We start from the raw sequence: 127,431 nt of genomic DNA on the forward strand, positions 1-127,431 counted from the left end.
ATGGTCACCAGCAGGGCCAGGGTGGTGTTAGAACCTGGGGCACCTGCCCCCTACATCCCTCTGCTTTATCCTGACTCACCCCACTCCATCCTGTTATGTGCAAATGAGAGCTGATTTTACCCACAATCTCACTAGTCTCCCACAGTCTCCTGGGGACTGTCAGGCCAAGATGCTACCATCCCCCTGCCTTGAACCTTCACATGCCTCCCCAGCCAAGTGACTTTCATCTGAAGGCCACCTACTGTCTTGCTCTGGCAGTCACTGACCCACAGGGATGGACTCCTGTTGGCTCAGGCTGGTGAGCACACAGGATCTGCCCAGACTGTGAACAGAATTTGCAGGGCCAGAGATGGACAGACTCTTCCAGGCTGCCCAGAAAGGGCCTGGGGGATTGGTAAGGTTTCAAACCACAAACATTGACACTTTTCAATAGCTCCAGCGTGGAGCAGCCTGGCCTTCTCTCATCTGCCCAGCGATGACCCACAACACCCTCCACAGGCCTTTTCAGGAGCTGCTAACCCAAAGAAAAGGGATCACTTGCACGTGCCGGGAGTCTGAGTTTGGTTCAGCTCTGCAAAGTTCAGGGGAAGTGGAGGGAAGTGGCCAGTGGCCTGAGAGGATTTCCTTCAGGGAGGAACTAGGAAGGGGGCCATGATGCTCTGGCAGGGTCACCCAGTGAGCCAGGGGCAGCAGGGCCTTCATCCTGGGAGGATCATCCCCGGGCTGGGGATGCCCCACGTTAGAGGGTAAGCTGGAGGGCAGCTGGCCTCTGGCACTGGGAGGATGAGCCTGGCCAAGACCAGGCAAAGAGTGGGTGATGAGTCCCAGTCTGGCCAGCCAAGGGGGGCATCTGGGGCCAGGGGACAGGGTGCATCAGGTCTGGGCACGGGACTGTTGCCAGCTCTCCCACCCTCTCCAAATACACACAAGTCACACAGACACGTGTATGCACACACTCACTGGGAAAATCAACACAACTTTGGCCCAGAGGGAGGTGGAAAGGCATGCCAGGCCTTGGCACTGGGAAGTGAGTCCGGGCCTGGGCAACTCCATTTTGGGGTTGTTTGTGGGGAGAGGAAGCAAGGGGGCAAGCAGGCCTGGCACCGAGGGACCCAACTCAGTTACCGACATCCCTGGATGCTGGGGATTTGGGGGAGAGGTTAGGGGATGAACCAGAGGCAGCTGCACCAGGGGCAACTCTGGCGGGAGAGCTGTGCCCAGGTTTGGGGGGCAGACAAGGGGAGGGGCCAACTCTGTGCCCAGGTTTGGGGGGGCGGCCGTGTCCTGGCACAGAGGAGGGCACCGTGCCCGAGCCGTGGCCCCTCCCCCGCCCCCTCCTCTCCCGGCCCTGACCCGCCCGGGTACATGCAGAGAAGGTACCTGCAGAAACGGCTCCGACCCTCCCCCGCCCGCCAGCCGCGATCGCGTCCGCGTCGGCCGCTACCGTGGACACGCGGGAGGAACATTGGGGGAACGCGGGGCGAACGTGGGGCGGGCGGACAATGGGGCGCGGGGGCAAAGCGGGGGCGAGCTGAGGCGGGGGCGCGCGCGGGGAGTGGGTCCACGTAAACCTCGTGTGTGAATTCCACAAGTACCTTAATATCTGTTTTATTTCTCAACATCCTTTATTTGGGTGCCGATTAGACTACCTTCTTATCCTCCCACTCCAGCTCTTAAAAAAATGGAAATAACTTGAGAATGGTTGGAATCATTCGATTTCCCATAATTAGGTCTAACTCGCTTCAATATTTTAGATTCAAGTGTAAATTTCTGCGTGTGTGTGTGTGTGTGTGTGTGCGTGCGTGCGAGTGCATTGCAAGCAAGCTATGTTGCAGGTAAGAGAAAGTACAAGGAAGGGATTGGCATAAATGAGCTGATACAATCTTCTCCTTTACTTCTATTTTCTCTTTTGAGGAGAATGATCTCTGGGATAGGAAGGATCGGACACCACAATGGATAATGGGGAATGGAAGCCCCAGATCAGTGTGGAGGTGGTAAGTCCATTCAGCTCTGTATAATCTGAGAAGTTCTTGCTACATTGTAGGGACTGAGATACAGAAAGAGCAGTGAAGTGGCCTCTGTCCTCAGAGAGCGTCTCTTCTGTTCCGTGTACATGAATGAGTCAGTATGAGGATGGCGAGAACCCTGTCAACTGGGGCAGGGAAGGCATCGGACAAGAGGAGGCTGCTGAGATAGGAGCATGAGGATCCTGAGCAGTCTTAGCTATGGGCTCGCCACCAGGTGGTGACTTTTGGCCATGGCAATTCCTAAAACAAAAAGACAAAATTTGTGGGCATCCCTCTTGTAGGACTCCAGTGATAACAGACAGTGTCAGAAAAGGAAGCAGAAGGTGGCTATGAAATTGCAGCTTTGAACCTCATTTTCTTTTCTATTTAAAAAAATACTTCTTTTCAGCATTCACTTTTATAAGGTTTTGAGTTCCACAATTATTTTCTCCTTTCGTCTCCCCTTCCCTTTCCCCAAGACAGAAAACGCTCTGATATAGGCTATATGTGGACAATCATATTACGCGCGTTTCCACATTAGTCATGCTGTGAAAGAAGAATCAGAAGAAAAGGGAAAAACGAGAAAGAAAAACAGAGAAAAATAGTGCTCTTAAATCTGCAGTCAGACTTCACAGTTCTTTGTCTGGAGGTCGATGTCATTTCTTCCAACGAGTCTTTTGGAATTGTCTTAGAGCCTTGTACTTCTCAGAAGAACGAAGTCTATCAAAGTTACTTATCACACAAAGTGGCTGTTACTGTGTACAATGTTCTCGTAGTTCTGCTCACTTCACTCAGCATGAGTTCATGTGAGCCTTTCCAGGTTTTTCTGAAATCAGCCTACTCATCACTCTCATAGCACAGTAGTATTCCACTCCATTCATACACCCCAGCTTGTTCAGCCATTTCCCAATCAATGAGCATCCCTTCAATTTCCAATACTTTGCTCTCACAAAAAGCTGCTATAAACATTTTTGTGCATGTGGGTCCTTTCCCTTCTTTATGATCTCTTTGGAATACAGACCTAGTAGTGGTATTGCTGGGTCAAAGGGTACATATAACACAGTTGTATAGTCCTTTGGGTATAGTTTGAACTTCAGTTGAACTGCACTTCCTTAAATGTGAGATCCTTCTCCATTGATTCCTATTCAGCATTCCATTGGAGGATAGCATGTGTATCAATATTGACATTTTTGCTATAAATGAAGCCACAGAAATCAGGAAATGGAAGGATGGCTCACAGGCTCTTTGAGAAATCAAGAAAAGGATTGATATCATTGGATCTAACAAACAAGAAGTGACTCAGGTGATTCAGCCTACTTACTTTACAGATCTCATTAGCCAAACACAAATACAGCAGCTCCCAAAACCTCCTTGGAGCTTTGGAGTCAACATCAGAGCAAAAGATGAAGTCAAGAAATTCTATGAAAAAAACGGTAGATTTCTCCAGATGAAGTCAATATACACCTTGATATTTGGTGATTTCAGTGCAAAGGTGGGCAGAGAAAATGGCAAAAAAGACATTGCAAAGTGTAACCTAGGATTAGGAAAGGAAAGAGTTCAGTCATCTATGTAGCAGAAATACTTGTTTCAGGAAGAGTTAGAAGAATTGAAAAAAATTTAATTGCAGGAATTTGAATTGTATATATTTATTATAAGGGTTTTTTTTCCCATAGATAAGGGAGACCAGAGATGGATTTTCGTTAATATGAAAACGCATGAGTGGGGGGGCGGAGCCAAGATGGGGGACTAGAAAAACACACTTATGTAGGGTCTCCCCACACAGCCCACAAAATACCTGTAGAGAGGGACTCTCAACAAATCATGGAGCAGCACAAGTGGAGAACAACAGAGTGGAGGAGATTTTCAGCCGACGGTGACCTGAAAGGCCCACAGAAACATCGTTTATGCTGGATGCTGAGCGGAGCGTGGAGCCCAGCCTGGCCTTGCCCGCCTGATGTGACGTGGAGCAACATGATGAGACTCTGGAAGGAGGACACCTCAGGAGTGGAATTTCCAGTTGTGGAGTCTCCAGTTGCAGCAGCAGGTTCTCAGATCCCTCAACCCACAGGCGCCAAAGATCTGTGATGTGGTTTATTCAGTTGGCCAGGAAGGGAGCAGGGCCTTCCTATAGCTCCAGCAGCAGGCAGCAGCCACAGAGGGTGCACAGCAGCCCATACAGCGTAAAAACCCCTGGGGGCACTGAAGAGCTGAGTCTTACCTCAGCCCTGGGTGGAGGACCTGGCCTAGCTGGTCTCTGTCTCACACTGAATGGCGGCCCTGCCTGTTGGGGTCCCCTAGACCATTTACGGGAACCCCTGACCGCGACCCAAGGCTCTTGTCCAGCAAGAGGCCTTGATCTCGTGAGTAATGAAATGGGGCGGGAGACAAAGGTGGTGAAGACTCCGTTTATTTCATCTCATTCACATGCATATATAGTCTTTATGTAAAACATTCCTAAGCCTTACGTTGAACCTATCAGCTATCACCTTTCACATTGAACCTATCACCTATCACCTTTCCTTATATGGGTGTCTTCTCCACTGGACATCCGGAGCCAGGACAAAGAACTGCCACGTTGCAAACAAAGACAAGACCCTTCCTCCTGAAATCCATCTAGTTCCACCCCTACTGACAAGCCCCTAGGTTATCTAGGCAGGCTCTCAGTGTGGCGTCCTGAAATGGATAGGGGTTGGCTCTAACTCGTCCCGTTACACCTGCCCATACAGCTTATCTGAAAATCAGCCCCCAGTGCTGACTTGATGGAACTGGAGGCTAGGTGGCTGTGGAGACGTAATTGCTAAGATTCTGGACATAAAAATCCCTTTCTGCGTCCAGAGCAGCACATGCTTGATCGTGCCACCTTGGAGCAACTGAGATCTCACAGATTCTCAAAGTATACCCTACTCTTGACAAAGGACCCAAGAGTCAAGTAACTGGTTGGGAAAATGCCCAAAAAATGGAAAAAAAGATAAGACCAGAGAAGGTTACTTTCTTGGTGAACAGACATCTCTTCCCATCCTTTCAGATGAGGAAGAACGAGGCTTACCATCAGGGAAAGACATAGAAGTCAAGGCTTCTGTATCCCAAACATCCAAAATCAACATTCAATGGGCTGAGGCCATGGAAGAGCTCAAAAAGGATTTTGAAAATCAAGTTAGAGAGGTGGAGGGAAAACTGGGAAGAGAAATGAGAGAGATGCAAGAAAAACAGGAAAAGCAGGTCAACACCTTGCTAAAAGAGACCCAAAAAGATGCTGAAGAAAATAACACCTTTAAAAATAGCCTAACTCAATTGGCAAAAGACGTTCAAAAAGCCAATGAGGAGAAGAATGCTTGAAAAAGCAGAATCAGTCAAATGGAAAAGGATGTCCAAAAGCTCACTGAAGAAAATAGTTCTTTCAAAATTAGAATGGAACAGATGGAGGCTAATGACTTTATGAGAAACCAAGAAATCACAAAACAAAACCAAAAGAATGAACAAATGGAAGATAACATGAAATACCTCATTGGAAAAACACTGACCTAGAAAATAGATCCAGGAGAGACAATTTAAAAATTATGGGACTACCTGAAAGCCGTGATCAAAACAAGAGCCTGGACATCATCTTTCATGAAATTATCAAGGAAAACTGCCCTGATATTCTCGAATGAGAGGGCAAAATAAATATTGAAAGAATCCACCCATCACCACCTGAAAGACATCCAAAAAGAGAAACTCCTAGGAACATTGTGGCCAAATTCCAGAGTTCCCAGGTCAAGGAGAAAATATTGCAAGCAGCTGGAAAGAAACAATTCAAATATTGTGGCAATACAATCAGGATAACACAAGATCTAGCAGCTTCTACATTAAGGGATCAAAGGGCGTGGAATATGATATTCCCAAAGTCAAAGGAAGTAGGACCAAAACCAAGAATCACCTACCCAGCAAAACTGAGTATAATACTTCAGGGGAAACAATGGTCTTGCAACAAAATAGAGGACTTTCAAGCATTCTTGATGAAAAGACCAGAGCTGAAAAGAAAATCTGACTTTCAAACACAAGAATGAAGAGAAGCATGAAAAGGTAAACAGCAAAGAGAAGTCAAAGGGACTTACTAAAGTTGAACTGTTTACATTCCTACATGGAAAGACAATATTTGTAACTCTTGAAACTTTTCAGTATTTGGGGAGTTGGTAGGATTACACACACACACACACACACACACACAGACACACACACACAGACACACGCACGCACACACACACAGAGCACAGAGTGAATTAAATAGGATGGGATCATATCTTAAAGAAATGAAATTAAGCAGCAAGAGAGAAATATATTGGGAGGAGAAAGGGAGAAATGGAATGGGGCAAATTATTTCTCATAAAAGAGGCAAGCAAAAGACTTTTCAGTGGAGGGAAAAAGAGGGGAGGAGAGAGAAAAACATGAAGCTTACTCTCATCACATTCGACTAAAGGAAGGAATAAAATGCACACTCGTTTTGGTATGAAAACCTATCCTACAATACAGGAAAGTGGGGGAGAATGGGATCAGCAGGGTGGGAGGGATGACAGAAGGGAGGGCAGTGGAAGGAGGGAGCAATTTGAAGTCAACACTTAGGGAGGGACAGGATCAAAAGAGAGAATAGAAGCAATGCGGGGCAGGATAGGATGGAGGGAAATATAGTTAGTCTTACACAACACGACTATTATGGAAGTCACTTGCAAAACTACACAGATATGGCCTATAGTGAATTGCTTGCCTTCCCAAAGGGAATGGTTGGGGAGGGAGGGATGAAGAGAAGTTGGAATTCAAAGTTTTAGGAACAACTGTCAAGTATTTTTCTTGCTACTAGGAAATAAGAAATACAGGTAATGGGGTATAGAAAGTTATCTCTCCCTACAGGACAAAAGAGAAGATGGGGACAAGGGAAGGGCAAGAAGAGAGGGCAGACTGGTGATTGGGCAATTAGAATGCTTGGCGTTTTAGGGGGAAGGGGAGAAATGGGGAGAAAATTTGGAACTCAAAATTTTGTGAAAATGAATGTTAAAAGTTAAATAAATTAATTAATTTAAAACACAAAAACAAAAAACATGAGTGTAGGAAATCCCTGGATGTGGCAAATGCCAAACAATCTCAGCCTAAAATGTATCTTAATGGATAAGAAATGATTGGTTATCGATGTGGGAATCATTTCTGAATAATCTTTGCAGTCAAATCATCTGGTTAAAGCAGAGGACAAAACCCCCAAATTAGAGAGAAAGATAAGATGGCATGCAATCCAAATAGCTTCAACTTGACCCACTCAAGTAAGTTAAAAGTGGTAAAAAGTAGGAAACAGAGGAAGGAAAGGGCAGAAATTGAATCAACATAAAGCAATTGCCACCTAGAGGAGGTCAAAATATCCTAGAAAATATTTAGCCAAGCACCACCTGATCCCATTATCAAATAGAGAAATGTGGCAACCAAGGGCAACACAGGTTTAGAACATGACCTCGTTCCTAAAACCTGAATTAGGGCGATGGAAGATCATGAAGAAAGATCCCCTCTGCCTTTATAAAAACGGAGAAAAATTGTGGAAGGAAAAGCTAAATTTCCAGCAATCTAGGTGTGAGATTGAACCACCCCGAGAGTATATATCAAAAATGATACTGCCAAGGAAACAACAAAAATACTAAAAATGCAGCAGATGTGTTGGTGTTTCTGTAAGAAATGAGGTTACCATTGACCACATTTGGATGTTTCTGTCCCTCATGTCCTCTGCTGGATTGAGGAATGTTTATTGATTGGGTACATTGTCTACAAGAGGCACATTCACTTCCTTTCTTTCACTCTCTTTACCCTCTGTAGTCTGGCCTCCAACCTCATTATTCCACCCAAACTGGTGACTTCTTGACTGTCCGATCCTCTCTCAGTCCTCTCTCAGTCCTCATCCTCCATCCATCGCTCTGCAGCTTTTAATAGGATCATTCAGTCAATAAATATTTATTAAATACTTATCATGCACCAGGTGTGTTAAAAGGTAGGAATAGAAAGAAAGACAAAAACAGGGTGCCTGCCCTCAAGGGCCTCACAATCTGATGAGAGAGACAATGTGCAAAAAATGAGTACAAAGAATGTACTGAAAAAGAGGAAAAAGTCAGCAGAAGACAGAATGAAGGCGAGTTGGGGGAGGCTTCTTGTAGAAGGTAAGATTTTAACTGGTGCTTGAAGGGAGCTAGGGAAGCAGAGAAAAGGAGGGACAACATTCCCAGCATGGAAGATGGACAGTCATGTGCAAGGAAGAGTCAGGAGGCCAGTGTCACTGGATTGAAGAAGTGGGGAGTGAAGTGGGAGACGAGTGGAAAGGCAGGAGAGGGCTAGGTTAGGGAGGGTTTTGAACTCTCGTTCAGAGAGGATTCTGTATTTGATCCTGGAGGCAATAGAGAGTCACAGGTTTATTGAGGAGTTGAGTGGCATAGACCTGCACCTCAGGAAAATCAGTTTGACAACTGGAAGGAGGAGGGAGAGACTTGAGGGAGGCACATCCACCAGGAAATACTGCAGTAGTGCAGGCATGACCTTTCCTGTCTCTAGCTTTGACTTCTTCTAGTGGGTGGAATGCCTGTTAGTGAAGGTTGTTGTGTAAAGATGGCTAAGTCTAAGAACCATACCAGCCACAACCAATCACAAAAATGGCACAGAAATGGCATCAGGAAACCTAAGTCACGGTGATACATGTCTCTGAGATGGGTCAACTCCAAGTTTCTGAGAAACACATGCTTTGCCAAGAAACACAAGAAGGAGCTGAAGAAGATGTAAACCAAAGAAACCAAACAATTCCCAAGGTCCAAGCAGAAGCCATGAAGCCACCAAGGCCTTCGAGGTCAAACTTCTTAGGGCTAAGATCCCTGAGGCGAGTGCCCAGCATGCTGGCCACAAGGTGGCCACTAAGCATCCAGGCCCTAGGGTTGCCACCAAACGTCCAGGCTTCAGGATCATGAAGCCTGACTCTAAGGCTCCAAAGCGCACTGACCTTAAGGTCACCAAGTCTGCCATCAAGGTCACCAAGTCTGATCCCACGGCAGCCAAGTCTGATTCTAAGGACACAGAGCCCAGTGATTCCAAGGCTGGGAAGCCTGCTGAGTCCAAACCCAAAGATGCTGGAGCTAAGATTGCTAGTCCCAAGCCTTCAAAAGAGATGTTTCAAAATGAAAGAACTTGTTTAAATCCTAAAACATCATTTTCCCCCAGCCATGGTATGATTCTTCACTACTTTGTACAAATAAAATAAATGGTGAGTCATAAGAAAACAACAGTGCACAGGAGATGAGGCCTGGACTAGGGTAGGGGCAGCATCAGAGAAGAAAGTTCTGTTTTTGAAAGATGCTGCAGAGGTGAGCCTGAGGAGAGATGGTGCCAAGGTGAAATCTGCAAGAGACGTTGAAGGGTGAAATCTGCATGACATATTGGAGAGGTGAAACCGATGAGAGATGCTGTAAAGATGAAATCTGTGAGAGATATTGGAGAGGTGAAATTGATGAGAGGTGCTGCAAAGCTGAAATGGACAAGAGATGTTGGAGAGGTGAAATTGATGACAAATGTTGCAAAGCTGAAATGGACAAGAGATGTTGGAGAGGTAAAACTGATCAGAGATGCTGCAAAGATGAAATCTGAGAGATGTTGAAGGGTGAAATCTGCAAGGGATGTTGGAGAGGTGAAACTGATGAGAGGTGCTGCAAAGCTGAAATCCACAAGAGATGTTGCAGAGGTAAATTGGACAATCTTTGGCAATCCCTTGGACAGAAGTTAGGATTTGAAGATGATGCCAAGGTTAGGAGCCTGGAAGATGGTGGTGCCCTCTACAGTAATAGGGAAGGTAGGAGGGGAAAGAACAGGGGGAATATGAAGAGTTCTGTTTTGGACATGTTGAGTTGAAAATGTCTACACGACATCCAATTTGTGGCATCAACAAAGCAACGAGAGATGAAAGACTGGAGGTCAGCACAGGGTTTTAGGCAGAATAGGTAGATTTGAGAAATCATGAGCATGGAGAGGGTGATTCAATCCATGGCAGCTGATGAGATCACTGAGTGAAGTAGAATGAAGAGAGAAGAGTAACGGACCCAGGATTGAATCCAGGGTCTTCTTCTCCTTCCCACTCTTTTCTCTCCAGGTTTTCATGAGTCCAACCTCACCTGTTTTTCTTCCTTCATGTTTGACTGCCCTTTCTCAGTCTCCTGGTCGGGATCTTCATCCAGGTCATGCCTGTTAAGAGGCTGGGCTCCCTAGAGCTCTGTAAAATCTCTGCATCTCTGCCTACTGGATTGGACAGGTTACCTTTAGGTAATTGTAGGACCCAGATTAACTTACTTTCCTTTTTAAACTCTTCCCCCCCACCACTCCCCCCTTAAGTTAGAAGCATAGAGGCAAAGGTTTATTAACCTCACTCTCCCTTCTCTCCCATCTCAAGGTGAGCTCCAGCCTATTCTAAATGTCCCTTAGGTAACCCTGATTTTATGTTCTTGCCCCATTTGTGCTTTGTGCCTCAATGAGACATTATGGGCAAGTGACTCTGGACAGAGAATCCTGAACTCTCCCTTCCTGTTCACTGCTTTATATAAGGTGCATGAGTTCATCAAGCAGGTGGGAACTGCTCCATCAAGAAAGCCATTTCCAACCTCAGTTGAACAAGCACTTTTTCAGACTCTGAGCACTATCTCTCCTTTGGTCCACGAAGCAGTTTGTTTTCGTGACAGGAGGGCAGAACTGCACAGGATAAAAATGTGCATTTCCTGCCTACGCTGCCAAGATCCCAGATCCCTTGTAAAATGGTGCCTGATGAGCTGCTAGTCTTTGCTTGGATCAGAGCAATTCTGCAAAGTGCAGTCAGATTTTAGCAAAGTCTGAATCTCAGATGACAGGTGGATTTGGAAAGGGTTAACGGGTTACATTGCCCTACCTGTCGAGTGCTGGCTAATGAGCTGATGCCAGCTCCCTGGGAGGTCTCAGGGGAATTGTCCTGATTGCCCCAGGGATCTCCCCTTTTCTCCGTGCTTGTTCAGCATTTTTATCAACGACTTCAGTGAAATAGCACAAGGTGTGCTTGTCCAAATGTGCCAATGCTAGAGCTGGGAGGGAGGGGTGGAGATGTCACATGACTGATAGGATGGAGGAGGTTTCAGCTAGCTAAAATTTAGGATTCTATCCAAATGAAAATATCCAGTGGAGGTAAAAGCAGAGTCCTCAACAAGAATTAGAAAAGAAAAACCAATGAGTGGGGGAGGGTGATGCAGCCATGGCTCCTGTTAAAGGATTTGGGGATTTTAGGGGATAGCAGTGTCTGTGTGAATCACTAGTTAAACTTGATGGTTGGAATGACCAGTGCCTTCCTGAGGGGCATGGAGAGGCCTACGATCTAGGAAGGGGGGTCAGTAATAGGTCAGCCCAAGTCTGTCCTGAGGAGACCACAGCTAGAGGGCAGTGTTCAGGCCAGAGCATCACAGTGTGGGAAAGAAATGACCAAGGTGAGGTGCATTCAGAGAAGGGTGAACAGAAGGATGAAGGGCTCCAAGAACATGGTGTAAGGCCCTTGAGAAGCTGTCAGAGGACCATGAGAACTGTCTTCAGGTGGCACAGGAGATGGAACTCTGCACCTGGAAGCAGGAAGATCCAAGTTCAAATTCTCCCTCAGATACTTACCAGCTGTGTGACCCTGGACAAGTCATTTCACCTCTGTGCCTACATTTCCTCATCTGCAAAATGGGTCTAGAAATGGTGCCTACCTCACAGGGTTGTTGTGTGGATCAAAGGAGATATTTGTAAAATGCTCGGCACAGTGGCTGGCACGCAGTAGCCACTCTCTAATGCTACTATTTGAAAAGTGATGTGGAAGGGGGATTAGCGTGTTCTGCTTGACCCAGGATGAAAGAACGAGGAATAGTGGGTGGAAGATGCCCAAAGATAGATTTCAGCCTGATTTCAGGACAAATTTCCCAACAACTTGAGCTGTCTGAAAGTGGAAGAGGACGGCTGGCAGTTTGTGACGTGTTTAACCCTTGCTGGAGGCTGTCAAAGGCATGCTGGTGACCCCTTGTTGAGAAGGCTGTAGAGTATATTCTTTCTTTACACCTGAGTTGAAGTGAATAGCAATGCTCAGATAAAGTGTCTGCTGGGTGGCAGGCCTTGTGCTAGCTATGGGGGAGACCAAGGCAGACACAAAGCTCTTTTCCTTAGAAAGCTGTCCTGCTCTTGAAAGATGGAGCAGGCACACAGAGGAATGTCTGTCTGGATAGGTGTGTGTTTATGTATGGATATGCAGACACACACAAGGAAGTATAAAACATCAATTTGGGCGCACTGAGGGAGGATTAAGACCAGGAGAGGCCTTGGGTGAGCTTTAAAGGAGCAGGCAGAAATGAGAAAGCCTCCTCTGGTTCCCTTACCCAGCTTTGCTTCTCCCAGCCCAGGCCTGGGCTTAGCTCCCTCTCGATGCCCAGGACAATCCCTCCCAGGCCTCACTCAGCAGCAAGGAAGCCGCCCTTTAACCAGGGAGTTTCTACCAGAATACCACCTTCTTTTCCCCACTACTCCAAGTTGGCCTCAAGAGCAACAGGTGGACAAGGAGAAGCCACAGATCCCAGAGAAAATTTATATTTGCATAGGCATAAATTAGAATTTGTTGATTAAAAAATCAAAGTAAAGAATTAAACAGTAGCCTTTGTGATGGGGAAGAACTAAGACCCCATCTGTAGGTTCCTATGCAGGGCTGCTCAGACGCCAGCTTCCTGGTAAGCGAACAGAAGCAGAGGGAGCAAACTGGGTTGAGGGCCAGCTAGGGTCAGCCTGCCACTGTCTGCTGGTGACCCCCAAAGCCTGCAGATGAGTGAGTGCCCCTGCTTGCTTCAGGGACCAGTGGCCAGCCCTGTGGTGTGAAGGCCTGCCTTCCCTCCTACAGTAAAAGGCAGGAAGGATGGCAATGTCACTGTGAGGATCCGTGCCTGACAGCCTGCCCCCCACCCCAAGCTGGAGCTGGAGTGAATATCACCCTGGGCCCCAGGGGGAGGAAGCCGGAAATGAAGCCCGTAGCTTTTCTGTCTGATAACAAAGAACAAAGAGATCTATGTATAAATATAAATATCTATCTATATACATAATACAATGGGCCCGCAGGGCCAAAGAATTTGCCCTTCCCCTCCCATCCCAGCCTTAACTCCAAAAAACTAACCCCAACTCTATCCCAATAAACTTAACACCAGGGAATTGTGGCCAGTCCCAGATACTTCAGATTTCAAAGACTGCCCCCATCATGCCCCATGGTAAAGAGAACTATGCATGCTACCATGGACGGGAGCTTTAGCCACCTGCTGGGGCATGCCCAAGACAGACTGTCTACCAGTCTGCCCTTTGGAACTGCCCAAGTTGTCATGCCCTCAATAAACCAAGTTCTTTGACCTAGACTCTTGGGCAAGGTAAGCTAAGGTGGCCTAAGCTGTGGTTCTGAGTGCTGCTGAGCATAATAAGGCCCTCATGATGTCTTGACTCACACCTTCAACATATCATACATAGCTGTGTATACACCTCCTGAGGGCAGGCAGGGCCTGGTAGGGAGCTGGGCCACCTGACCCTCAAGAGGATGGGGAGTGAAACAAATAGCTGAGCTGGTGATCTCCTCTCCATCAGAGAGGGCAGGGTGGGGCCAAACTGCTCCATGGTGGTAGGCTCCCACCTTGTATCTCTCCCAGAAGCCACAGTGGCCATAAGGGATGAAGTGTGGGAGAGGGCGAGAAAGTGGGATGAAGTGCTTGCTGGGGGAGGGGAGGGGCTGAAGGGGGAAAGAGGGGAAAGGCCCTGGGGGGGAGAGGCTAATTGGCAGGCTTCCCATGGACCCGGAAGCGGTAAATGCAGGTGTACTCAGGGTGACCCCAGTTGCTTAAGATCCGAAGTTCGACCACCTGGTATGGGGCTGTGTCATTGCCCTGTGGGAAGAGGAGACTGGGGTCAGGAAGGCTCGTGATCCCTTGGTGGACATCCTGACCCCAGAGCCCGTCCCCCCCAGGCCTTCTTCAGTGGCTGAATGTTATCCCTCAGGTTGCTATCAGAACCATGGGGTCCTGGATCAAACTGCAGCTCCTAGCAAAGCCACAGCATCCCCATGGCTGGTGATCTAGCCTTCAAGAGCACCAGCCTCCCTGGGACACTGTGCGGCCAGCCCTCCATACCTGAAAGTGGAAGGTCTGAATGGACTCCCCAGCATTATCATAGGTAAAGTGCCCGAGGGCCACCCCTTCCGACTGTGAATCTTCATTTAGCCCCTACAGAGAAGGAAAAGCAAAGGGAAGGGATGGATGGATGGATGGATGGATGGATGGATGGATGGATGGATGGATGGATAGGAGGGGGTTAGAGAAAAGGTCATGCTGTTAGGACATGAATCCAGATCTATCCAGGGAGGCAAAGGAAGGGGAGGTTGTGGAGGAGAAGGTGGAAGAGGAGGAGGAAGGGGGTGTAGGGGGGGATACATTGGGGAGAGTAAAGGGGAGAAAGCAAAAGCCACCATGATGTTTCCTTCTTTGGTCCCCTCACCTTCCAGCATCTCTCACTAACTCAGTAGACAGATCCTTTTCCCTCCAAGCCCCTGGCCTCCTTCTCTGCCTCTTCCCCTAAGCTGCTGAATGGCTTGGGACACACAATTTAATTGTGGGTGCCTCAGTTTCTTCATCTATCAGGATTTAGGTCCTGAAGCATCCTGTTCCCCTACACGTTTCTTCTTCTCCTCTGGCTCCACTTTTTTCACCCACATCCGCCTTATGAGGACATTCCAACTCTGCCCTAAGGAGGTGACTGTAGGGAATGGTGCTCATCATCCCCACTCAGCTCCCCCATGGGACACCTGGCCATGGAGGCACCCATGTATAAAGGAGTTGTATAAAAGGACCCTGAGACAGCATTGAAATCTTGACTGCTGTCAGCTGTCCTCTTCTGGCTTCTCTCTAAGAAGAGGGGGAGCAGGGAAAGGGCTGGTTGTGGAGTCCAGAGACCAGCCTCAATATCCCAGCTGTAAAATGGGCACATCCTTCCATTCCTCACCTCACAATGCTGCTGTTAAGAAATGGCTGTCAGGCATACTGGAATGGAGAGCTGCAAGGCTCAGATACTCACCAAGATGACAAAATCCTTGGGGGCGCTAGGGATGTTGCTGATGGGAGACAGGGCTTTGGGTACATGCTCCAAGGTGACAGCACTGAGGTGGATGCGGGCAGATAATCGAACCACAGCAAAGCCCTGGGGGCCCCGGAATGCCCAGCAGTTGCCAGGGTAAACATCTGGCTGTGGGCAGAAGACAAGTCAGGTGACAAGTCAGGTGGGCAGCCAATGGAATAGATTTCCATTGTGTAATCCTCCCACCTTGAGAGCCCAGCCCCCACAGAAGGTGGGAGATGGCAGAGAGCCAAGCTGGGGGCCCTTTGTTCTGTCATACCTGGAGGATGGCTCTTGGGGACTGGGAATAGTACCACAAGGGGATGCCAAACAGACTGAGAAGGGCCGTCTTGGTATCATAGGTCTCTGAGCAGCGGGTACTGATGATGCTGGCCCCTGAAAGAACAAGAGAGAGAGAAGTGAGGTGGGGGCAGCTGAGGGCTGGCAGGACACAGAGGTAGTCCTGAAGATGAAGGGTCACTGCCAGGGCATCAGCCCTTCAACTGCCCCGTCCCATAAGGGGCATCATGAGTTTTTAATTCCTGCTGTCCCTTAATGGGCAACCATCATGTCCCCAGCCCTCTGGCTTTCTACAGGCTACCTACCTGAGGACTCCAGGGCATAATCCACTAGCCCAATGCGGTCTTCACTGTATCTCTTCAGGGCCTCATTCACAATCTGGTGCACATCCTAAAAGACAGGCATGGATGGACTCATGGGCCTAGCTGCCTGCAGAACTGGCCCAGCCCTTTCACCAGAGGGCCACGTGTGCTACCTGCTCTGCCAGGGCTTCCCCTTCCTTCCCTGGAGGCTCCTCTCAGGGCAAACCCATGACCTCCGACAGGCAGACAGGGAATGGGGCAGGCCTCACCTCCTCTGTGACCCCAGTCACTCCTTCCTTGTGAAGGGTCAGCCTCAGGCTGGCAGCAGCTTCACTGGCAGATTTGACCTGCCCTTCTGCCACCTGAGTGAGGATTCTGTGCTCCAGGTCCCGAAGTTGGGCCTGTACCTCCTCCAGCTGAAGAAACCCAGCCTTAGCGCCCTTGTCTCGAAGAAGGTACTGACTGATCCAGGCTGGGAACTGAGACTCCACCTAGAAACCACCAGAGACCATCCACAAAACAGTAGAGGTAAGGAAGAAAGAGGGCCGGGACAGGGGACCTGGGGAGGGGGTGTCTAGAAAGACTCTGAGAGCTCAGAGCCTATGCATGGCTTCCTGGTGCCAGGGAAGGGACGGTTGTGAACCAAGTGACTGGCATTTTTCCATTGCTTTCAGGGCTACCAAAAAAGATCTCATTGGACCCCAGTGGACACCTTAGAGGGTTGGGTCTCCCTGGGCAGATGCTCAGGCAGCCCACCTTGGAGAGAGGGGCACATGTGGTCTAAGTGGTGGACTGGAGGACTCACATCACTGCGCAGGGCTGCCATCTTCTGTGGCCAAAGGTCTACTTCCTCTGCCACTGCAGCCTGTCTCTGGCTCACGGCTGCCAGTTCCTGTCTCAGGCCAGCCAGCTGGGCCTCCAGTGGACCCATAGCCTTTAATATGTTTTCCTGGAGGGCTTCTTGGGCCAAACTAGACAGTGACAAAAGGAAAAGGGAAGGGCAGCCACTGGCTAGTGACACAGGATAGAGTCAAGCAGAACCACTATCAAAGGGAAAGAACAGAACCAGAGATCTGGGTGCAAGTCTTCCCTGACATTTACTCCCTGTGTGACCCTGGGCAAGTCATTTCCCTCCCAGGCCTCAGGACCCTCATCTGCTCTCTGAGGTCCTTACCAGCTGGGATTAATCCTATGGACATGCTAACCCAAGTATTCTGGCTCTACTGACACCCCCCCAGAGAATCTCAGTGGTGCTTTCTCTGGTCTAGTTTTCTAGCCTTCCTTCCCTCCTCTTCTCTTTGCCAGTTAGTTTAGGGCCTTACCTCTGCCATTCAGATTTTAGCTGGAGCACCCAGCTTTCCAGCTCCTGTAAGGAAGATGATGGCACAATGAGACTGATGAAAACACCAAACCACACTCTGGGGACTCATTGTCTCCTCTGGGTGGACCCTCTGTCTGCTAAGGAGGATCTGAGTCTCTGCAAACTGTTGGGCTCCAGAAATCTTGACCTTGAGTTTGGGCTAGACCTTTCAAAGACTGGACTCCTCTCTTATCATGCCACCAAGAGGAGGCATCTGACAGAGACCCCAACTCAGCTGAGATTAGGCATGAACCACTTTCCCTAGAGTGGTGAGGTCACTTCTCAGTCCCTGAAAAGAGTATCAAACTCAGCTGTTGAGTTAGTCTTCTCATTGACAATCTTATCCCTCCCTAGTCTTCATGCATGGATGTGCTCAGTACAGGAAAGGGGTTCCAGAAAGGAGCTACAGGAGGAGGCTTAGGTTGCTTTAGATCAGTAAGCTCTCTGCTTATCCTTCGGACAAGGGGATCCAGAGTCCTCAGACAGGAGCTCTCAGGGACAATGAGTCAGTCGAATATGCTCCCATACAAGTATGGAATCTGGCCAGAAACCTGTAAGCAAGTGTTAGGTCTACTGACAGCAGCACCAACATTTCCAGCTACAAGTGACCTCCCCCAAGATGTCTCTGCCCCCTCTCCCCCACTCCCCGCACCCCTCCCCCCCCCCCCCCACCCCACCCTCCATCCCCTGTGTCTCTGCCTCCAGAAGCGTCAGAGCTTCTGGATTACCTGGGATGCCTGAGAAATCTTCTTTAGAACATTATCCAGATCTTGCCGATGTTCTGCCCTGAGGGTGGTGAGTGCTTCCTGGAGACCACAAAAAAGGAGACAGGCGTTCAACAAGACCCAGAGAACTTGGCAGGTCCTGCCAAGTCCAGAGTGCTGCCTCACCTCAAGACCTCTATGCCTTCCACTAGCTGGGCTTGCCGACCTGGTCTTCTTAGCAGAGCGTTCTCCTCACCTGGATGTGGGCAGTGGTGTCCCTACGGAAGTCCTCCTTCAGGGTGGGTTCCCATCGGCTCATCAGGCCCTCCAGGAGAGTTAAAATATCCTCGTGGCTCAGGCTTTTTCCACCTCCATTCCCACTGGCCCCCTGCAGCTCCAGGAACTCCAGCCTGATGGCCTCCTTCTGCCAACGTGCAGAGTATTCAGAAGCCAGAGTTTCCAGCCGCCTTTCTAGGGCATGAACCTTGGACAGGACATGCTGTTCAGCCTTGGGAACAAGGAGGAAAACACACAAAGATGAAAAGTCTCTTAGGAGGAGGAACAAGGAGCACTGGGCATTTGTTAAGCACCCACTGTGTGCCCGAGGTGGGGCTGAGTGCTGAGAACACAAGGACCAAGAAGGAAACCTTTCTTGTGTACGAAGAACTTCCATTTGAATGGAGGAGACAAGGACATTAAAAGCCACCAGGTCGTTTAACTGCTGTCGGCAGATTTCTCCATTTCACACTTACGCTATTTACAAAAACGTAAGCATTGTTGGTCTCCGCCTGAGAATGGAAGTTCCTGGTCAATGGGAATGGTTTCATTTTGTGTACCTGTGTCCCCTAGGCCGGGACCCGGCACTGAGGAAGTGCTTAATAAATACATGTGGGTTGACAGGCTGACTGGAAGAAAGAGCACCAGAATGAATTGTCAGCATGGGGGCAGCCATTTGGGTAGGGTCACCGAGTGTGAAAGGAGTACAGAAGACCAATGAGGCTAAGGCTGGAAAGACAGGGTGGGGCTGTTTTCCTCTGGGGGGCAAAGGGGAGGCCCTGCCATTGACTGAGGAGGGAAGTCACTTGGTCTGCTCTGTTCTTAAGGAAAGTTCCTTTGACAGCAGAGTGCAGAACAGACTGGAGGCAGGGAGGCCACTCAGGACACTGCTGCAGTGAGCCAGGAGAGTGATGAGGGAGGGCCAGGGTCACCAGGGTCGAAATGGCAAAGAAGCTGAGAGAGCTCAGGGCAAAAAGCCAGGTCAGAGACCTCCCCAAGAGGTACAAAGGAGGCTAAGCATGCAGAAGGTCCCCTCCCCACCAACCACACAGCACAGGGGCAGAACCAAGAGAACAGAGGGAGGGTGGGCATTTTTGATGAGCCCAGCCCACCTCCTCTCTAACCATCTAGATAATGTGCCAGACCACATTCTCATGAGGAAAGCCAAGAAAACATCCCTGTGCGTCATTTCTCCAGCCCAGGGAAGCTTAAGAAATAAGAGAGCTGTGGACACGGAGGTGGGGGCTGGCCAGGAGCCCAACATAATGGCAGCCAGGACAGTGGGAAGCATTTCATTGCCCAAGGATGGTAAAAGGGCTAGAACTGAATCCCTGAGCAGGAGCAGATCCCAGGCTATCCTGGGAGCATGAAGGGGGCCAAATGACTCTTCTAGGCTGAGAGGAGCAGTTATGAGTGAGCGAGGCCCTAGCTGAGCACTGATCAAGAAAGGGGTTCTGCAAAGAGGTTCTGGACCTGAGCCCCAGAGCACAGCTGGGGGCTCAATGTTCACTTTTAGTCCTGCAGTGGGATACCTCGGGTAGGAGACCCAGACGCAAGAAGACTCAATAAGTTCGGTCCCTCTGAACCTGCAGAACCTCAAAGTGTGCTAACAATGACTGAGTCCAATATCATTCTACAGAAACTCCAGCACCCGCAAGCCAGAAGACCTAAACCTGAGTCAGGAACTTGCACAACTCAGACAAGAATAGCAGTGAACAGATATCACCACTATGGAAGCACTGAAAGTTTGCGGACTGAACTAAGAAAGCCCAGAGGTGAGCTGAGCCCAATGCCAACATCAAGTTCATAGTCAAGAAATAGGCTGGAAGAATGAGTAAACAAAACTGAACCTGACCACAAAGGGCTACTATGGCTCAAGACAGAAAGACAGAAGAAGCCAATGACTTGAAGATATCTTTAAGCAAATCCTCCAAGAAAAAGGGTAGATTGGATAAGAGTTGAACAAGAATTCCTAGAAGAGTTAAAGAATGAGATAAAAATGAACAAAAAGTGATTTTAAGAGTGGAAGAGGAAAAATTTTTAAAAAGCGGTACAAGAAAGATATGAGAAAAGAATGAATAATTAGTAAAAGAGGCACAAAAATACTGAATTCCTTAAAAATTAGAACTGAGCAAATAGAAGCTAATAACTCTAGGAGACAACAACAAAAAATAAAATCAATTCAAGAGAAAATGTATAGGATCTCATACAAAACTCCAATGACCTAGAAATGGATTGAGGAGAGAGAATTGGAGAGTCATTTGTCTATCCAAAAGCCAGGAACAAAAAAGGAGCTCAACATAATATTTTAAGATATTACAAAGGAAAATGCCCAGATGTGTTAGAATCAGAGGGCAAAGTAGAACTTGAAACCACAAATCATTTCCTGAAAGAAACCCCTACATGAAAACTCCCAGCAACTGTTCTAAATCCAGAACTGCCAGGTCAAGGAGAAAATTCTGCAAATAGCCAGAGAGAAATAATCCAGTACTGTCAGGACACATGAGATTTAGAAGCTTCCACATTAAAGGAGTACAGGGCTTGGGATATCATATTCTGGAGTGGAAAAGATCTAGGATTAGAGCCCACAATAAGATTAAACTACCCAGCAAAACTGTGTATCGTCCTACAGGGGAATAAGGACCCTTCGTGAAATAGAGAACTTTCAAGCATTCCTGATGAAAAGACCAGAACAGAATAGAAAATTTGACATTCAAACACAGAACTCAGGAGAAGAATAATAAGGTGAACATGAGTGAGAAATCACAAGTCACTAAAAAAGGGCAAATTGTTTAGATCCCTTGTGTGGCAAGATGATACATGTAACCACTTCAGAATTTTGTGATCACCACGGGTCCTAGAAGCAGTCTAAATAGATAGCGACCTGAATGACTGTATTATGTTGTGAGGATCTCAAAAGAATGGAAGGGTGGAGAAGAGAAATGCACTGGAAGGTTGTGGGGAAGGAGAGAAAGAATGGGGAAAGTTATCTCATAAATGGGGTGCACTAGAAAGAGTTTATACAATGGGAGGGACAGAAGAGGGGAACAGGCAACACGAACCTTATTCTCATCTGAACTGGTTGAAAGAGGGAAGAATACACATACACACACAATGAGATGGAGAGATTCATTTTACGCAAGGAGAAGTAGGAGGAAAAGCGTCTAAGAGAAAGGTGAGGGGGAGGGAAGAATGACGGGATAGATTAAGGGAGGCAAAGGTCAGAAACAAAAGACTACTGAAGAAGGGACAGAGTAAAAAACAAAAGGATGAGTGTAAAAGAATAGCATGGAAAAAAATATACATTTAATGAACACAACTGTGAATGGGAATGGGATGAACTCACTCATAAAATGGAAGAATACAGTTGAATGGATTAGAAACCAGAATCCAACAATATGTTATTTACAAGAAATATGCTTGAAACAGAAAGATACACAAATAGAGGAGTTGGAGAAAAAGAATGGATCTTACAGAATGGATCCTAAAGAATGGATGAGTCAAAGAACAAATCATAGAAATGGTTAACAATTTCATGGTGACAATGACATAACTAAATTTTGGGGATGCAGTCAATGCAGGACTTAGAGGGAAATGTATATTTTCAAATGCTTACATCAATCAAAGAGACAAAGAAACAGATTAAAGAATTAGACATGCAACTAAAATATTTAGAAAACCAACAGATTAATCCCTTCCCAATTAAACACCAAAATTAAAATCTTGAATCGATAGAAAGATGAACGAAATTGAAAGAACAAAACCCCAATGAACTAATAAATAAAACTATAAGCTTTGAGAAAAACAATTAAATAGATAAATCCTTGGCTAATTTAATTTTTACAAAAGAAAACCAAATTATTACATCAGAAAATGAAAACAGTGAATTTACAATCTATGAAGAGAAAATAAAAGTAATTACTAGGAGCTTTGTTGCCCAACTACATGCCAATAATAAAAATGAAAATCTAAATGAAATGAATTTTACAAATATAAATAGTCCTGTTTAACAGAGCCCTTAAATAACCCCATCTTAGAAAAAGGAATGAAACAAGCTATAAATGATCTCTCTAAGAAAAAACCCCAGGACTAAATCAAATTTTTCCAAATGATTAAAAAGTAATCAATTCCAACACTAAATAAACGATTTGAAAAACAGGTAAAGATAGAATCTTATCAAATTCTTTCTATGACAAAAATATAATCTTGATACCCAAACCAAGGAGAGTCACGTCTCCCCAAGAAAGGGAACTATAGATCAATTTCATTAATGAATATTGATGAAAAATATTAAATGCTAAGAAAGGAGATTACAGGAATATATCACAAAGATATATTGTGACACTGTGACCAAGCTGGATTGATACCAAGAAGTTGGGCCTGGGTCAATTATTAGGAAAACTATAAATGTAACTGATTATATCAATAACATAAACAACAAATTTATATGATTTCAACAGGTGCAGACAAAGCTTTTGACAAAATGCCTCATCCCTGTTGAAAAACACTAGAAAGCACAGGAATAAATGGAGTCTTCTTTAAAATAAGTATTATCTAACTAAAACCAAGAGCAAGCATGATATGTAATGGGGATAAGCCTTCCCAGTAAGATCACGGTAAAGGAAGAAAGTCCATTGCCAACCATTGCTATTCAGTGTTGTACCAGTTACAGCAACTGCTAGATATAGCAATAAGGCAGAAAAGAAACTGAAGGGAAAAAACTGCAATGAGGAACCAAAACTATCTCTTTTGGTAGATGATACAATGGTTTACCAAGAGAACCCTAGAGAGTCATCTAAAAAACCAGTTTAAAACAAAACCAGTTCAAACAATTACTTAAAGAAAGTTGGAAGCCCATCAAAACCATCAGCATTTCTATATATTAATCAAGAAAATCCAGCAGGAAGAGATAGAAAGAGAAATTCCATTGAAAATAACTGTATACAATTGTATACTGTATACAACCTGAGAGTTTGCCTGCCAAGACACACACAGGAACTATATGAACACAATTACAAAACATTCTTCATACGTAGAGATCTCAACAGTTGGAGATGTACTCACTCCTCGTGGGTAGGTCAAGCCAGTAGCATAAAAATGATAAAACTACCTAAATTAACTTATTCAGTGCCATACCAATTGAACCACTAAGAAAGTTCTTTGGTAGCAAAGAACTCATTGACAGAGGAGTGGCTTATGGATACAAGGAAATATGACTATGCTGTACGAAGCCACAACTCTGCTTAATTAGAAGACTTACATGAACTGGGGAAAAGTGGAATAAATGAATGAGGAGAACAAGAAAACAAGCACCACAGACAACCATGGAAATGGAAAGAACAGAGATGACCCATGAGGATCTTCTTCCCTTCCCGTCCTGGCTAGGGTGGGAAATACTGGCAGGGAACCTGCATCTAATGCTGGGCTCGCCTGCTGTCTGAACTTTTCTTCCCCTTTTTGGTTTATTCTTTTGCTTAGGGCTGGCTCTGTGGGAGGGCAAAATGGGAAGGATACACTGAGCAAGGTGGGTCACATGAAAGCAAAAGCTAGAGACAAGTCTTCAAAGTCAGTGGGATGTGTGCGTTTGTGTGTGTGTGTGTGTGTGTGTGTGTGTGTGTGTGTGTAAAGATGTACCTAATTCAAAATGATTTTCACTAGTAGATCACACAAGCTTTGCAGGGTTTTTCCAAATTCCCTGCTTCTCTTTCTGAGAAGACACACTGGGAAAGGTAGGTTAAGTAAAAACCAATGATATCAAGAAAACTTTTGGAAACACACAACACGATGAGGAGACATGAAAATGGTTTTCAGACTTTGTGGACATGGACAGGGTTAGAGTTGCTTTGCTTGTCCTGGCAAGGTAGAAGTTGTGGCACATTTCAGAGGCAGGAACAGCTTCCTAACAAGGTGAGTCACTGAGAGGGGAAGGAGCTGCCTCAAGAATTTGGGGGCCTCCACTCTCAGGACTGAGCTGAAGAGGGAGGCTGAGGGCCCTTCCTGATGTTTTCGTTTCACGGGTCCACTGTTTGTATCCTTTAGTCACCACCCTCTTCTTCTCTTGCGCCAGTGGCCTATTTTCAGATCCAGTGTTGCCTTTGGTTTCTTTGCTTGACAAGAGCCGCTGGTCTCTGACGGAGGCAGCCTCTAGGATTGCTGGCCTTCTCACTGGAATGTGATGTTTTGGGGCAGCAGTCAAACATCCTTAGGAAACGATGCTATGAGTCAGTGTTCCTTTTGCCGTGCCTGAGTGGTTGACACATCTGAAGAGGAAGGACTGGAGCTGTTGGAGCTGTACGGTATGTTTTTTCCCCTTTTGTCCCCCTTTCTTCTAACTTGCTCGATTTTGACCTTTGTGGGGCCCAGTCACTGATCTGGTCCTTGATGCTGAAATGATTCGTGTAACCAGCATTTCTCATTCCGTGAAGATGGTCCTTTGGTTTCGTTGTGACATCTTTTGGTGCTGATCATGTATCCTGTGCCTGGGGACTTTCTTACTGACAAATAATAGTTGTGTCTTCTTCCCTTGCACGTTGTTTTGTGGACTTAGTACAATGACAGCCAACAAACACTCATACACTCCCACTAAGTGTAACAGGCTATGCCGAGTGTTGGGGTCACAAGGACAAAATGATCTTCTCAGCTTCCTCCTGGACTTCCTTTGCCCTCTGTTGCCTTATGCTCATTTGGAATAGCAACTATGGGGTTTTTTAGTTGCCTTTAAAAATGTGATGAAATCTAATCCTTGAGGCTGATTTGCCTCCTCCAAATTCTTCTGCCTGTGAGTGATCATTCCACTGATTGTTTTCCCCCCCACATCTGAAAAAAAAACTCCTTGCAGCTGACATGAGAAGTCAGACAAATCAAATTCTGACACTGGCTGTGTCCAAAATCGTGGACCTCATTGTGCATCTGACATCCAGCACCTCATCTGTTGCTGTTTCTAGAGCCATGTCCTTTATCCCACCACTCCATGTCACCCCTCAGATTACACTGGAATAATGTCAACCACTTAGACTGTGGTTGGACTGTGTGAGGACTGAGGGAGACCAAGTACTCTTTGTCCTTCTCTGAGGTCCCCTGACCTCTGTCCACAAACAGAAGGTGGCTGCAGAAGGCAAAGGTTGTTTGGTCTTTTTATCTGCTTCCCAAGTCATCATGACTCCCCAAATCCAATCACCTGGTGGCCAAGCTTCTGGTGGGCAGACACCAGGATCTGCACACAGCCTTCAAGTCTTCCCAGCTTGATCAACTCTGATAGTCTGGGCTCTGCTACCAATTTCTGGAGACCCCCCCCCCTCCAGAATCACTTCACTGTGTGACAAGGTGTTAGGGAAGGCCTTTTGGGGGAGGCAACTATGATTTCAGTTGAAGGCAGCGGGGGAACGCGGGAGGCTGAGTCTTGAGAGGTTGGCATTGAACTGCCCCAGGTCCCAAAGCTAGCAAGTGGCAAAGCTCAAACTTGAGCCCAGGTTTTCTGACCCTGGCTCCCCAGGGATCTGCATATCCAAGGTGAGAGAGTCTCCTAATGCTGCTTGTGAGTGGCCCTGGTGCAAAGATTGATGAGTTTGGAGATGGAAATCCATGGATAAATCGAGGTTACTAAATGAAGGCTTCATTATAGCCTGGATTTATATTCTCATCTCTTGCCCCACAGCACAGACCATTAAGAAGAGACTGTCACCACTGAGATGAATGACCTATCTTCTGCATGACACACACTTGGCACCCAAACAGCAAAGACAAAGAAATGGAAACTACTGGCTTGCCCCCGAACTGGGCAAGAGCTGAATAAATTATGGTGTAAGGATTGAATACAACCGTGCTCTAAGAAACAATGAAATAGGTGGTATTGAGAGAAACCTGAGAAGACTTTGTATGAACTGGTGCAGAGCAGAGTGAGAAGAACCACAAAGAAGCAACTTTGAAAGACTTTAGAACTCTGATCGATGCAGTGACCAAGTACTTTTCTGGAAAATGACCCAACTTCTGACAGAGAGATGGCCTCAGGAGGCAGAAGGAGACATAGATCTTTTAGACATGGCCAAAAAGGGACTGGTTTGCTTAACTCTGCACATTTGTTACAAGTGGTTTGCTTTTCATTTTTCTGAATGGGTGGGAGAGGGAGAAGGGAAATAAAACAGACTTTTGTTCATTACAAAATGGAAACAAAAGCAGCTTCCTCTGGCTAATCCTGCTTCCCCCTCCTCTGATGCCTCATAGTGCTGCAGAGCTGTTTCAAAGACAGCGCTAGGAGAGGACACCACCTGGAAGATCCTGCCAGGCCAGAACTGTCTTCAAAGATGGTATGGTAATAGTCTGTATGGCTGCCATAGAAGAAACAGCATAGCCAACTCCCTCTACTGCTTCACTCCCATCTGTCCTGGTAGATCTCCATTGTACCTAGTTGTTTCCTCATGACTCGGGGACTCCTTCAGGGCAGGGACTGTGGGCTTGTTTGTTTGGGTTTGAATTCTTTCTTTGAATTCCCATCCCTTAGCACAGTGCCTGACACACAGTAGGCCACACTTAAGAAATGGTAGTGGACTGAGTGATTCTGGGGTTGATTGGAACAGACTTGGTTGTGAGCAGACTGTCTGCCTGTCCTGCACAAAGTGTTCCTGGCACTCACCCAGGCACTCACCTGGAAATATGGGGTGGATTCTCCTGCTTCCCACACCTCCTCTCTCCTGTTGCTGCCCTTTGCTGCCCACCAGGACAGCATAGCAGGGTGGAATGTCTGTAGTCCATAGGGGTAAAAATACCAAGCACCTAGCACATGGGAGGAAAGGCTAATGAAGGCAGAGGCTGAGGCACCAGAAGGGAAACATGTCCAGGATGAGGACCTACACCTGGACTGTGTCTGGCAGTGTCACATCCACATGGGCTCAGACCCTGGCCCAAGGAAGGTGCATGCATTATGGGCCCCATGATCTGGAAGGCAAGACCCTTCAGGAAAGGCATCTCTCATGATCCTTTCAGGAGTCATTACACACTTTTGGATTATGAGAAAAATGAGGGACAAGAAGCAGCTGGGGAGAGGACATGGAGAAGTCCTGCCTCCTGGTCCCAAGCCTGGTCCACATACAGCCCTGTCTCTTCTGGAGGATCAGAGTGCTTTCAGGAGATGCCAGCTGAATAGAGGTCCTGGTAACTGACAGCTTGTGGTGTCACCATTCCCAAGCTGGGCTTCATCTCATAGTAGGGGGTAAGTGATGTCATGGTTCCTGAACAGAGTACAGCTCTTTTGGGACCATCCAGGGAGGACCACCCTGTCCATTCTCCCCAGTGAGAAGGGGCAAAGGCCTCCAGAGCTGGCATTGGCTGTGTCCTGCCCAGCTAACCCATTCATTGTGGACTCAGCTCTTCTACCAGTTCCCCCACCCTCAAGTGCCTTGACAGTGACCACTGAGGGGGCAGATCAAACACCCATGTAAAGCCAGCACTGTCATAGTAGGCATGCAGCATGAGTCTGGGAGGCCTGCATACAGAAGATGCACAAGAAAGGCTTGTGGGATTGGATCAAGAGGAGGAGACACAGGCCGTCTATCCCATTTCAGGCACAAGAACTTTCCCATACAAGGCCTGGGTCCCTTTTCCCCTAAAGGCTAAAGGCTCCCCTTCAAAGCTCTGTCTTCCAGACTTGCGTTCAGCAGCCCTGCCCCCAAGCCCTTGTCTGTCTGGGCTGGCAGGGTGCCCTGGGGACTCAGCAAGGCTCACCGTAAGCCAGCGAAGCCAGAAGCAACAGCATCAAGAGAAGCAGAAACAACTTCTTCAGAGTTGAAAAGCTCCTGGATTTCATGGGGATGAAGGAGGAGACATTAGTGCCTGGTCTTCCCCACCAGATTCCTGTGCGACCCTCCCTGAGCTGCTGAGGAAACCAACAAAGGGTGTGCCCCCACCCTGGGACAGCTACGATGGGGAGCTCTGGGCTTTTATGGACAGCCCTCGAGGTCAAGTGGAAGGAGAAAATTTGACCTTGGTCAAATGTGTGAATGTTGTTATGAAAGGTGACAGGGCTGGTGGAAGGCATCTCCCTCCCAGGGCTCTCAGGAATGTGCTTATATGCTAGTGAATTGGGCAGGCTTCTTTTGGCTAAATCATTTCAGTGCTTGTCAAATTGGGACTTGGAAGGAGTAAGCCCTGACAAGGTTGGCTAGTCTCCCTGGGCCTAGCCTGTGGCCCCAAGAATCCAGAGCTAGATAGGGAACCTGCAGCCTGGAGATCACATGTGGCACTTGAGGTCCTCAAGGGTGGCCCTTTGACTGAATCTAGACTTCCAAGAACAAATCTCCTTAAGAAAAGGATTTGTTCTGTAAAACTTGGCCTCAGTCCAAAGGTTGCACCCCAGGACCTAGAAGGCTACATGTGGCCTGGAGAGCGCAGGTTCCCTACCCCTGCTCTACAGGCTCCTGGACACAGCCCTGGAGGCTGCCTGGAAACCTGGACATGACCCCCCACAGAGAAACTGTAAGGATGGCCTGGCTACCCGAAGGACTGGGAAGAGACTACAACCCCTGGGAGCTCAGGACTTTCCAACTGGCCAAGGTGAAGCCACCAGAGTCAGTGGAGATGAGAGGCAGGAACTACTGAGGGGACAGCTCCTCCAAGATACTCAGGAATAGAGCAGCACCTGTGCTCATGGGGATTGGCATGTGCTGGGGAAGGGTTAACAAGCAGTTCTGAAGGAGGTGAAGGCACACACAACTTGTCCCATCTTCTTCTTCAGTCTAGATACCCAGAGGAGCCCTGACTGGTAGCTGACACTCAGGAGCAGGTTCAAGCTGGTTCCAGCTGATTCCAGCACACGCCTGACCCTGACCTGACCTTCTGTCATAAGATTCATGGCACAAAAGTCTCAAAAGCTGAACTGAGCTCAAGCGTGGTGAAGCTTTTTCAAGCATGGGTTCTTTGGTTCTGGCAGAGCCCAGGGAGGCCTCACTGACCTGGTTAAGACAAAGACGTCCAGCAGGGAGGCAGCTGTGGTCAGGCGGTAGCAGGTAGTGCCCAGCCACCAGTAGAACAGGCCAAAGAGCCAACCTGTAAAAGTCCCAGCAGAGGGGTTCAAAGGCTTCGCCCTCCTATCCCAGAGTTAGCTTGCTCACAGCCTGCCCACTCTGCAGCTGCTCCTTGAATCTCCCAAGGCTTTCTAGCTGTGCCTGGGGATCCTGCCATAAAAGCCTGTCTCCACACACTGTCCTAGGGTTAGCACCCAGGCCTGGTGTGCCCCAGCGTAGGAATGAGGAAGCTCTTATGGGCCCACAGCAGGGACTGCCCTGGGCAGTGTGCCCACCCACTCCCAGAACCCACCTGGAAAAGTGATGGCCACCCACAAGAAAGCGCCAACTTGGGAGGCAGCATTCCTTAATGAGGATGCTGAGCCAGGCTGGTCCATAAGTGTGTGCCCTGCAGGAAAGTGAAGACATGAGGAGCCACCCAGAAGGAGACACAAGTGGGCCTCAGGCATCCCCATTACCATGCTGAGGCTTGGGCCCTCCCAACCTCCAAACCCCCACCTGGAGCCAGACTGCAGAGTTCTCTCTCCTTTTATCTGAAATCTATGTTCTCCCCATCCCCCCTGGATGGGGCACCCTTCAAAGTACACGGGGCAGCGTCCAGGGGATGGAGTTCCAGTAGGCAGGAAGTGCTGCCTACCTGCAGAGTCATCCTCCGAGGAGTATCCTGAGGAAGATCCATAGATATCATAGGTGACTTTGCCCTCATTCAGTCCATTGATCTTACTCTTCTCAGCACCTCCCAGGCCTCTCCTCCTCCTCACCAAGTCCCCACCTGCACAGAGCATGGAGGTGCCTGATAAGCAGGGAGCTTCAGGCTTCCAGCAACAGCAGCTGCCAGAGGTGGAACACCTGGCAGAACTTTTCAGAATTCAGACTTCCCACCCCTTTGGGGGTCTGAACCCAGAAGCCCCCCCCATGTGGTTTAGGGCAGGAATGGAGTTCTGCACAAGGGCAAAATCCGGCCCCCTTCCTATTTCTGTATGAGGTAAGAACACTTTTTATGTTTTTAAGTGTAATGGAACTTTACTGAAACATGTAAAGATGATTTTTAGCTCATTGGCTGCACAAAACCAGGTGGCCTTCTGCCTTAGGAGGCATGGTTATTGTCACCCAGATCTGGAAAAATGCCGTCTGTGGGACTGAGGGGCTTCAGGAGAATGGAAGGATCTCCCACCTGGGAGGATCCAGGGAGATGAGCCAACCTGGAGGAGTAAGGTAACTCCCAACAGACACTAGCCTCCTTAGGAATCTTTAGAAGACAGGGAGGAGCTTCCTTCCTTCTCCCCAGCCCAAGCCCTCGGGTTTGTCAAGCTCTGGCCAGAGCTCACCACGTTCACTCCAGTAGACATCGCTGTCCAGCTGATCTTGTAGGATGGAGCTTTTGTCCACCGAGGCGACCCGGGGGCCCCTGACGTAGGAATCGCTGACCACTGATTCACTGTAGTAGGTAGTGTGAGGATTGGAAGCAGGGCCCAGGTGAGGGGCTGGTGAGAGGCGTTTCACACTGCCAGATTTCCTCTTCAGAGTCCTGGGGGGCGCCAAGCATGAAGAGCAAAGGAAAGAGGGTGAAGGAGATGAAGCAGGAGAAAAACAGGGGGAGAAAGGCCTGGAGGAGGAAGAGACTTTCAAGGAGCTTCTAGGATGAAAAGAAATGATCCCCAAAGCCCTCTTCTGTTCTTATTCCTTCAACAGATGAATCCTTTATAACATTGGAACAAATCCCCAGCTCCCATGGGCCAGGCAGGGCCTCTTTCCAAATGGAACCACCATGATGAGGTACAAGAGGAGCTAAAGCCACCTGAACCTGTCTCCTCCCCCACAGGTCCATCACCCCCATGGCTTCCTATGCTCTTGCTAGGCCCTGCAGCTCACCCCAGAAACCGTGGGTACTGGGCCACATGATGGTTGTTCCCTGCCCAGCTTTAAGCCTCAGTTTCTGGCCCTCTCAATGCTCAAAGTCACCCCTCCCTAGTTCCTGTTCTCAGAGAGTGAAGGCAGCAGCAGCCCAGGTTGGGGTAGAAGGGGAAGAGACGGTGCTGGGGACAGGAAATTCTCGCATTTGTGGGGAAAGAAAGCACTAGAGTGATGTTTCCACCAAAGATGGGGGCAGGAAAGAAAGGTGCACATGGAAGCTGGCCAGGCCCTTGGCTGCCCTGAGTGGTTGTGATCTGGAAGATGACCTAGGGCCGCTGTGGAGTGGCTTACCTTAAGGGACTGTCCTTGAAGGCAGTGTGCTGACCAGCCACCAGGGAACTTCCTCCACTGCTGCTGCTGCTGCTGCCTCCATCATCATCAACATGGTAACGATGGCTCAGGCGCTGACTGCGTCGAGACATCATCAAAATCTCACTCTAGAAGTGCTAGAAATTCCTGGAAGAAGCAAAAAGTAATGAGAAGCTGTGCTTACTGACTGACTAGGTGTGATTTTCTGGGACCCCCTGAGAAGAGCCTGATGGGGGAGACGTTGAAGGGGAGGGATGGATTCCTCCAAAAGGAAAGCTGGCTGCACTGGGACAGAGAGGCGCTTTCCTAAAGAGTTTCTGAAGTGTCTCCCAGACGCTGAGGGTGGCTGCTCACCAGGGCCAAGCCTGCCAGCTTTGTGCCTGAGCTGGCCGTGACATCTTCTTGCAGGTGGCTTCCCTGGTGAAGCGCTGCCCCCACTCTCTCTCCAGCCTCCATTTGGAATGTCTCCCTTGGTGTCTTTACTGAATCTGGGGTTTTGACACTTGCCTTGGGATTGTTCTCAGGTCGCTTCGCACACACACAATTTCCTTCTCGCCATAGTTGTTAACTCTGAGGGAAAGGCCTGCTTTCCCTTCCATGTCTTTGTTTCCCCTCATCCCCAACAGCACCCAGTTCTGTGATCATTCTGGAGGGTGGATGGGGTCCAAGCTAACCATCAGATACTAACCCCACCCCTTAGGTCATGTGTTTCTTTAGTAAGAGCCCTCAATGGACAACTGGATTATTGAACTCATTTTACAAATGAGTAAACAGACAAGTGGTAAATTCTCCAGGGGTCCCCATACCTCTTTGGAGGAAGAGCCTCCAAAGCAGGCCCTGGGCCTTCCTGTCCCCCAGCTCCCTCAGCTCCAACCTCACTGCCTCCTCAGGGATTTCTGAATTGTCAAGGATTGCACAAGCAAAGTTTCAGTGACAGAGGGCTGATACAAAAGGGAGGCTGTCCCAGCCTTAGGAGACATGGATGTCATGAACATGAATTAGACCACCCCTAACTCAGATTACAGACGAGACCAGGTTGTAGGGGATCTCAGCTTGGTTTCCTAGTCTATCCATGCTATAAAACCATCTCTAATATACCCAACCTTGATTTTGGAGGGCCTGTGACCTTTGCCAGAAGCTGTATTCTGGGGGTTACTGCTTTCATTTCCAAGATGCTTGCTTGGGTCGTGGGACAGAGACCCCAATGGATGTCTCTGCCAGTTGGGAGAACAAGAAGGCCTGGTTTGGCTAGCAGGGAGAGTTCCTACTAGACTTGTCCTAAAAAGCAAGAAACCACATGTCTCCCTGGCTAAGGAAGCCCATTTGGTCGACCCGTGAGCTTCTCTGAAGATGGGGTGCCCACTTGGCAAGGACAGGAAGAGGGAAATCGGCAGCAGCCAAGGCAGACAGCTGGCCTGATGTCCCTTGCTAGCTTCCACCCCCACATGGTAATCAAGTCTGCCCCACTGGAGTCTTTGAATGCCCACCCACTCGGGCATCAGCATCAGCTCTCACCCTCCCTCCCCCATGCTTGGGTGGAGTCTTTGCCCGAGGCCTCAAACAAAGCAGTACAGCTAGTAGTCAGGCTGTTGTGGATACAAACCTAACCACATCCCAGGGGAGGCCTGAAAAGGCTGTATGGGCACCCCCCAAATTGCCAAGGAAAGCCCCCGGTCTGCCAGGTAGCCTTATCTTCAGCATTCCAGTATCATAAAGACAGAGAATCTAAGCTCTTGACTATTCTGAATTCTACAGTCAAAGGGAAAAGCCAACCCTACCCTCTGTCATCATAATCTAATCCCTGCTCTGCCCTCCCCCCCTCAAAAAACCCCCATGTTTTGAACAGCACAAGGCATGGTTGCAGGCCCAGTAAAGGCAGAACTCTCTCTCTGCTACTACTTCCTATGCTGACCTACAACCATAGAATATTAGTATTGAAAGGGCCCTTGGAGATTTCAGAGGCAGTCACAGTACTGGCCCCCAATAAGGTGGCGCTCATCAAGAAGAGTCCTTTGTTTTCATGTGAGAGGATAAAAGCCCAGTTTAGAAAGATACTGCCTCATCTGCCATCACATGGTCACCAGCAGGGCCAGGGTGGTGTTAGAACCTGGGGCACCTGCCCCCTACATCCCTCTGCTTTATCCTGACTCACCCCACTCCATCCTGTTATGTGCAAATGAGAGCTGATTTTACCCACAATCTCACTAGTCTCCCACAGTCTCCTGGGGACTGTCAGGCCAAGATGCTACCATCCCCCTGACTTGAACCTTCACATGCCTCCCCAGCCAAGTGACTTTCATCTGAAGGCCACCTACTGTCTTGCTCTGGCAGTCACTGACCCACAGGGATGGACTCCTGTTGGCTCAGGCTGGTGAGCACACAGGATCTGCCCAGACTGTGAACAGAATTTGCAGGGCCAGAGATGGACAGACTCTTCCAGGCTGCCCAGAAAGGGCCTGGGGGATTGGTAAGGTTTCAAACCACAAACATTGACACTTTTCAATAGCTCCAGCGTGGAGCAGCCTGGCCTTCTCTCATCTGCCCAGCGATGACCCACAACACCCTCCACAGTCCTTTTCAGGAGCTGCTAACCCAAAGAAAAGGGATCACTTGCACGTGCCGGGAGTCTGAGTTTGGTTCAGCTCTGCAAAGTTCAGGGGAAGTGGAGGGAAGTGGCCAGTGGCCTGAGAGGATTTCCTTCAGGGAGGAACTAGGAAGGGGGCCATGATGCTCTGGCAGGGTCACCCAGTGAGCCAGGGGCAGCAGGGCCTTCATCCTGGGAGGATCATCCCCGGGCTGGGGATGCCCCACGTTAGAGGGTAAGCTGGAGGGCAGCTGGCCTCTGGCACTGGGAGGATGAGCCTGGCCAAGACCAGGCAAAGAGTGGGTGATGAGTCCCAGTCTGGCCAGCCAAGGGGGGCATCTGGGGCCAGGGGACAGGGTGCATCAGGTCTGGGCACGGGACTGTTGCCAGCTCTCCCACCCTCTCCAAATACACACAAGTCACACAGACACGTGTATGCACACACTCACTGGGAAAATCAACACAACTTTGGCCCAGAGGGAGGTGGAAAGGCATGCCAGGCCTTGGCACTGGGAAGTGAGTCCGGGCCTGGGCAACTCCATTTTGGGGTTGTTTGTGGGGAGAGGAAGCAAGGGGGCAAGCAGGCCTGGCACCGAGGGACCCAACTCAGTTACCGACATCCCTGGATGCTGGGGATTTGGGGGAGAGGTTAGGGGATGAACCAGAGGCAGCTGCACCAGGGGCAACTCTGGCGGGAGAGCTGTGCCCAGGTTTGGGGGGCAGACAAGGGGAGGGGCCAACTCTGTGCCCAGGTTTGGGGGGGCGGCCGTGTCCTGGCACAGAGGAGGGCACCGTGCCCGAGCCGTGGCCCCTCCCCCGCCCCCTCCTCTCCCGGCCCTGACCCGCCCGGGTACATGCAGAGAAGGTACCTGCAGAAACGGCTCCGACCCTCCCCCGCCCGCCAGCCGCGATCGCGTCCGCGTCGGCCGCTACCGTGGACACGCGGGAGGAACATTGGGGGAACGCGGGGCGAACGTGGGGCGGGCGGACAATGGGGCGCGGGGGCAAAGCGGGGGCGAGCTGAGGCGGGGGCGCGCGCGGGGAGTGGGTCCACGTAAACCTCGTGTGTGAATTCCACAAGTACCTTAATATCTGTTTTATTTCTCAACATCCTTTATTTGGGTGCCGATTAGACTACCTTCTTATCCTCCCACTCCAGCTCTTAAAAAAATGGAAATAACTTGAGAATGGTTGGAATCATTCGATTTCCCATAATTAGGTCTAACTCGCTTCAATATTTTAGATTCAAGTGTAAATTTCTGCGTGTGTGTGTGTGTGTGTGTGTGTGCGTGCGTGCGAGTGCATTGCAAGCAAGCTATGTTGCAGGTAAGAGAAAGTACAAGGAAGGGATTGGCATAAATGAGCTGATACAATCTTCTCCTTTACTTCTATTTTCTCTTTTGAGGAGAATGATCTCTGGGATAGGAAGGATCGGACACCACAATGGATAATGGGGAATGGAAGCCCCAGATCAGTGTGGAGGTGGTAAGTCCATTCAGCTCTGTATAATCTGAGAAGTTCTTGCTACATTGTAGGGACTGAGATACAGAAAGAGCAGTGAAGTGGCCTCTGTCCTCAGAGAGCGTCTCTTCTGTTCCGTGTACATGAATGAGTCAGTATGAGGATGGCGAGAACCCTGTCAACTGGGGCAGGGAAGGCATCGGACAAGAGGAGGCTGCTGAGATAGGAGCATGAGGATCCTGAGCAGTCTTAGCTATGGGCTCGCCACCAGGTGGTGACTTTTGGCCATGGCAATTCCTAAAACAAAAAGACAAAATTTGTGGGCATCCCTCTTGTAGGACTCCAGTGATAACAGACAGTGTCAGAAAAGGAAGCAGAAGGTGGCTATGAAATTGCAGCTTTGAACCTCATTTTCTTTTCTATTTAAAAAAATACTTCTTTTCAGCATTCACTTTTATAAGGTTTTGAGTTCCACAATTATTTTCTCCTTTCGTCTCCCCTTCCCTTTCCCCAAGACAGAAAACGCTCTGATATAGGCTATATGTGGACAATCATATTACGCGCGTTTCCACATTAGTCATGCTGTGAAAGAAGAATCAGAAGAAAAGGGAAAAACGAGAAAGAAAAACAGAGAAAAATAGTGCTCTTAAATCTGCAGTCAGACTTCACAGTTCTTTGTCTGGAGGTCGATGTCATTTCTTCCAACGAGTCTTTTGGAATTGTCTTAGAGCCTTGTACTTCTCAGAAGAACGAAGTCTATCAAAGTTACTTATCACACAAAGTGGCTGTTACTGTGTACAATGTTCTCGTAGTTCTGCTCACTTCACTCAGCATGAGTTCATGTGAGCCTTTCCAGGTTTTTCTGAAATCAGCCTACTCATCACTCTCATAGCACAGTAGTATTCCACTCCATTCATACACCCCAGCTTGTTCAGCCATTTCCCAATCAATGAGCATCCCTTCAATTTCCAATACTTTGCTCTCACAAAAAGCTGCTATAAACATTTTTGTGCATGTGGGTCCTTTCCCTTCTTTATGATCTCTTTGGAATACAGACCTAGTAGTGGTATTGCTGGGTCAAAGGGTACATATAACACAGTTGTATAGTCCTTTGGGTATAGTTTGAACTTCAGTTGAACTGCACTTCCTTAAATGTGAGATCCTTCTCCATTGATTCCTATTCAGCATTCCATTGGAGGATAGCATGTGTATCAATATTGACATTTTTGCTATAAATGAAGCCACAGAAATCAGGAAATGGAAGGATGGCTCACAGGCTCTTTGAGAAATCAAGAAAAGGATTGATATCATTGGATCTAACAAACAAGAAGTGACTCAGGTGATTCAGCCTACTTACTTTACAGATCTCATTAGCCAAACACAAATACAGCAGCTCCCAAAACCTCCTTGGAGCTTTGGAGTCAACATCAGAGCAAAAGATGAAGTCAAGAAATTCTATGAAAAAAACGGTAGATTTCTCCAGATGAAGTCAATATACACCTTGATATTTGGTGATTTCAGTGCAAAGGTGGGCAGAGAAAATGGCAAAAAAGACATTGCAAAGTGTAACCTAGGATTAGGAAAGGAAAGAGTTCAGTCATCTATGTAGCAGAAATACTTGTTTCAGGAAGAGTTAGAAGAATTGAAAAAAATTTAATTGCAGGAATTTGAATTGTATATATTTATTATAAGGGTTTTTTTTCCCATAGATAAGGGAGACCAGAGATGGATTTTCGTTAATATGAAAACGCATGAGTGGGGGGGCGGAGCCAAGATGGGGGACTAGAAAAACACACTTATGTAGGGTCTCCCCACACAGCCCACAAAATACCTGTAGAGAGGGACTCTCAACAAATCATGGAGCAGCACAAGTGGAGAACAACAGAGTGGAGGAGATTTTCAGCCGACGGTGACCTGAAAGGCCCACAGAAACATCGTTTATGCTGGATGCTGAGCGGAGCGTGGAGCCCAGCCTGGCCTTGCCCGCCTGATGTGACGTGGAGCAACATGATGAGACTCTGGAAGGAGGACACCTCAGGAGTGGAATTTCCAGTTGTGGAGTCTCCAGTTGCAGCAGCAGGTTCTCAGATCCCTCAACCCACAGGCGCCAAAGATCTGTGATGTGGTTTATTCAGTTGGCCAGGAAGGGAGCAGGGCCTTCCTATAGCTCCAGCAGCAGGCAGCAGCCACAGAGGGTGCACAGCAGCCCATACAGCGTAAAAACCCCTGGGGGCACTGAAGAGCTGAGTCTTACCTCAGCCCTGGGTGGAGGACCTGGCCTAGCTGGTCTCTGTCTCACACTGAATGGCGGCCCTGCCTGTTGGGGTCCCCTAGACCATTTACGGGAACCCCTGACCGCGACCCAAGGCTCTTGTCCAGCAAGAGGCCTTGATCTCGTGAGTAATGAAATGGGGCGGGAGACAAAGGTGGTGAAGACTCCGTTTATTTCATCTCATTCACATGCATATATAGTCTTTATGTAAAACATTCCTAAGCCTTACGTTGAACCTATCAGCTATCACCTTTCACATTGAACCTATCACCTATCACCTTTCCTTATATGGGTGTCTTCTCCACTGGACATCCGGAGCCAGGACAAAGAACTGCCACGTTGCAAACAAAGACAAGACCCTTCCTCCTGAAATCCATCTAGTTCCACCCCTACTGACAAGCCCCTAGGTTATCTAGGCAGGCTCTCAGTGTGGCGTCCTGAAATGGATAGGGGTTGGCTCTAACTCGTCCCGTTACACCTGCCCATACAGCTTATCTGAAAATCAGCCCCCAGTGCTGACTTGATGGAACTGGAGGCTAGGTGGCTGTGGAGACGTAATTGCTAAGATTCTGGACATAAAAATCCCTTTCTGCGTCCAGAGCAGCACATGCTTGATCGTGCCACCTTGGAGCAACTGAGATCTCACAGATTCTCAAAGTATACCCTACTCTTGACAAAGGACCCAAGAGTCAAGTAACTGGTTGGGAAAATGCCCAAAAAATGGAAAAAAAGATAAGACCAGAGAAGGTTACTTTCTTGGTGAACAGACATCTCTTCCCATCCTTTCAGATGAGGAAGAACGAGGCTTACCATCAGGGAAAGACATAGAAGTCAAGGCTTCTGTATCCCAAACATCCAAAATCAACATTCAATGGGCTGAGGCCATGGAAGAGCTCAAAAAGGATTTTGAAAATCAAGTTAGAGAGGTGGAGGGAAAACTGGGAAGAGAAATGAGAGAGATGCAAGAAAAACAGGAAAAGCAGGTCAACACCTTGCTAAAAGAGACCCAAAAAGATGCTGAAGAAAATAACACCTTTAAAAATAGCCTAACTCAATTGGCAAAAGACGTTCAAAAAGCCAATGAGGAGAAGAATGCTTGAAAAAGCAGAATCAGTCAAATGGAAAAGGATGTCCAAAAGCTCACTGAAGAAAATAGTTCTTTCAAAATTAGAATGGAACAGATGGAGGCTAATGACTTTATGAGAAACCAAGAAATCACAAAACAAAACCAAAAGAATGAACAAATGGAAGATAACATGAAATACCTCATTGGAAAAACACTGACCTAGAAAATAGATCCAGGAGAGACAATTTAAAAATTATGGGACTACCTGAAAGCCGTGATCAAAACAAGAGCCTGGACATCATCTTTCATGAAATTATCAAGGAAAACTGCCCTGATATTCTCGAATGAGAGGGCAAAATAAATATTGAAAGAATCCACCCATCACCACCTGAAAGACATCCAAAAAGAGAAACTCCTAGGAACATTGTGGCCAAATTCCAGAGTTCCCAGGTCAAGGAGAAAATATTGCAAGCAGCTGGAAAGAAACAATTCAAATATTGTGGCAATACAATCAGGATAACACAAGATCTAGCAGCTTCTACATTAAGGGATCAAAGGGCGTGGAATATGATATTCCCAAAGTCAAAGGAAGTAGGACCAAAACCAAGAATCACCTACCCAGCAAAACTGAGTATAATACTTCAGGGGAAACAATGGTCTTGCAACAAAATAGAGGACTTTCAAGCATTCTTGATGAAAAGACCAGAGCTGAAAAGAAAATCTGACTTTCAAACACAAGAATGAAGAGAAGCATGAAAAGGTAAACAGCAAAGAGAAGTCAAAGGGACTTACTAAAGTTGAACTGTTTACATTCCTACATGGAAAGACAATATTTGTAACTCTTGAAACTTTTCAGTATTTGGGGAGTTGGTAGGATTACACACACACACACACACACACACACAGACACACACACACAGACACACGCACGCACACACACACAGAGCACAGAGTGAATTAAATAGGATGGGATCATATCTTAAAGAAATGAAATTAAGCAGCAAGAGAGAAATATATTGGGAGGAGAAAGGGAGAAATGGAATGGGGCAAATTATTTCTCATAAAAGAGGCAAGCAAAAGACTTTTCAGTGGAGGGAAAAAGAGGGGAGGAGAGAGAAAAACATGAAGCTTACTCTCATCACATTCGACTAAAGGAAGGAATAAAATGCACACTCGTTTTGGTATGAAAACCTATCCTACAATACAGGAAAGTGGGGGAGAATGGGATCAGCAGGGTGGGAGGGATGACAGAAGGGAGGGCAGTGGAAGGAGGGAGCAATTTGAAGTCAACACTTAGGGAGGGACAGGATCAAAAGAGAGAATAGAAGCAATGCGGGGCAGGATAGGATGGAGGGAAATATAGTTAGTCTTACACAACACGACTATTATGGAAGTCACTTGCAAAACTACACAGATATGGCCTATAGTGAATTGCTTGCCTTCCCAAAGGGAATGGTTGGGGAGGGAGGGATGAAGAGAAGTTGGAATTCAAAGTTTTAGGAACAACTGTCAAGTATTTTTCTTGCTACTAGGAAATAAGAAATACAGGTAATGGGGTATAGAAAGTTATCTCTCCCTACAGGACAAAAGAGAAGATGGGGACAAGGGAAGGGCAAGAAGAGAGGGCAGACTGGTGATTGGGCAATTAGAATGCTTGGCGTTTTAGGGGGAAGGGGAGAAATGGGGAGAAAATTTGGAACTCAAAATTTTGTGAAAATGAATGTTAAAAGTTAAATAAATTAATTAATTTAAAACACAAAAACAAAAAACATGAGTGTAGGAAATCCCTGGATGTGGCAAATGCCAAACAATCTCAGCCTAAAATGTATCTTAATGGATAAGAAATGATTGGTTATCGATGTGGGAATCATTTCTGAATAATCTTTGCAGTCAAATCATCTGGTTAAAGCAGAGGACAAAACCCCCAAATTAGAGAGAAAGATAAGATGGCATGCAATCCAAATAGCTTCAACTTGACCCACTCAAGTAAGTTAAAAGTGGTGAAAAGTAGGAAACAGAGGAAGGAAAGGGCAGAAATTGAATCAACATAAAGCAATTGCCACCTAGAGGAGGTCAAAATATCCTAGAAAATATTTAGCCAAGCACCACCTGATCCCATTATCAAATAGAGAAATGTGGCAACCAAGGGCAACACAGGTTTAGAACATGACCTCGTTCCTAAAACCTGAATTAGGGCGATGGAAGATCATGAAGAAAGATCCCCTCTGCCTTTATAAAAACGGAGAAAAATTGTGGAAGGAAAAGCTAAATTTCCAGCAATCTAGGTGTGAGATTGAACCACCCCGAGAGTATATATCAAAAATGATACTGCCAAGGAAACAACAAAAATACTAAAAATGCAGCAGATGTGTTGGTGTTTCTGTAAGAAATGAGGTTACCATTGACCACATTTGGATGTTTCTGTCCCTCATGTCCTCTGCTGGATTGAGGAATGTTTATTGATTGGGTACATTGTCTACAAGAGGCACATTCACTTCCTTTCTTTCACTCTCTTTACCCTCTGTAGTCTGGCCTCCAACCTCATTATTCCACCCAAACTGGTGACTTCTTGACTGTCCGATCCTCTCTCAGTCCTCTCTCAGTCCTCATCCTCCATCCATCGCTCTGCAGCTTTTAATAGGATCATTCAGTCAATAAATATTTATTAAATACTTATCATGCACCAGGTGTGTTAAAAGGTAGGAATAGAAAGAAAGACAAAAACAGGGTGCCTGCCCTCAAGGGCCTCACAATCTGATGAGAGAGACAATGTGCAAAAAATGAGTACAAAGAATGTACTGAAAAAGAGGAAAAAGTCAGCAGAAGACAGAATGAAGGCGAGTTGGGGGAGGCTTCTTGTAGAAGGTAAGATTTTAACTGGTGCTTGAAGGGAGCTAGGGAAGCAGAGAAAAGGAGGGACAACATTCCCAGCATGGAAGATGGACAGTCATGTGCAAGGAAGAGTCAGGAGGCCAGTGTCACTGGATTGAAGAAGTGGGGAGTGAAGTGGGAGACGAGTGGAAAGGCAGGAGAGGGCTAGGTTAGGGAGGGTTTTGAACTCTCGTTCAGAGAGGATTCTGTATTTGATCCTGGAGGCAATAGAGAGTCACAGGTTTATTGAGGAGTTGAGTGGCATAGACCTGCACCTCAGGAAAATCAGTTTGACAACTGGAAGGAGGAGGGAGAGACTTGAGGGAGGCACATCCACCAGGAAATACTGCAGTAGTGCAGGCATGACCTTTCCTGTCTCTAGCTTTGACTTCTTCTAGTGGGTGGAATGCCTGTTAGTGAAGGTTGTTGTGTAAAGATGGCTAAGTCTAAGAACCATACCAGCCACAACCAATCACAAAAATGGCACAGAAATGGCATCAGGAAACCTAAGTCACGGTGATACATGTCTCTGAGATGGGTCAACTCCAAGTTTCTGAGAAACACATGCTTTGCCAAGAAACACAAGAAGGAGCTGAAGAAGATGTAAACCAAAGAAACCAAACAATTCCCAAGGTCCAAGCAGAAGCCATGAAGCCACCAAGGCCTTCGAGGTCAAACTTCTTAGGGCTAAGATCCCTGAGGCGAGTGCCCAGCATGCTGGCCACAAGGTGGCCACTAAGCATCCAGGCCCTAGGGTTGCCACCAAACGTCCAGGCTTCAGGATCATGAAGCCTGACTCTAAGGCTCCAAAGCGCACTGACCTTAAGGTCACCAAGTCTGCCATCAAGGTCACCAAGTCTGATCCCACGGCAGCCAAGTCTGATTCTAAGGACACAGAGCCCAGTGATTCCAAGGCTGGGAAGCCTGCTGAGTCCAAACCCAAAGATGCTGGAGCTAAGATTGCTAGTCCCAAGCCTTCAAAAGAGATGTTTCAAAATGAAAGAACTTGTTTAAATCCTAAAACATCATTTTCCCCCAGCCATGGTATGATTCTTCACTACTTTGTACAAATAAAATAAATGGTGAGTCATAAGAAAACAACAGTGCACAGGAGATGAGGCCTGGACTAGGGTAGGGGCAGCATCAGAGAAGAAAGTTCTGTTTTTGAAAGATGCTGCAGAGGTGAGCCTGAGGAGAGATGGTGCCAAGGTGAAATCTGCAAGAGACGTTGAAGGGTGAAATCTGCATGACATATTGGAGAGGTGAAACCGATGAGAGATGCTGTAAAGATGAAATCTGTGAGAGATATTGGAGAGGTGAAATTGATGAGAGGTGCTGCAAAGCTGAAATGGACAAGAGATGTTGGAGAGGTGAAATTGATGACAAATGTTGCAAAGCTGAAATGGACAAGAGATGTTGGAGAGGTAAAACTGATCAGAGATGCTGCAAAGATGAAATCTGAGAGATGTTGAAGGGTGAAATCTGCAAGGGATGTTGGAGAGGTGAAACTGATGAGAGGTGCTGCAAAGCTGAAATCCACAAGAGATGTTGCAGAGGTAAATTGGACAATCTTTGGCAATCCCTTGGACAGAAGTTAGGATTTGAAGATGATGCCAAGGTTAGGAGCCTGGAAGATGGTGGTGCCCTCTACAGTAATAGGGAAGGTAGGAGGGGAAAGAATAGGGGGAAGATGAAGAGTTCTGTTTTGGACATGTTGAGCTGAAAATATCTACACGACATCCAATTTGTGACATCAACAAAGCAACGAGAGATGAAAGACTGGAGGTCAGCAAGGGGTTTTAGGCAGAATAGGTAGATTTGAGAAATCATGAGCATGGAGAGGGTGATTCAATCCATGGCAGCTGATGAGATCACTGAGTGAAGTAGAATGAAGAGAGAAGAGTAACGGACCCAGGATTGAATCCAGGGTCTTCTTCTCCTTCCCACTCTTTTCTCTCCAGGTTTTCATGAGTCCAACCTCACCTGTTTTTCTTCCTTCATGTTTGACTGCCCTTTCTCAGTCTCCTGGTCGGGATCTTCATCCAGGTCATGCCTGTTAAGAGGCTGGGCTCCCTAGAGCTCTGTAAAATCTCTGCATCTCTGCCTACTGGATTGGACAGGTTACCTTTAGGTAATTGTAGGACCCAGATTAACTTACTTTCCTTTTTAAACTCTTCCCCCCCACCACTCCCCCCTTAAGTTAGAAGCATAGAGGCAAAGGTTTATTAACCTCACTCTCCCTTCTCTCCCATCTCAAGGTGAGCTCCAGCCTATTCTAAATGTCCCTTAGGTAACCCTGATTTTATGTTCTTGCCCCATTTGTGCTTTGTGCCTCAATGAGACATTATGGGCAAGTGACTCTGGACAGAGAATCCTGAACTCTCCCTTCCTGTTCACTGCTTTATATAAGGTGCATGAGTTCATCAAGCAGGTGGGAACTGCTCCATCAAGAAAGCCATTTCCAACCTCAGTTGAACAAGCACTTTTTCAGACTCTGAGCACTATCTCTCCTTTGGTCCACGAAGCAGTTTGTTTTCGTGACAGGAGGGCAGAACTGCACAGGATAAAAATGTGCATTTCCTGCCTACGCTGCCAAGATCCCAGATCCCTTGTAAAATGGTGCCTGATGAGCTGCTAGTCTTTGCTTGGATCAGAGCAATTCTGCAAAGTGCAGTCAGATTTTAGCAAAGTCTGAATCTCAGATGACAGGTGGATTTGGAAAGGGTTAACGGGTTACATTGCCCTACCTGTCGAGTGCTGGCTAATGAGCTGATGCCAGCTCCCTGGGAGGTCTCAGGGGAATTGTCCTGATTGCCCCAGGGATCTCCCCTTTTCTCCGTGCTTGTTCAGCATTTTTATCAACGACTTCAGTGAAATAGCACAAGGTGTGCTTGTCCAAATGTGCCAATGCTAGAGCTGGGAGGGAGGGGTGGAGATGTCACATGACTGATAGGATGGAGGAGGTTTCAGCTAGCTAAAATTTAGGATTCTATCCAAATGAAAATATCCAGTGGAGGTAAAAGCAGAGTCCTCAACAAGAATTAGAAAAGAAAAACCAATGAGTGGGGGAGGGTGATGCAGCCATGGCTCCTGTTAAAGGATTTGGGGATTTTAGGGGATAGCAGTGTCTGTGTGAATCACTAGTTAAACTTGATGGTTGGAATGACCAGTGCCTTCCTGAGGGGCATGGAGAGGCCTACGATCTAGGAAGGGGGGTCAGTAATAGGTCAGCCCAAGTCTGTCCTGAGGAGACCACAGCTAGAGGGCAGTGTTCAGGCCAGAGCATCACAGTGTGGGAAAGAAATGACCAAGGTGAGGTGCATTCAGAGAAGGGTGAACAGAAGGATGAAGGGCTCCAAGAACATGGTGTAAGGCCCTTGAGAAGCTGTCAGAGGACCATGAGAACTGTCTTCAGGTGGCACAGGAGATGGAACTCTGCACCTGGAAGCAGGAAGATCCAAGTTCAAATTCTCCCTCAGATACTTACCAGCTGTGTGACCCTGGACAAGTCATTTCACCTCTGTGCCTACATTTCCTCATCTGCAAAATGGGTCTAGAAATGGTGCCTACCTCACAGGGTTGTTGTGTGGATCAAAGGAGATATTTGTAAAATGCTCGGCACAGTGGCTGGCACGCAGTAGCCACTCTCTAATGCTACTATTTGAAAAGTGATGTGGAAGGGGGATTAGCGTGTTCTGCTTGACCCAGGATGAAAGAACGAGGAATAGTGGGTGGAAGATGCCCAAAGATAGATTTCAGCCTGATTTCAGGACAAATTTCCCAACAACTTGAGCTGTCTGAAAGTGGAAGAGGACGGCTGGCAGTTTGTGACGTGTTTAACCCTTGCTGGAGGCTGTCAAAGGCATGCTGGTGACCCCTTGTTGAGAAGGCTGTAGAGTATATTCTTTCTTTACACCTGAGTTGAAGTGAATAGCAATGCTCAGATAAAGTGTCTGCTGGGTGGCAGGCCTTGTGCTAGCTATGGGGGAGACCAAGGCAGACACAAAGCTCTTTTCCTTAGAAAGCTGTCCTGCTCTTGAAAGATGGAGCAGGCACACAGAGGAATGTCTGTCTGGATAGGTGTGTGTTTATGTATGGATATGCAGACACACACAAGGAAGTATAAAACATCAATTTGGGCGCACTGAGGGAGGATTAAGACCAGGAGAGGCCTTGGGTGAGCTTTAAAGGAGCAGGCAGAAATGAGAAAGCCTCCTCTGGTTCCCTTACCCAGCTTTGCTTCTCCCAGCCCAGGCCTGGGCTTAGCTCCCTCTCGATGCCCAGGACAATCCCTCCCAGGCCTCACTCAGCAGCAAGGAAGCCGCCCTTTAACCAGGGAGTTTCTACCAGAATACCACCTTCTTTTCCCCACTACTCCAAGTTGGCCTCAAGAGCAACAGGTGGACAAGGAGAAGCCACAGATCCCAGAGAAAATTTATATTTGCATAGGCATAAATTAGAATTTGTTGATTAAAAAATCAAAGTAAAGAATTAAACAGTAGCCTTTGTGATGGGGAAGAACTAAGACCCCATCTGTAGGTTCCTATGCAGGGCTGCTCAGACGCCAGCTTCCTGGTAAGCGAACAGAAGCAGAGGGAGCAAACTGGGTTGAGGGCCAGCTAGGGTCAGCCTGCCACTGTCTGCTGGTGACCCCCAAAGCCTGCAGATGAGTGAGTGCCCCTGCTTGCTTCAGGGACCAGTGGCCAGCCCTGTGGTGTGAAGGCCTGCCTTCCCTCCTACAGTAAAAGGCAGGAAGGATGGCAATGTCACTGTGAGGATCCGTGCCTGACAGCCTGCCCCCCACCCCAAGCTGGAGCTGGAGTGAATATCACCCTGGGCCCCAGGGGGAGGAAGCCGGAAATGAAGCCCGTAGCTTTTCTGTCTGATAACAAAGAACAAAGAGATCTATGTATAAATATAAATATCTATCTATATACATAATACAATGGGCCCGCAGGGCCAAAGAATTTGCCCTTCCCCTCCCATCCCAGCCTTAACTCCAAAAAACTAACCCCAACTCTATCCCAATAAACTTAACACCAGGGAATTGTGGCCAGTCCCAGATACTTCAGATTTCAAAGACTGCCCCCATCATGCCCCATGGTAAAGAGAACTATGCATGCTACCATGGACGGGAGCTTTAGCCACCTGCTGGGGCATGCCCAAGACAGACTGTCTACCAGTCTGCCCTTTGGAACTGCCCAAGTTGTCATGCCCTCAATAAACCAAGTTCTTTGACCTAGACTCTTGGGCAAGGTAAGCTAAGGTGGCCTAAGCTGTGGTTCTGAGTGCTGCTGAGCATAATAAGGCCCTCATGATGTCTTGACTCACACCTTCAACATATCATACATAGCTGTGTATACACCTCCTGAGGGCAGGCAGGGCCTGGTAGGGAGCTGGGCCACCTGACCCTCAAGAGGATGGGGAGTGAAACAAATAGCTGAGCTGGTGATCTCCTCTCCATCAGAGAGGGCAGGGTGGGGCCAAACTGCTCCATGGTGGTAGGCTCCCACCTTGTATCTCTCCCAGAAGCCACAGTGGCCATAAGGGATGAAGTGTGGGAGAGGGCGAGAAAGTGGGATGAAGTGCTTGCTGGGGGAGGGGAGGGGCTGAAGGGGGAAAGAGGGGAAAGGCCCTGGGGGGGAGAGGCTAATTGGCAGGCTTCCCATGGACCCGGAAGCGGTAAATGCAGGTGTACTCAGGGTGACCCCAGTTGCTTAAGATCCGAAGTTCGACCACCTGGTATGGGGCTGTGTCATTGCCCTGTGGGAAGAGGAGACTGGGGTCAGGAAGGCTCGTGATCCCTTGGTGGACATCCTGACCCCAGAGCCCGTCCCCCCCAGGCCTTCTTCAGTGGCTGAATGTTATCCCTCAGGTTGCTATCAGAACCATGGGGTCCTGGATCAAACTGCAGCTCCTAGCAAAGCCACAGCATCCCCATGGCTGGTGATCTAGCCTTCAAGAGCACCAGCCTCCCTGGGACACTGTGCGGCCAGCCCTCCATACCTGAAAGTGGAAGGTCTGAATGGACTCCCCAGCATTATCATAGGTAAAGTGCCCGAGGGCCACCCCTTCCGACTGTGAATCTTCATTTAGCCCCTACAGAGAAGGAAAAGCAAAGGGAAGGGATGGATGGATGGATGGATGGATGGATGGATGGATGGATGGATGGATAGGAGGGGGTTAGAGGAAAGGTCATGCTGTTAGGACATGAATCCAGATCTATCCAGGGAGGCAAAGGAAGGGGAGGTTGTGGAGGAGAAGGTGGAAGAGGAGGAGGAAGGGGGTGTAGGGGGGGATACATTGGGGAGAGTAAAGGGGAGAAAGCAAAAGCCACCATGATGTTTCCTTCTTTGGTCCCCTCACCTTCCAGCATCTCTCACTAACTCAGTAGACAGATCCTTTTCCCTCCAAGCCCCTGGCCTCCTTCTCTGCCTCTTCCCCTAAGCTGCTGAATGGCTTGGGACACACAATTTAATTGTGGGTGCCTCAGTTTCTTCATCTATCAGGATTTAGGTCCTGAAGCATCCTGTTCCCCTACACGTTTCTTCTTCTCCTCTGGCTCCACTTTTTTCACCCACATCCTCCTTATGAGGACATTCCAACTCTGCCCTAAGGAGGTGACTGTAGGGAATGGTGCTCATCATCCCCACTCAGCTCCCCCATGGGACACCTGGCCATGGAGGCACCCATGTATAAAGGAGTTGTATAAAAGGACCCTGAGACAGCATTGAAATCTTGACTGCTGTCAGCTGTCCTCTTCTGGCTTCTCTCTAAGAAGAGGGGGAGCAGGGAAAGGGCTGGTTGTGGAGTCCAGAGACCAGCCTCAATATCCCAGCTGTAAAATGGGCACATCCTTCCATTCCTCACCTCACAATGCTGCTGTTAAGAAATGGCTGTCAGGCATACTGGAATGGAGAGCTGCAAGGCTCAGATACTCACCAAGATGACAAAATCCTTGGGGGCGCTAGGGATGTTGCTGATGGGAGACAGGGCTTTGGGTACATGCTCCAAGGTGACAGCACTGAGGTGGATGCGGGCAGATAATCGAACCACAGCAAAGCCCTGGGGGCCCCGGAATGCCCAGCAGTTGCCAGGGTAAACATCTGGCTGTGGGCAGAAGACAAGTCAGGTGACAAGTCAGGTGGGCAGCCAATGGAATAGATTTCCATTGTGTAATCCTCCCACCTTGAGAGCCCAGCCCCCACAGAAGGTGGGAGATGGCAGAGAGCCAAGCTGGGGGCCCTTTGTTCTGTCATACCTGGAGGATGGCTCTTGGGGACTGGGAATAGTACCACAAGGGGATGCCAAACAGACTGAGAAGGGCCGTCTTGGTATCATAGGTCTCTGAGCAGCGGGTACTGATGATGCTGGCCCCTGAAAGAACAAGAGAGAGAGAAGTGAGGTGGGGGCAGCTGAGGGCTGGCAGGACACAGAGGTAGTCCTGAAGATGAAGGGTCACTGCCAGGGCATCAGCCCTTCAACTGCCCCGTCCCATAAGGGGCATCATGAGTTTTTAATTCCTGCTGTCCCTTAATGGGCAACCATCATGTCCCCAGCCCTCTGGCTTTCTACAGGCTACCTACCTGAGGACTCCAGGGCATAATCCACTAGCCCAATGCGGTCTTCACTGTATCTCTTCAGGGCCTCATTCACAATCTGGTGCACATCCTAAAAGACAGGCATGGATGGACTCATGGGCCTAGCTGCCTGCAGAACTGGCCCAGCCCTTTCACCAGAGGGCCACGTGTGCTACCTGCTCTGCCAGGGCTTCCCCTTCCTTCCCTGGAGGCTCCTCTCAGGGCAAACCCATGACCTCCGACAGGCAGACAGGGAATGGGGCAGGCCTCACCTCCTCTGTGACCCCAGTCACTCCTTCCTTGTGAAGGGTCAGCCTCAGGCTGGCAGCAGCTTCACTGGCAGATTTGACCTGCCCTTCTGCCACCTGAGTAAGGATTCTGTGCTCCAGGTCCCGAAGTTGGGCCTGTACCTCCTCCAGCTGAAGAAACCCAGCCTTAGCGCCCTTGTCTCGAAGAAGGTACTGACTGATCCAGGCTGGGAACTGAGACTCCACCTAGAAACCACCAGAGACCATCCACAAAACAGTAGAGGTAAGGAAGAAAGAGGGCCGGGACAGGGGACCTGGGGAGGGGGTGTCTAGAAAGACTCTGAGAGCTCAGAGCCTATGCATGGCTTCCTGGTGCCAGGGAAGGGACGGTTGTGAACCAAGTGACTGGCATTTTTCCATTGCTTTCAGGGCTACCAAAAAAGATCTCATTGGACCCCAGTGGACACCTTAGAGGGTTGGGTCTCCCTGGGCAGATGCTCAGGCAGCCCACCTTGGAGAGAGGGGCACATGTGGTCTAAGTGGTGGACTGGAGGACTCACATCACTGCGCAGGGCTGCCATCTTCTGTGGCCAAAGGTCTACTTCCTCTGCCACTGCAGCCTGTCTCTGGCTCACGGCTGCCAGTTCCTGTCTCAGGCCAGCCAGCTGGGCCTCCAGTGGACCCATAGCCTTTAATATGTTTTCCTGGAGGGCTTCTTGGGCCAAACTAGACAGTGACAAAAGGAAAAGGGAAGGGCAGCCACTGGCTAGTGACACAGGATAGAGTCAAGCAGAACCACTATCAAAGGGAAAGAACAGAACCAGAGATCTGGGTGCAAGTCTTCCCTGACATTTACTCCCTGTGTGACCCTGGGCAAGTCATTTCCCTCCCAGGCCTCAGGACCCTCATCTGCTCTCTGAGGTCCTTACCAGCTGGGATTAATCCTATGGACATGCTAACCCAAGTATTCTGGCTCTACTGACACCCCCCCAGAGAATCTCAGTGGTGCTTTCTCTGGTCTAGTTTTCTAGCCTTCCTTCCCTCCTCTTCTCTTTGCCAGTTAGTTTAGGGCCTTACCTCTGCCATTCAGATTTTAGCTGGAGCACCCAGCTTTCCAGCTCCTGTAAGGAAGATGATGGCACAATGAGACTGATGAAAACACCAAACCACACTCTGGGGACTCATTGTCTCCTCTGGGTGGACCCTCTGTCTGCTAAGGAGGATCTGAGTCTCTGCAAACTGTTGGGCTCCAGAAATCTTGACCTTGAGTTTGGGCTAGACCTTTCAAAGACTGGACTCCTCTCTTATCATCCCACCAAGAGGAGGCATCTGACAGAGACCCCAACTCAGCTGAGATTAGGCATGAACCACTTTCCCTAGAGTGGTGAGGTCACTTCTCAGTCCCTGAAAAGAGTATCAAACTCAGCTGTTGAGTTAGTCTTCTCATTGACAATCTTATCCCTCCCTAGTCTTCATGCATGGATGTGCTCAGTACAGGAAAGGGGTTCCAGAAAGGAGCTACAGGAGGAGGCTTAGGTTGCTTTAGATCAGTAAGCTCTCTGCTTATCCTTCGGACAAGGGGATCCAGAGTCCTCAGACAGGAGCTCTCAGGGACAATGAGTCAGTCGAATATGCTCCCATACAAGTATGGAATCTGGCCAGAAACCTGTAAGCAAGTGTTAGGTCTACTGACAGCAGCACCAACATTTCCAGCTACAAGTGACCTCCCCCAAGATGTCTCTGCCCCCTCTCCCCCACTCCCCGCACCCCTCCCCCCCCCCCACCCCACCCTCCATCCCCTGTGTCTCTGCCTCCAGAAGCGTCAGAGCTTCTGGATTACCTGGGATGCCTGAGAAATCTTCTTTAGAACATTATCCAGATCTTGCCGATGTTCTGCCCTGAGGGTGGTGAGTGCTTCCTGGAGACCACAAAAAAGGAGACAGGCGTTCAACAAGACCCAGAGAACTTGGCAGGTCCTGCCAAGTCCAGAGTGCTGCCTCACCTCAAGACCTCTATGCCTTCCACTAGCTGGGCTTGCCGACCTGGTCTTCTTAGCAGAGCGTTCTCCTCACCTGGATGTGGGCAGTGGTGTCCCTACGGAAGTCCTCCTTCAGGGTGGGTTCCCATCGGCTCATCAGGCCCTCCAGGAGAGTTAAAATATCCTCGTGGCTCAGGCTTTTTCCACCTCCATTCCCACTGGCCCCCTGCAGCTCCAGGAACTCCAGCCTGATGGCCTCCTTCTGCCAACGTGCAGAGTATTCAGAAGCCAGAGTTTCCAGCCGCCTTTCTAGGGCATGAACCTTGGACAGGACATGCTGTTCAGCCTTGGGAACAAGGAGGAAAACACACAAAGATGAAAAGTCTCTTAGGAGGAGGAACAAGGAGCACTGGGCATTTGTTAAGCACCCACTGTGTGCCCGAGGTGGGGCTGAGTGCTGAGAACACAAGGACCAAGAAGGAAACCTTTCTTGTGTACGAAGAACTTCCATTTGAATGGAGGAGACAAGGACATTAAAAGCCACCAGGTCGTTTAACTGCTGTCGGCAGATTTCTCCATTTCACACTTACGCTATTTACAAAAACGTAAGCATTGTTGGTCTCCGCCTGAGAATGGAAGTTCCTGGTCAATGGGAATGGTTTCATTTTGTGTACCTGTGTCCCCTAGGCCGGGACCCGGCACTGAGGAAGTGCTTAATAAATACATGTGGGTTGACAGGCTGACTGGAAGAAAGAGCACCAGAATGAATTGTCAGCATGGGGGCAGCCATTTGGGTAGGGTCACCGAGTGTGAAAGGAGTACAGAAGACCAATGAGGCTAAGGCTGGAAAGACAGGGTGGGGCTGTTTTCCTCTGGGGGGCAAAGGGGAGGCCCTGCCATTGACTGAGGAGGGAAGTCACTTGGTCTGCTCTGTTCTTAAGGAAAGTTCCTTTGACAGCAGAGTGCAGAACAGACTGGAGGCAGGGAGGCCACTCAGGACACTGCTGCAGTGAGCCAGGAGAGTGATGAGGGAGGGCCAGGGTCACCAGGGTCGAAATGGCAAAGAAGCTGAGAGAGCTCAGGGCAAAAAGCCAGGTCAGAGACCTCCCCAAGAGGTACAAAGGAGGCTAAGCATGCAGAAGGTCCCCTCCCCACCAACCACACAGCACAGGGGCAGAACCAAGAGAACAGAGGGAGGGTGGGCATTTTTGATGAGCCCAGCCCACCTCCTCTCTAACCATCTAGATAATGTGCCAGACCACATTCTCATGAGGAAAGCCAAGAAAACATCCCTGTGCGTCATTTCTCCAGCCCAGGGAAGCTTAAGAAATAAGAGAGCTGTGGACACGGAGGTGGGGGCTGGCCAGGAGCCCAACATAATGGCAGCCAGGACAGTGGGAAGCATTTCATTGCCCAAGGATGGTAAAAGGGCTAGAACTGAATCCCTGAGCAGGAGCAGATCCCAGGCTATCCTGGGAGCATGAAGGGGGCCAAATGACTCTTCTAGGCTACAGACGTAGGGCTGAGAGGAGCAGTTATGAGTGAGCGAGGCCCTAGCTGAGCACTGATCAAGAAAGGGGTTCTGCAAAGAGGTTCTGGACCTGAGCCCCAGAGCACAGCTGGGGGCTCAATGTTCACTTTTAGTCCTGCAGTGGGATACTTCGGGTAGGAGACCCAGACGCAAGAAGAGTCAATAAGTTCGGTCCCTCTGAACCTGCAGAACCTCAAAGTGTGCTAACAATGACTGAGTCCAATAACATTCTACAGAAACTCCAGCACCCGCAAGCCAGAAGACCTAAACCTGAGTCAGGAACTTGCACAACTCAGACAAGAATACCAGTGAACAGATATCACCACTATGGAAGCACTGAAAGTTTGCGGACTGAACTAAGAAAGCCCAGAGGTGAGCTGAGCCCAATGCCAACATCAAGTTCATAGTCAAGAAATAGGCTGGAAGAATGAGTAAACAAAACTGAACCTGACCACAAAGGGCTACTATGGCTCAAGACAGAAAGACAGAAGAAGCCAATGACTTGAAGATATCTTTAAGCAAATCCTCCAAGAAAAAGGGTAGATTGGATAAGAGTTGAACAAGAATTCCTAGAAGAGTTAAAGAATGAGATAAAAATGAACAAAAAGTGATTTTAAGAGTGGAAGAGGGTGAAGAGAACAAACCTTGAAGGGGTGATCTAGCTTTTAGAAGAAGAGAGCTAAGAGAAGACCTCTGAGAGCTGGAAGAAGAGACCACTGAGAGCTGAGGGAGGAGACTCACTCACGAGAAGGGGGCTAAGCCTCTTTGGAGAGCTACTCAACACAAAGAAATTTAAGACCCACAACCCATAGAATGGCTACAGGGAAGTAACTCACGGCGAATTCCGCACCCAGAGGCCACGGAACATTGGAGCGAGGGAGATTTCTGTTCCAGAGAGACCTGCAAACCTCTCGCGGGGGGGGTCCTTCGCGCTGCGGACTGGGCGCCGGGACTGGGAGCTGAGTGCAGCCCTGCCGCGGCCGCGGCACCGAGAGGAAAAGACCCGAGCAGGCTTCACAGACAGGATCTCCAGCGGCCACGCGGGTCCCTCCACCCACAGAGGGATCTGCAAACCTCTCGCAAAAGGTCCGTCGCACTGCAGACACAAAGCCCAGCCCAGACCTGCTGCGGCCACGGCTGCGGCACCGAGAGAAACAGATCCGAGCAGGCTTCAGGGACGGGATCTCCAGCGGCCGCACAAGTCCCCCCACCCACAGGTGACAGGGGTGGGTGAGAGAGTCTCTTTGGCGGGTCGAGAGGGGAGTGGGGTGCCCCCATAATTCAGGCCCCCCCCCGGGAGGTAGAAGCTGAGAGGCGGCTGCAGACAGGGGCTCCCCAAGCGGGCGGGAGCCTGAATCCATTGCGGAAGGTCTGTGCATAAACCCCCTGAGGGAACTGAGCCTGAGAGGTGGCCCTGCCCCAACCTCAGCACCAGAACATAATCTCATACTGAATAGCAGCCCTGCCCCCGCCAAAAGCCCTGAGGCTGGAAGCAGCATTTGAATCTCAGACCACAAACACGGGCTGGAAGGATCAGGAGGTGAGGTGGGTGTGAGGAAAATATTCAGAGGTCAAGTCACTGGCTGGGAAAATGCCCAGAAAAGGGAAAAGAAATAAGACTATAGAAGGTTACTTTCTTGGCGAACAGGCATTTCCTCCCTTCCTTTCTGATGAGGAAGAACAATGCTTACCATCAGGCAAAGACACAGAAATCAAGGCTTCTGTGTCCCAGCCCACCCAATGGGCTCAGGCCATGGAAGAGCTCAAAAAGAATTTTGAAAATCAAGTTAGAGAGGTGGAGGAAAAGCTGGGAAGAGAAATGAGAGACATGAAGTCAAAGCATGAACAGCAGATCAGCTCCCTGCTAAGGGAGACCCAAAAAAATGTTGAAGAAATTAACACCTTGAAAACTAGCCTAACTCAATTGGCAAAAGAGGTTCAAAAAGCCAATGAGGAGAAGAATGCTTTCAAAAGCAGAATTAGCCAAATGGAAAAGGAGATTCAAAAGCTCACTGAAGAAAATAGTTCTTTCAAAATTAGAATGGCACAGATGGAGGCTAATGACTTTATGCAAACCCAAGAAATCACAGAACAAAGAGAGAAGAATGGAAAAATGGAAGATAATGTGAAATATCTCATTGGAAAAACAACAGACCTGGAAAATAGATCCAGGAGAGACAATTTAAAAATTATGGGACTACCTGAAAGCCATGATCAAAAGAAGAGCCTAGACATCATCTTTCATGAAATTATCAAGGAAAACTGCCCTGAGATTCTAGAACCAGAGGGCAAAATAAATATTCAAGGAATCCACAGAACACCGCCTGAAAGAGATCCAAAAAGAGAAACTCCTAGGAACATTGTGGCCAAATTCCAGAGTTCCCAGGTCAAGGAGAAAATACTGCAGGCAGCTAGAAAGAAACAATTCAAGTATTGTGGAAATATAATCAGGATAACACAAGATCTAGCAGCCTCTACATTAAGGGATCGAAGGGCATGGAACAGTATATTCCAGAAGTCAAAGGAACTAGGACTAAAACCAAGAATCACCTACCCAGCAAAACTGACTATAACACTTCAGGGGAAAAAATGGTCTTTCAATGAAATAGAGGATTTTCAAGTATTCTTGATGAAAAGACCAGAGCTGAAAAGAAAATTTGACTTTCAAACACAAGAATGAAGAGAACCATGAAAAGGTGAACAACAAAGTGAAGTCATAAGGGACTTACTAAAGCTGAACTGTTTACATTCCTACATGGAAAGACAATATTTGTAACTCTTGAAACATTTCAGTATCTGGGTACTGGGTGGGATTACACATGCACACACGCTCACATACATAGAGACAGAGTGCACAGAGTGAATTGAATAGGATGGGATCATATCTTTAAAACAAAATGAAATCAAGCAGTGAGAGAGAAATATATTGGGAAGAGAAAGGGAGAAATTGAATGGGGCAAATTATCTCTCATAAAAGAGGCAATCAAAAGACTCATTAGTGGAGGGATAAAGAGGGGAGGTGAGAGAAAAACATGAAGTCTACTCTCATCACATTCCACTAAAGAAAAGAATAAAGTGCACACTCATTTTGGTAGGAAAACCTATCTCACAATACAGGAAAGTGGGGGATAAGGGGACAAGCAGGGTGGGGGGGATGATAGAAGGGAGGGCATGAGGAGGAGAGTGCAATTCGAGGTCGACACTCATGGGGAGGGATAGGATCAAAAGAGAATAGAAGTAATGGGGGACAGGATAGGATGGAGGGAAATATAGTTAGTCCTATACAACACAACTATTATGGAAGTCATTTGCAAAACTACACAGATATGGCCTATATTGAATTGCTTGCCTTCCAAAGGGAAGGGGTGGGGAGGGAGGGAGGAAGAGAAGTTGGAACTCAAAGTGTTAGGATCAACTGTCAAGTAATGTTCTTGCCACTAGGAAATAAGAAAAACAGGTAAAGGGGTATAGAAAGCTATCTGGCCCTACAGGACAAAAGAGAAGATGGAGACAAGGGCAGAGAGGGATGATAGAAGAGAGAGCAGATTGGTCATAGGGGCAATTAGAATGCTTGGTGTTTGGGGGGGGAGGGGATAAAAGGGGAGAAAATTTGTAACCCAAAATTTTGTGAAAATGAATGTTAAAAGTTAAATAAATAAATTTAATAATAAAAAAGAAAAAAGAAAAAAAAAAAAGAGTGGAAGAGGAAAAATTTTTAAAAAGCGGTACAAGAAAGATATGAGAAAAGAATGAATAATTAGTAAAAGAGGCACAAAAATACTGAATTCCTTAAAAATTAGAACTGAGCAAATAGAAGCTAATAACTCTAGGAGACAACAACAAAAAATAAAATCAATTCAAGAGAAAATGTATAGGATCTCATACAAAACTCCAATGACCTAGAAATGGATTGAGGAGAGAGAATTGGAGAGTCATTTGTCTATCCAAAAGCCAGGAACAAAAAAGGAGCTCAACATAATATTTTAAGATATTACAAAGGAAAATGCCCAGATGTGTTAGAATCAGAGGGCAAAGTAGAACTTGAAACCACAAATCATTTCCTGAAAGAAACCCCTACATGAAAACTCCCAGCAACTGTTCTAAATCCAGAACTGCCAGGTCAAGGAGAAAATTCTGCAAATAGCCAGAGAGAAATAATCCAGTACTGTCAGGACACATGAGATTTAGAAGCTTCCACATTAAAGGAGTACAGGGCTTGGGATATCATATTCTGGAGTGGAAAAGATCTAGGATTAGAGCCCACAATAAGATTAAACTACCCAGCAAAACTGTGTATCGTCCTACAGGGGAATAAGGACCCTTCGTGAAATAGAGAACTTTCAAGCATTCCTGATGAAAAGACCAGAACAGAATAGAAAATTTGACATTCAAACACAGAACTCAGGAGAAGAATAATAAGGTGAACATGAGTGAGAAATCACAAATCACTAAAAAAGGGCAAATTGTTTAGATCCCTTGTGTGGCAAGATGATACATGTAACCACTTCAGAATTTTATGATCACCACGGGTCCTAGAAGCAGTCTAAATAGATAGCGACCTGAATGACTGTATTATGTTGTGAGGATCTCAAAAGAATGGAAGGGTGGAGAAGAGAAATGCACTGGAAGGTTGTGGGGAAGGAGAGAAAGAATGGGGAAAGTTATCTCATAAATGGGGTGCACTAGAAAGAGTTTATACAATGGGAGGGACAGAAGAGGGGAACAGGCAACACGAACCTTATTCTCATCTGAACTGGTTGAAAGAGGGAAGAATACACATACACACACAATGAGATGGAGAGATTCATTTTACGCAAGGAGAAGTAGGAGGAAAAGCGTCTAAGAGAAAGGTGAGGGGGAGGGAAGAATGACGGGATAGATTAAGGGAGGCAAAGGTCAGAAACAAAAGACTACTGAAGAAGGGACAGAGTAAAAAACAAAAGGATGAGTGTAAAAGAATAGCATGGAAAAAAATATACATTTAATGAACACAACTGTGAATGGGAATGGGATGAACTCACTCATAAAATGGAAGAATACAGTTGAATGGATTAGAAACCAGAATCCAACAATATGTTATTTACAAGAAATATGCTTGAAACAGAAAGATACACAAATAGAGGAGTTGGAGAAAAAGAATGGATCTTACAGAATGGATCCTAAAGAATGGATGAGTCAAAGAACAAATCATAGAAATGGTTAACAATTTCATGGTGACAATGACATAACTAAATTTTGGGGATGCAGTCAATGCAGGACTTAGAGGGAAATGTATATTTTCAAATGCTTACATCAATCAAAGAGACAAAGAAACAGATTAAAGAATTAGACATGCAACTAAAATATTTAGAAAACCAACAGATTAATCCCTTCCCAATTAAACACCAAAATTAAAATCTTGAATCGATAGAAAGATGAACGAAATTGAAAGAACAAAACCCCAATGAACTAATAAATAAAACTATAAGCTTTGAGAAAAACAATTAAATAGATAAATCCTTGGCTAATTTAATTTTTACAAAAGAAAACCAAATTATTACATCAGAAAATGAAAACAGTGAATTTACAATCTATGAAGAGAAAATAAAAGTAATTACTAGGAGCTTTGTTGCCCAACTACATGCCAATAATAAAAATGAAAATCTAAATGAAATGAATTTTACAAATATAAATAGTCCTGTTTAACAGAGCCCTTAAATAACCCCATCTTAGAAAAAGGAACGAAACAAGCTATAAATGATCTCTCTAAGAAAAAACCCCAGGACTAAATCAAATTTTTCCAAATGATTAAAAAGTAATCAATTCCAACACTAAATAAACGATTTGAAAAACAGGTAAAGATAGAATCTTATCAAATTCTTTCTATGACAAAAATATAATCTTGATACCCAAACCAAGGAGAGTCACGTCTCCCCAAGAAAGGGAACTATAGATCAATTTCATTAATGAATATTGATGAAAAATATTAAATGCTAAGAAAGGAGATTACAGGAATATATCACAAAGATATATTGTGACACTGTGACCAAGCTGGATTGATACCAAGAAGTTGGGCCTGGGTCAATTATTAGGAAAACTATAAATGTAACTGATTATATCAATAACATAAACAACAAATTTATATGATTTCAACAGGTGCAGACAAAGCTTTTGACAAAATGCCTCATCCCTGTTGAAAAACACTAGAAAGCACAGGAATAAATGGAGTCTTCTTTAAAATAAGTATTATCTAACTAAAACCAAGAGCAAGCATGATATGTAATGGGGATAAGCCTTCCCAGTAAGATCACGGTAAAGGAAGAAAGTCCATTGCCAACCATTGCTATTCAGTGTTGTACCAGTTACAGCAACTGCTAGATATAGCAATAAGGCAGAAAAGAAACTGAAGGGAAAAAACTGCAATGAGGAACCAAAACTATCTCTTTTGGTAGATGATACAATGGTTTACCAAGAGAACCCTAGAGAGTCATCTAAAAAACCAGTTTAAAACAAAACCAGTTCAAACAATTACTTAAAGAAAGTTGGAAGCCCATCAAAACCATCAGCATTTCTATATATTAATCAAGAAAATCCAGCAGGAAGAGATAGAAAGAGAAATTCCATTGAAAATAACTGCATACAATTGTATACTGTACACAACCTGAGAGTTTGCCTGCCAAGACACACACAGGAACTATATGAACACAATTACAAAACATTCTTCAAACATAGAGATCTCAACAGTTGGAGATGTACTCACTCCTCGTGGGTAGGTCAAGCCAGTAGCATAAAAATGATAAAACTACCTAAATTAACTTATTCAGTGCCATAACAATTGAACCACTAAGAAAGTTCTTTGGTAGCAAAGAACTCATTGACAGAGGAGTGGCTTATGGATACAAGGAAATATGACTATGCTGTACGAAGCCACAACTCTGCTTAATTAGAAGACTTACATGAACTGGGGAAAAGTGGAATAAATGAATGAGGAGAACAAGAAAACAAGCACCACAGACAACCATGGAAATGGAAAGAACAGACATGACCCATGAGGATCTTCTTCCCTTCCCGTCCTGGCTAGGGTGAGAAATACTGGCAGGGAACCTGCATCTAATGCTGGGCTCGCCTGCTGTGTTCTGCTGAACTTTTCTTCCCCTTTTTGGTTTATTCTTTTGCTTAAGGGCTGGCTCTGTGGGAGGGCAAAATGGGAAGGATATACTGAGCAAGGTGGGTCACATGAAAGCAAAAGCTAGAGACAAGTCTTCAAAGTCAGTGGGATGTGTGCGTGTGTGTGTGTGTGTGTGTGTGTGTGTGTGTGTGTGTGTGTGTGTGTAAAGATGTACCTAATTCAAAATGATTTTCACTAGTAGATCACACAAGCTTTGCAGGGTTTTTCCAAATTCCCTGCTTCTCTTTCTGAGAAGACACACTGGGAAAGGTAGGTTAAGTAAAAACCAATGATATCAAGAAAACTTTTGGAAACACACAACACGATGAGGAGACGTGAAAACGGTTTTCAGACTTTGTGGACATGGACGGGGTTAGAGTTGCTTTGCTTGTCCTGGCAAGGTAGAAGTTGTGGCACATTTCAGAGGCAGGAACAGCTTCCTAACAAGGTGAGTCACTGAGAGGGGAAGGAGCTGCCTCAAGAATTTGGGGGCCTCCACTCTCAGGACTGAGCTGAAGGGGGAGGCTGAGGGCCCTTCCTGATGTTTGCCGTTTCACGGGGCCACTGTTTGTATCCTTTAGTCACCACCCTCTTCTTCTCTTGCGCCAGTGGCCTATTTTCAGATCCAGTGTTGCCTTTGGTTTCTTTGCTTGCCAAGAGCCGCTGCTCTCTGAGGGAGGCAGCCTCTAGGATTGCTGGCCTTCTCACTGGAATGTGATGTTTTGGGGCAGCAGTCAAACATCCTTAGGAAACGATGCTATGAGTCAGTGTTCCTTTTGCCGTGCCTGAGTGGTTGACACATCTGAAGAGGAAGGACTGGAGCTGTTGGAGCTGTACGGTATGTTTTTTCCCCTTTTGTCCCCCTTTCTTCTAACTTGCTCGATTTTGACCTTTGTGGGGCCCAGTCACTGATCTGGTCCTTGATGCTGAAATGATTCGTGTAACCAGCATTTCTCATTCCGTGAAGATGGTCCTTTGGTTTCATTGTGACATCTTTTGGTGCTGATCATGTATCCTGTGCCTGGGGACTTTCTTACTGACAAATAATAGTTGTGTCTTCTTCCATTGCACGTTGTTTTGTGGACTTAGTACAATGACAGCCAACAAACACTCATACACTCCCACTAAGTGTAACAGGCTATGCCGAGTGTTGGGGTCACAAGGACAAAATGATCTTATCAGCTTCCTCCTGGACTTCCTTTGCCCTCTGTTGCCTTATGCTCATTTGGAATAGCAACTATGGGGTTTTCTAGTTGCCTTTAAAAATGTGATGAAATCTAATCCTTGAGGCTGATTTGCCTCCTCCAAATTCTTCTGCCTGTGAGTGATCATTCCACTGATTGTTTTCCCCCCCACATCTGAAAAAAAAACTCCTTGCAGCTGACATGAGAAGTCAGACAAATCAAATTCTGACACTGGCTGTGTCCAAAATCGTGGACCTCATTGTGCATCTGACATCCAGCACCTCATCTGTTGCTGTTTCTAGAGCCATGTCCTTTATCCCACCACTCCATGTCACCCCTCAGATTACACAGGAATAATGTCAACCACTTAGACTGTGGTTGGACTGTGTGGGGACTGAGGGAGACCAATTACTCTTTGTCCTTCTCTGAGGTCCCCTGACCTCTGTCCACAAACAGAAGGTGGCTGCAGAAGGCAAAGGTTGTTTGGTCTTTTTATCTGCTTCCCAAGTCATCATGACTCCCCAAATCCAATCACCTGGTGGCCAAGCTTCTGGTGGGCAGACACCAGGATCTGCACACAGCCTTCAAGTCTTCCCAGCTTGATCAACTCTGATAGTCTGGGCTCTGCTACCAATTTCTGGAGACCCCCCCAGAATCACTTCACTGTGTGACAAGGTGTTAGGGAAGGCCTTTTGGGGGAGGCAACTATGATTTCAGTTGAAGGCAGCGGGGGAACGCGGGAGGCTGAGTCTTGAGAGGTTGGCATTGAACTGCCCCAGGTCCCAAAGCTAGCAAGTGGCAAAGCTCAAACTTGAGCCCAGGTTTTCTGACCCTGGCTCCCCAGGGATCTGCATATCCAAGGTGAGAGAGTCTCCTAATGCTGCTTGTGAGTGGCCCGGGTGCAAAGATTGATGAGTTTGGAGATGGAAATCCATGGATAAATCGAGGTTACTAAATGAAGGCTTCATTATAGCCTGGATTTATATTCTCATCTCTTGCCCCACAGCACAGACCATTAAGAAGAGACTGTCACCACTGAGATGAATGACGTATCTTCTGCATGACACACACTTGGCACTCAAACAGCAAAGACAAAGAAATGGAAACTACTGGCTTGTCCCCGAACTGGGCAAGAGCTGAATAAATTATGGTGTAAGGATTGAATACAACCGTGCTCTAAGAAACAATGAAATAGGTGGTATTGAGAGAAACCTGAGAAGACTTTGTATGAACTGGTGCAGAGCAGAGTGAGAAGAACCACAAAGAAGCAACTTTGAAAGACTTTAGAACTCTGATCGATGCAGTGACCAAGTACTTTTCTGGAAAATGACCCAACTTCTGACGGAGAGATGGTCTCAGGAGGCAGAAGGAGACATAGATCTTTTAGACATGGCCAAAAAGGGACTGGTTTGCTTAACTCTGCACATTTGTTACAAGTGGTTTGCTTTTCATTTTTCTGAATGGGTGGGAGAGGGAGAAGGGAAATAAAACAGACTTTTGTTCATTACAAAATGGAAACAAAAGCAGCTTCCTCTGGCTAATCCTGCTTCCCCCTCCTCTGATGCCTCATAGTGCTGCAGAGCTGTTTCAAAGACAGCGCTAGGAGAGGACACCACCTGGAAGATCCTGCCAGGCCAGAACTGTCTTCAAAGATGGTATGGTAATAGTCTGTATGGCTGCCACAGAAGAAACAGCATAGCCAACTCCCTCTACTGCTTCACTCCCATCTGTCCTGGTAGATCTCCATTGTACCTAGTTGTTTCCTCATGACTCGGGGACTCCTTCAGGGCAGGGACTGTGGGCTTGTTTGTTTGGGTTTGAATTCTTTCTTTGAATTCCCATCCCTTAGCACAGTGCCTGACACACAGTAGGCCACACTTAAGAAATGGTAGTGGACTGAGTGATTCTGGGGTTGATTGGAACAGACTTGGTTGTGAGCAGACTGTCTGCCTGTCCTGCACAAAGTGTTCCTGGCACTCACCCAGGCACTCACCTGGAAATATGGGGTGGATTCTCCTGCTTCCCACACCTCCTCTCTCCTGTTGCTGCCCTTTGCTGCCCACCAGGACAGCATAGCAGGGTGGAATGTCTGTAGTCCATAGGGGTAAAAATACCAAGCACCTAGCACATGGGAGGAAAGGCTAATGAAGGCAGAGGCTGAGGCACCAGAAGGGAAACATGTCCAGGATGAGGACCTACACCTGGACTGTGTCTGGCAGTGTCACATCCACATGGGCTCAGACCCTGGCCCAAGGAAGGTGCATGCATTATGGGCCCCATGATCTGGAAGGCAAGACCCTTCAGGAAAGGCATCTCTCATGATCCTTTCAGGAGTCATTACACACTTTTGGATTATGAGAAAAATGAGGGACAAGAAGCAGCTGGGGAGAGGACATGGAGAAGTCCTGCCTCCTGGTCCCAAGCCTGGTCCACATACAGCCCTGTCTCTTCTGGAGGATCAGAGTGCTTTCAGGAGATGCCAGCTGAATAGAGGTCCTGGTAACTGACAGCTTGTGGTGTCACCATTCCCAAGCTGGGCTTCATCTCATAGTAGGGGGTAAGTGATGTCATGGTTCCTGAACAGAGTACAGCTCTTTTGGGACCATCCAGGGAGGACCACCCTGTCCATTCTCCCCAGTGAGAAGGGGCAAAGGCCTCCAGAGCTGGCATTGGCTGTGTCCTGCCCAGCTAACCCATTCATTGTGGACTCAGCTCTTCTACCAGTTCCCCCACCCTCAAGTGCCTTGACAGTGACCACTGAGGGGGCAGATCAAACACCCATGTAAAGCCAGCACTGTCATAGTAGGCATGCAGCATGAGTCTGGGAGGCCTGCATACAGAAGATGCACAAGAAAGGCTTGTGGGATTGGATCAAGAGGAGGAGACACAGGCCGTCTATCCCATTTCAGGCACAAGAACTTTCCCATACAAGGCCTGGGTCCCTTTTCCCCTAAAGGCTAAAGGCTCCCCTTCAAAGCTCTGTCTTCCAGACTTGCGTTCAGCAGCCCTGCCCCCAAGCCCTTGTCTGTCTGGGCTGGCAGGGTGCCCTGGGGACTCAGCAAGGCTCACCGTAAGCCAGCGAAGCCAGAAGCAACAGCATCAAGAGAAGCAGAAACAACTTCTTCAGAGTTGAAAAGCTCCTGGATTTCATGGGGATGAAGGAGGAGACATTAGTGCCTGGTCTTCCCCACCAGATTCCTGTGCGACCCTCCCTGAGCTGCTGAGGAAACCAACAAAGGGTGTGCCCCCACCCTGGGACAGCTACGATGGGGAGCTCTGGGCTTTTATGGACAGCCCTCGAGGTCAAGTGGAAGGAGAAAATTTGACTGTGGTCAAATGTGTGAATGTTGTTATGAAAGGTGACAGGGCTGGTGGAAGGCATCTCCCTCCCAGGGCTCTCAGGAATGTGCTTATATGCTAGTGAATTGGGCAGGCTTCTTTTGGCTAAATCATTTCAGTGCTTGTCAAATTGGGACTTGGAAGGAGTAAGCCCTGACAAGGTTGGCTAGTCTCCCTGGGCCTAGCCTGTGGCCCTAAGAATCCAGAGCTAGATAGGGAACCTGCAGCCTGGAGATCACATGTGGCACTTGAGGTCCTCAAGGGTGGCCCTTTGACTGAATCTAGACTTCCAAGAACAAATCTCCTTAAGAAAAGGATTTGTTCTGTAAAACTTGGCCTCAGTCCAAAGGTTGCACCCCAGGACCTAGAAGGCTACATGTGGCCTGGAGAGCACAGGTTCCCTACCCCTGCTCTAGAGGCTCCTGGACACAGCCCTGGAGGCTGCCTGGAAACCTGGACATGACCCCCCACAGAGAAACTGTAAGGATGGCCTGGCTACCCGAAGGACTGGGAAGAGACTACAACCCCTGGGAGCTCAGGACTTTCCAACTGGCCAAGGTGAAGCCACCAGAGTCAGTGGAGATGAGAGGCAGGAACTACTGAGGGGACAGCTCCTCCAAGATACTCAGGAATAGAGCAGCACCTGTGCTCATGGGGATTGGCATGTGCTGGGGAAGGGTTAACAAGCAGTTCTGAAGGAGGTGAAGGCACACACAACTTGTCCCATCTTCTTCTTCAGTCTAGATACCCAGAGGAGCCCTGACTGGTAGCTGACACTCAGGAGCAGGTTCAAGCTGGTTCCAGCTGATTCCAGCACACCCCTGACCCTGACCTGATCTTCTGTCATAAGATTCATGGCACAAAAGTCTCAAAAGCTGAACTGAGCTCAAGGGTGGTAAAGCTTTTTCAAGCATGGGTTCTTTCGTTCTGGCAGAGCCCAGGGAGGCCTCACTGACCTGGTTAAGACAAAGACGTCCAGCAGGGAGGCAGCTGTGGTCAGGCGGTACCAGGTAGTGCCCAGCCACCAGTAGAACAGGCCAAAGAGCCAACCTGTAAAAGTCCCAGCAGAGGGGTTCAAAGGCTTCGCCCTCCTATCCCAGAGTTAGCTTGCTCACAGCCTGCCCACTCTGCAGCTGCTCCTTGAATCTCCCAAGGCTCTCTAGCTGTGCCTGGGGATCCTGCCATAAAAGCCTGTCTCCACACACTGTCCTAGGGTTAGCACCCAGGCCTGGTGTGCCCCAGCATAGGAATGAGGAAGCTCTTATGGGCCTATGGCAGGGACTGCCCTGGGCAGTGTGCCCACCCACTCCCAGAACCCACCTGGAAAAGTGATGGCCACCCACAAGAAAGCGCCAACTTGGGAGGCAGCATTCCTTAATGAGGATGCTGAGCCAGGCTGGTCCATAAGTGTGTGCCCTGCAGGAAAGTGAAGACATGAGGAGCCACCCAGAAGGAGACACAAGTGGGCCTCAGGCATCCCCATTACCATGCTGAGGCTTGGGCCCTCCCAACCTCCAAACCCCCACCTGGAGCCAGACTGCAGAGTTCTCTCTCCTTTTATCTGAAATCTATATTCTCCCCATCCCCCCTGGATGGGGCACCCTTCAAAGTACACGGGGCAGCGTCCAGGGGATGGAGTTCCAGTAGGCAGGAAGTGCTGCCTACCTGCAGAGTCATCCTCCGAGGAGTATCCTGAGGAAGATCCATAGATATCATAGGTGACTTTGCCCTCATTCAGTCCATTGATCTTACTGTTCTCAGCACCTCCCAGGCCTCTCCTCCTCCTCACCAAGTCCCCACCTGCACAGAGCATGGAGGTGCCTGATAAGCAGGGAGCTTCAGGCTTCCAGTAACAGCAGCTGCCAGAGGTGGAACACCTGGCAGAACTTTTCAGAATTCAGACTTCCCACCCCTTTGGGGGTCTGAACCCAGAAGCCCCCCCCATGTGGTTTAGGGCAGGAAGGGAGTTCTGCACAAGGGCAAAATCTGGCCCCCTTCCTATTTCTGTATGAGGTAAGAACACTTTTTATGTTTTTAAGTGTAATGGAACTTTACTGAAACATGTAAAGATGATTTTTAGCTCATTGGCTGCACAAAACCAGGTGGCCTTCTGCCTTAGGAGGCATGGTTATTGTCACCCAGATCTGGAAAAGTGCCATCTGTGGGACTGAGGGGCTTCAGGAGAATGGAAGGATCTCCCACCTGGGAGGATCCAGGGAGATGAGCCAACCTGGAGGAGTAAGGTAACTCCCAACAGACACTAGCCTCCTTAGGAATCTTTAGAAGACAGGGAGGAGCTTCCTTCCTTCTCCCCAGCCCAAGCCCTCGGGTTTGTCAAGCTCTGGCCAGAGCTCACCACGTTCACTCCAGTAGACATCGCTGTCCAGCTGATCTTGTAGGATGGAGCTTTTGTCCACCGAGGCGACCCGGGGGCCCCTGACGTAGGACTCGCTGACCACTGATTCACTGTAGTAGGTAGTGTGAGGATTGGAAGCAGGGCCCAGGTGAGGGGCTGGTGAGAGGCGTTTCACACTGCCAGATTTCCTCTTCAGAGTCCTGGGGGGCGCCAAGTATGAAGAGCAAAGGAAAGAGGGTGAAGGAGATGAGGCAGGAGAAAAACAGGGAGAGAAAGGCCTGGAGGAGGAAGAGACTTTCAAGGAGCTTCTAGGATGAAAAGAAATGATCCCCAAAGCCCTCTTCTGTTCTTATTCCTTCAACAGATGAATCCTTTATAACATTGGAACAAATCCCCAGCTCCCATGGGCCAGGCAGGGCCTCTTTCCAAATGGAACCACCATGATGAGGTACAAGAGGAGCTAAAGCCACCTGAACCTGTCTCCTCCCCCACAGGTCCATCACCCCCATGGCTTCCTATGCTCTTGCTAGGCCCTGCAGCTCACCCCAGAAACCGTGGGTACTGGGCCACAGGGTGGTTGTTCCCTGCCCAGCTTTAAGCCTCAGTTTCTGGCCCTCTCAATGCTCAAAGTCACCCCTCCCTAGTTCCTGTTCTCAGAGAGTGAAGGCAGCAGCAGCCCAGGTTGGGGTAGAAGGGGAAGAGACGGTGCTGGGGACAGGAAATTCTCGCATTTGTGGGGAAAGAAAGCACTAGAGTGATGTTTCCACCAAAGATGGGGGCAGGAAAGAAAGGTGCACATGGAAGCTGGCCAGGCCCTTGGCTGCCCTGAGTGGTTGTGATCTGGAAGATGACCTAGGGTCGCTGTGGAGTGGCTTACCTTAAGGGACTGTCCTTGAAGGCAGTGTGCTGACCAGCCACCAGGGAACTTCCTCCACTGCTGCTGCTGCTGCTGCCTCCATCATCATCAACATGGTAACGATGGCTCAGGCGCTGACTGCGTCGAGACATCATCAAAATCTCACTCTAGAAGTGCTAGAAATTCCTGGAAGAAGCAAAAAGTAATGAGAAGCTGTGCTTACTGACTGACTAGGTGTGATTTTCTGGGACCCCCTGAGAAGAGCCTGATGGGGGAGACGTTGAAGGGGAGGGATGGATTCCTCCAAAAGGAAAGCTGGCTGCACTGGGACAGAGAGGCGCTTTCCTAAAGAGTTTCTGAAGTGTCTCCCAGACGCTGAGGGTGGCTGCTCACCAGGGCCAAGCCTGCCAGCTTTGTGCCTGAGCTGGCCGTGACATCTTCTTGCAGGTGGCTTCCCTGGTGAAGCGCTGCCCCCACTCTCTCTCCAGCCTCCATTTGGAATGTCTCCCTTGGTGTCTTTACTGAATCTGGGGTTTTGACACTTGCCTTGGGATTGTTCTCAGGTCGCTTCGCACACACACAATTTCCTTCTAGCCATAGTTGTTAACTCTGAGGGAAAGGCCTGCTTTCCCTTCCATGTCTTTGTTTCCCCTCATCCCCAACAGCACCCAGTTCTGTGATCATTCTGGAGGGTGGATGGGGTCCAAGCTAACCATCAGATACTAACCCCACCCCTTAGGTCATGTGTTTCTTTAGTAAGAGCCCTCAATGGACAACTGGATTATTGAACTCATTTTACAAATGAGTAAACAGACAAGTGGTAAATTCTCCAGGGGTCCCCATACCACCAGGAAGAGCCTCCAAAGCAGGCCCTGGGCCTTCCTGTCCCCCAGCTCCCTCAGCTCCAACCTCACTGCCTCCTCAGGGATTTCTGAATTGTCAAGGATTGCACAAGCAAAGTTTCAGTGACAGAGGGCTGATACAAAAGGGAGGCTGTCCCAGCCTTAGGAGACATGGATGTCATGAACATGAATTAGACCACCCCTAACTCAGATTACAGACGAGACCAGGTTGTAGGGGATCTCAGCTTGGTTTCCTAGTCTATCCATGCTATAAAACCATCTCTAATATACCCAACCTTGATTTTGGAGGGCCTGTGACCTTTGCCAGAAGCTGTATTCTGGGGGTTACTGCTTTCATTTCCAAGATGCTTGCTTGGGTCGTGGGACAGAGACCCCAATGGATGTCTCTGCCAGTTGGGAGAACAAGAAGGCCTGGTTTGGCTAGCAGGGAGAGTTCCTACTAGACTTGTCCTAAAAAGCAAGAAACCACATGTCTCCCTGGCTAAGGAAGCCCATTTGGTCGACCCGTGAGCTTCTCTGAAGATGGGGTGCCCACTTGGCAAGGACAGGAAGAGGGAAATCGGCAGCAGCCAAGGCAGACAGCTGGCCTGATGTCCCTTGCTAGCTTCCACCCCCACATGGTAATCAAGTCTGCCCCACTGGAGTCTTTGAATGCCCACCCACTCGGGCATCAGCATCAGCTCTCACCCTCCCTCCCCCATGCTTGGGTGGAGTCTTTGCCCGAGGCCTCAAACAAAGCAGTACAGCTAGTAGTCAGGCTGTTGTGGATACAAACCTAACCACATCCCAGGGGAGGCCTGAAAAGGCTGTATGGGCACCCCCCAAATTGCCAAGGAAAGCCCCCGGTCTGCCAGGTAGCCTTATCTTCAGCATTCCAGTATCATAAAGACAGAGAATCTAAGCTCTTGACTATTCTGAATTCTACAGTCAAAGGGAAAAGCCAACCCTACCCTCTGTCATCATAATCTAATCCCTGCTCTGCCCTCCCCCCCTCAAAAAACCCCCATGTTTTGAACAGCACAAGGCATGGTTGCAGGCCCAGTAAAGGCAGAACTCTCTCTCTGCTACTACTTCCTATGCTGACCTACAACCATAGAATATTAGTATTGAAAGGGCCCTTGGAGATTTCAGAGGCAGTCACAGTACTGGCCCCCAATAAGGTGGCGCTCATCAAGAAGAGTCCTTTGTTTTCATGTGAGAGGATAAAAGCCCAGTTTAGAAAGATACTGCCTCATCTGCCATCACATGGTCACCAGCAGGGCCAGGGTGGTGTTAGAACCTGGGGCACCTGCCCCCTACATCCCTCTGCTTTATCCTGACTCACCCCACTCCATCCTGTTATGTGCAAATGAGAGCTGATTTTACCCACAATCTCACTAGTCTCCCACAGTCTCCTGGGGACTGTCAGGCCAAGATGCTACCATCCCCCTGCCTTGAACCTTCACATGCCTCCCCAGCCAAGTGACTTTCATCTGAAGGCCACCTACTGTCTTGCTCTGGCAGTCACTGACCCACAGGGATGGACTCCTGTTGGCTCAGGCTGGTGAGCACACAGGATCTGCCCAGACTGTGAACAGAATTTGCAGGGCCAGAGATGGACAGACTCTTCCAGGCTGCCCAGAAAGGGCCTGGGGGATTGGTAAGGTTTCAACCACAAACATTGACACTTTTCAATAGCTCCAGCGTGGAGCAGCCTGGCCTTCTCTCATCTGCCCAGCGATGACCCACAACACCCTCCACAGGCCTTTTCAGGAGCTGCTAACCCAAAGAAAAGGGATCACTTGCACGTGCCGGGAGTCTGAGTTTGGTTCAGCTCTGCAAAGTTCAGGGGAAGTGGAGGGAAGTGGCCAGTGGCCTGAGAGGATTTCCTTCAGGGAGGAACTAGGAAGGGGGCCATGATGCTCTGGCAGGGTCACCCAGTGAGCCAGGGGCAGCAGGGCCTTCATCCTGGGAGGATCATCCCCGGGCTGGGGATGCCCCACGTTAGAGGGTAAGCTGGAGGGCAGCTGGCCTCTGGCACTGGGAGGATGAGCCTGGCCAAGACCAGGCAAAGAATGGGTGATGAGTCCCAGTCTGGCCAGCCAAGGGGGGCATCTGGGGCCAGGGGACAGGGTGCATCAGGTCTGGGCACGGGACTGTTGCCAGCTCTCCCACCCTCTCCAAATACACACAAGTCACACAGACACGTGTATGCACACACTCACTGGGAAAATCAACACAACTTTGGCCCAGAGGGAGGTGGAAAGGCATGCCAGGCCTTGGCACTGGGAAGTGAGTCCGGGCCTAGGCAATTCCATTTTGGGGTTGTTTGTGGGAAGGGAGACGAAGGGGGGCAACCAGGTCTGGCACCGAGGGACCCAACTCAGTTACCGACATCCCTGGATGCTGGGGACTTGGGGGAGAGGTTAGGGGATGAACCAGAGGCAGCTGCACCGGGGGCAACTCTGGCGGGAGAGCTGTGCCCAGGTTTGGGGGGCAGACAAGGGGAGGGGCCGCCTCTGTGCCCAGGTTTGGGGGGGCGGCCGTGTCCTGGCACAGAGGAGGGCACCGTGCCCGCGACCCGGACCCTCCCCCGCCCCCTCCTCTCCCGGCCCTGACCCGCCCCGGTACCTGCGGAGATGGCTCCGTCCCTCCCCCGCCCGCCGCGTCCGCGTCCCTCGGCCGCTACCGGGGAAACGAGGGGGGAACGCTGGGGAACGCGGGGCGCGCGCACGGGGGGGCGCGAGGACAAAGCGGGCGCGAGCTGGGGCGGGGGCGCGCGGGGAGTGGGTCTGCGCAGCTCCGGGGGCGCCTCCGTTCTGCCGGGTCCGCCTCTGTCAGCGCCGACAGGCCTAGGCGAGGCCACCGCCCCTGGCCTGGCCACGCCCCTCACCCTCCCATTGGGCGTTTTGAACAAAAAGGGCAACTGATGGCCGCGCCCGCCACAGCAACGACCACTGAGAGAACGAGGGTGCGCCCCACCCCCCCACGCCCCGCCCTTCCCGGGCCTCCCTCCTCCCTTCAGCCCCTCCCCCGACCTTCCCCCTGTCTCACCTCCCTTCCTCTCCCCTCTCCCCCTTCCCTTCTTCTCCTCCTTGATCCTCCCATCCTGCCTTCTCCCCCTTGGCCTTCTCTTCCTCTCCTTTCCCCTCGCCTTCCCCTTGTCTTCCCCTCCTTTCTTCTCTTCTCCCCTCTCCCTCTCCCTTCTCCTCCTCCTCCATCTCTCCTCCCCTCTGTGATCCCCCCATCTCCCCTTCTCCCCCTCTCCCTCTCCTCCCCCCCACCTCCTCTTCACTCTTCTTGTGCCTGTGGCCAGTTCTCCCTTCTTCCCTCCTTTCTTTCTTCCTCTCCCTCCCTCTCCTCTCCTCCCTTCCCAGTTCCTCCCATTCTCTAAGGGCTGGCATCCCTGGCTTAGTCAGTCTGGAGAAGGCAGAGGGGAAGGATGCTGGCAAGTTTCAGGCTTTTTCCAGACTCTATCCTCCCAGCAGTGTCCTCCCCCCGCCCCCAACTCCTCACCCAAGTGGGAGAACAAGGTCAAGGAGGGAAGTGTGAGGGTCCCACCCCACCGACAGGAAGACCCCCAACCCACTGGTTAGTCACCACCTCTGTCCTCAGCTTCCTCAACTGTAAAATGGGCATTATCATGGCAGCTACCTCCCAATGTCTGTAAAGGTCTTAATAAATCCGTGTTCTTCCCCTTCCCCTGCCTTCAGCGGCTCCCAATCAGCTTTCTAGGAAACATCTTGTGCGGAAAAGTCTGGATTTGGAGTCAGAGGACCTGCGTCTGCAGGCTGACACTGCTTTTTCTTGCGGGTGGGTTACATCAACCCACTGTGCCCCAGTTTCCCCCTCTATAAAATGATGGAGGCAGGCTGAAGGACAATATCTGTTTTTTGTTTCCTTTTAGTTCTAAGTCTCAGTTAAATGAAATAAGGCTTTTAAAATGTTCAGCATCCACGTCAAAACATAGGTTTTTGTCCTCCCTGCATTTCCCTTGTTGGCCTTTCTTGGAGCAGTCTCCCAGCTGGGATCACTTGCCAAGTGACAAGCCTGTGCCCATCTCTACTTCCCCACCTTTGTTCACACTTTCTCTCTGCCTGGGGGACCCTCTCCAGCCTTGCCTGCCCTGGGTGCCACTTCTGAGACCACTCTGTTCTTATCCAAGGGCCTGGAGGCCCAGCTCTGACACCTATTCCTTAACCCCCACCAACTCCATTCAGCTCAACAAACATTGCGCACCTACTTCACCCAGGGCCCCAAGCTAGAAACTGGAGGAGGAGGGTATGGAGACAAACGGCTCAGCCTCTGTCCTCAGAGAGTGGACATGCTATTGGGGGATGGGCAGAGGGAGCCAGGCTTGACTTCTGGCAGATACAGTGTGCAAGGACAAAAGATCCAGTGTAAGGATTTTCTGAACATTTAAAGGAGGTGGAGGAAGCCCCTCAGAACAGGAGAAATGGGTCCCAAGTCCATGGAGGCCTCTTGGCTGCTGAGTCCTAAAAGAAGTTAAGAATTCTCCAAGGTTCCTTCCAGGCCTGGAGACAGTTGGCCTACTATTTGCCTAACATTGTACTAAGAGCTGGAGATCTGTGAGGAAGTAGGAGGTGGGGCTCACACTTAGAGTAGGAGGGACTTTAGAAGCCATCCAGTTTCTCATTTTACAGAGGAGGAAACTGAGGCCCACTGTCTCATGGGGTGGCAGGATTTAAACAAAACTCAGGCAAGTTCTCTGACTCCAAATGCAATGCTTTGTCTAAAGTTCTTCTAGTCTTATTCAGAGGTGAGACTTAATTGTTTTACCAGACAAGAGCAATGGATTTGGAGACTGAGGGCCTGGGTTCAGATTCTAAGCATTCTATTACAACTACAGTTTCTCTCTCCCTCTCTCGCCCTTCTCTTCCCCTCTCTTCCCCTCTCTTTGTCTTTCATTCTTCTCCTTTGTCCTTCTTGCACTTTGTTTCTCTCTCCCCTCCTCTCCCCCATTCTTTCTCCTCTTTCCTCTTCCTTGCTTTTCCTCTCCCCTCCTCTCCTCTCCCCTCCCCTCCTCTCCTTTTCTCTTCCTCCCTTCCTCTGTCTCCTCTCTTCTCCCTTGTCCTTTCTGTACCTTGTCCTTCTCTCTTCTCTTTCCTTCTCCTTTTCTGTCACTTTTCCTATCACAGTGTCTTTGCATTAGCCATCCCCCAAGCTGAGAATGCCCTCTCAGTTTCCCTGACTTCTTTCAAGACTCAGCTTAGATCCCACCTCCCTGGTGCCCCAGCTGTTAGAGCCTCCCTTGCTGAAATCACCTTACTAACTGTGTAGTACCTACAGAAACTTAGTTGTTTACATGCTGCTTTCCCCGTTAGGCTCCCCTCAAGAGCAGGATTTTTGTTTTCTTCCCATCGAATCCTAGAGCTCTACACATTTCATCTCACATAGTGAGCATTAACAAAAACCCTCTTTAACTGACAACTACAAAACAGTGATACATTTCTGAGTGAAGACATACAATTTATTCAACCTACAGAAGGTATGTTTTCCTATTTTCAGGGTTGACTCATGGATTCATATTTTGTTGGAGGCAAAGGAAGATCAAAATGCCAATGCTTGGTAGGCAGATGGATTCCTGGGATCCCTTGCCATCGAGGAAATGGAGAGAGCACTAGCTCTGGAGCCAGAGGACACTGGTTCAAGGCCAACTGCTGTTGCTCTGGACATCCTTGGGTAATTATCCCTTAACATATCTGAGTCCCAGCTTTCCCATATGCATGTTGAAGTAGTGTTGGGCAGGTCTAAAGCCAAAAGCAAGTCCAGTGCCTCCCTCAAGGACCTCGCTTTCTCCTGGAGGGAAAGAATACTTCCACGGTAAAAAGTGATTTTTCCATCTTCCATTCACCTACATCAATTTGTGGCCTTTCACATTCTGTCTTGGACTGTTTTGCTTTGAGCCCAGTATGCCAAGATGGAAGCTCCCTGGGGGCAGGCACTGGGTTAGGTCTTTTTTCTTTGTATCTTTCCAGGGCAAATTTGCCCCCTGGAAGCTCTCGTACTAAATATTAAAGTGCTAAGTACTAAATCTTTGTAGAATGAATGAATGAGTATTGAAGTGGCTTGAGGCTCAGAAGGCCACTGAACTGCCCACAGTCCATTTCTACTGGGAGGATCCTGCCAGTTTGACTCCTGGAATCAATCACCCTCAAATCAACCCTGGGCTGGGGCAGTTCCTGAGGTTCCCTGGAGCACAGGGAGGAGAGATAGAGATAATACTTTGCACCTGGAAGGCCAGCTTTGCCATTATGACCACATAAGAGCCCATGACTCAGTACACGGAATAAGGCAAACTTGTTTTTTGTAGACTGAGTGTATTGGAGCTGCTGTTGTGATTAATATCCTGCAAAAGCCTCCTTGAATTTCTTGGGGATTTTTTGTACTGCTTTTATATGGGGCCTTAAGACTTGCAAAACTTTGAATCTGCTCCTCTTAACAACTCTTTTGTGGTGGGTGCTATTGTTATCCCCATTTTCCAGATGAGGAAACAGGCTCAGTGAGGTCATCAGATCAGAACTCTAGAGTCATAAAGTCCAACAAACACTTTCATTTTACAAAGGAGGAAACTGAGTCCCATGGAGGAGAAGGGACTGGCCCAGTGTCACACAGGTAGTGTCAGGTTGAGTGAATCTGGTAGAACTGGGGAAAGTAGGGTCAAGCCATGTCACCCTGCTAGGCCTTAGTTTCCTCTTCTCTGAGGACTAGAAATGAGCTTTAAAGAGTCCTTCCCCACTTCTAGAGATAGAAATACTTTGATTTGCTTAGGTTTAGCTAGGTGTTTATGGGAGGATTTGAACTCAAGCCTTCCTGGTCTCAAGGCTAGTACTCTACTACTCCACACTGCCTCTGTCTAGCCTTTTAAATCAACACATACTAAATAGTGAGCCTGATGCAGTTTGAGAGGGGCTTGAGAGGTTCAGGGCCCCCTTGAGGATTGGAGTACAGGATAGGATTGTTTGGAATGAGGGCTCAAGCATTCTTTCAGGCAAGGTGGTAAAGTTTTATTGTAACATCAATATGGCAGGCTGAGCTCCTTAAGGAACTTGCAGCTTAACAGGAATGATGCTAAAGCTTATTTAGGAAAAGTAGTGGATTATCTGGCAGATATGCTAATTAGGTGATAACTTACAACTTTAGTCACTGGCGCATTTACTACTGGAAACCAAGGAAGGGGTTTCTAAGGGATGTGATTTTGATCTGTTATGTCTGTAGCAAGATAACTTTGAGAGTTGATATCTATAGCTTGACCTCTGGATTGAATATGGTAACTTTGGGAATCAATACATGATAATTCTGTGGTTACAAGATAGTCCTGTTTTTACAAGAGAATTTCTTCAGAGGTCAGCTTGTTCTTGTGATGGGGAAGGGTAGTTCACTGGGAGCCCACTCATGAGTAATTGCAGGGAAAGATAGTTTGTCTTCCCGGGGCCCACTCATGAGTTATTGCTGGGCAGTGTCCTTAGGCTGGGGAGAAAACTGTCAGGAATAGTGTTTTGAGGCCAGGGAGAAATGTGATTTTTTAAAAACTGGGCCCCAAGCACAAGCACCCCATCACACCTACTATCATCCATCCACAAGCCTTTATTAAGAATTCACAATGTTTCATTTACATAATGAATTCATTGTCCCTGTCTTCAAGGAGCTTATATTCTCTCATATGAGAGTCCAAGAAATTTTTGGAAGCTAAAATGAAGGGGTCACTTTGGTTAAGGTATTGATTAACTTCACCTCTCCCCACTTGTTTTTATTCTTCTTGTAAGGCATGGTGACTCTCTGGGAGGTAGAAGGGAGAAGGCTATATGGGGAAATGAAGATGATGCAAAAACAAATTAATCAGAATTCAAAATTAAAAAAAAATATGGGTTCTTATCCTCTTGGGAGGTAGCAGTCTAGACCAAGCCTGCAAGTATTCCTAGATTAGGGACTCCAGAGGGTTTTGGGTCAGGGCTCGCCTGAATCTATCCCTATATCCTCCACCCTGACCTTCCCCATCACCACAGAACATCATTAATGTTTTTGCCTTGTGAGTCTGACAAGCGACCATGGGCACATAGATTTCAGCTGGAAGGACCCTTAGAGCTCTTAGTCACAGTTCAAATTGAGAAGAGAAAGAGCTGACCCCCTCCTCATTTTCGTGAAACAAATTCCTAAAGCCTACCTTGCCTCCTTTGAGGGAGAGTCAACCTTGGGTCACAGAAAGTCAAGAACCTCTAGGTTTCACTCCCAAGAGCTGAACCGGATCTCAGTGTTTCCCTGTCTGTGAAATGGGTGTGAAGAATGCTTTTGGTAATATGGCCTGAACTCCTCTGAGGAAATATGTAAGACCTCAGAATAGCTGTTACACCCAAACAGCCCCAAGAGGGGCCTGCAGGAAATGAAATGAGACATGGCCCAACCACCAAAGGAGAGAAAGGAAGTGGGTGATCTCCTAGAGTCCTCCCCTGGAGAGAGCCAACTGATGTTCACTTCAGAACAAGCATTTATTAACACTGTGGGTGGGGGTGGGGTGGTATTGCGGGGGAGAATGAGAGAACCAAATAAAATCCAACAAAGTTGGGGGGAAGGGTTGGGGCAGGGAGGACAGTTGACAAGATAAGGAAAGACTTTCTGAGCCTTGAGGCAGTACCAAGCAGAAAGAGCATTTGGGTCTGGGGGCGCAGTCTGAAGGAAGGTAGGGAGAAGGAAGGACCTGAATGGGGGCAGGCACAGTGAGGCTCCGAGATAGAAGGGCTTTCCAGGGTAGGAGGCCACATCGGTGGATTCACAGACCTGGATGAGGCTATTGTTTGGGACTTAGACCGCATCCAGAAACACAGGATCATGTCTAAAGCTGGGAGAAGCCTTAGCCACCTTTGTCACCAGCTTGAACCGGCTTTTAAGAGACAATTCTTAAATGTTCAGCGCGGGTATTGACATCTTGGAAATCAGCAAATTACAAAAAGGTTATGATTCATTATTTTGCTAATTGTCTAGATCTAAGAAAATGATAGAAAATAATGCAGATTAAACTTAAAAGTGTTTCCTGATTGTTTTTTTTTCCAGAGAGTTTAAGCATAGCAGTATACTGCTGACTTTGGCCCTCCCTCCTTCTCCTTTTCTATCTCCCTCTGTCCCTTCCATAAGGAGAGGAGGTGGAATAAAGTGGGCCAAGTAAGGGGGGCTGTTTTTCACCTACTGGGACAGGAATCCAGGAGCTGAAGGCTGACTTCAGGTCAAGAGTACATTAGGAAAAAAAATCATATTAGATTATATTTATAAGGCACTTAGCAAACATTATCTCATTGAGTCCCACTCCTATGATAGTAAGCAGAGCAGGAATCATGACATGTATAGATGAAGAAACTGAGGCTTAGAGGAACACAGTAACTTGACAAAATCATCTAGTGGGTTGATGGCAGAGCCAGGCCTGGGCCTATAGATTTTCCAGCTCCAAAGTCATGCTTCTTGCATCTAACTAGGCTGCCACCATGTTCCCAGAACCCCACAGGAAGAGACTAGCCATGGACCATGGGCGTTTAATTCCTTTTCTACTGTGCAGAGCCGTCCTGGGCCATCCTGAGGATGCCCTTAGTCAGGAGTGTGCTATGTCCTGCATGGGTGGGGGAGTGGAAGTGCATTGGCATCTTTTTTTTACTGGGGGTCTTCTCCCTCCTCCTTGGCCGTCATTAGCGACCCAAGTAGTGCAGTATATAGCCTTTAAATGCCTTGACCCATCACAGGTTAATCAGTGGCTACAGTCCTGGGTGGGGTGAAGGGAAAGCTTTCATGGTGTGGTTCCCTTGGGGTTCTTTCCACCAGAGAAACAAGTTTGGCTGGTCTTGGGCCCTTGGGTTTTTACCTCAGGGGCCCTTGAAAAATCCTGGGCAGGATTGTTCAGGCAGGTTCTCTCCTCTCCTGGGGACAGGAGATGTGAGTCTTGCCCCACCCTTATCCCCCTGGTCCAGCTTCCCCCGGGAGACCTAGCACCTGCTGGCTCTTTCATCTAGATGACTCAAAAGAGCTTCGCTGGGTCCTGAGAAGCATCGTTAACCTGGTTTTATAGAAAGACAAGCCCAGTTCAAGGAATCAGGGGCTTGGATCCAGGTCTCTGAGCAGCTCATTTATCAAGTCGGGAATTTAGAGCCTGGGATCAGGGCCAAGGTCAGCCTTGCCTGGAGGCTCATGGGCATTGTCCTGATGACCTAGGAGGTAACCCAAACTCTGCGTGCTTTTACAAGGGAAGTAGAGTATAAAGAATGTCCAATGTCCTTGGAGGGCATCTGGCAGGCACCAGGGTTTGGAGGGGCCTTTTGGAGGGGAGCTGGCCCTGTCAGTAGTTAACTGTGTGACGTTGGTGGGGCCTCTCCCCCTCTCTGAGCTTCAATTTCCTCTTCTGTAAAATGAGAGGGTTAGACTACCCAGATCCCTTCAGCTCTAAGTCCTTTGCATTTGCCTCATCTGCTGTGGGAAGGTCATCCTACCCAGGAACAGGCCCTCAAAAGTGGCAACTATTCATTCTGTCACCTTGGGGAAGGAAATACACTGGAGGAGCAGTGGCACCCAGGGTGAAAGCTGAGTTCTCAGAGATAGACAGGGCCCCTAGAGAGGGGTCATAGGACCATGGATTGAGAAATGGAAGGGGTTTTCTAAAGCTCTCCAGTCTAACCTTCTTGTTTTATAGATGAGGAAACTGAGGCTGAGAGGTGAAGCATTTGTGTGATTACTAAGCATCTGAGGCAGGATTTGAACGCAGGTCTCCCTGATGCCAATGTTAGCACTTTAACCAATATACCAGGCTGGGCACAAGCCTGTGGAAGACCACAACCATAGGACTTAAGAAAGGTCTCCAGATCACACAAGGTAGAAGCAAACCCCACCCCTGTCAACCCTTGTTGGAACTGTGACTTAGAGTTCCAGTTACCCCACCCTAGTTAAGGCTTTGGCCAGATCCACTGGACCTGGCTTTTCTCTGTCCAGAATGCTTGCTGACACAGAAAGAGTCCCTTCACCTCCTTGAGGCTCAGCCAGTGAGATTCCTGGAGACAGCTTTTGTCCTTCCCCTTTAACCATCCCTTGGCCTGACTCCACGGACTCAGTCTGTCTTGTAACTCAAATCCTTGCTGCTCAGCCTGTGGCTGCCCCACCAGCCTCTCCTGGCCCTGAGCCTTCCTGGTGGGCTCTCCTGAGATTACCTCTAAACTATGATCTGGAGTTTACAGCACAGGTACAGGAGACTAAGCTCCCAAGGAGCACATAGTGCTGTCTTCCTCTCTCTCTGATATGTTCCAATTCCAGGTTCCAAGAAGGGCTATTGGTAATGGGGGTGAAGTGAAGGGAGGGCCCTCCAGGGAGGGAGGGTAGAGTCAGGGTATCCTGTGCACAGTTCCAGGCCATCTGTGACCTACTGATCCCCAAACCCTTTGCACAGGCTTTCTAGGGATCAGTTTGCCCTTGAGAAAAAGCCTCATTCCCAAGGTCACACAGTGAGTCAGTGGCAGCTCTGGGGCCAGAGCCCAAGGCTTGGCAACTGAGTGGGTCTGAGTCTGGACTATAGCCTAGCTTGCTGTACAACCTTGAACCTTCAGGCTGGGTATGATGGTACCTACCTACAGTCGCTGCTGTGAGGGGCAGTTGAGGCTGAGGAGCTCTGAGCTGGGCACCAGTATGGTCCAGTATTATCTAGGACTCAGGCTGCATGGAAGGGTTGGACTGGCCCCAAGAGCAGGTATCAGTGTTGGTATAACTCCTGGATGGCAGTGGCTGCTGCTGTCCTTGCATCCTGGGCCAGATAGTAGCTCCTGGATTCAGAAGGGGGGAAAAAACCTCTTTATTTCCCTGGGTCTCTACCTCTTCATCTATAAAATGGACCATATTTGCACTCACAAGAGGTAGAGTGAAGTGAAGGGTAGAAATCACTGTTATTATAAACAGAACCAGGAAGCCCTGGGTTCAAATCCTATCTCTGACATAAGCTCTGGGCAAATCACTTGCCCTCTCAGTGTTCTAGGCAGAGCAGGTCTGCTATCTACTCCTGAGGATGGAATGTCCTCACCCAGAAATTCCTTAGACTAGGGGTTCTTAACCTGGGGTCCTGAGTTCAAATCAGGAACTTACTAGCTGTGTAACCCTGAGCAAGTCCCTTCACCCTGTTTGCCTTGGTTTCCTCATCTGTAAAATAAGCGCCCAGGGTTACCCAGCTAATAAATTGTCTGAGGTCACATTTGAACTCAAGTCTTTCTGTTTCCAGACCCTATACTCAAATCACTGTGCCACCCAGGTATCTCTGTACAACTGGGTGAGTGTGGAGAGAGTCAGAAGGAAGGAAAGAAAGAAAGAAGAAAAAGAAAGAGAGGAGGGAAAGGAGGGAAGGAAGAAGGAAGGAAAAAGAAGGGGAGGGAGGAAGGAAAGAAGAAAAAAGGAAAGGGAAGGAAGAAAAGGAAGGAGGGAAAAGGGAAGGAAGAAAGGAAGAATGGAAGGAAGAAAGAAGGAAAGAAAGAAGGAAGGAAAGAAAAAGAGGAAGGAAGTAAAGATGTGTCCTGAGGTAGGGTTTTGGAGTTTCCAAATTTAGTTGGCCAGTGGGTCAATATGTAGCCAGCATGCCTACTATGTGTAGGACGCTACGGAGGACACAAAGAAACAAAAGGCACCGTGTCTGCCTGCCCTCAAGGAGCTCACAAGTAGCTGGGTAAAAAGACACTCACGAGTGAAAAGAAGACATGACAACATCAGTCAGGATCAGAGATGGTTGCGGCTAGGGGTGATCGAGGAAGGCTTCATGGAGAAGGTGGGGCTTGAAGGTCATAGAGCTGGGGGCTGGGAAAGGAGAAGATGAATGGAAATGAGTGAGCTTTCGTGGAATGGCAAAGCCAATAACTCCTAGTAGGAATGCAGCGAGTCTGACATCCTCTGGTTTCTCCAAACATGGCAGACGATGGTTTTAACAAGAGCTGAATCATCTTGGTGTGACCTGGGACAAATTGGGCCTTGCTCTTCCCATCTGCAAAGTGGGGGTGTATTAGCCTGCCCTTCCCCACCTCACAGGGATATTGTGAAAAGGACAGAGATGCTGGTGATAAGAAAATGTTCTAAGCTGGGCTGGAGGAGGCAGCTGTGGAGACATGCCAAGGTTTAATTATTATGCAATTATTATTATTAGAGTGGCAAGCATACCTTTCCCATGTGGGAATAGAAAATGAAGGTGTCTCCATCAATCAGTAGCAACTTATCAGTTCTGCAGACAGTGCTTGGAAGGGATTCCTACTGAAAAGAATTTTCCAATGTGAGTCACTTGACCTGGTCCCTCCAAAGATGCATTTCTGAATCACTTTGGAGATTAACCTCTGTCTGGGGCCCTCAGTTCATTCTGTTCCTCCCTCCATTCACTCCTCCCATCTTTCCCTAGACCTCAGTTCCCTGGTTGTCCCATGGAGTCCCACTTAGGCTCCCCCCACCTACCCAGGGTCCAGGATTATCCTGGTGTCCATGGGACTTTGATGTCCCTTCCTCAGTCTCCTGTGGTGTAGGTGCTCTAAAGGGATCTCCATTTCTGTTTAGCTGTTTGAGGTTGGCTTCTCAGGAAATACCTTGTCGGGACTCCCTTGGACCATACCTCTCTCTAATGTGTCTAGTACTGCCTTCCATCATCCATCTGGTGCTACCAAGTTAGGCTCTGATAGCAGCAAGGTTACAGGGTCGGTGAACAGACGTCACTCAGGGGTTAGGAGCTGCAGCCAAAGGAAGGGGGACTTTGATGCTGAGGGGAAGAAGGGAAGGATGAGGGCTGGAACCAGGTATAGGATTGGCGATCCTTTCCTCAGTTACATCCAATGACCTCACACTGCTCATGGTCTTGGGAAAAGCCATCAGATCCAGAGTTGGGAGACATGGGTTCAAATCCTGACTCAGACGATTAGTAGCAGCGTGACCCTGAGCAAGTCATTCTGAGCCTGTTTCCTCTTCTGTGAAGTGGGAGCAATGATACTGAAACTAATTATTCACCAAACAAGAGGGTCAGAAGGAAAGTCCTTTTAAAGCCTCAAAGTGCTCTAGAAACAGGAGTGGAAACAGCTAAACTTGTAGCCAGGAGAATGAGGTGCCCAGAGAGGAGGGTGACAAGGTAGATGGAGCACTGCAGTTGGGATCAGAAAGGTTTGGGATCAGATTCCAACCTGGATCCTTGCTTTCTCTGTTCTTGACATGGGGTGAGTCAATTGATGGGGACTCAGTTTCTTCGTAAAATGAAGTGATTGGACATGCTTCCTACAGTTACAGTTCTTTCCTCTGTGAGATGAGGGAGTCAGACTCAACGATGTCTCAAGTGCCTTCCAGCTCTGTGGATGAAATCAGGGTTTGGGAAAGTGGATGCCTCCAGAATCCTCCTGCTTCTCATCCCTGACTTCCTCTGCTCCTTTCCTCCCTTCCTTCCTTCCTCCTTCCCTTCCATCTCTCTCTCCCTCTCTTTCTGCAGCCTCAGTTTCAACTGTTTTCTTTGTAGCTTCCCCAGAGGAGGGTACCCTCCCCATTCACATGGCTCCTCCCTTGTGTCCCCACCCCTGGCCAAGTGTCTTCTCTGGGCTAACCTCATTTCTGATGCCTCTTTCATTCTTAGCAGAATCTGGTGTGGATATGATGCAAGGAAGATACCACGTGTGATTAGGAATGTGAGAAATCTTGGGGTCACCACTCTAGTCCTGGAAGGGCTCTCCAAGATTATCTAGTCAAAACCTCTCATTTCACAGATGAAAAAACTGAGGCTAAGTGGTGCAGTATCTAACACCTGAGCCAGGATTCTCCCCACTCTAGTGAGCTGCCTCTAGGTCAGCCTCACACTGCTACTTTTGTAGTACCTAGAGTCCAGGGTGAGGAGGAATCCTTGGGGCCTCACCTGCAGTGCTGCTCAAGTGGAGACAGAATGAAAAACTTGTTGTGAGAGAACAGAGGCCGGCCCCTGAGCTGGAGCTGGAGCTGGAGCCATCAATGTCTGCTCTTCGGGAATGGGCAAGGGCATTGCAGGCGTGCCTCGATTCAGACAAAGCCATTTATGGTAGGAATCTCACAGTTTTGTAAAAGATTTCATACACATGTATAATGCATGTATGTGTATATATGATGTATATACATCAAATATGTATTGTATATAATGTACATACATTGTATATAAATTGTATATGTATTGCATACAAGTATATATACATTGTGTGTTATATGTACTCTATATACTTTGTATATGTATTGCATATAATGTATATGTGTTGGTTGTATATAACGCATATACACAGTAGTTTTGTAAGAGAGGAATTCGAAGCTGGAATCAGGCAGAAAATGCCTTATTTTGAGACCAGCCTGAAGGAAAATAGAAATCTTGAAGGTTGGAGATGAAGAGGGATTTCATTTCAGGGCTAGGAGACAGTCTGTACAAAGACTTAGAGATGGAAGATGTGATGCCATATCTGAGTTACAGGGGGATGGACAAGTTAGATGAACTAGAGTATTCTTTCTACTTTACCATGAATCCTACACTGGGAATATTCATTCCTGAATTATCTTCCTCACAGAGTAGTTTTGACCATCAAATAGTATGCCTGTAAAGTACTTTGGAAAAGCACTAATGGTATTTAAACCACTTTTGCTGTTCTCATTTGTCCCTCATTCTCAAAGAGGACCATGACATCAGGAAGATGATGCCATGACATGCAAGTGAATTGGATTTAAGTGAGACAGGGCTGTGCGAGGTCACTCACTTTCTTCTCTGGAGCCATCCGAATCCAGTGGGGAGATAGAGATCAGGATGACTGGAGATGGTCCCGCAGCTATTTTTGCTATGTTTTGGTTCATGCAGGAGGATGGAACTCTTTATTGAGAGTAAGGAGACCTGGGTTCAAGTCTTGCCTACCTGTCTGCCTCAGGTTGCTCAAATGCAAAAAGTGATGATAACACACCTATTTCCAGGGTTGTTGTGAGGATCACATGAGAGAATCACAGTGCCTAGCATACAGCTGGTGACTGAGAAATGTTTATTCCCTTCCCCACCTTGTCAGACTTGATTCTCACAACAACCCTATGAAATAGGTGCTATTATTACCCCCATCTTCAGATGAGGAAACCCAGATCCAGGATAGTTTAGCGGTTTTCCTAGTCACACAGCTAGCAAATGTTGGAGGTGGGATTCAAACCCAAGTCCTCCTAACTCTAAGGCCCGTCCCCTATCCATCTCATCATCTATTGCCATCAGATACTGATTCCTTAATCAGAAACCTAAGTTCTGCCAAAAAGTGGTCCCAAACTACAACCGCATTTCCCAGTGTGCACAGGGTGGGGTGGTGGAATGATCTGTTGTTACAGATTGTTTTTCCAGCTGGTCCTCCATCAAAGCCTTGCCTGAGTACAGGATTGTGGCACTTTTGAATTGGGAGAAGTAAACAACCTCCATGGGTATCTTCTGTAAACTTCAGGGGCAACCCATATATCTGGTCGAGTTTTTAAGGTAATAGAGAGGATGCCGTTCTATTTCCTACTATGGGTTTCCTTGTTTATCCCTTGCTTGGAGATGGTGAGTGGGAGGACATCCTAAAGTAGGAGTTTTACAAAACTTTACAGCCCTAAAGCTGTAAAGGTTGTTGGAGAGGGTTTAGTTAAACTCCCTTGTTTTACAGCTGTGGAAAGGACTCGCCTAAGGTCATGCAGTAAATTATTCAAAAGGCTCACGGTATAGTAAAAAACACACTAGATTTTGAACCCTAGCTCTGTCCCTTTCTCTCTCATGTGACTAGCGACAGGGGAAAGCCATTTCACTTCTCTGGGCTTCAGTTTCCTCATCTGTAAAATGAAGGGGGTCGGCCTAAATGGCGTCTCAGGTCCCTTTAAATCTATGAGTCATGATCTTATGACCTAATAGTTAACATTTATTTATCTTGGGTAAGTCTGCTTCACTTCCACCTGGGCCTCAGTTTCCTCAACTGTAAAATGTGGGAATTGGACTAGAGAGGGTATTATCAGTAAGCACCCCAACATACACAGGGGGGCCTACTCTCACAGATTCTTAAATCTTCATTTATAAAAGGAAAGGCAACTTTTGAGGGGTCAACAATCATTTTAATCAGTTCAAACAAACACTTCCAGACACACCTTTTTATCTTTTACATTCCCAAAGTTACCAAGCCTTCCATCTATTCAACAAACAACCTTTTTATCTTTATCAAAAGCTACAAACAGGGCTCTACTGCTTGAATCGGAGCAATACTGCTATACAATTTACTTACATCCCTGGATCGAGAGAGCCTTTACATCTCAGCACTCAGGGGGTCTAAATTCAGTCTCATCCAAGTAATCACAAGATCCCTCTCATAAGCGAACCTCCAAAGTAAAATACTAACCTCCCAGTATATATAATGAAGACTTATCTCCTGATTGGCTCATAGTCAGCAGGCACGAAACCCACATGACTCGGCACAGCTGTGAACCACCAAGGCTCAAAGGGATCTGAACCCTCAGGTGCTCACAATTTAGCCTGAGTCTGGAAAACAACTCCAAACAAACAAATGCCACTTTCCTTGCTCTTACAAAGGCCTGTAAGCTCCTTCTTGGGCCTCAGTTTTCTCATCTGTAAGTGCAGTATCTGGACTCAAGAAAGCCTTCAAGGTCCCTCTCCACTCTAGAACTTTGCCCCCATGAAGGGGATTAGTTGGTTAGAGAAGAATAGAAGGCTCTAAGGTTTATACAGGATGTAAGCTCTCTGAGGACAGACACTGCTTCACTTTGTATCTAGTAATAAAAAAACCACATAATAGCTTGTAGTTATTGTAGCACTTAAGAATGCTTACCAATTTACTCATAAGGAAATCCAGAACCATATTAAAGAGGCTGAGCAGATGGGAGCCTTGGTCTGAATTGGGGTGTCTGCATGACCTGGGCACAGTAATGTGAGTTCACCTACAAACTGGGAAGAGAAGTCCCAGGAGGAAGTCAGGCTTTGTCCTGTCTTGCTGGAAAAGAGGCACTCTCTGAGGCACTGAGCAACAAGGGCCTTCACTCCAGGGCTAGTCCCAGCCCTCCCCTGGCACATCCCCTGCTGCTGACTCCTAACCTCAACATGACCAATAATGATCTTTCCCTACTCAATCATCACACAGCCCTTTGGCTGACCCTCTCTCACACACTTCATTTTGACCCGTATCTGTCTGTGACTTCCCCTGGTAAGAACGTTAACTTCTTCCATGGATGCAGATAGACAATTTCTAGTCTTAGAGGGGCTGATCAGGGCACTGTGACTTGCTCACAAAGTTAATATGTGTCAGAAGCAGGAAGCCAGGTGTTCCTAACTCTGGGGCTATCCCTCTATACATTACGCTACATAGATTCTTCTAAGCTTATTATGTGATAAAAAAAAAAAAGCCATCTGTGCTTTATTTTTGTATTCTAAGTGCCTAGTGCACTTGGTGCTTGATAAATACTTGTGATAAATATTGAACTCACTACTAGACTAGAGGTTTGGGGAGGACAGGGACCATATCTCATCAAAACTGTTACCTTGCTCAGAGCCCAGGTCAGTGGAATTTTTGACGTTTTTGTTGTAATGTTCATTAAATTTTAACAGGTGTTTTCTTAATTTATTGTCTGATACAGTTTCCAGCTAAACTTGGAGACCCTGAAGGGCAGGGGTCTGCCTGCCTTATATTGACTATATGGTCCCTAGTACCTAGTACAGTCATGCACCAGAGGGATACTCATTTTCTGTGCTACTCGGCTCCTCCTTTCCAGGCTCTTAATGGATCTTACTTAAGATGAAAAAGTAAAAGTCTCCTCTCTCTAATCTTTCTCTTCTCCAAACCATATTCCAAACAGCTGCCAAAATAGCAGGTCGTGACCATGTTACTCCCCAGCTTAAAAGCTTCCCAGTGCCTGGAGAATAAAGTCAAGACTCTTTGACTGATATGAAACACACACCACACTGATCCAATCTCATTGTGCTCCCTATCACATGTTTTACCCTCCAGCTAATGTGGTATATTTATTGTTCTATTATTTTTTTCTTGGTTTTTATTTCTTTGATCATTCCATCCCCGATACCTGGAGTTTCCTTTCCCCCCATTCCTGCTGAAATCTCAATCCCCCTTCAAGACAGCTGAAATGCCATCTCCTTCATAAACTGATTCTTTCCTCACCAAAATTAATTTTCCTTTCCCGAAAACTCTCCATAGCATTTCATACATACATTTCTAATACACCTGGGACCATACATTGAGTGTTGAGATGAATCCTGGGAGGCTGTCTAGCTCAGCCCCATCATTTAACAGATGAGGAAACTGAGTCTTAGAGAAGTTAAATGACTAGAACCAGATTTGAACCCAGTCCCTAGGCTAGGTTTCCTTGCTCCCTGCTTTGCTCCAAAAAATGAGGGCCTGAATCCAGGCCATGTGGTTGGTATGATGGAAAGAGAATTGGACTAGTTAGGATGAGGGCTCAGGACAGTCCTGGATTTTGATCCTGGTTCATCCATTGAAGTCAGAGAAGAAATCCACAGGGAGATGCCTGGTGCTGGGTCAGCAGGCGAGCTTCTGGCCAGGGTGGTAGATTGGAAGATAAGACAGGATAGGGGTCTGTACCTTCTCCTCCTGCTTCCCCAGCCTCAGTTTATCTTACTCTGAGTTGAATCTGAAAGATCAGGAGTGAGAGGCCCAGCCTAGGGATAGGAGACCCTGTGGACTCTTGGCCAGGGTTGTTGGAAGAAGAGCTTTGGACCCCTCTTCCTCAGATTGAGGGAAGAGGGCAGTTTGTTGTCTGGGACAAAAGAGTCGTGACAAGTATAGGTAGATGGTCACTTGAGGTTCCCTCAGTCCAACCTCTTAATTTTACAGAGGAGGAAACTTAGCAGGGGTGGGAAGCCACTTGCCTGTTTTCTGAGGTTCTTTGCAAATCTGACCTTCTATTGCTGCAAAGATCTCCTTCTGGTCAAGTCCTTCCCCTCTCTTTTTTGGATGGAGGGAGGTGAGGCAATCAGGGTTAAGTGACTTGCCCAAGATTACACAGCTGGTAAGTGTGGAGTGTCCGAGGCTGAAAACCTTCACCTCTTGAGGGAAGTTAATGAGATGAGCAGGATGGAGGTGCATGACTTGGGTGCTTTATGAGTAACTGGAGACTGTAGGTCTGGACACTGGTGATCCTATCAAACTGCTTGGTTTCCATCTCCCAGGGGCCAGGGGAGCCCAGGCAGAGAGCCAAGATAGAACTAGCCCAACATTATGCCTACTTTCTGCCACAAGAGGGCGCCTCGCACCACCAGATTAAAAGACCCAGATGATGAGCCAACCCTTAGCCCCTTCCCTTACAGAGATGGGGAATTTTGGTAACACCTTTCCTCCACCCATCCCCAGCCATTTAGGGTCCTAAGGACCTCTCCATGGGTCTGTTACCCCCAGCCAGGGCCCCATGTCCTGAACCTGATCCAACCCACTGTCCCCATCAAAACCCAAGGCATCAATAAAACTCAATTCAACAAACATTTAATTGGGGTAGAGGTATTTGGAGACAAAGGTCCTGGTCCTAGATTCAGAGGATCTGGGTTCCAATTTTGATGCTTACTGCTAATATGACCTAGGACAAGTCACTTAACTTTTTCTGGGCCTCAGTTTCCTCACCCGTAAAGGGTGGGGGGAGGGGGAGGAATGACAATGATAATAGCAACCAGAATTTATATAGGATTTTAAGGTTTTCAAAGAACTTCACAAATCTTATCTTGTTTGGTACCCATAACAACCCTGGGAGAGAGGCACTGTTATTATCCCCACTTTACAGGTGAGAAAACTGAGGCAACCAGAAGCTGACTTGCCCAAGGTCACACAGGCATTCAGTTAAGGGGCAGAAACAGACTTCAGCCCCAAATCCTCTGACCCAAAATTCAATACTCTTCCCATTGAATTGAACTGTCTCTGACCATTATAACACTTCAGGGTGAATGTCTCTTGGGGTCTGTGTTATGGAAATCCAATCCCCCCCCTCCACTCCATCTCAAAGGCTTTGGGGTGGAGAGAGGAATTCCACAGCCTTTCCCCCAAGAGAACCTAGGAACTCAGGTTCTTTTGCCAAGAGAAGCCTCAGGAGCTGTGCCTGGAGGAGGTCTGGCTGCCCATTGTGACATCATTCTGAAAAGGTCGAGTCTCTCCCAGCTCCTCATGGCTTCCATTTACGGCTCTGTCACGCACCAATTTGGCCCACTCCCTATTGGAATCCATTTATGGTTCTGTGGGTCTAACCTCCTGGAACCTAATGGGTCTCGTGGGTCTTTCTCTGCTGTAGCCAGACAGCCTGGTTGAGGCGACCAAGAGGGATAACGTCCCAGCCCTGTTTCGCTGCTTAGTTCTGGTCCTGAGTGATGCCCATTTAAATTCCAAAGAGGGCTTGGAACTTGACACTGTGCAAACTCAATCTCTCCTTACTCTCATGGGAATTCTTCGACATCCTGGAACAGGGCTCCCTGCCTCCAGTCTCTCCCCACTGCAGACTACTGCACATGCCGGCTAAAGTGATTTTCCAAATATTTGCCTACTTCATAAACTCTAACATCTCCCTTTTATTTCTAGGGTCAAATAAAAATCCCTGCTTGATATTTCAAGCCCTTCACAACCTTCCTTTTCTAGCCTCGTTTTATATTGCTCCTTTCATGCAAACCTGAGCACAGCCAACATAGCCTTCTTTCTGTTCCCCCGTATAACAATACATCTCCTACTCCTGAACCTTTGTATAAGCTGTGCCTCCCATGTCTGGAATGCATTCCCTCCTCATCTCCTCCTCTGAAAATCCTTAGTTTTCTTTAAGACTCAGCTGAAGTTCCACCTTCTAAAATCAAGCTGTTCTGATCCTATTATCTCCCTTAGAAAAACTCTTCTCAGTTCTGACATCCCCAGCTCTAGGACCCTTCTCAGCTCTGACATCCCTAGTTCTAGGACCATCCCAGCTCTGACATCTGCTCTTTCAGGGCCCTTCTAGATTCATATAATCACAGGATTTTCTTTAGTACTGGAAGGGAACTTAGAGATAATAGCATTCATGTCTTCCATTTTACAGATTGGGAAACCAAGGCCCAGAAAGTGTATCTCACTAGACTAAGATCATCTGGCATGCTCTGTAGGTCAGGGCCATCAGCCCACCAAACCTTGCTGTCCATCACAGTGAACATCTTGGATTTTGCAAAGATCAGCTTGTCTTCCTCACCCAGTTCCAAGGTTAGGAGGCTATGGCAGGGGTGCTTTAATAGGGCTGATAGCTTTGACTTGCTGGCTGGGGATACCATCCTTTGAGGCAAAAGGGACTCAGCTTTCGTTAGTTAGCTGATCCCACGTGGGTGCCAACCATCGCAAGCGCACATACTCATCCCATGAGTCCTTGATACGGCTCTCAGGGGCTCCCATTTTTGGCTTTGAAGGGATGAGGATTCCTGGGGGTTGAGGGAGAAGCTCCATCCAGTAAATGCTCTCAGGATGCATGGGCAGGTTTGGGAGGGGGAGGGAAGGCTGGATCTCAGTGATGACTATGGAGATGGAGGTTCTGAACTTTCTCAGGTGCTTCTTCAGAGTCAGGACCATGATCCCCAAAGCCAGGGTCAGCCAGCAGAGTAAGAGAGAAAGGGGATGCAAGTCTTGGGGTTGGAGGAAAGGCTCTTGCACTGGTCCTTACTTTTCTCAGGGAGTACATAATTGGGTTGGTCAGCTGGATTGGGCTGGTCATCTGTCCCCTCTCCTGCTCCAGGAGGTTCTTAAAAGGCAGTGAAGGCTCAGATGTACCACGCTGCAGAAGAGGGAGGCTTGAGCAGAGTGAGTGAGGGGACAGAAGAGCTGGTGTTTGTTTTTTAAATAAGAGGCTGCCTTGCTAAAGGGAGAAAAATTGTCCCTGGGGGATTAGTGATAAAAATACCTGGGCTGACTCTTGCCTTCTGCTGTTCTGAGGTTGTACCTTTAGAGAGAGTGTCCCACTTCTTTCCCACCCACTCCAGTATAGCTGCCCTGGAAGAGCTAGGGAATGGAGCTGAGGGCAGGGAACAGGACTGGAAAAGCAAAGGCAAGGAGAATTCTATACTGGTGACTGCTGTCTCTTCAGATTTCTAATCAGCCAATCAATAAACCTTTGATTAAAAGCCTACTATGTGCCAGCCACAGTGTTAGGGTTTGGGGACAGAAAGACAAAAATGTATCATCCCCATCCTCAAAAAGATTGCATTCTAGAGAGAGCAAAAACCATGTAACTAGAGAATATACAAAACACAAAAGAACTACCAAGTGGTTTTTTGGAGGGGAGACACCAGCCAGTAGAGAGCTCAGAAAAAGCTTCATGTAGAAGATGACACTTGAACTGAGTTTTGAAGGAAACAAGTGATTCTAAGTGGTAGAGCTGAGGAGGGAGGGAATTCTAGGCATGGGGTACAGTCAATGCAAAGGCATGGAGGTAGGAGATGGAACATAACATATGAGGAGCTACAAGAAGGTCCTTTTGGCTGGTTGGAGTCCAGATATTAATCCTCTTACTTCTTTTCTCCTTTTGGATTTCATTTGCAAATTTAATCTCAGCTATGAAATCTATGTGCATAACTCCCAAGTTTATATGTCTAACATATCACTTCTTTAATCAATAGTTACCTAAAGGACATCATTATTAACAATAATAACAAATTGGATTTATGTAGCACTCATCCTTAGAATTCCATAAATTCACAGATTTCCAAGCTTGAGGTAGCTCTGAGGTCATCCAGCTCTACCCCAACATTTTTCAGATGAGGAAACTGAGGTTGCGTAGTTAAGTGTCTTTACCCATGGTCATTCAAGTCCCTAAAATCCCATGTTCTGCAAGAGGCCTTTCCCAGATCTCCTGGATCTTAGTACCTTTCCTCTGAGACTTTCGCAGCCTTACTTTGCTCATCCATAAAATGGATTCCCTGTCTCCTCTGAGACTCCCCTAATTTGTCTTAAATATGTCTTGTCTGTATGTAATTGTTTGCATGTTGGCTTCCCATTAGACTTGAGGGCAGCAGCTGGGTTTTTTTGGGGGGGGTGTCTTTCTTTGCATCCCTAGCACTTATGTTTAGTAAATGCTCATTGATCAAATAACTGATTGGGATGTGAAACTAGGTTCTCTGACTTCAAATTCAACTCTGTACTCTGTCACGTTGAAGATGTTAACAGCTGAAACTTTGACTTACAGAATTCTTGAGTTGAGAGGGAGCCCAGGAATTGTCTGCTCTGAGCTCTGTTGACCTAAAAGTTTAGTTGGTTAAAGAAAAGGCAACAGGCTAAATGGATACATTTTATGATGTAATTAAGTAAATAATTCCCTTTAAAGAAACGGTAACATAATGTTATGGAGCCAGAGATTATCTGACTGACTCAGTCCAGAAATCGACTGACTTAAATACATTTTACCATGAGAAAGAAACTCTCCTAGTTGAACAAATTGTAAATCTAGTAAGACAATTAACAAAGTAGTGTCAATTGGGTTTTATAATTCCAAGCTGTGTGAATTACCTCTCTGTAGCATATGTCTCCGTGACATATGATAAGGAGAAAATCCCATCACTCTGATGGCAAGCATCCTGTCATAAACAGGCCCTTGAAGTTTCAGACACAAGAAAGGGTATCTTAACGGCGTTGACAAAGTTGAAATTACAACCCAGGACATCTGTGTTTTTCCATATCACTAAGATGCCAGGAGAAGGGTCTGGTAAGGAAGTTACTAAGTCAGCCCCATTTGCTTCCCTGACATACCAAAAGGCATTCTCTGAGTTTACTTAAGATAACAAAGGAGACTATTAGGTCCTGGCTCTTCTTAATTCAAACTTTGGCCCTTATTAAAGTCCAAAATTTATATTAAATATTATCAGCCCCCACTTTTACCCTCTGTGGAGAGTGAGTTCTCTCTAGAGAATCCCTGACAGCTGGTCCTCAGCCTCTCCTCTCTCTGATTCGTCCTCACTGCCAAAGGTGGAGGTTTAAGTGTGCCCCTTCTGGATAGCTCCCTATCACCTCCTGGAACAAAGTAATAACTCTTATTTCTGGCATTTAGCTCTCCATGATTTGGCTTGAATTTCTTACCAGACATGTCTCACATTCCTCTTCATGCAGCCAAATGGACCAACTCATGGTTCCCATTCATGACATTTCTGTGTTTTCGCTTACACTGCCTCCAGCCCCCAGCCCTGAAATCTTCTTCCTCTTCATGGTACTTTGGCTCCCCCAAGTTGGATCTACCTGCTCTCTCCCCAGTTACTTTGTGATGACCATATCATTCATGCACACATGCAGCTTCCCTCTTGTAGAATGGATATGCCTTGAGATAAGAGAATGCCTCATTTTGTTATTTATTTCAGGACCCAACACAGAGCCTCAGCCATGGTAGCTGCTGCTCCAGAAATGCTGGCTGAATTGAATTGGATCACAGATCTTCAGCTGGAGGAAGGGACCTGGATGATGTCTATGATGGCGGAGGGGCCTTGACCTTGGCATCAGGAGAGATCTAGGCTGGAATTCCAGCTCCAACATTTACTAGCTGTGTGACCCTCACCAGAGGCAACTCATGCAGGGTCCTTTCTCTGGGCCTCAGTTCCTCCTCTGTAAAGTGGGAAGTACCACACTCATGCTGCTCCCTTCCTCCTCCCTCCCCGAGAGTTTTGTTGACCTTAAAGTGGCTAGACTAGGTGATCCCTGAGATCCTTTCTAGCTGTGACATTCCATGAGTCTAGCTAGTGATCACAGAGGCATTTTTGAACATTTCCTATGGTACCCTTCACTAAATGCCTTGGAGCAAAGAAAAATCACAGACCATTCTGTACTTCCTACTTTGAGTATTTGAACCAAAAGTTTCCAAAAATTGCTTCATGGTAGTGGGAAGCCATCCAAAGGGAGGTCTGCAGTGGCTCAATCTGGAGTGATTGGTTGATCTCCAAGCCAGGTAGAGTATGGCCCAGCCACACAGATTGTTTCTTTGGCATGTGGGCTGCCACCCCTCACAGGGCATCCCAGGGAAGAAAGAAACACAGACAGGTACAGTCATGCTGAGAGCAGCTGAGCTCTCCTGACAGTACCTGTTATGTGCTATCTCTCCCTTCCCCTTCCAGGCATAAGACTTGGGGGAAGTCAAAGGGATTTTTCATTGGGAAAAGTTTGGAGAACCCCAAACCTACAGGCATTGCTGAAAAAAAGGAAAACCATTAGTTGTTTCTGGTGTCATTTTTTAAAATGCCAGAGATGCACCAAGAGATCTAGGTGTTTGCTCAGTGCCCTCAGAGTTCTGAGGGTGTATCAAGAAGAGGGCTATGTGACTTACTCTGTGCAGCTCTAAAATGGTCCAATGAGACCAGTGTGGGGAAAGGGGCAGGAATACAAACTTCTGCTCAGTGTAAGGACTTCCTGACAATTGTATGTGTTCCTATAGTGAAAGTTGATGCCTAATTGGGATTCCTATCATATGTTATCCTGTAGGTCATTCATTCTGGCATTTAGTCAACAACCATTAAGGACTATGTTTGGTGCTGGGAATATAAAAAAGGCAAAAACATGGTGATCAAGATTGTCTTTGAAGATTCTCAATTCAAGAAAGGATTTGCGTTAGATGGTTTCTAACATACTTCCAATCCCTGCCTTTTAAAAATTAAAGCCTGCAAGAAGAGGCAGCTGGGTAGCACAGTACCAGGAAAGCTGGGCCAGGAGTCAGGAAGACCCGAGTTCAGACACTTCCTAGCTGTCAAGTCACTTCACCCTGTTTCTTCATCTTTGAAATGAGCAGGAGAAGGAAATGGCAAACCACTCCAGTATCTTTGCAAAGAAAACCTCCCATTTGGTCACAGAGAGTCAGACAAGACTGAAACATGTGAACAACAATAAAAATGCCAAGAGGCCATTCACCCTGTTTGTACCAGGGCCACCCAGATATTCAGTGGGACAGCCAGAACCAAAGCCAGTCCTCTTTCCTTAGGAAAGGCCCAAAGGGAGTGACTTCCCTTGGCCACAGGCCTGATGGACAACCTCTGGCATGGGTGGGAAGGCTGGTCAGGAAGCAAGAACCCAGGTTTGGACCCAGACCACAGAGATCCTGGGGCCAGCACTTCTGCTTAGCAGAGCCTGAGTTTCCTTCCAGGAAACACTCTGGAATAACCACTCCCTTTGCCCCAGGGAAGCTCTGGAGCTCTCTCTGGCCCCCACTTTCTTGGTGTTGGTGATGGAAGGACACTAGTTTTTCTGTCCCCTCCATCTTGTAAATAGACCTAAGTGACTTTCACTTCCTGGCTCTCCCTTCTTGAGATGCAATAGTTTCATAGCAACTGTCTCTAGGTGACATTTTCCAGTGTCCCAGATTCTGCCATCCTTCCCCCTCAAATAGGACTGGGGCCTCTCTAATCACTTTTTGGGGTTAACTGGGATTCACTGCCAAAGCCCCATGGAAGTTTCCAGGTCTCTTCATTTCACTGGGGCTATGTGGTCTTCAGACTGCTTAAGTTGGGCCCAAATGAATACTGCTGCCTCAAGGGCTGGCCTGTGGGAGAGGGAGGAGGCCTCCCTGCTTGGCCCTAGGCTGCAGAACTAGGAACAAGGGCGGGTAAGTTGCCAAGGATCAGTGAAAACTGACAAAGGAAAGACTGTCTTCACTATTCAAGATGATCCAGGGTCTAGGGTCAGCCTCAGGGTGTGGTGGACCACCCCAGCTGAAGGGGTCATTGAGGAGAGGTGGGACTCTGGTTCAAGTCTGAGCTGGCCTTGGGGAGGATATTTAAGTACCTTCCAACTGGGAGATCCTGTGATTCTGTATGACCAGTGATGGAGCCTTGGTGCTGCAAAAGAAGCTTTTGAATTGAATGGACAGCAATATGGAAGCAGATGTTAGTTGTGGGGGTGGAGCAGAGATCTCCTATTATTTCCAACTCAGAAAGGAGGAAATATGATGAGTACCAAGGGTGAAAGAGTCATGGACAAGAAGTTCATGTGAAAAAAACACCTCTTCCAAAAAAGACCTGGGGGTCCTAGTGGTCTTGCAGTTCAGGATTCCTCAGTGCTGTGATCTGGGAGCCCATAAAGCCAATTTGAGTTTGGGTGACATTTTTGGAGGGGTGCTGTCCCTGGAACCAGGTTGATGACAGCCTCATTGTCCTCTGTGCTAGCCAGACACATTTGGAGTGTCAAGTTCAGTTCTGGGAGGAGGAATAACCAGCTGGTGCAAATAGATTGGCCAACATGAGGAAGGGGTTAAGAGGCCATGCCATGTGGGGATCAGCTGCAGGAACTGGGAATGTCTAGCCTAGAGAACAGATGACTCAGGGACAAGACAGCCACAAGTACCTGAAGGGTTGTTACATGGAAGGGGGATTAGCCTTGTTTGTCTTGGCCCTGGAGTTGCAGAAAGATGGCTTTTTATTAAAAAAAATTTCCCTAAAAACAGGCCAGGGTTGCATAGTGGATAAAAAGTCTACATTTGATCCAGGAAGACCTGAATTCAAGTACTACTTATGATGCATTCTGGCTTTGTAACCCTGGGCAAGTCACTTAACTTCAGAGTTAGGTTGAAGAGAAGCTGCCAACTTGCCCTGGTAGAGGGCCTTTCCTCACCTGGGAGTTCCCTATACCAATACATTTATAGGTCTAGCCTCAACCCCTATCCCATCCCAAAGCATTACAGACTACCTCAGGAGGTGGCAGTGGGAGAAGGGATGACTGTTGACAGGTCTGCCTTAGAGGGCATGCTCATGATTTTTGGATCTCGGTCAAGCCTTGGTGAGTGCTGAGACCCCTCTCACCTTAGAGATTCTACAATCCCTTGACTTATCTGAGCCTTTCCCATCAATGTCAGCCAGGGTCTAAAAGTCCTGTTATAGCACTTCTTAAGAATGACCACACGGACTGAACAGCACTGAGGAGGCACCTTGGAACTTGGGGTCTCTGAACGTTTCCCTTTCTCAGAGATCAAAGCTTCCTAGTTCGCTCCCTCCTCCTGAGGGCTGTTGGCTTTGTGGGGACTGTGCTCTGGGATGGAGGGGGACCCGCCTTGTCTGCAGCCGAGTACAAAGCCACCCTTTTCGTGGTAGGGAGCAAAGAGCAGGTTCGCTGATGGCCTTCAACTCTCTCCTCTTCAAAGATGATATTATTCGCCCCAAGATTCCTGTTTTCAGGCAGTTGGGATGATGAATATGCGAGACAGAGAGCTTCAAAAGCTGGCAGCCCACCGATAGCCCTTCATTAGTGATTCCCTTCATTCTTATCCTGAGGGTAGAAATTCATTTCTTTCTGATCTGTTCGGAACACCTTGCTGCTCTTCTGGGCCAGGGAGGCCATCAATGAGGGGTGAGATCATTTGGACCCAGGCCCATGACTCATGTCCTCAGCTGAGCCTGGCTGACTCTTTCCGGGGTGACTCAGTCTCTGTACCCAGTGATACAAGGAGCCATTTTACACCAGGCATGCAGGTCTATGGCCTCAGCTGTGATTGATGGGAAAGTGGTCATTTTTTCCTCACCAGCTGACCACAGAGCATCTGGCACCAAGACCTGAGTTATCAGCTGCAGCTTCAGGGCCGTGGCCCCTAGTTCTAGGGAGCAGAGGTCCAAAGCTGGTGTGACCTCTGTTTTATCAAACAAAGGTAGGGCTTTGTCAGCTGAAATACCCAGCAGAAGCTCTGAAGACTAACTTAGAAAGTTGCAGGGGGGATACTCCAGCCCTCGCCCGAGTCACAGCACTGGCCTGACACTTGGAGTGTCTCTGCTACTTTTCCTCAGACTTCTTGTATCTCCCACTGGTAGGTCAGGGGCCTGTCATTAAGGGCAGGGATTTTGGGTCCTGGATCCCTTTGTGGTGAAGCCAGTGGACTCCTTCTCAGAATCATGTCAAGGGCACAAAATATATGGGATTACAAAGGAAACTAGCATATTTAAAAAGGCAAATTTGTAAACACTTGCCTTGGAGGGTACTGGGCCAGATGGGTCAGAGTTGACACAGCTGCTTAGTAATGACTGTCAGATAGAGACAGAAGTCAAATCACTTGGGTCAAGTACATCTGAGGCCAATACATTCATTGGGTGAATATCACCAGTTACTCCCCCACCTGACTCCGTAGGCCAATTGTACCTCACTGGGCACTGACAATTGGGAAGGGGAGGAGGGGCTTTTAGTCCAATTTTGCACTCAGAGCAGGGTTTTGAGTCCAGAAGACCTGGCAGATTCCACCTCAGATGCTTCCAGGCTGTGTGACCCTAGGCAAGCCACTTGATTTCTCAGGCTCAGTGTCATCTGCAAATGAGGATAGCGATAGCATCTACTTCATAGGGTTGTTGGGAGGTAGCAGATCAAGTGTTTTGCAATCTCTAGAAAGCTCTTTTGGGGGGTGGGAGAAGCAGGATTTTCTTCTTCTGCGGGTGTGGCGCTGGGCCTCTGCTTATTAAATAAATCAAGGCTGGCTCTGCCCCCCCCCCCTTTTCAGAAGCTGATCCTTATCTGATCACATGCACCAAGAATCTGACTGGTGGATCTGATTTCAGCCTGTCAGCTTCCTGGCCTCACAAGGATGGAGGCCCTGCAGAAGTCCCCTCCAATCTGGGGGAGGGTAGGTTGAACACTGATACCACAGGGGCCCGGGAGAAGGACCAGGCTCCTAAGTTCCCACCCAGAAGGAACTTTTGCAATGCATAGGATTGTTGTTCTAGAGCTGGGAGGGATGTTAGAATGTCTAGTCCAATCTCCTCATTTTACAGATGGGGAAACTGAGGCCCAGGGAAGAGAAATGACACTTCTTATGGTTATACAGGGAGCATCAATGATGGGATTTGAACCTGGAGCATCTGTCCTCTACTCCCTCTTGAATCCAATCCAACTCCACAAATGTATACCAAGTACCTAGTGTGTGTAACACCCCATGTTAGGAGCTTAGGGGGAGGCAGAGAGCAGTGAAACGTGGCTCCAGACTCAGGGAGGGTTCGGCTTAGTAAGAGAGCATAAGAGTAGAGACTTGTAGAATACAAACAGTGCTCCTGGAAAGCACAAAGGGGGCTGAGTTCACAGCAGGGAGCAAGTTTGTTTGAGGGGACCAGCAGGAGCTTCATGGAATATGTGGGATCTGGGTGGGTCCTGAGGGACACAGGGAAGATGTGGACTAGGGGACTGTTGTGGGGGGGGGGGGGGAACAGGGTGGGGGTAGCATTTTAGGCTGAGGATGTGATGTGAACAAAGCCAAAGAGGTGGGAGTTGGAGGGTTGGCGTGTGGACAGCATGTGGGCTGGTTTGTCTGAAGGGAAGGGTGTGGCGAGGGATGGGGTGGGACAAAGTCTGGCCAGCAGGGCCTTCACTATCTGGTGATAGTGGGCTATCTGGTCGGGTGGGCGATGGGTTGTCACTGAAGGGAGCTGGGCAGGGGAATGAGATGTCGGGAGCTGTGAGTACAGGATGGACTGCAGAAGGGTACTGTCCAGGCAGGGAGGCCTGATTGTCCAGGGGTCAGGGAAGACAGTGGTGGCTGTGGGAATGGAATGGGAGGAATGGTGAAGTCAAGAGAGGACATGGTGACTGACTGGATGTCACAGACGAAGCAGGAAGCAGCAAAGCTAACCTGGCAAGGCTTGGGATCGGGATGACAGGTGGAGCAGGGGAGGAGGAGGTACAAGGATGTCCCCCATTTCTGCCATGGATGCCCAAGCCCACCACAGTCAGGCTTTGTCCTTCTGCTGTGGTCCACCTTGAGCTATCCCAGCATGGGGGAAGTCTGATGGTCTCTCCACAGATGCCTCAATCTCCCTCAGACCCATCCCCCCCACAACATACACCTCATCCAACCTCAGGAGCATGAAGACTTCAATCTGTTTCTGGTAGCTTTTAATCATAAAAACCAAAAACATTCATATAAATAAAACTGTTGTGTAAAATACAGTTAGTTCTTCTTTCTAGTAAATCCCCTCTCCAACCCACACTCAAAAAGTCACATAGAAAACCCAAGACAGAGAAATAAGTAGTACAAATATACAGGGTCCCTGATGACTAAGTAGCGAGCAGCCTTGAGGGCCCCTGCAGTCGCTGACACCCCTAAGCCTGGTGCCCCCCCCAGGACTCGGGAGGGTTTCCAGCCCCCCTGCCAGTGGCTACGGGGGGGTAAAAAGGTGGGAACTGGCCTCATAGAGGGAGGCGAAGAGGGTAAGAGCAGGGAAAGGCCCTGTAGAGGGGACGGCTGCTTCTGCTGTCAGTCTAGTTAAGATGCAGTGGGTGAGTAAACTAGGAGGTCAAGTGGGGAGGTCCTACTATTTCCCCCACTTCTTGGGGAGACAAGAAAGGGCAGTAATCATTTGTCCCCCTAGGAGAGGTTCGGTCTTTTAGCCACTTGAATCTGGACAGCGAAGAGGAGGAAGGAAGGGCTCCTCCCTTGTGATGCCCAGCAGGCAGGGTGGCCTTTTGAAAGGCTGTGGGAAGGGAAGCTCTGAGAAGCCCTGGGCAGCCCTGGGCTCTCCCCCCTCCCCAACTGGCTCAGGCTCTGACCTGGGGGATCTTCCCAAGAGGAAAGCCTCCCTTCCCCAACTGCCCCAGAGCCTGTCTCTTGGAGTGAGAAGGAAGACACAAGGACACCCACATACACATGAGCACATGCACACAGGTGCCTGGGCACATGTGAACAAACACACACACACACATACACACACACATATACACACACACAGAAAAAAGAAGACCCCACATGTCCCTTCTGAAGCCAGGGCCTGCCTGAGGCTGCCCTACCCGGTTGAAAGCCATGGGACAGGATGGGATGTGGGGGTGCAGGGCCTGTGTCAGGAGCACTTCCAGACGCACACAGCCAGCGTGCCCCCAAAGTACAGGTAGAGCAGATTCTTCACCTCGTGGGTGATCTCAAAGCCGAAGCCTTCGCCAATCACCACGTGCCAGGAGGAGCCAAACTTCTTGTCCATGGTCTCTTTGATCATTTTGGCAGCGCTCTGCAAAGGACAAGGCCAGGGGTGCATCATGGGAAGGGCTGAGGCCAACAGTTCTCAGCTTTTTCAGAGGGTGAGATGGGCTGGGGGTCAATGGGGTCACCTCAGAAATTCAGGAGGGCTCCCACTCACAGCCTGGCTTGTAACTTACTGAGGACTTTCCTTCAAAACACCCTATGAGATCCCTAGGACAAGCATGCCTAGCCCCATTTTACAGGTGAAGAAAGTGAGTCTCAGAAAAGGGGAACAGTTTGCCCAAGGTTGCAGGACCAGAGAGTGGAGGACCTGGGGCTCCAGTTTCAGTTGGTTTGACTCCAAGTCCAGCAAGTTTGCCTGCTAGGCCTACCACCTATAGGACAGGAGTCCTGGGTTGGAATCTGTCGTCTGGAGCTTAGGAGCAAGCCCCTTCAACTGCCTCATCTAGCCAATAGGGGCTGGTACATGGCAGGGACCAGAAAGCACCACTAGAATGGAGGCCCTCTGTGATGGTGATGCTGCTCGGCAGCTCTTGGCAGGAGGCAGGTACAACCCTAGTCCTGTAGGAGAATTCTGTTGACTGCTGCTCAGGCCCATCATCTGTCATGCATAGAGGAGGGACTGATGTTTCCCAATCCCATGTTCCCAGGGGGCTTCAGCAGGAAAGGCTGAAGTCAATGGGACACTGACCCTGCCTGCACACGGACAAGGTTAACAAGCTTTTTCTCCCTGGGATCTTTCCCTTCAAAGTGCCCTCCCACCCATGGGCTTGTGGTCCTAGTCCCCAAACCTTTTCCAACTTCCCTCCTGACAACGAAGGGACACTGGCTACCACTTGGGAATCTTTCCTCAGCCTCCTCTGGCCCTTAAGGCCAGACCAGGGACACAGGAGCCACAGTCACCATTGTCTCCTGGGACTGGCATTGGTAAAGGCATTGCTGAGCTCACCTGGACTTCCCTCAGAAGAGCCTGGGCTCCACAAAACATCTCAGAAAGAACCTCTCTCCTTTCCCACATCATCCTTCCCCCAGAATAGGCTGTTCTTGAGCTAGGCCATGGGGGCCCTGCCTCCACTCGCTCGCTTGCTCACAGGAGCCAGCTTCATCGTCATGTGGGCCCTGCAGTGACTGGTACCTCGTTATTGTTGGAGTACTTCTCACAGGCAGTGACACATAACTCCATGGTCTCCACTCTCATCTCTTCTGGCATGTCTGAGTGCTGGGGAAGGAGGGAAGGACAGAGAGAGAAAGCTCAGCACAAGACGTGGCAAGGCCAAGCCAGGGCTGATCTGTTACTGAGCTCTAGAAGGCTGGTTTGTCAGTTGGGGAGAGGCCCCAAAGTTTGTACACAGAGATGATGCAAGTGTCCCAAGATCAGCAGGGCAGGCATTTGCCATGATGGAGAAGCTGAGGTACAGATGCCAAAGCCAGTACCCAGCCCAAGCTAGAATTCTTGCTCATGTTGGTATCACTAGCAGGTTGTATCAACCTCAGAGCACACCTGCATCATACATCAGAACTGAAGAAAGACACAGCTCTGAGGAGGATCCCTAGAGATTGTTTCTGAAAGGGCCCTTCCCCAAGGCTGCCTTTTGAGTATCTTTTCTCATTCCCTGCTAGAACTTACTCTGACCAGAGGAAAGGTTTGTAGCCTCTTATAATCTGCGTCATCCTTCTTCCCTTCTTCTCCCATGATCCTTCCACTGTGAGCAGCTGGGAAAAGAGGAGTGCTCCTGGGGAGGTGCTAATGGTAACAATTACGGTGAGCCAGGAAGGCTAAGGAGGCAGGCCCAGCTGTCTCAGAGGCAGTAGAAAATGCTCCCCCCAGGGGATACTGCTGAAAACAGGAAAAACCAGAACAAAGAAAGTTGATTTTAAACCACAAATCACAAATTGGAAAGGTCACAGAAACTATCTGATCTCCCCACCCCCGTTTTAACGCCTCCACTGTCCCTTCCCAAATGGCCAGCTTGTCTGCAGATTGGAGGATGAGTCAACAGGAGACACTCAGACCTGAGGAAGAACACACCGATAGGATGCTGCGAGCCCATGCTTTTCCAAGGGAGACAGATCTTGACCATATGGCCAACAATACTCTAAGCATAGTCTAGGTGATGATATTAGACAATTCATGGAGTAACAAGTAACAAACAAGCAGGGGTCGACAGCCTACAAAGTGCGGGGCACCGTGACTGCTAGGAGATGTGGCTGTAATTCATGCTTGCAGAGCTCTTGAGCAGGAAGAGCAGTAGCTAAGCAGACTCTCCCCCTTCTAAGCAATGAGAGTGCTGAAGTTCAACTGACCCATCAGCAAATTCTTTAGAGCTCCCTCAGAGGCTTCATATTTACTCTGGTCTAGGTGAGCTAAGGAGAGTAGAAGTGTGGGTGCTCAGTCTGGCTTCACTGTGTGTGTGTCTAAGTTTACCCTCTGTTTCTTCGTTAGTCAAGTGAGGATAACACCTGCCCCGAAAACTTCAAGATAAGGGTGAAATGAAACAATGTATGTGAAAACATTTGGACAATTTTTAAACACTACATACATGGACTACCAGGTAGCAAGAGACCTGAGTTCTAGTCCCAGCCCTGTCACTGATCCAACGGGGGACCCTGGGAAAGTCACTTCCCTTGCCTGGAACTCATTTTTCTCGTCCATCAGAGAGGAAGCTTGACTATGTGCCTTTGGGAGTCTCTTCTAACTCTAACGCTGTCCTCAATTCCATGGCTCTGATGCCCATCGCTATGGGCTTTTTACAATAATCCCTGATAAGCTGACACATCCATGGCACTTTCTATTCCATCCATCCCATCACTATCCTCACCTTCACCGCTACATTCCTTGAAAAGGTTTTCTATACTGGAATTCTCCACTTGCTCCCCTCTCACTCCCTCTCCAATGTTTCACCACCTGGTATTATCCCCCAATACTCCACTGAAGCGCCTACCTCCCTCAAAAGTTATCAATGATTTCCCCGTCATCAGACCCAATGGTTGGCCCTTTTCAGGATCCATCTTCCTTGATCTCTGCAGAATTGCCCTGTTGACCACCTCCTGCTTCTAAATGACCTCTTCTCCTCTCCTCATTCACTCAGTAAACACATTCTTAGAATCTAACCCTGTGTCTGTATCAGATCCTTCTACTTCTCCAAAAGCATCTTCTCTACTTCCTCAGCTGGCTCCTTCTCTTCTCCCCAGCCCATTCCTATGTCTTCTTCTCTGTTCTCTATACACTCTCCTTTGGCTTCAATGACCATCACTATGCAAATAACCTCTCAAGCTCTAGCCTTTCTGAGCACTGGACTTAAATTCCTGTCTACAGATGGTACTTCAGACTTAACATGTCCAAAACACAGTTATTCCTCCTCATGGTGTCACCATTTCTGCCTGGGGTACAGCTATTTGCTGTCTCTCTCCCACATGAATCCTCAATGTTCTCTCTGTCACCTTTCCCAGTCATTTAGCTACCAACACCAGCCAATTCTTCCTGCCCAATGTTTCCAGCATTCTTTGCTGGATTCTCAATTCCAACTAGCCTCATATTTCCACCCAGCTGGACCAAGGTAACAGCCTTCTAGGAGATCTCTCTGCATCCAGTCTTTCCCTTCCAATCCAGCTTTCATTTGGCTTTGAAACTATCGAAACTATCTGCATGCGTCTTATCATACCACTCTGTTCCAGTGACACTTTACTGCTTTCTAAGGTTCAAGGTCTTCTGGTCAGTATTCCAAGCCTTTGGAACACTGGTACCCCTTGTCTCTATAGTCTTGCAGGGTCACATGCTCCCTCGATGCTCCAGGCAAGCTGGAGCACTTTTTATCCTTGGACACCACTTACACTTTCCTATTTGGGAGGTTTCGTTCACGTTGGTCCCTCTCCTCTCCTCTTCTCTTCTTTACCTGCTGATTTAAAAAAAAGTCACCTCATTTACTTCAAGAAACCTTTCTTAATCCTTCATCAATAGCAGTCTTTCCTCTTAGACCTTCCATAGCACATTGTGTTGTGACTCTATAATGCTTGTGTGTGTTGTACTGTATAGTCAAGTCAGGGAGATTCGGGTTCAAGTCCAGTTTCAGACACTTGGCAGCTGTGTGACCCTGGGTAGGGCAATTGATCTCTCTGTGCTTCCATTTCTTCAGCTATAAGATGATGAAGCTGAACATGGTGGCCTTTATGGTTCTCTTCCCATTCTGGGATCCAGGGTGCTGCCAATTCTTCCACTTTGGACATTCCTCCCTCTATGCAGTCTGTAATCCCTTTGTAACTAAGCAGACAGTCCTTGAAGCCTGTCCAGTTGATGTCAGAGTTTGTAGTCTGTGAGCATAATGTTTAAGACCCCAGCATCATCTCCCCTTCCCCCAATGAGGCATCGTGTGAGGTCTCTAGGGAAGGATATTTGTCTATCCCTACTAGACTGAGAGCCAATCAAAACTTTTTTCTTCCCCAAGTAAGACTTACCATAGTCCTACCCACAGTAGGTATTTGTTAGAGAACCTCTGACTTCTAGTTGGTAACTGACTCCTCAACTCTGAGAGGCCTCAACCATTCTCACTTTACTCCCTTGGAGACTCATCCTCTGTGCTCTCCTCCCCCATTAGAAGAGAAGCTTCTTGAGGACAGGAACTGTCTTGTTTGTTTGTATTTGCATCCCCAGTACTTTGCATATAGACTTAATTCTCTTTCTCTGTCTCTCCTTCCTCTGTCTCTCTTCCCCTTCTCCCTTCCTCCCATTCTATGAAAAGTGGCTGAAGTGGCACAGCTTTCTCATCAGGAAGGATACACTTGGGTGGTGTCCCACAGTGATCTTGCACAATGACTACACAAGACAAAGGGTCGACTAAGTTGCTTCAGAAGGGAGACTCCAGGCAGGGAGCTGATTAAATCATCCCGTCTCCTCTCTGATGCCTGCTGACTTCCCACGCTGCTTCCTCACCGATGTTAGATGCCCAACAAAGGAGACCCAATGGCTGGCTCAGGTGAGTGGCCCAGGCTGTGGTGGGGAGCCTGGCACAAGGAATAAGGCTGGTTCTCTTGCCTCCCCCACCCTGTGAACTTTTAGTCCCTGGGCCATGCATGTTCAGGGCTAGGTCTTCTGGATGAAGACAGTTGCCTGTTGCTTGCTACACACAAGGCTGGCAATTCCTCAAGTAAAACCTCACTTGACTTTGGCTCAGGATTCTCATCTCACCAAGGCCTTTCTCCTCCCTCACACTAAACCACACCTTCAGTGTCACGGCATCTCTTTGCTCTTTACTTCTACCTTCCCTTCATTAATGAAGTCTCAATCCAAGACTGAAGTCAGGGTTGGAAGCTTGATGACATTCCTAAAAGGCTCAGGGTCATCCAGACATCTAGGTACCAGATAGACAGAGGAAATGTCCTAAGAAGGCATTTCAAAGATGGCAGCCTGCTGCTCTTTGTTCTAATAACTCCCTTCGTATATGTCAAAATGTTGATCTCACCACTCTAGGAAGTACAAGGTCCTACTATTATCATCTCCTTCTTAAAGACAAGGAAACTACAGGTCAGAGACATTAAGGGACTTGCCCAAGGTCACACAGCTGTAAAGTGGCCCAACTGAGACTCAGTTGTTGAAGTTCCTAAACTCTAGTTTCTTTATTTCTTTTTAAAATGGGGTCAGTGAACTTTCTCGACCTCACTCACAGGGTGGCTGTGAAGAAAGCACTTTGTTAAACTCATTAAAGTGTTGTCAAAATGTCAATTATGCTGATGATTGACTAAATGACCTTGGGCAGTTCACAACTTCTCTGAACCTCAGTTTCTTCATCTGTAAAATGGGAATGTTGTGTTTATGTCTACTCACATTGGTGGTGTGGAGAGCACTTTTTACACTGTAAAGCACCATATAAGAGGATTACACTATGATAAGATGGCTAGCATTCACGATTTTCTTTCATTCTTACTCAAAGATTTAACTTAGTTTAAAAAAATTTCCAATAAAAATAAACGAAGGCATCTCACATGGCACCAAGGTGAGAAAACTAACTCTTCAGAGCCCTTTGGGTCCTTATGTGTAACTAGTTCTTAATAACCTTATTCATCTTCCATGCCAATAAACATGAGCTGAGGGGGCAAGAAAGGAATCAGGTCAAGCTTAAAAGAAAGCATTTTAATAATTTAAAATGCAGCTGTAGTCCTAATCCTGATTACTTCAGGCTACCTCTGAGAGCCAGCTTCGACAAAATCCATTACTGTCCTTGAAAAGCAAGCCACGATGGTCTTCATCTCCTCTCCTTTTGATTGGTCTCACTGACAGTCTGCCCAGGAGCGCTTTCCAACAACCTTGACAGTCAATGCACAATACAAAGGCTTCTCCTAGGCAACAGGAGCCCAGGAGATCAGACTCTCTCTCTCTCTGTACACGTCCCAGACATTTCAAAATGAGACCCAGCTCTTGTGATTCATAGCCAAGCTTAAGTCACCACTTAAGAGTTTTGTCTCAGAGAAACCCTGGGAAGACCATTACAAACCAGAATTGTTACAGGAACTAGAAGGGACCTTGAACATACAAATATTCATTATAAGCAAACAGATTTAAAGGGCATTTATTAAGTACCTAGGGTGGGCAGAGCACACAGATCATCCAGTCCAATGCCTTCATTGTACAGAAGAGAGATTTGAGACTTGGGTATGGTGAGTACTTAGTTATTCAAGGAGCCAGCAGAGGACATAAGAATGAGCAGTTTCCAGAGCTTTGGGTTGCCCAGCTCTGGATATTTCTAACACTACACTTCCTTCTCATGCACAGTCATGTTTATATGGCAGCCAGAAATGAAATGTTTCTATTTCAGAAGAGTCCTGTCCCCAATCCTCTCAACTCTATTGACCATTCTTAACCAGGAGAAGACTTAGACACTTAGAAGCTCTCTGGCAAACACTGGTGGGGCAGGATGGAAGGCTGCAAGTCCCCTTTCCCATACCCAACCATTTACTCAGTCGTGTGCAGAACTCCCTCCCCAAGAAGGGGACTACAAAGAAGTGTAGATACACATACAGCATATACCCTCCTTCCCCCCTCCCCAGGAACTGCTAATCCAGTCATTATAGAATAAGCTACCGACAAGACTGGCCCAGGTCTATGTCCATTTCTGTCCATCTCCTTTGAGTCACATATTATTATGCTCATACCCACAATTCCTCCTCTGGTCAGCCACCTCTGGTCTAGACCAACCCACTCATTTTACAGATGGAGTGAAGTGACAGACCATTTGAACGTGGCTTTTCGTACTCCAGACCCAACACTCTTTCCACTGAGTTAGACCAGACTTCCTACCGAAGTGCAGACTGGACTGGAGGACATCTGTAATTTCTCCTGACTCTAGAATTCTGAGGGGTGAGGAAGTTTCCACCCTCATTTTAACTGGTCTCCTTTCCTAGCCAAATGGAGCTGCTCCTCCTTGGCTCCCAGTCTTATCCTGCCCTGTGCTGCCCCTCACTGCTGTTCCCACTGAGGATGGCATGCAGTGTCCTCCATCTCCTTTTATTTACTGGGCACTGGATATGTGGAGGGCCCTGTCCTACTGAAGCCAAGTGACACAAAGATCCTAAACTCATAGGAGTACAAGGGACCTTAGAAGTTATCTGGCCCATGCCCTCTCTTATAGATGAGGAAACTGAGGGGCAAAAGTTTGAGTGAATTGCCCGAGCTTTCGGAGCAGCTGCAATGGAGAGAGCTACATCTCCTAACTCTTCCTACTGTGGCATATTACAAGGAGAAGGCAGTCTTCCCACAACCTCCTCTTAGAGTTATTTGTATACACAAGTCACAAATGACTAGAATACAAGAGAGAAAGTGACTAAGTGAACTTGATTAAGAATCAAGTCCCACAGGAAAAGTATGAGCAAAAAGTGCAATGAGAATTCGGAGGGAGAGATCACTTCATATCAGTGGCATTTCAGCTGAGTCTTGTCAAATGGGAAGGAGTTTCATAGGAAAAGTGGGGAGGGAGAACATTCTACATGGAGATATCAGTTTGAGCAAAGCAGAAAAGCATAGGGCATGTTAGCGGAGTGAAAGTTGTTCCATTTGGTCCAACCCTTCTATGTGTGTGTAACTGGAATAGTAGAAGATCATGGTGGAAAGTCAGACAGTACTTTGGGGCTTTTTTAATAGGCAATGGGGAGTCCTCAAAGACTTCTGGGTAGAGAAGTAACATAATCAGAGCTGTGTTTGGGGAAGATTCCACAAAGATATGTAGGACAGATTATAGGCAAAGAGAACAGTTAGTTTGACAATGGAGCCAAGACGGGATGAGGGCCTGTTTTCAGATGATGGTGGTGAGGTAAAAAGGACATCATGGGGGAAGGGGTTTCCTTTTCAGATACGGATTGGACCAGCTGATTTCTGAGATCCCTTCCAACTCTGGTATTTTCTGGCCTCATCTCACATCATGCCTTTGTTCAGGCTACTTTGTTCAACTAAATGGAATTGATTACTATTCTTTTCTCATCTTGCTTCTCCAGCCTTAGTGTATGATGAGTATCTATGATATTCCCCGTGTAAGGAATGGCAATCTCTCTCCTTATGTTTACCAGGGCATACAACAAGTGTACAGATAGAAGTACTTGAAAAATAAATACAGAGTAAATGGGAGATACCGAGAACTTGGTAAATTAGGATCACAGTTGGAAGGACCTTACAGGCCACTGAGTTCAGCTCCCTCATTTTACATATGAGGAAACTGAGGCACAGAGAAGTTAAGAGACTTGCTCAGAATCACAAAGCTAATAAGTACCTGGGGTAGGATTTTGAACCCAGATCTTGCTAACTTCAAATTCAGCATTCTCTCTACTATTTCACCTGCTTGTTGAGCCTCAAAAGTTATTAGGAATTATTATTATTAGGGAAAGTTATTAGAGGCTGGAGAACATTTCAGCTAAAGGGGACAGGTTGTACAGTCACGGAAACAGGAGGAGGGGGTGGTGGAATGTTGTGTATGGGAAAACAGTTAAGTAGGCCAGTTTGGCTGAAACAGTATGTGAGGGGGAGTGATGTGTAATCTGCTGGAAAGAGAGGCTGGAGTCAGACTGTGAAAGGCTTTAAATGCCAAACAGAGGAGTTTGCATTTTATTCTTCAAGTAATAGGGAATCTTCTTGAGCAGGAATTGAGAACAGTGTTTAAGGAATATCAATTTGGCAGCTCCCAAGAGGATGGACTGGAAGGGGCAGAGACTGTATACAAAGAGACCAATTTTGCTCTGGCAAAAGTCTAGGAGAGAAGGGAACGGAAGGAAGGTGGTTGTGGTATGAAAGGAGAGAAGGGGATAGGTGCCGGAGAGGTGATGGATTGGATATGGAGGGTAATCAGAGTGAAGTCATATCCTCAAGGCTTTGGAGGTGGGTCACTGGAAGACTGGAGGCATATCCAGTAGGAATAGGGGGAAATAAACAAGTTCCATTTTGAACATACTTACATGACAGGTAGAGATTCTGGCCTAGTACTTAGGAGAAAAATGAGGGCTGGGTATGTAGATCAGAGAGTCATCTGCATAGAGATGATTGCTGAACCCACAGAGACTGGGAGAAAGCATCAAGAGAGCCATTGCAGGGGAGAGGGAGGGAAGGAGTGGGAGAGTAAGAGAAGAAGGAAGGGGGGGAAGAGAGAGAGAGAAAGAAAGAGAGACAGAGAGAGAGACAGAGAGAGAGAGAGGAGCGAGACAGACAGACAGAGAGAGTGAGAGAGGAGGGCCTAAGACAGTGCCCTAGGAGCATCCACAGATAACCAAAGCACTATCACAGAAACTCACAAAGCAAAGAGTATCCAGAAAGAAGAGTTGGTTAACAGTGTCAAAAGCTACAAAGCGGTCAAGATGAGGAATGAAAAAAGCCATTGGACTTAGCATCACAGAGGGGCACTGGAGGGGCAGTTTCAGACAAGAAGACTGGAAAGAAGCCAGCCAGATTGCAAGGGGTTGAGAAATGAATGGGTATTCGAAAAAAGACAGCAAAATGAAAGCAATTTTGAGTTGGAGGGAGGTGGAAGCAAAGTGGAGAAAGTAGAAGCAATATGAGGGAAAGTGGAAATAGTGGTGCCTGAGGAGTGGAAGCCAAGCTTGCAAGGTTGTGAAAGGAGAGAAAAAGGCATTAAAGGATAATAGTTGTAGGGGAGGGGAGGTTCAAGTGAAGGTCCAGTATTTTTAAGAGGCTGACAGGAGAGGATGAGTCTGCAGGCAGAAGGAAGAAGACACTGGATAAGAGAGAATAAAAATTAGGGAGAGAAAAGGAAGGGCCAAGTTGTTGGTGAAACGAGAGAGGTCGAAGGCACGAGAGGGGCTGGACCCAGACAAAAGAAGGGTCCTCTGGAGTAAAGCAGGAGGGAATACAGGATGATATGGCTGGGAAATGAAGTGTGGGACTGGGCAGAGGAGTTTGTTGGACGAAATGAATTAGGAAAAAGTCAGAAAGGGGGCATTTTGGGGGAAGGAACCTAAGTAGGATTTTGGACTTACAGAGTCTTAGGGTCGTAGATCTGGAGCAGGAACAGATCTAGAAAGCCAGCGAAGGCAACCCCCTCCTTTTACAGATGAGGAAACTGAGGCACTGGGTGGTGAAGAGGCTTCCCCAGGGTTACACAAGGGAGTCTCCCAGCCAGGGTTTGAATTTAGGTCACAGATCTGGGTATGGAAGGGCTATGGGGGACTTCTACTCCAACCCCCTCCTTTTACAGACGAGGAAATTGAGGCACAGAGTGGGGAAAGGGCTTCGCTGTGGGTAAGCGGCCCAGACGGGTCGGAATCCCGTTCACGGATCTGGGGACACAAGGGGCCTCAGGGGCGGGTCCTAAGTTTTACAGACAGGTAAACTGAGGCTCACGGGGGGGGGCAGCGCCTGGCCGGGGCGGGTCAGCCCGGCAGCCGCAGGTGCGGAGGGTCCCCCGCCGCCCGCGCCCAGGGCTAAGGGTCGGCGGGAGCCGGGCAGGCAGCCGGGGCCTGCAAGCAGAGGCCGCGCGGCTCCGGGGGCTCCCGGGGCTCCGAGGCTCCGAGGCTGGCGTCGCGCAGGCCCGGGGCGGGGGCCGGCCTCGGCCTCAGGGACGGACACGGCCGCGGGGCGCCCTCCCCCAGCCCCCCGGGGCCGCCCTCACCTGCTCCCGCCGCCGGAGCCCCAGCGCCACCGAAGCCGCCGCCTCCCTGGCGTTGTCAAGGAGGGAAACAAAATTGTCTTAGCAACCGGTGCCGGAAGTCCCGCCCTAAAGAGGATCTTCGGCAGAGGCCTGAAGGATGATTAGTGCCGGGCCCTGTCAATCAGAAGGATGGGGCCTTGACTTAGAAGGCCGAAGCTCGGAAGAGAGGAAAGGGGCGGGACTTCTCTTAGAGCTGCCTGGGGCGCGCCTGATCAGCTGGGCGGTCAATCTCCAACTTCGTCCGCTAACTTCAACGGCCCTTTGTTCAGCGCATTCAGTGCGCAGGCGCGGCCCGTATCCTGGCCTCAGGGAGAGTACAGGCTGAAGGGGCAAAGACCTAGAAGGGGTTACTTGGAAAGGTCCCTGAACCTGGACTTTTACAAGGGTTTGGTTTCAAATCCTCGCTTTCCCATGTGCTAGCTCTGCGGCTCTTTGCAAGTCACTTCACCTCTGTAAAAAAGGGTCCCCCAAAGTCCCGGCTTCCTTCCATGGGTGAAGGGGGCTCCCAGCCATTGGAACACCGCGGCATGGACAGCTCGTGCCTTTGTTCCTCAGACGGCCAGCATGGGACCTCCTGGAGGGAGACTCAAGGGGAGGCGCGGCCAACACCTGCCCGGGGAGCGGGAGGATTCCTAGGCGATCACCTGGAGCCCAGCACCGTCGGAGCTCCTTCCGTGGTCCCTGCGCTGCAGCCCTGCTCGGGGGCTAGTCCTGGCCCCGCTTCTCCTCTGTCTCTGGATTTCTTGGCATTGTAGTTGGGGAGGAGACGAGGCTCCATCCTTGGCCTCTTCTAGCTTCTCTTTGATGGTGGAGGACGTCTTGGGAGGTGGATGAGTGCAGAGGGGCTGTTCTTGTAAGTTACACACACGCAGACTGCGCATGTCAGGCTGGTTTTCATTCACATGGTTTTCAGGTAGCGATTAATATATGTAACAATGTATATTATATATAACAATATACTAACATGGTTATATTATATTTATATATGATATATTAATATAATGTAATATACATTAACATATATAACAATTCTAGGGGAACAGCTAGGTAACACATCGGACAAAGCCAGTCAGGAAGACTCCTCTTCCTGAGTTCAAATCTGGCCTCAGACACTTACTAGCTGTGTGACCCGGGAAAAGTTATTTAATCCTGTTTGCCTCAACTTCCTCATCTATAAAATGAACTGGAGAATAAGATGGTGAACCACTCAAGGGTCTTTGCCAAGAAAACTCCAAATGGGATTATGAAGAGTTGGATGGGGGAGCCAAGATGGCGGAGTAGAAAGACACACATAGGCTAGCTCCGAACCCACAGCCCATAAAATACCTGTAAAGAAGAACTCCCAACAAATTCTGGAGCAGCAGAAGCCACAGAACATTGGAGCGAGGGAGATTTCTGTTCTGGAGAGACCTGCAAACCTCTCGCAAAAGGTCCTTTGTGCTGCGGACTGGGCGCCGGGACTGGGAGCTGAGTACAGCCCTGCTGTGGCCGGGGCACCGAGAGGAACAGATCCGAGCAGGCTTCAGGGACGGGATCTCCAGCGGCCGCACAAGTCCCTCCACCCACAGGTGACAGGGGTCAGTGAGAGAGTCTCTTTGGCGGGTCGAGGGGGGAGTGGGGTGCCCCCATGGCTCAGGCCCCCTTGGGAGACAGAAGCTGAGGGGCGGCGGCAGACCGGGGCTCCCCAAGCAGGCAGGAGCCTGGATCCATTGTTGAAGGTCTGTGCATAAACTCCCTGAGGGAACTGAGCCTGAGAGGCGGCCCTGCCCCGACCTGAGCATCTGAACTTAATCTCACACTGAATAGCAGCCCTGCCCCCGCCCAAAGCCCTGAGGCTGGAAGCAGCATTTGAATCTCAGACCCCAAACGCTGGCTGGGAGGATCAGGAGGCGAGGTGGGTGTGAGGAAAATATTCAGAGGTCAAGTCACTGGCTGGGAAAATGCCCAGAAAAGGGAAAAGAAATAAGACTATAGAAGGTTACTTTCTTGGTGAACAGGCATTTCCTCCCTTCCTTTCTGATGAGGAAGAACAATGCTTACCATCAGGCAAAGACACAGAAATCAAGGCTTCTGTGTCCCAGCCCACCCAATGGGCTCAGGCCATGGAAGAGCTCAAAAAAAATTTTGAAAATCAAGTTAGAGAGGTGGAGGAAAAGCTGGGAAGAGAAATGAGAGACATGAAGTCAAAGCATGAACAGCAAATCAGCTCCTTGCTAAAGGAGACCCAAAAAAATGTTGAAGAAAATAACACGTTGAAAACTAGCCTAACTCAATTGGCAAAAGAGGTTCAAAAAGCCAATGAGGAGAAGAATGCTTTCAAAAGCAGAATTAGCCAAATGGAAAAGGAGATTCAAAAGCTCACTGAAGAAAATAGTTCTTTCAAAATTAGAATGGAACAGATGGAGGCTAAGGACTTTATGAGAAAGCAAGAAATCACAGAACAAAGCCAGAAGAATGGAAAAATGGAAGATAATGTGAAATATCTCATTGGAAAAACAACTGACCTGGAAAATAGATCCAGGAGAGACAATTTAAAAATTATGGGACTACCTGAAAGCCATGATCAAAAGAAGAGCCTAGACATCATCTTTCATGAAATTATCAAGGAAAACTGCCCTGAGATTCTAGAACCAGAGGGCAAAATAAATATTCAAGGAATCCACAGAACACCGCCTGAAAGAGATCCAAAAAGAGAAACTCCTAGGAACATTGTGGCCAAATTCCAGAGTTCCCAGGTCAAGGAGAAAATATTGCAAGCAGCTAGAAAGAAACAATTCAAGTATTGTGGCAATACAATCAGGATAACACAAGATCTAGCAGCTTCTACATTAAGGGATTGAAGGGCATGGAATAGGATATTCCAGAAGTCAAAGGAACTAGGACTAAAACCAAGAATCACCTACCCAGCAAAACTGAGTATAATACTTCAGGGGAAAAAATGGTCTTTCAATGAAATAGAGGATTTTCAAGTATTCTTGATGAAAAGACCAGAGCTGAAAAGAAAATTTGACTTCCAAACACAAGAATGAAGAGAAGCATGAAAAGGTGAACAGCAAGGAGAAGTCATAAGGGACTTACTAAAGTTGAACTGTTTACATTCCTACATGGAAAGACAAAATTTGTAACTCTTGAAACATTTCAGTATCTGCGTACTGGGTGGGATTACACACACACACACACATACATAGAGACAGAGTGCACAGAGTGAATTGAAGAGGATGGGATCATATCTTAAAAAAAAAATGAAATCAAGCAGTGAGAGAGAAAGATATTCGGAGGAGAAAGGGAGAAACTGAATGGGGCAAATTATCTCTCATAAAAGAGGCAAGCAAAAGACTCATTAGTGGAGGGATAAAGAGGGGAGGTAAGAGAAAAACATGAAGTCTACTCTCATCACATTCCACTAAAGGAAGGAATAAAATGCACACTCATTTTGGTATGAAAACCTATCTTACAATGCAGGAAAGTGGGGGATAAGGGGATAAGCAGGTTGGGGGGGATGATAGAAGGGAGGGCATGGGGAGGAGAGTGCAATTTGAGGTCGACACTCATGGGGAGGGATAGGATCAAAAGAGAATAGAAGTAATGGGGGACAGGATAGGATGGAGGGAAATATAGTTAGTCCTATACAACACAACTATTATGGAAGTCATTTGCAAAACTACACAGATTTGGCCTATATTGATTTGCTTGCCCTCCAAAGGGAAGGGGTGGACAGGGAGGGAGGTAAAGAAGTTGGAACTCAAAGTGTTAGGATCAACTGTCAAGTAATGTTCTTGCCACTAGGAAATAAGAAATACAGGTAAAGGGGTATAGAAAGCTATCTGGCCCTACAGGACAAAAGAGAAGATGGAGACAAGGGCAGAGAGGGATGATAGAAGAGAGAGCAGATTGGTGATAGGGGCAATTAGAACGCTTGGTGTTTGGGGGGGGAAGGGGATAAAAGGGGAGAAAATTTGTAACCCAAAATTTTGTGAAAATGAATGTTAAAAGTTAAATTAAAAAAAAGAAAGAAAATAGTTTTTTCAAAATTAGAATGGAACAGATGGAGGCTAATGACTTTATGAGAAACCAAGAAATCACAAAACAAAACCAAAAGAATGAAAAAATGGAAGATAATGTGAAATATCTCATTGGAAAAACAACTGACCTGGAAAATAGATCCAGGAGAGACAATTTAAAAATTACAGGACTACCTGAAAGGCATGATCAAAAAAAGAGCCTAGACATCATCTTTCATGAAATTATCAAGGAAAACTGCCCTGAGATGCTAGAACCAGAGGGCAAAATAAGTATTCAAGGAATCCACCGATCACCACCTGAAAGAGATCCAAAAAGAGAAACTCCTAGGAACATTGTGGCCAAATTCCAGAGTTCCCTGGTCAAGGAGGAAATATTGCAAGCAGCTAGAAAGAAACAATTCAAGTATTGTGGCAATACAATCAGGATAACACAAGATCTAGCAGCTTCTACATTAAGGGATCAAAGGGCGTGGAATATGATATTCCAGAAGTCAAAGGAACTAGGACTAAAACCAAGAATCACCTACCCAGCAAAACTGAGTATAATACTTCAGGGGAAAAAATGGTCTTTCAATGAAATAGAGGACTTTCAAGCATTCTTGATGAAAAGACCAGAGCTGAAAAGAAAATTTGACTTTCAAACACAAGAATGAAGAGAAGCATGAAAAGGTAAACAGCAAAGAGAAGTCATAAGGGACTTACTAAAGTTGAACTGTTTACATTCCTACATGGAAAGACAATATTTGTAACTCTTGAAACTTTTCAGTATCTGGGTAGTGGGTGGGATTACACACACACATACACACACACACACACACACACAGACAGCACAGAGTGAATTGAATAGGATGGGATCATATGTTAAAAAAATGAAATTAAGCAGTGAGAGAGAAATATATTGGGAGGAGACAGGGAGAAATGGAATGGGGCAAATTATCTCTCATAAAAGAGGCAAGCAAAAGACTTTTTGGTGGAGGGAAAAAGAGGGGAGGAGAGAGAAAAACATGAAGTTTACTCTTATCACATTCCACTAAAGGAAGGAATAAAATGCACATTCATTTTGGTATGAAAACCTATCTTACAATACAGGAAAGTGGGGGATAAGGGAATAAGCAGGGTGGGGGGGATGATGGAAGGGAGGGCAATGGGAGGAGGGAGCAATTTGAAGTCAACACTTGGGGAGGGACAGGATCAAAAGAGAGAATAGAAGCAATGGGGGGCAGGATAGGATGGAGGGAAATATAGTTAGTCTTACACAACACGACTATTATGGAAGTCATTTGCAAAACTACACAGATATGGCCTATATTGAATTGCCTGCCTTCCAAAGGCAATAGGTGGGGAGGGAGGGATGAAGGGAAGTTGGAACTCAAAGTTTGAGGAACAACTGTCAAGTTCTGTTCTTGCTACTAGGAAATAAGTAATACAGGTAAAGGGGTATAGAAAGTTATCTAGCCCTACAGGACAAAAGAGAAGATGGGGACAAGGGAAGGGAGGGATGATAGAAGAGAGTGCAGATTGGTGATGGGGCAATTAGAATGCTCGGTGTTTTGGGGTGGGGGGAGGGGACAAATGGGGAGAAAATGTGGAACCCAAAATTTTGTGAAAATGAATATTAAAAGTTAAATAAATAAATTTTTTTAAAATAGAAGAGCTGGACACAAATGAAGTGACTGAGCAACAAATTCTAGGGCAGAGGTTTTGTAAAGATAGACAGATGAAGAAGTTATTAAGCATTAGCTCTGTGTCAGGACTTGTGCTTAGTCCTGGGAACACAAAAAAACCCAGTACCTGTCCTCAAGGAGCTCCCCTTGTAATGGGGGAGAAACCAGGTACGTGCATATAGTGAGGTTCCTAACCCAATTCAGCAATATAACCAATAAGCAATAGTGTCACACAAGTGCATGTGTGTGTGTATTCATATATGGGTATATGTACTTATTTTTTCTGTTGATGCAAACAGTTCTACCCTTAATTATGACTGCCTACACAGTGAAGTCACACAGATAAAATCAGAGCTCACATGGGCTATAGTGTGGCCCTCTAGGTTCTTCTGAGGCCCTTTGACTGAATCCAAACTTCACAGATCGTTAAGATCACCTTAATAAAAGGATTTGTTCTGCAAAATTTGGACTCAGTGGAAAGGCCACACCCAAGGACCTAGAAGGCCTTGAGGTCCCAGGCTTCCCACCCCTACACCTACACACTTGAGTGCAAACTATTACTTTCCAGGCACAGATAAGCAATGATCACTGGTCCAATGGGAAAACATGGATAATTGAAACTGGTATTAGTTTGGGGATTGGACATCCTAGATTCTGATCTTGACTCTGACATTTAATGTTTCAGCCACTGTCTTGGGGACCATTGACCCCACTCCAATGTTACTGATGACAGCTGATGGTTCTAAAGCATATGAAACATTGCAAAGCACCTTTCATACATTGATTGTCTTAGGAGGACTTTTTGGGTGTTCTTATCACCCAAGATCCATCATGGATGATCACTTGTCTGAGATCAGAGGATCATAGACTTAGAACTAAGAGGGACCTCAGGAGTCATCTAGTCCAACCCCCTCTTCTTTACAGGTAGGGAAACTGAGGCCTAAGGAAGTTGAGGTTCTCTGAATTATACAAATCAGAAGTAGAATTTAAACCTATGTCCTTTAACTGTAGAGCTTGGTTTCTCTCCACTGGACCACATTGCTGTGCTTGTGTCCTCAAAATTGCCTTCTTCAGAATGTTTTCCTTCTTGAACTAACTCACTTTGCAGGTTCTCAGGCCATGAGATCCTATATCTACCTTTCTCTTGAATTTTTGAAACCCATTCTCCCAAAGTCTATGTTATGCATTGGATTATGTCCAGTCTTTACTCCTCACCTCATTGAGCTCCAATCAATGAATAGACAAACATTTATTGAACACCTACTATGTGCCGGGCACTGGAAATACAAAGATAAAAATTCTGCAGGTCTCTTCCACCCGCCTTCTACTTTAGCAACTGATGCCTTGTTCTGGGTCAAAATCAAGTCCAGAAGAGCAGATCCCATCATCCAATCTTTCACCTTCTGAAGGATGGAATTATCGCTAAAGCAAGTTGAGAAAGTCCTTAGCACCTCTGCGTTAACACCTACAGAGAGAGCTCCAACAGATGTCCTTGATAAAGTCCCCCATTACAACCCTCCCCTGCCTCCCTGCCAGCTTGGGAACTATTGCCAGAACTCAAGATCCAATTATCCCTTCTGGCTGTTCAGTCTCTCCCTCACTTGGCCTTTACCCAAATGATCCCCATGATGCTTCTCTCCTTCCGTTTGGTGGATTTCCTCCAAGGAGTGTGTCTTTTAGATACACTGACTATCCCTCTTATCTAATCTGTTCCTTCTCAATAAAGTCTACCCTTCTATCTAGGGACTCTGGAGCCTGCCATCTTCCTTATTAGAGTTTCTTTGTTGTTGTTGTTCTGCACAGGGACTCTTTACAACAGGACTCCTCCTGTGTGTGCGGAGGGGGGTGGTGGGGGGAGAGCATTCAGATGAATTCTCACTAAGGTAGAGATAACTTCTTTCTTCTTCGTAGAGTTTGCCAAGATTTCTAGCACTAATTGATTAGGGTAACAAAAGGGAGAAGAATGAATTATAGAAAAGGGGAGGCTGAGGGCTTGGAAGCCAGCAATAAAAGAGTTGAGTTTAGAGTTAAAACAGATTTCCTTCTTTTTGGGGATGATCTTAGGCTGCTTTAACAGAAACCTCATATTTATGAGAAGGGAGGTGGTCAGACAACAGATGTGCTGTCTAGGTTTTCCAAACTGCTTTGTCTTCTCTTTTAAAATGTGTTACAAGGAATGACTCTTCAGGTAGGTGAGGAATGTATTCTGAAATGAAAGGGACATAAAACGGAAGATATTGACATAAAGAAGCTTTGGGGTTTTCTTAAAGGCAGGAAGTAATAGTATCACTCTCCTCCTTGGTCAGACCTTTGGGAAAGGTTACAGTCAATTCTGGGAGTTACCTTTGAGGGAGGAAATTGGCATGGGGGGTGATTAGTCTGATGGGAGGGACCAGGGATCATGCCACATGAGAATTGGTGGGACTTGATAGCTTTCTTCAAAATAACTGAAAGTCTTCAGGTTGGAAAAGGGCTTAATCTTATGATCCCTGGTCCCAGAGGGCAGAATGAGAAGGAGATGGGTGGAAATCCCAAGAAAGCAGATGTTTTCAAGGTTTAATGAGAAGCATCCCAACAGTTAGAATTGCAGAGAAATGGAAAAGGCTGTTCAGTAGGCTGTTTCAGTATGAGTGGCACTAAATGTGTGTTGGTTTATTGATTGGTTGCTTCTGAAGCCATAGGGTCACAGGAGCCTAGATTTAGAGCAGGAAGGAAAGGACAAGTTATCTAGCCAACTCCCCCATTTTCCAGATGAGGAAACTGAGACCCAGGGAGATTAAGTGACTTGTCCAGGGTCACAAATTTAGCAAATATCAAAGGTAGGATTTCCTAATCAAATCTTGCTCCTAATCGAATCCAGAGTTAGGGTTCTTTCCTATATCTTTTACAATCCTTGAGATCCAGTGCTAAACTTTAGGGGCCGCTTCTATGAATGGGAGTCCCTGAGCACAGCTCAGATGGGGAAGGCAGCAGGATCCTCCAGTGGGTTGCTGTCTTAGCATTTGGGTCAGGAGGATGCCCTTCTAGGTTCTTGGCGCTTTACTTTTCCCCATCCCAAAGGGAGCCCCAAGCCCTCTAGTGGCCCCGTTGGGTTCTGCAGTGACCAGCCAAGTGGAAAGAGCACCCAACTTGCCATCAGAAGTCAGTCAACTGGACCTAGGTTTGAGTCCTGCCCCTGCTATGTGACCCTGGAAAAGTCCCTTCATCTCTCCAGATATCAGTTTTCTCATTTGTCAACTGAGGATGGTAGTACTTGAATGACTTGACTTCTCAGGGACATTTGATGGAGGAAATTGCCTTGAACAACTGTGTGTAGCATTATGGAAGTAAATGTTCTGTGATGTCCCTTCTAGCTAGAGGTTCATCATCTATGTGTAGCAGCGGCTGAATGGGTCTGTCCCAGGTCGTATGCATGCAGAACTTCCCTGGAAACTTCTGAAGACCCCAAAGACTTGACGACTCAATTTTGTGGTATTTGAGAAATATTCAGATCTTTTCAGGCCATATGATGTCCCAGTGCCAAAAGGACTTGGAAAAGCCTGAGTGTTCCCTTGCCCATCTCCCATCCCATGACATTGATGGAGGGGGCATTAGAAATAGGGCTCCAGCTCAGCCCTCTTAGCTATAATCCACCCACATGGCTAGCAGGAACCTCTTTGCTTTGACATAAGCATGAGTAAAGGGGCAGGGTGAGGATGCACTGGCTATCTCCCTTTATCCTGCTTCTTCCTCCCTCCCCTCTCCCACCACCAGGAATCATGGACTCAACTAGGTGAGCCTACCCATAGGTCTTTGCTCTGCTTTCTGTTGCTGTTGTTTTGTTTCATTTTGGTCTTCCTTCTTGAGTAGGGGACCGCCCATCAGCCCCAAGGTGGGCAGGTGCAGGATTACTGGTGAGTGTGAGTTCCAAAGGTCCATGTTAAAAGCAGGCAAGAGTGGTTGACTGTGGCAGGTGCAAGAGGATGGGAGCAGTTGAGCAGGAAGCCCAGAAGAGGTTTAAGTTTGGAAAGAAGTGAAAGGACAGAATGAGGCTGAAATGTAAACTGTTTAATGCTAAGCTCTAGGGATATAAACAGAGAAGCAAGACAGTGCTTGTCCTTGGAGAGGGTCACATTCTAATAGGGAAAACATAGAAGAGAGTTCAACTGTAAGGCTGATGGAAAGATCCTGTGCCTGTAGTTATGTGTTAAGTTACTGAATCCTATCCTGCTAATGCATGCTTCTGAGTTTTTAAATAATTTAGTCTTTCTTGTGTTTGTAGAAGGAAACATGTCCCCTCTCTGATTCTTGCTATACACTGAATTCCGTTTTTATTTTTCTTCTCTCCATCTCTTTTTGCAGAAGACCCAGACATAAGTCATAATATAATTTAGGAAGGAGGACTGGACTTGGGATTTCATTGATATAGGAGCTCTCTAAGGAGGAAACTTCCTCTGCCAGTGCAGGTTGGCACCTTTTTGACAGCTTAGTCTTGGTCCAAGGTCACATAGCCAATATGGTTCAGAGTCAAGACCTGAACCCAGGTTTATCCAAGGCAAGTTATAAGTTATCCATTATGCCATGGAGGTTTTTGTAATCTAACTTATTATAATTAAAACTGCTTCTGGATCACAGAGGTGAGTGACTTAATGAGTATAAGAAAAGAGATCTCCTGTATCAGCAGAAGCATGTGCTCTAGGACCACATACCACATGTCCCCAGTTCCTGTGGACCCAGGCAAAAGTGCCTTGGTATGGGCTGTCTCCCCTTCCTGGACTGTTCTCCCTCTTCACCTTTACCTTCTAAAGCTCCAAGTTTAAGCTCAAGTGCTACTTTCTACATTAAGGGTCCCCCTCCTCCAGGCTATAGGTCCACTACCTCCCTCAAAGGATCCTGAATTTATTTTGTATAGACTTATGTAGCTGGGCAGTAAAACTAATCTCCCTCCAGGCAGGAAGAGACTCTGAGACCTAGCTGCACAAAGTCTGGAGACATGACCCAAAGCAGGTAGTGCTGATTCCTCTCACCTAGAACCTAGAGAAGGATTGTTGTGAGACATGGACACCCATACAGAGGGCTGGGAGTGGAAGAGTATGCCAGTTGGAGAGAGAGACTGGATGTGTGTGTGTTTTAAATAAAACTAGATTATTGAAAAGATGGCACCAAGAGCCAAAATATCTCCATTTGTTCAGACCTCCTAGAAAGGGAATGGCTAAATGAGCTGAAGCTCTAACCTGAGGCTGAGAAAGGCAGTGATTTGGTTTAGCTCCCCACGCCCTGCTTCTTCCTGGCGATGGCAACCATTTCTGCCAAGATTCTCTGGTAAGTTATCTGTAATTCCCGATTTAGATAATACTTTAAAAAGTAGGTCACTGTGTTTAAAAAGTATCCTTTTTGACTGCTTTTGGTGGGGGTGCATGTTTAATGGCTGTAGAAGGGGGAAACAAGGGTTAGAGTTAGGAGAGAGAGAGAAAGAGGAAGAAGAAGAAGAGAATATAGAGGAGAGAGAAGAGAGGAGAGAGAAGAGAGGGGAGAAGATGGGAAGGAGAGAGAGGAGGGAGAGACAGAGGAGAGAAGAGGAGAGGAGAGGAGAGGAGAGAGGAGATGAGAGGGGAGAGGAGAGAGAAGAAAGAGAAAAGGTGAGAGGGAGAGGAGGGACAGAGGGGAAGCAAAGATTACCATTTTTTGTTTAGATGGTTGAGGTTGTGAGGGGGTGGAACTTTATACAAAGGCTGATGGTGACCTTGAGCCATATGATGGAGAATCTCAATGATTCTTTTACACGTATTTCCAAGATGGTCCCAGAGTCTTCCCTCAGTCTAGTATGAGCTTGATAGCCATCATTGGTAGCCACACATTGGCATGGTAAGGGCGATAGGCTCCACATTGCCTTCCAGATGGTGCTTATGATGAGTCTTCCCAGCTCCCAGAGCACTTGGATTACATTTCATATTCTGGCTCACCCATTGCCTTCCTTTCTGATTTTGGGCAAGTCACTTTCCCTCCCTATGCCTCAGTTTCCTCATCTGTAACATGGGGCTAATATTGTTTATATTAGGTGGTCTCTAGGTGGTGTAGCCATAGATTGCTGGACTTGAAGTTCCCCTTTTATCCTGAAGGACTCTGCTCTGTACCCATAACAAGACTGTAAAGTCCATAAGGGCCAGGACCATGAAGCTGGTTGTAATGGAAAAGGATGTGGAACTGGAGTCAGAAGACTTGGATTCAAGTGTTAGTGCTGACAATAGCTGTATAGACTGAAAGTTTCCTGGTCAAGTATATAAAGTCTTTCCCAACCCTCCCAAGCTGCTCTTTCTCCTTCCTTTTCACCTTGTAATGACTTGAGATATACTTGAATCTAGTAAAGACAATGGAGTGTGGGGTGGGGTGGCTATAGAGCCAACCTTGAAACCAGGAAGACCGTGATTCAAATCCTCCCTCTGAACTATCCTAGGTGGGTGACACTGGGCTCTTTTTGCTTTAGGGTAACTCTACAAGATAGGCGGTGTGTGTGTGTGTGTGTGTGTGTGTGTGTGTGTGTGTGTGTGTGTGTGTGTGTGTGTAGAGAGAGAGAGAGAGAGAGAGAGATGGGAGAGATAGAGCCTTTTGGTAGTCTGGAGAAACCTTTAGACTAATTCTGCTCAGAATAATATTTTTAAGCAATTGAAGGAAATAATAAATGCCAGTTACAGGTTAATGAAAAGAAATGTGCAATTTTTCCCCTTCCAAGTTTACAAACCCCATGAAATCTATCCATAGACCCTCCCACCCCTTCTAAGACTCTGAGATGTAGAGGAGGTGATGACCTACAGAAGGGATTTCCTCACCTGAGAATTCCTTATACCAGTGAAATCATAAGACACACCCTCTCCCTCTACTTACATATCCTCTCTTTCAATAGAACTTAAACTCCTTGAGAGCAAGGGCTATTTTATTTTTTTGCCTTTGTATCCCCAACATGTGGCACATAGTAGGTGCTAAATAAATGCTTTTGGGTGCTCATTTTTCATCTTTATATTTTTCCCAGCCTCTGAGCCTGGAGCATTGTACATAGTAGGTGTTTGGTAAAGGTTTGTTGTCAGTAAAATTGCCCGAACCGTGGGTGTCATAGATCTGAGAGGAGTGACAGGGGGTGCTAGTGTGGGCAAGGACTAGAGCATTCACCTTCTCTGCTTCTGTTCTGAAAGGCCTCTTCCCCCAGTCCCACCCCCTGGAAAGAAGAGGCAGGAAATAAACTTCATGTTTATTGTCAACAATCAGATTTAACAAAAAAAAAGAACCACATGTTAATAAATATGGCATAGCGCACACACACGCACGCGCACACGCACGCGCACACACACATATTGCAGCTTATGTCACAGATGTACAAAATGAGGTTGGGGGAGGGGTGGGGAAGGAGAGGAAGAAAGAGCAGCTTGGAGGAGCCAGATGTGGTCTCAGTGATGGTCACGAGGATCACAGTGTTGCACAGCTCAAACACAATTGTCTCACAGGCCAAGTCCCGAAGGTGGTGCCTGTGTTAGACACCTCTCAGTGAGGGTGTCTCAGGGTGGGGTGAGTACAGTCACACTCAAGGTAGGGGGGGTAGGATTTGGGAGCAGCCAGAGGGCAGCAGGTAGGAGAGGGGGGCAGGATATGTGAGGAGTCATCTAAGACATGGAGAGAGCATTGGGACATCAGTGGGGCCAGGTCTGAAGGAGGACAAGTATGGTTGTTGAAGATGAAAGCCTTCCCTCATCTCCCCACTCCCATCTTGGGGATCATGGATCCTTGGCCCACATGATCCTGAGCTTTTTCAGAGGTTGAGGCAGGGCCCACCAACTGGCCACATCCCTACTTGCCCATGACTCAAGGCACCATAGGGAGAGGAGCTCTCATGCTGGCATGACAGAAGACTCAAGAATTGTGGGGGTCTCAGAGGAGATGAAGGGGGGAAGTGGGCTTCAATTGAGGGAACAGCCCTAGTGATGGGGCAGGACCAGTCTCTTCTCTTTCTGGAAGGGTCTGAGACTATCCTATTTCCTTCAAGCCTCCCTATGGGGCCAATCTTGGATTGAACTATCCTACTACTTGTCATCATCTTCTGGCATCCCATACTGTTGGGCAGCATGAAAGGGCTGACTTGTAATAAGCCACCCCACTTTTCAGTTTTTTCCCAGTGGGTGTATACCCAATCCCACTTCCTTCTTTTTCATTTCAATCCTATGATGGGGATGAGATAAGGACAGAACCCATATCACATAAATAATACCAACCATTTACTTTCAAACTATAAGCCCACCCTTTCACCTGACTCTAGTCAAAAGGATGCTTCCCACTCAACAGAATTTAAGCTCTCTGAGGGCAGGCACTGGCTCCCTTTTGTGTAATTTCTCAGTACCTAGGCACTTCATAAGCACTTGTGGATCGATGGGATGGTTGGGCTGCTGTAGCATCCCCAAGGAAATAATCTCCTTCCCTGTCTTCTCTGCCCTAGAAGGACACAGAAACAGGAGAAAAGTTTGGGGACAAATAAAATTTGGATTTGGAAGGACCATGATGATCCCAGATGAGATCTGGAAGAAATATTAACTCAATAACCATTTATCAAGTACCTGTTAAGTGACCAGGCGCTAGAGAGACAAAGTTTAAAATTAAATATTTTTGCCTTCCAGGAGCTGACATTTTTCATGTAGCCCAAACTCTTTAACTTACAAATGGGGGAAACAAGGTTCAGAGGGAGAAGTAGTAAGGAGTAAAAGTGGAATTTGAACCTGGGTCCTTCACTCCAAATCCATTCTTCCTTCCACTGTACTAAGAGTATGAAAAGGAGTAGCTCCAGCTACCCTAGGTAGAGTCCTCCCTGGGCAGGGGGCTAAGGAACTGAAATCCTTAGAAAACTCACCTTCCTGGACAGAAAGGCACAGATGTAGACACTGAGAAAGGGAGAGGTGTCTGGGGCACAAGCCAAGGCCCTATCCTTGACCTAGCCCAGACTTCAAATTTCTCTTGGTTTCTTTTCCTTCTTTTTCTGGAAGGCAGCACCAGCACCTGGGGACTCAGCCAAGAGAGGTGAAGAC

General features: G+C 47.6%; 3 protein-coding genes and 2 long non-coding RNA genes across 12 annotated transcripts; 1 reads left to right on the plus strand and 4 right to left on the minus strand.

Annotated features, from left to right (window-relative positions):
• Window positions 1-12,601: 12,601 nt before the first annotated feature.
• LOC140534748 (SUN domain-containing protein 2-like) lies at window positions 12,602-31,488 on the minus strand. Its single transcript, XM_072656162.1, has 17 exons — window positions 31,327-31,488; window positions 30,459-30,649; window positions 29,759-29,893; window positions 29,414-29,509; window positions 29,050-29,143; window positions 27,824-27,894; window positions 26,748-26,875; window positions 18,087-18,338; window positions 17,855-17,932; window positions 17,089-17,132; window positions 16,572-16,737; window positions 16,036-16,257; window positions 15,770-15,854; window positions 15,445-15,560; window positions 15,126-15,293; window positions 14,186-14,278; window positions 12,602-13,942 (listed from the first exon to the last, which is right to left on the minus strand). Exons 1-17 carry the CDS (start codon window positions 31,458-31,460, stop codon window positions 13,829-13,831), a joined length of 2,187 nt encoding a protein of 728 aa, XP_072512263.1. The 5' UTR covers window positions 31,461-31,488; the 3' UTR covers window positions 12,602-13,828.
• Window positions 31,489-46,020: 14,532 nt separating this feature from the next.
• On the minus strand, window positions 46,021-71,480 carry LOC140534749 (SUN domain-containing protein 2-like). The gene is made up of 18 exons (XM_072656163.1): window positions 71,291-71,480; window positions 67,839-68,003; window positions 66,962-67,161; window positions 66,271-66,405; window positions 65,926-66,021; window positions 65,562-65,655; window positions 64,336-64,406; window positions 63,260-63,387; window positions 51,499-51,750; window positions 51,267-51,344; window positions 50,504-50,547; window positions 49,987-50,152; window positions 49,451-49,672; window positions 49,185-49,269; window positions 48,860-48,975; window positions 48,541-48,708; window positions 47,605-47,697; window positions 46,021-47,361 (listed from the first exon to the last, which is right to left on the minus strand). Exons 2-18 carry the CDS (start codon window positions 67,970-67,972, stop codon window positions 47,248-47,250), a joined length of 2,196 nt encoding a protein of 731 aa, XP_072512264.1. The 5' UTR covers window positions 67,973-68,003; window positions 71,291-71,480; the 3' UTR covers window positions 46,021-47,247.
• Window positions 71,481-71,678: 198 nt separating this feature from the next.
• LOC140534750 (uncharacterized) lies at window positions 71,679-95,212 on the plus strand. Its single transcript, XR_011977448.1, has 3 exons — window positions 71,679-72,250; window positions 74,189-74,362; window positions 94,014-95,212. It is a non-coding gene; the product is annotated as an uncharacterized lncRNA (long non-coding RNA).
• Window positions 76,248-86,022, minus strand: LOC140534751 (uncharacterized). Of its 2 annotated transcripts, none has more exons than XR_011977449.1 (6): window positions 85,924-86,022; window positions 82,121-82,995; window positions 81,836-81,925; window positions 81,367-81,478; window positions 80,272-80,463; window positions 76,248-76,481 (listed from the first exon to the last, which is right to left on the minus strand). It is a non-coding gene; the product is annotated as an uncharacterized lncRNA (long non-coding RNA). The 2 variants fall into 2 exon arrangements; XR_011977450.1 differs by having other exon boundaries at window positions 81,836-81,922; window positions 82,275-82,995; window positions 85,924-86,021.
• A 5,262-nt stretch (window positions 95,213-100,474) lies between the features above and the next one.
• Window positions 100,475-112,983, minus strand: DNAL4 (dynein axonemal light chain 4). 7 transcript variants are annotated; one of them, XM_072656166.1, is made up of 5 exons: window positions 112,666-112,983; window positions 105,401-105,465; window positions 103,197-103,406; window positions 102,705-102,788; window positions 100,475-101,597 (listed from the first exon to the last, which is right to left on the minus strand). In XM_072656166.1, the coding sequence occupies exons 3-5, from the start codon at window positions 103,260-103,262 to the stop codon at window positions 101,433-101,435; spliced, it is 315 nt and encodes a 104-aa protein (XP_072512267.1). In that variant the 5' UTR covers window positions 103,263-103,406; window positions 105,401-105,465; window positions 112,666-112,983; the 3' UTR covers window positions 100,475-101,432. The 7 variants fall into 7 exon arrangements, with proteins under 7 accessions (XP_072512267.1, XP_072512265.1, XP_072512269.1 ...); XM_072656164.1 differs by having other exon boundaries at window positions 103,197-103,403; window positions 112,666-112,754; XM_072656168.1 differs by having other exon boundaries at window positions 103,197-103,403; window positions 105,401-105,462; window positions 112,666-112,748.
• Between the last annotated feature and the right edge of the window lie 14,448 nt (window positions 112,984-127,431).

This window comes from Notamacropus eugenii, chromosome 3 (assembly GCF_028372415.1).
Source record: "Notamacropus eugenii isolate mMacEug1 chromosome 3, mMacEug1.pri_v2, whole genome shotgun sequence".
Classification (NCBI taxonomy): domain Eukaryota; kingdom Metazoa; phylum Chordata; class Mammalia; order Diprotodontia; family Macropodidae; genus Notamacropus; species Notamacropus eugenii.

Excerpts from the sequence above, each read along its gene's own strand:
- LOC140534748 (XM_072656162.1), bottom strand. The coding sequence starts at position 31,460 with ATGATGTCTCGACGCAGTCAGCGCCTGAGCCATCGTTACCATGTTGAT. Across the intron at positions 16,738-17,088 it reads CTAAAATCTGAATGGCAGAG|TTTGGCCCAAGAAGCCCTCC; the intron begins GTAAGGCCCTAA and ends GTCACTGTCTAG. Across the intron at positions 16,258-16,571 it reads TGGCAGCCCTGCGCAGTGAT|GTGGAGTCTCAGTTCCCAGC; the intron begins GTGAGTCCTCCA and ends GGTGGTTTCTAG.
- LOC140534749 (XM_072656163.1), bottom strand. The coding sequence starts at position 67,972 with ATGATGTCTCGACGCAGTCAGCGCCTGAGCCATCGTTACCATGTTGAT. Across the intron at positions 50,548-51,266 it reads AGATTTCTCAGGCATCCCAG|GAGCTGGAAAGCTGGGTGCT; the intron begins GTAATCCAGAAG and ends TCTTCCTTACAG. Across the intron at positions 49,673-49,986 it reads TGGCAGCCCTGCGCAGTGAT|GTGGAGTCTCAGTTCCCAGC; the intron begins GTGAGTCCTCCA and ends GGTGGTTTCTAG.
- DNAL4 (XM_072656166.1), bottom strand. The coding sequence starts at position 103,262 with ATGGGAGAAGAAGGGAAGAAGGATGACGCAGATTATAAGAGGCTACAA. Across the intron at positions 102,789-103,196 it reads AAACCTTTCCTCTGGTCAGA|CACTCAGACATGCCAGAAGA; the intron begins GTAAGTTCTAGC and ends CTCCTTCCCCAG. Across the intron at positions 101,598-102,704 it reads AGTACTCCAACAATAACGAG|AGCGCTGCCAAAATGATCAA; the intron begins GTACCAGTCACT and ends TGTCCTTTGCAG.